General features: G+C 39.8%; 1 protein-coding gene across 1 annotated transcript; it reads left to right on the forward strand.

Moving 5' to 3' along the window:
- The first annotated feature begins 850 nt into the window (after window positions 1–850).
- Window positions 851–84,613, forward strand: LRRN3 (leucine rich repeat neuronal 3). Its single transcript, XM_039346552.1, has 2 exons — window positions 851–1,449; window positions 81,574–84,613. The coding sequence occupies exon 2, from the start codon at window positions 81,904–81,906 to the stop codon at window positions 84,034–84,036; it is 2,133 nt and encodes a 710-aa protein (XP_039202486.1). The 5' UTR covers window positions 851–1,449; window positions 81,574–81,903; the 3' UTR covers window positions 84,037–84,613.
- Window positions 84,614–120,841: the final 36,228 nt, after the last annotated feature.

Consider the following 120,841-nt stretch of genomic DNA (forward strand, 5'->3'; position numbering starts at 1 on the left):
TTTGGGAAGAAGGTTGCAGTTTATTGGAGAAGCAGAAAGATGGTCCTTGCAAGAAAGAGCAGAGGAGAAGAAAGAGGAATTGAGCATATGAGCAGTAGGTTTTTATACCCTCTCTAGCCTTGTTTGGAATAGTTTCCTGTTCCTGTGGCGTGAACCTTGAGGCTATTTCTGAGTGTTTATCTAGGCCTTGATATCTGTGGTTTAATCCTATTATCATATCCTGCTTCCCAGGTGATGGGGCTAATGACTCCTCGAGTTTGGGTGGGGCATGCAGATTTTCTCTTTGTCTTCTTAAGTGCTCTGGCTTCAACTTTCTGATGGTTTTACATCTGCATTTGTATGCTTGGGGCAGAGAGATAGATTTGGGGCCAGGTTTGGTTTCTGCTTTTCAAAAAAATACCTTTAAAAATCCTTTTGGTGAAAAATATATTTTCCTGCCCTTTTAATATTTCCTTCTCTGGGCTAACTTCCCTCAATAGATAGATAGATAGATAGATAGATAGATAGATAGATAGATAGATAGATAGATAGATAGATAGATAGATAGATAGATAGATAGATAGATAGATTCGTAGAAGTATATGACAAAGTCTGTCTTCTTTTCTTTCTTTCTTTCAAGTGAATGTTTGCTTATAAATTTCACTGATGCCTGTTTTGTTTTGTGTCTCCATATTTATATTCAGGAATGTGTAAATATGCATTTTCTATCATTCAATCAATGCATGTTGCAAAATATGAGTTTCAAACACATTAGGCTAATAGACATACTGTAGATTTCTCTGCGAGTGTGTGTCGAGAGGGGGGGGGAGAGATATTTCCTAACTAGTGAGTTGATAAAACCAGCCTCCTTTTCAGTATTATACCCTATATGTTAAATGGAATTCAGTGCTTCACAGAGATGCATTCGTTTTATGTAGTGAAAAGAATGCCTGGAAGCAGAGAAAGGAGAGCTCCGTGTATTTGTACTCTAAACAGCAATGTCATTTAACCGACAGGTTGTCTCAGCCAACCAGGCTAGAGCAGCAGCAAGTCCTAAATCTTGGTACTCTAAAACTATTGGCTCCTCTCTGGGGAGTGGAGGGTTATTAATGATCACTGAGCAGGCAGCACCATGTCAGTGTGACAACTGATCGGGTGAACGATGCACCACTAACCACCATGGAAACGAAGAGAAAGAAGAAGAAAAGCTAGAAGCATCTCTTTCTCTCATGCTGTGCTTTCTCTCTTTCCCCTCCTTTCCTGGATTGTGAGCTTCTGAAAGCCAGCACAGAGCTCTGGAAAAAAGTACGGGAGATTCTCTCCTCTTATAGGATATATAGAGACAACACTAATATTCATTATCTGTGCAGACACTGACTCAGCTTCCTAGCTTTAACATCAATATGTGGCTACCTGAATCAAGGAATAAAATATGCATGAGTGTTACAAGACTAAATTTACTCTTGTAGGGTAAGTATCTTATTTATCCTAAGTTGTGTTCTTGTGCTATTTGCTCGTGTATTGTTTCTTTTCTGTTTCTAGTTTTCAGCCTGAGCAATTTCCAATACTTCCCTTCCAGATTTTACTCTTTTCGTGAGACATACAAAAGACCCCTGTCTGCTCCAAACAACCCACCATCAAATCCTCATTAATCTATTTTTCCCCAAGACTTCTGAAAGCTGAAACACACATCAAATGGCTTAATAATAGGATTCTCACTATCCTCAATGCAAAATGAAACAGCCCACTTTCTTTATGTTTGGAAACCAGTTACATGCAGCACAGGGCAGGTTTTTAACCCCTTTCCAAGGGCTGAATTACAGCAAATGCCACTGCATGTCATAGTGGAACCTAAGAGCTACTGAGAAGGAAGGCTGAATAAGATCATTACAAACACTGAATGTCTGCCAGATTAGATTTTTAAGAATTGTTGTAGATGACTGCCCTCCTTCACACACACACACACACACACACACACACACACACACACACACACCTGGGAGTCAGAAAGGCAATGCCCCTATTAGTAATGCAGCTGGAACTGACATATGCAAGGTAAAAAAAAAAAGACTGTCCTCATTTCCTCTGATAACTAAGAGGATCATATCATAAGCCATTAAAGAAAATTTCTAATAGGAAAATCTAGGGTCAGAAGACTGTATATTCTTTGATGTTGCTACTATTGTTTGTTATGGAAAATCTCAGATATTTGATTGAAAACAGGAGTGGGGAGGGGGTCTTCATTTGCACTAGCTCTATCTAGTTTTAATCAGTAGCATAATTTGGAATCAATAAGGCTGTGTGCTTAGATTACAAGGAATCAAATAGATAAAACAGGCAAACTTGACAAGCTAGCTTTGATGTGTGTTATTCACGTGCATGAGAAGTAGTGCAGGCACAGACACAGGCTGTAACATAGCCAAAGCAAACTAAACCTTGTTAACATACCTTAATATAAAGATATCAAGTACAACAGTGGATCTGAATCAAAAAAGTCTCTTGTTCCTATAGGCTTCCAGTATGAATAGAAAGTGGCAACATGCCTTCCAAAATAGCTCTTGTATAGGATCTTTTTGTTTTTTTCTTTTTGGTGGTAAACTGAGGAATCGCACATCTCAAATGCTTGCTTTTGCTCCTTTCCTGCCCACAAAATATTCTGGAGAAAGCCTGCTGCCCCTCCCTCCCCAGCAGCTCTTTCTCTGAAAGTTAATATTGGCTCTGCAGTATTCAGTGCAAGCAGGGAGGGGGACAGAAGAGAGAGAAAACAACTTCTGTTTCTGCAACTGGTCACTTTCCTATAAAGAAGTCAGGAGAATGGGGGCTCAGGCTCAAAGCCAAGGATTGGCCAAGACATCAGCTGCCCTTTCTAAAAGATGGGAAGAAAGCATCCCTGACAAAACCCCACTTTTTTGTATTTAGATAATAAATGAGTTTAAGGCAATTATTCCTTTTTAGATTACAGTACAGAAGCAAGGTAGAAAAGCTACTGCTATTAGCAAGCATGCCATTCACCACAGCTGTAGCTTTCTTTTTTCTCTTTGCAAATCTGATTTGCTATGCAGTAACAAAAACACTTATTTTAAATCTATCTTCTTTTAGCTATTTCAAAGTGTGTTGCATCCTTATGTTTTCAGCTCATGGAAATATGTTTTACTGCAGTCATGAAATAAATCATACTACATTTTAGGTGATGTATTAAATGCATTGCTTGCATGAACCCAGGATCAGAATGAGTTGTATGGACATAACAGTACAAATGTTGATAACTGAGACAGTTTAGTCACATGGGTAGATAATAGTGTAATCCAAGCTAATGTAGCTAACTTTAAGTCTAGACTCTATGGTCTAGAATTCTAACCATTTAAAGTGGGGGTGTCAAACTGTCTGTCCACGAACCAGTTTTATCATACCGAAGCTGCGCCCACCCCATTGCTGGCAATGCAAAAAGAGTCGCGATATGTCACAACACATCACATGACATAGCGAGTTTGACACCCATGATTTAAAGTATCTCCTTAGAGCTTTTCAAGATACAGCCCCCCTTTTTCAAATTATCTCCATAGTGATAGTAACATCTATGCATGTTCTAAAACACCCAGTCGTCAGAGGAATATTCTTGTTAAATCTGCTAATATGTTCTTTAAAATAAATTACTCTTTATCTGCCACTCTGACCTCACTGTTTTGCAATAGCATTAAAACATCTGAAATAATCAAGTATACAGTATGTGCTTATATTTTGAAGAGGCACCAGTTGGGACTTTTTTTAAAAAAAAAATGAAAATGTAACTTCTTCAAAATATTATGCTTTTATAAGTATAAAAGAACTAACGGAAACATGTGTTGCTAGTAATCATACTCAGTTGAAAATAAATAGGATGATTTAGCTCATTGCTGGAAAAGCAAATTGATTTTTCTTTGAGCTTCCCACTGAAACCAGATACCCTAGTTACTGTAATCACAGAAAATACTGGGAAGGGAAGGAAGGGAAGTCCCACTTTTTATTCCATCCATGAAATATTTATTTATTTGTTTATTTATCATATAAATAGAGATACAACTTAATCAATTGTCCAATAACTGAGGACAATTATAATTTCATGTGTTTTCTGCATACCATCTTCCCATTCATATGTACTTATAAACATCTATTGTCCTTTCTAAAGTGGTTACTCCAACTTTTGACAAGATACATATGAGTTCATGCATAACTAAGTTCAGGCTTTATTAAAATGAGGCAAGTTGACTATAAATATATTTTATTTAAAAAGTAGGAATGAACTAAAGGGTAATTTCTGGCACCTTAAGAAACATATTCCCAGTTTAATGGAACATTCTGTGATTGAAGAGCAGACACAGAAATCCAAAATACTTCCAGAAATCAATCTACAAATGCAGAAAAACCTGACAATAAAAATTGGTATAAGATAGACTAATGATACTTTCTTTACATACATATGTGGAAAGATAAAGAGATGGATGGAGAAACCAATGTATTCAATACCTCTACTTTTTAAAATAGATGGTAGTAAATATACTGTAAAAGGTTTTGAACCAAATCAGAAGAAAAATTACAGTAAATAAAAGATCAATGCTGCTTTTTCTTAAATTTACCAAGTAAGAAAATCCAAAGGTAGTATTACTGCTTACAGGTAAAGTATTTGTAAGGAGGATAACATATCTGCTTCTTCCAAGTTCAGTCTGATTTCATTTAAATAGTGATTATGTAAATAAGATTCAATCTGATTCAATTCATTCGTTTAAAGTAGACTCCAGAGTTGTATACAATCACATTGTAAGGACCCACCCCACTTTGCATCTTAAGAGACAGAACTCTTGGAATAATTCTTCCAACAGGAATCCTTTATTAAGAGAAAATGGTTGCAGGCGTTCTAGACAGGACTTGGGGTTCAAGCTCTCCCATTCGAGGTTTTAAGGGGTTCCCCAGTAGTCCCACCCAATCACCCCCCTTTTCCAGTGACAGTTTCAGGCATCACAATCCCAACCCTTTTTTCCTTTCTTCCGGCTGGATGGAGACTTCAGATAAACTACATGAAAGGTAAATAGCCTCCTTTGTTATGATAAGGCCTTTTGGTGCTAACCACATTCAAACCCTTTGAAGTTGTATCAAAGGAAGTGAAGGCCATAAAGCCCCTTTGTTCACCCCCGTCTCTTTATGACAGAATCCAGAGAGGGCAGAAATGGGGTTTTCTATAATTGATAACTGGAGATGAAGTATAATTGGATTCTGACACACATCAAACTTAGTCAGGCTATGTTAGAGTCAGCTTAGTTAATGTTGCAAAGCTTTAATAAGTTTTCAGTTCTATTCATGTGATTAAAAAATTGTCCTAAATAAGAGAAACAGTGCCACTTCAACTGCATCTAAATATCCATCTTGCTGAAGCCACAATTGTCTATTTGTAATTTCTATATTTTTCATATATGTCTATTGTAATTAATGTCTTGTTTTGGTAAAGTAACATAAATTTATGCAATATAAAATAGTAGAAATGATACAGTACAATAAAAAATTGAACTACAGGTAGTCCTCAACTTACAGCCACAATTGGAACCAGATTTACAGTCTCACGTCATTAGGGTCATGAGTCGAGGCATCAGCATGAGTGGACTTGATTTTACATTTTTTTCAGGAGTCATTAAGCAAATCCATAGTCATTAAGCAAAACCCATAGTTGTAAATGCAAACCTATTCTTACAAATGGGTGGTTTTTCGCCAGAAACCAGCAAACAAGATTACAAATTGCTAACACAAGACCAATCATAAAGGTGAGCTGGTTGCCAAGTGCCCAAAATAGCCACATGACCACAGGAGGTGTGTGTGGCATGATATTTTATGACAATCTGAAGAACTTTATCGATCCTCAGAACACCATTCTGAGCCCACTGTAATTTCAAACTGGTTGTAGGTTAAAAACTACCTGTAAACAGAAAAGTCTTTGAATCCATAAAAAAGACCAATTTATATGTAGCAGAGACTGAAATAATAATAGGAGGGTTTAAAATTAAAAAGAGAATATTAAAAATGCTAAAATAGTTTAGATAAAAAGATCTTTGCCTTAAACTCGAAATATTTCATTTAAGTGAATTGGTGTTTTTGGAAAAGCATTTTGGTAAAAAAAAAAGGACAATTAAAATGTCTCATATATAACACACTTCTGTAGATATTTCTTTATCACTAATCTAATTTAATAATATGGTGGTAAAATTGGATCTGGGCTAAGTAACTCTGATTATACTTAGGAGTTGGAAGGAAGGAAAGAAGATTGGAAAAATAAAACTAGATGATATTGGGTTCAGTGATTATAGACCAAATGTTTCCTTGATATGCTAGGTTTTGTTTTTTTGCTAATTGGGGAAATTCCTCTATAGGTTGTCCTCAACTTATGACAAATGGGATTGGAATTTATGTTGCTAAGCAATGAAAATGCAACATCATATAAATTCCTCTATAGGTTGTCCTCAATTTATGACAAATGGGATTGGAATTTATGTTGCTAAGCAATGAAAATGCAACATCATATAACTGCATCACTTAGCGCAGCAACCCACGCACTCCCCGTTGCCATCATTAAGCAAAATCCTTATTAGTAAAGGACCCACCCTAAGTCAAGCTATTCTGGGTTCTTCCAAGATAAGGGATTGTTTCCTCTTCAATTCTGCCTAACTGCCAATTTTCCGCCCCCCATTTCTGTCCTTGTGGCTGCCAAACATTCTACCTTGCAGGGTGGCAAGCAGCCCCACAACTGTGTGGCTCTGGGGCTGCTTGCCATGCTGCAGCTCAGGGAGTTTGTGCACAATATAGTTCTGGGGCTGCAAGAAGGCCCAGAACTGCACCATAGTATGAAGTTGCAGCTGGCCCTGGAAACCTCAGCTGCGTAGCCCAACCTGCAGTGCAGGACAAAGTTGCCATATCCTGGGAAGGCCTGGCAGTATGGAAAAAGGTGGGCATGTCCTGGGAAGCTTGAAGAACAAGGTAAAAAGCTACTATGTCCCAGGAACCACTCCAACCCAGTCCCACCCCAAGATCCTTACCATCCCATGTTTCAACATCCCAGCTGACCTTTCTATCTTCTTGCTCCTTTTGCAGATGAGGCATGCCCACCTTGAGCCTTTGTGAGGCTGCCGGCACAAACTTGGAAAGAAAGTCTTGTGCATTCAGCAGCTGCCTTGCAAAAGGCCAAGCAGGATGTGCTTGATCAGCTGCAGGAGTAAGAAGACAGTGATGGTTAGCAAGGGAGGAAGGGGTCACAGAAAGTAGAGGGCCAAAGAGGCATAGGTGGAGAGAAAAAGGTGGTAGGGGGGAGTTGAAATCCCCTTGAGGTAGTAAGTGCAGGTAGCTAGCCAAGTGCCTGAAATTTGATCACATGACTATAGGGTGCTGCAATGGCCATACATGTGGGGACAGGCCATACGTTCCTTCATTCAGTGCCATTATAATTTCTGGTGCTTTGGAGAATAGTTTGACGCCCTCTTCTTTGTGGCAGCTCCTCAAATACTGTAATACTGCTATCATGTCATCACTATGTCTTCTTTTCTTTAGACTAGCCAAACCCAAGTCCTGCAGATGTTCTTCATACGTTTTAGTCTCTAGGCCTTTGATTATCTTAGTTGTGCTTCTCTGAACCCCTTCCAAAGTCTCAACATCTTTTTTGTAGTATGGTGACCAAAATTGGTTGCAGTATTCCAGGTGTAGTCTCACTAGGGTTTTATAAAGTGGTACTAATACTTCATGTGATCTTGATTCTATGCCTTTGCTTATCCAACCCAGGATTCTATTAGCTTTTTTGGCTGCTGCTGCACACTGCTGCCTCATAGTCAAGTGATCATCCACTAGGACTCCAAGGTCCCTATCACAGTTACTGTTTTTGAGCCAGGTCTCACCTAATCTGTACTTATATCTTTGATTTTTCCTGCCTAAATGTAAAACTTTGCTTTTCTCCACATTAATATTCATTTTGTTGGATACGGCCCATTGTTCCAGTTTGTCAAGATCTTTTTGGATCCTGAGCTTTTCTTCTGGGGTGTTGGCTATTCCTGCCAGTTTAGTGTCATCTGCAAATTTGATGAGTTTCCCTTCTGTTCCCTCCTCTAAGTCATTGATGAAGAGTACTGGGTCTAAGACAGAGCTTTGTGGTACCCCACTGCTTACTTCTCTCCATGTGGATGTAGTACCGTTGAGGACTACTTGCTGAGTACTGTTTGTCAGCCAGCTACAAATCCATCTGGTGGTGATGTTGTCTATTCCACCTTTTTCTGGGCATACCAAGGGGTAGATTGTGGTCTACTTTGTTGAATGTCTTACTGAAATATAAGTATACTATGTCCAAAGTGTTTTGCTGGTCTACTAATTTGGTCACTTTATCAAAAATGAAATGATTGGTTTGGCATGATCTGTTTTTAACAAGCCTGTGCTGGCTACCAGTTATAACTTTGTTTGCTTCTAGTTGTTCCCAGATCTGTTTTTTGATTATCTTTTCCAGGATCCTCCCAGGTATTGATGTTAGACTGCTTGGTCTGTAGTTTCCTGGGTCTATTTTTTTTTTCTTTCTTGAAGATGGGAACCACATCAGCCCTTTTCCAATCCTCAGGTACTTCCCAGGTGCTCCAGGATTTTTGAAAGATATGTGCAATGGTTCTGAGATAACATCTTCAAGCTCCTTCAGAACTCTGGGATGTAATCTGTTGGGTCCCAGGTGATTTATATTCGTCAAGGTCAGATAGGTGTTCTCTTACCATTTTCTTGCTTATTTTAATTTTTGTTTCTAGTTTATCTTTTGCAGCAGTTTTTTTGGTATGTTGTGCTATAATTTTTTTCTGTTTGAAGACTGATGCAAAAATGAGTTAAACAGCCCTATTGCTTGTTACTTCCTTGCAGTCTTCTCTCTTTAGTGGACTTACAGTTTCCTTGACTTTTTTCGTTATTAATATGTCAGGAAGACATTAATATGTCAGGAAGACTTTTTTCGTTATTAATATGTCAGGAAGAGTTAGGCCACAGCCATTAATTTGTTTATCTCAACATTTACAGTCTTAAATATTTTATTTTCTCATTCTAAAAAACTGGAACTCAAAGGGTTTCCTGTCCACTCAAATGTATGTGTGTTTGTATCCTTATTGACTGGACCACGATTCAAACACTTGGTCCAAAACATTTAGCATTCCTAAGTAATATATTTGACAGTAGCTATGATGTCATCTCTCTGTCTAATTGCACTTTCAGGTAGGTTTTATAGATCATGGAGATACAGATTATCTCTGGATCAGATACTTCATCTTTTGGAAAGGCTAAAATGAACAGTTTTATTTAATGGAGATCTAGTAATTGTTTTATTTAATTGTTTAAAATCAAGTTTCCCTTCTTGATGTAGTTATTAAAATGTAATGAGTATTTAGCTGCATAATTAACCAGTACGTATATTTAACCATAGGTTAAACTAATCTGACTTTTGACTTGGCAGTCATATCAAAGTTTGCTCATAATGGCTTCAAACCTACCAAGAGAAACATGGTAAATAATTTGATAGGAACCTTAAATTCATAATTTTCAAATATAGAACAACTTTCTCTAAGGACAGCTGATATGCTATATTTGTGGTGGAGAACCTATGGCACACATGGCACAGGTGGCACGCAGAGCCCTCTCTGTGGGCACATGCGCCGTCGCCCCAGTCCTAGGCCTCCGCCATGTACAAAAAAAGAGGTTCAATCAATCAATTTCAACTTCTCACAGGAAAAAAAAGATCTCGCAAAGTTGGAATTGCTTGATTGAACTTTATTTTCAGTCTCACACAGCGGCGGAGGAAGTGACGCATCAGAGCTGGAAAAAAGATGCCGTGGGGGGGAGTGGCAGGAGCACGGCGCTCCATGCAAGGGGTGGGGTGGGGCCTGTTGCTTCCCTCCCCCTGCCAGACACCTGCTGAAGCCGCGCAGGGTAAAGTTGCCACCCCCGTGCCCGCCCAGATGCCTTCACCTCCCCCAAGCGGGTTTTTTCCGTTTCTCCCTTCACTTCTCAGCCTTCGCCACGTTTTGGTTTTTTTTGCACTAAATGTGCAGTGTTTCTTTTTTTTTTTTAATAATGTTTTATTTTTCCAAACTCTCCCCCATACATATACCGTAATACTTATCAGATATTAACATACATTCCCTCCACACTCACATACAGATACTTTTAACAAAATGAAATAAATACATACACATAACTTTGGTGTTGCTCGCCCATTTTCCCTTTCACCGTATCCACACTCCTTCTTCTTTACCTTCTTTCTCCCTTTCTTCTCTTCCCTACTTCCCTCTTCTTCCTCTCCTCTCCTTCACCACTCTCCTCCCCTTTCCTCTTCCTCCAACCTTCCTACTTCCTTCTCCCCTCCTTTACTCTTTTCTCTCTCCTCTCCTTTCTTCATCCCTCTTCAGATACAATTCAGGGGTAATGTCCGAGCAACTCCTCTCTCCAAATTTCCCTATTTGTATTATATACAATAAGATTAATACTTCTATTTATCTAACCTTCTCGGTATATACTTCTATAAACATTTATACAGCCTGCAGTTATTCAATACTGTGTCGCCTGGGTCTCCCTCCTTATCTGCTCCTTCTTCTCCCATCTAAATTGATGTTAACTATCTTTTAACCGTATTCTCTTTTCAGCCAATCATAAAAAGTTCCCCAAATTTCATAGTAGTCTGACTCTGTCTTATCTTTAATTGTCACTGTTAGTCTATTCATTTCTGCACATTCCAATATTTTCCCAATCACCTCTCCTTCTGGGGGGGCTTTCAGTGCTTTCCAATTTTGTGCAAACACAATCCTGGCTGCTGTAATTACATGAATAATTAAATATGTTTTTTCTTTATTGTATTTCTCTGGTAGAATACCCAACAGGAATATTTCTGATCTTAGTTCTATACGTTGTTGTATCATCTTTTCTATCCAATTATATTCCAATAAGTTTTAGCTTCTACACACGTCTACCACATATGGTAGAAGGAACCTGGTATCTGATGACATTTCCAACATTTCATAGACCTGTCCTTAAACATTTTAGCTAATCTTTCAGGAGACATGTGCCATCTGTAAAACATTTTGTACATATTTTCTTTATACGCAGTCGCCATTGTCAATTTATAGTTTCTTTTCCATAATTGCTGCCATCTATCTAATTCAATTGTGTATCCAAAATTCCTTGTCCATTTTATCATTGTCTCTTTCACTTGTTCCTTCTCTAACTCCATATGTAGTAGATAACTGTACATTTTTTTAATCCATTTTTCTTCCGTTCCTGTATTTCATCTAACTCTGTTGTCCCCAAATTAACACCATCTATTTTAGCATCTTTTTCATATCTAGATTGTATTTGAGCCTTCGCCATGTTTGTGGGACAAAAAAAAAGTTCCATGAGATTTTCTAACTTCCCACGAGATCTCGCGAGAAGTTAGAAAGTCTGATGGAACTTTTTTTTTTTTACCAATAGTCTCACAAACACATGGTGAAAGCTGAGAAGCGAAGGGAGAAATGGAATGCAGCTGAAAGGCAGGTTAGCAAAAAAAAAAACGCTTGGGGGAGGGCATCTGGGCAGGGGCAGGAACCTTACCCTGCATGGTGGTGGGAGAGTTAATGGGTGTGGGTAGCCCATGAAGAGCTGTTCAAAGCAGATGGAGGCGAGGCCGGGCAGATTGCAGGTGCCATTCCTCGCCTCCGCGCTGCTGCCGCCACTCCTTTAGCCAAAGCAACCCAGCTGTCACTGCTGCTGCCGCCGCCCCACCTAACTCTGCCACTGCCATGCTGCTACCATGCCACTGCCCCGCTCCAGCCCTGGGCAGCACCTCTGCCCTGCGTGGCTGTCCCACTCGCACTTGCGATGGGCCTCTGTGCTGCTGCCGGTACCCCACAGTCCCGCCTGTATCTGGGCAGCTTGGGCAAGAAGGTGGGCTTCTTAGGGCTGGACCGTAGTACCCCCAAGTCCTCCCGTGACAGGGCCCTGCTGATTGCCGGCTCTGAGAGTGGCAGCAGCAAACGTGGCTCCATCCTCAGCAAACCCTGTTTGCCACCTCCTGCCCAATGTCATTGCCATGAGGCTGTGGAACAAGCTGGGCAGAGGTAAGGAACCGGGTTGGGGCGGTGGGAGAAGGGCTCTCTGTGAGAGTTGGATCAGGGCAGCAAGAGAACGGCACCTTGCTTGAGGTGGGAGGGTTGGGCAACTTTCTGATTAAGCATCGGCTTCAGAGGCACGCAGGTCGTCTCTTCAGGGGGATGGGTAGGGGTTTTGTGGGGTTGTTACTTTAAAACGGGGAACACCCATCTTAGTTATTGTTAATGGGAAAGGCTTTGCTCTGACGTGCAATAAGATGGTAAGTTTGAGGAGGCTGTTGTATTCCATTCAGCCATGGGTTGGCTTTTCTGTGATACATATAACTCTTGTTGTGTTTTTAAAAATGGTTTAAATGTCTGGGGGAAAAAACGCAGTGAGAAGCACCCCGCCGCCAGCCACTACTTCCCCCCCCCAATGGAGCGCTCCATCGCCACCACCGCCCTGACCCAACCCTCGCAGAGCGCCCTTCTCCCACCTCCTGCCCATCGTCCCACCCGCCAGAGATCCCTGGATCTCCCCCAACCCTGCCCGGCCACCACAGGCATCTCTTCCCCATGAGCAACATCGAGGTGGCCACACCCACTGCAACCATGCCCAACCAATGGCCACAGCCACCCAGTGGGCCACACCTACCCAGCACCCAACGATAAATAAGTGGGGTTGGGTTGCAGTTTGGGCACTAAGTCTATAAAAGGTGCACCATCACTGTGCTATATGATCTTACTGTAGATGGCCAGTTATGGAAAATAATAAATTTATAAATAGCTTTCTTTATTTTGGAGAATAAAGCTTAAGACGGCCTGCAATAAACTGGGCTTTCTCTTCAGTTAGACTCACACAAATCACTTAGATTAAGTTATATATTTCTTTAATGCTTCATGCAGTTCATAGGTAGATGTATAATAAGAGGTACCACTGTTATAAATGACTGTTGTGGTATTCTTTTTTTAAATAAATATTTTATTAATTTTCTAGTTTTACAATCAAATACCTAATAGACAACATGTTGTCTGGTACCATTAGTAATTCTATGGTATATATTAACTTCTTCAATCTAGATCCAATATTGCACCATCAAATGTTTCCTCTCTTCTTCTGGTAGTACCTGTTTTCCCACATTAGGCAAATACAATTCTTATTGTTATTAGTAAATATACAATTGAATACCAACATCTTTGTTACATTTTTCTCATAATATCAATAATATCAGTTTTAGATTACTTTTCTAACCAAAACATATCTTAATTGCATTTGCACTTAATATCCATATGTTCAATCAGTATCCTGTTTTTGCTTTTTTTAAAATTTTAATTTCCCATATCAGTGTTCAAAATGTCTCTATTGTTTATAATTTCAAAGTAAGTTATATCTGGGTAACCAAAAGCTTCCATTATTGAAACTTCTTAGTGTTTTCCTATTTCTCCTTTTATACCAAAATCTAATATTCTAGTTACAAATCTTATCTTTCTAGTTATGATAGTACTTCTATTTCTAGCAATTATCTATTCTCCACCATATTCAAACATCTAGTTAATAATGTAATATCCCATCTAATGTATCAAAACCTCTATTTTCTTCAGTCTTACTCTAGCTTTCTTCCTTTGCCAACTAACTTTCCAAGACAATGCATTTGAATCATCAAGTAATTTTTCCTCTGTTTTTGTGTATATTGTTCGGAATAAGAATTTTGGTTAAAGAATTTTTGGAAGAACGAACCCACTGATATTCATTAAACAGCTTCCCTCCTTCTCCAATTCCCCATAGTTTTCCTAACAATTCTATCTTTCATTCAATCAGTTCTTCTTTCTCTTCCTCAAATATGTCCTGAATTCTTGATTGGTAAGATATTATTGCTCCGTCTTCTAGTTCTTCAGTTGTCTGAATCTTTCAGTTGGTTTCTTCCTTTAGGTTTTCAATTTTTGGGTCTGCTTCCTCTAGTTTTCCTTCTATTTCTGAGTTGCTAGTTCCTTCTTTGTAGTCATGTTCTGAGTTTGTAAATTTAGATTAGAAAATTGTTCTTTTATCTTCTTTGTGTTATTTCTAGTCTCATCATGAGCTAAAGCGATAGTCTTTTGTATTGATTTTAGCATGGAGAGAATTTCTTTCTGATCTTCATATTTTCTTCGTAGTATGTCAAACTGAAGCCTTTGGGAACAGGCATTAGAGATTTTTTTTTACCATTTAAAGTTGAGTATGGGACATCCATTTCATTTTTTTGTAGGTGGTCTTTATAATAAAAATTGTTCATCAATCAAGGATTTGTAATCCAAAATATCTCCTACAGGGAAATAGTTCCACAACACAGCTCTGAAAGTCAGATAATATTTATATTCGTAGTTTAGGCATACCAGTTTCAAAATAGTTCATCGTCTCTGCGACATCGATAAGTTTTTGTATTTTTCCCTTTTCCCAGCTGCAATCTTCAAAAGTGAAAGCTTCCAAGGTCAGCAAGAATCTTATCTAAATCTGGGCTTCAAGCCAAGTTTCCTTTTGTTGTTGTTAATTGCGAACTCGTGTCCGACCCATCGCGACCCCATGGACAACGTTCCTCCAGGTCTTCTTGTCCTCTACCATCTTCTGGAGTCCATTTAAGTTCTCACCTACTGCTTCAGTGATTCCATCCAGCCATCTCATTCTCTGTCGTCCCCTTCTTCTATTGCCCTCAATCTTTCCCAGCATTAGGCTCTTCTCCAGTGAATCCTTCCTTCTCATTAGGTGGCCAAAGTACTTGAGTTTCAACTTCAGGATCTGGCCTTCTAGAGAGCAGTCGGGGTTGATCTCTTCTAGGACTGACCGGTTTGAACGCCTTGCAGTCCAAGGGACTCGCAGGAGTCTTCTCCAGCACCATAGTTCAAAGGCCTCAATTCTTTGGCGCTCAGCCTTTCTTATGGTTCAACTTTCACAGCCATACATTGCAACTGGGAAAACTATGGCCTGGACTATACGCACTTTTGTTGGCAGGGTGATGTCTCTGCTTTTTAGTATGCTGTCTAGATTTGCCATAGCTTTCCTCCCCAGGAGCAAGCGTCTTTTAATTTCTTGGCTGCAGCCCCCATCTGAGGTGATATTTGAGCCCAGAAAAATAAAATCTGTCACTACCTCCATTTCTTCCCCATCTATTTGCCAGGAATTGAGAGGGCCGGATGCCATGATTTTGGTGTTCTTAATGTTGAGTTTCAAGCCAACTTTTGCACTCTCCTTCTTCACCCGCATCAAGAGGCTCTTTAGTTCCTCTTCACTTTCTGCCATTAGAGTGGTATCATCTGCATATCGTAGGTTGTTGATATTTCTCCCGGCAATCTTAATTCCAACTTTTGATTCATCTAGCCCTGCCTTTCTCATGATGTGCTCTGCATATAAATTAAATAGGCAGGGTGACAGTATACAGCCTTGCCGGACTCCTTTTCCAATTTTGAACCAATCAGTGGTTCCGTGTCCGGTTCTCACTGTTGCTTCTTGACCCGCATATAAGTTTCTCAAGAGACAAATGAGATGGTCTGGTACTCCCATCTCTTTAAGAACTTGCCACAATTTGTTGTGATCCACACAATCAAAGGCTTTTGCATAGTCAATGAAGCAGAAGTAGATGTTTTTCTGGAACTCCCTAGCTTTCTCCATGATCCAGAGTATGTTGGCAATTTGATCTCTAGTTCCTCTGCCTCTTCAAAATCCTGCCTGTACTTCTGGTAGTTCTCGATCCATATACTGCTGGAGTCTAGCTTGTAGGATTTTAAGCATAACTTTACTAGCATGTGAAATGAGTGCAATGGTGCGATAGTTTGAACATTCTTTGGCATTGCCTTTCTTTGGAATTGGAATGTAAACTGACCTTTTCCAATCCTGTGGCCACTGTTGAGTTTTCCAATTTGCTGGCAGATTGAGTGTAGCACTTTTACTGCATTGTCTTTTAAGATTTTGAATAGCTCAGCTGGAATACTGTCACCTCCACTAGCTTTGTTGTTGCTCAGATTTTCTAAGGCCTATTTCACTTCACATTCTAGGATGTCTGGTTCGAGGTCAGTGACCATCTCATTGTGGTTATCTGGGATGTTAAGCTCATTCTTGTATAGTTCTTCTGTGTAGTTTTGCCATCTCTTCTTAACCTCTTCTGCCTCTGTTAGGTCCCTGCCATTTTGGTCCTTTATCATGCCCATCTTTGCATGAAACATTCCCTTCATATCTCCAATTTTCTTGAAGAGATCTCTGGTCCTCCCTATTCTGTTGTTTTCTTCTATTTCTTTGCACTGTTTATTTAAAAGGCATTCTTATCTCTTCTAGCTATTCTCTGGAATTCTGCATTCAGTTGGGTGTATCTTTCTCTTTCTCCTTTGCCTTTTGCTTCCCTTCTTTCCTCAGCTATTTGCAAAGCTTCCTCAGACAGCCATTTTGCTTTCTTGCATTTCTTTTTCTTTGGGCTGGTTTTAGTTGCTACCTCTTGTACAATGTTGCGAACTTCCATCCATAGTTCTTCAGGCACTCTGTCTATCAGATCTAATTCCTTAAATCTATTTGTTACCTCTACTGTATATTTAGGAATATGATTTAGTTCATACCTGAGTGGCCTAGTGCTTTTCCCTACTTTTTTCAATTTAAGCCTAAATTTTGCAATGAGAAGCTCATGATCTGAGCCACAGTCAGCTCCGGGTCTTGTTTTTACTGACTGTATACAGCTTCTCCATCTTTGGCTGCAGAGCACATAGTCAATCTGATTTCTATGTTGACCGTCTGGTGATGTCCATGTGTAGAGCCGTCTCTTGGGTTGTTGGAAAAGAGTGTTTGTTATGACCATCGTAATCTCTTGACAAAATTCTATTAGCCTGTGCCCTGCTTCATTTTGTACTCCAAGGCCAAACTTGCCTGTTATTCCGGTTATCTTTTGGCTTCCTACCTTAGCATTCCAATCCCCCGTGATGATAAGGACATCATTTTTTGGTGTTAATTCTATAAGATGCTGTAGGGCTTCATAAAACTGGTTAATTTCATCCTCTTCAGCACCAGTGGTTGGAGCATAGATTTAGACTATTGTGATATTGAATGGTTTGCCTTGGATTCGAATTGAGATCATTCTGTCATTTTGGGGATTGTATCCCAGTATTGCTTTTCCTATTCTTTTATTGACTATGAAGGCTATTCCATTTCTTCTGAGGGATTATTGCCCACAGTAGTATACCTGATGGTCATCTAAGTTAAATTCACCCATTCCTGTCCATTTTAGTTCGCTGATTCCTAAGATGTCGATGTTCAGTCTTGTCATCTCTTTTTTGACTAGGTCTAGCTTGCCTTGATTCATGGATCTTACATTCCAGGTTCCTATGGAGAAAAAATCTTTACAGCATCGGACTTTCCTTTCACCACCAGATATATCCACAGCTGAGCGTCCTTTCGGCTTTGGCCCAGTCGCTTCATTCTTTCTGGTGTTACTAGTACTAGCCCTCTGCTCGTCCCCAGTAGCATATTGGACACCTTCCGACCTGAGGGGCTCATCTTCCAGCATCATATCTTTCTGCCTTTTAGTACTGTCCATGGGGTTTTCATGGCAAAGATACTGGAGTGGTTTGCCATTTCCTTCTCCAGTGGATCACATTTTGTCAGAACTCTCTGCTATAACCTGTCCATCTTGGGTGGCCCTGTACGACATAGCTTATAGCTTCATTGAGTTACACAAGCCCCTTTGCCATGACAAGGCAGTAATCCATAAAGGGGAAGTTTCCTTTATGCATAACAAATTGTAGTGCTGTAATTCACCACTAGATATCATTAGTGCCGTTTTCCAGTTTTTTAAATCTCAACTTATAATGTAAGCTTTTCAAATCTCTTAAAAAAAGTCTCAAAAGAACTTTTAGTCCCCAAATTTTAAAGCCATAAATGTATATTAATTTCAAATTAATCTTGTAATTTTCTCTGTTTCTCCCAAGTAATTAATTCACCGCTTTTTTTTTCCTGAGGGAATGGGGTGGAAATTCCCTTTTCCTCTCTCATCGGGGAGGGTGCTTTGGGCAGTATTTTCCAGGAAAAGTTCTTAAAGTCTTAAAGAGAGGGTAGATTCTCACCCAGTTTCATCCATGTTGCTGAAAGGTTGCTTGTTAGTGCTTATTATCTTCCGTTGTCAGAAGCTTCTGACTGGCTATATGAATGTAGTCAGTCTTTCCCCCACCAGTTTGGAGGGCTTCCTCAGATCAAACAGAAGGGCTGCCACCCTCGCACGATCAACAAGGGTCCCCCTCCTTGCTTGTCACCTCTACGGGACAACTTTCGATCCTTTGCAGGGTCCCCAGTGGGGAGAAATCGAATGCGAAAGATGGAACCCTGTCTTCCTGCGTCTGTCCTGCCACAACATCAAAACTGGAAGCCTCTGTTGTGGTATTCTGAATGTCCACACAATCTCTCATTTTTGTAATTTAGTTAATGGAATATAGATAATTAAAAGTACACATATTTTAAATGGAATAAAAACTCAAATAGTATAGTCACATAGGAACAACAAAGAGGACTCATCATGTCATTCCATCTCCACCAAGAAACACAAACTTGATTTTGTTTCAATACCTCAGAATTAGAGAACTGTGCTGCTTCTCATTCCTCAAGTAAGCCACTAGTTGCAATATTCCAAAAGTCATTAGAATATGACTGCTTTGAAATATTTAACTTTGTAAGTTTAATGAATTGAACATTAATATGAAAGTTATACAAGTTCACAGTAATTATGTGATCACAGTGGCATGAATAAAACTGATTCTATTCTATAATAATTCATTTTCAGCATCCACAACAGCCCCACAGAAAATCTCTTTGCTCTGACAATTTCTTTCTTTCTAAAGGCTAAATAGAGCAGAGTGGATAGACTCTGTGTGTGTGTGTGTGTGTGTGTGTGTGTGTGTGTGTGTGTATATGTATGTATATATATATATATATATATATATATATATATATATATATATATATATATATATATATATATATGAATATTAAAAACAAAATGGTGATTCCTGGGTAGACTCATGTTAAACAATAAAATATACGAACACCAGGAAGTTACAAAACTATAAAAAGTTTTAATAGAATAAAACCAAGCTTTCGCTGGCTTCTGCCAGCATCATCAGGGTAGCGTCCAGTCGATGGGAGAAGCTATTTATAAATGTGGCGCTCTTTGCGCCCGGCTTCTTGACCTTGTCATGGGTCCCAGCCAATCCACCTGCATTTTGATCGTAGTTTTTGTGTTGCAAGCTGTAATTTCCTCACTTTCCTTCCTTGATACAATTATGCAGGAATGCTAGCTTGTTGCGTGTTGCTGATAACTATTGCAAGCTAGCATTCCTGCATAATTGTATCAAGGAAGGAAAGTGAGGAAATTACAGCTTGCAATACAAAAACTACGATCAAAACGCAGGTGGATATATATATTAAACAATAAAATATACGAACACCAGGAAGTTACAAAACTATAAAAAGTTTTAATAAAACCAGAATAAAACCAAGCTTTTGCTGGCTTCTGCCAGCATCATCAGGGTAGCGTCCAGTCGATGGGAGAAGTTATTTATAAATGTGGCATTCTTTGCGCCCGGCTTCTTGACCTCGTCATGGGTCCCAGCCAATCCACCTGCATTTTGATCATAGTTTCTGTATTGCAAGGTGTAATTTCCTCACTTTCCTTGCTTGTGCTGATACCACAGCTCTTCCTCCCTTCTTTGTATGACTGTAAGTCGGGGGGACTCTTTGATTCTACGTAGTTAAATGTGCACTGTCTGTGTTTATGTTGTTTATTCTCCTCATCCTCCCTCTTAGTACTCCCTGCTTCCATTCTCCTCCCCCTGTTTCTCTGTTTACGATCCTCCTTCACAACTATATTCTCATTGTTCGTCTCTGTAGCCCAGGATTCCATTGTGTTTGTATCATCCTGTTTCCCGATCCTTCGTATCACTTTGTTAACTCCCCTTTCTATTTTCTCTTCAATGGGGGTGATTTTAACATCCTCTCCGGAATTCGTGGCACCCACAAGTTGATTGTTAACCCCTTCTCCCGAGGGGGCTGTCCCCTCACTGTTGTTTATACATTCACTCATTACTTGGGGGTGTGCAATCCTCCTTAAAGGGAGAGAGGCGGGGTCCTTGCGATCATGACTTGCATCTCCTTGTACATTCCTGCGGGGGGCCGTTCCTCTCAAATATCTGTGGGAGCATGTGGAGGCTCTAAGATTATAACAAACAGCCTCCCCATCTCCCTGTAGTTCTCCTGCATTCCCAAGGCAAGAGCAGCTCAATAGGGAAATGTCATGGGTGGAGTTAGTTGCAGGATCGCCGGTGGAGTTTCACGTGACATTCCAATCATTCAAATCATGATTGTTTAATAGTCTGGGGTCTGTACAAGATCGCTTCTTTGTCAAACTCCTCACTGTTCCTGGGGAGACCCTCGATTCATCGGCAGTTGGCTCTTGGTTGTCAATACACTCCTATGCACATGGGAGATGGACATATGTTTCCGCAGGTGGAGAGTTACTCAGCTGCTGAATATTCCCTATCCGGGCATTTCCAAGGCTCATCTCCTCCGTCAACCCTCTTTGCTGAAGGCACGTAATGTTACATTGTTTTCCTCCGGAGGGACGGTCACACATTGCCCATACTCTTAATAGTTTTAGTTTTTTATAGTTTTGTAACTTCCTGGTGTTCGTATATTTTATTGTTTAACATGAGTCTACCCAGGAATCATATATATATGTTTTCTGAGGTTTTTGCGGGTGTTTGTATGTAGGTCTTTGGTTATTCGGGTTTTCTCCCGTGTAGAATTGGAAGTGTTTTGGCGACGTTTCGACGAAGTCCCATTCGTCATCTTCAGGCTGGTGTTTTCAGCTTCGTGCTTCGAGGAGCACGAAGCTGAAAAGGAGCACGAAGCTGAAAAAGAGGAGCAATTGCTCCTCGAAGCACGAAGCTGAAAACACCAGCCTGAAGATGACGAATGGGACTTCGTCGAAACGTCGCCAAGACACTTCCAATTCTACGCGGGAGAAAACCCAAATAACCAAAGACATATATATATATATATATATATATATATATATATATATATATATATATATATATATACATATATACATACATACATACATACATACATACATACATATATATATATATATACATATATATATATTCTCTTCCAGATGTAACTATATAAACCATTGGCTCCCTTAATCATTCCTTACCACATCTGAGTAAAACAATGATGAAGTAATTTCTGTTAGCCCTCTTTGTTTTTATTTCTGAGAAAATTAATCAATTAGTGCAATGTTAAAAATTCCAATAAAACCACATGCTTATTGTTTTGAACTGCTGGTATGATGTAGTTTCATACAGTTAGTCCATGAAACTGTTTTGCATGGCAGTCTGAAGTCTGAAAGATGTCAGTGCACCATATGCAGTCTGTCTTTTTTGGCACTGCCTAACTTGAATGACTTCCATACAGCTTCAAAACTGAAAGAAGTTTCAGAAATTAGCTTTGTGTAAGAACCAGCCTCAGCTGGTCCCTCAAGAAAGCAAAACTCTTGACTCCATTGGGTTGAATCAAAAGAACTTCTACTGAGAGAAAGTGATTGCAGAAAAGTCAGGTGGAATCTGAAGGTCCTGCACCAAGCATAAAGCAATTCTTCCATTTCCCCAAACCCAACCCACCTGAACAGTCCACTGGCAGCCAATGTGATGCCACAAGTTTGTTTTGAGAACGTTAAGGTGCTGGGCAATAATAGGTCACTCTCAAGGCATGGTGGCCTTTGAACCAGGCTGGAACCGACTGGAAGAGAGTTTGCTCCATCTCCGAAGACAATCGCCCTCCCTAATTCCCAAGCAGTTATAGCAAAAACAAAAGCATGCAAAAAAAAAAAAAAAAACCAGAAAGCCATCCTCCCTCCCCTGCAACAGAATGGCAGGACACAATGGTGGACCTGATATGCTGCCCACCTGAATAATGACATCAGTCCTGTAGAACAGAACAAAAAGAAACAGGGAGAGAAGAAGGGTAAAGCAGGAAAAATCATTTAGGTGTGAAGTTTCCAACTGAGGAAACCAAACAAATCAGAACTCCAAGGCATGAGATTTCCTCAAAGAACATGTTTATTGGCTACATAATGTCGGCACGGTCAAAAGTGAAACAAATCTAAAATTCCCCCCAAAGGTTCAAAGTAATTCAGTATAATACTGTAGTTCCCACTCCACTACTATGTTATCAATCACACTATCCAATAGAACTCCTTGGCAAGCTTTCTATTAGAATGTCCCTCCTTTTCCTTCTCTATTCTGTGGGAATGACCTTGGTTCCCATAGGAATCATTCGTGTTTAGACTAGCAGAAATACTTTGTCCACCCTCCCTTTCTTGTGGCAACCTAGAACGACAAAGATGGCTGCAGCCAGATTTGTTGTAGAATTGACATTAGGAGTATTGATTGTGAAAGCGCCTTAACAGTCTAGGAGCCCTAATATGGCAGTGATCAACCCACTCATTCTGGGCCTGTGGGAAAATGTCAGTATCCTTTTTCAGAGACGGCCACCAAAACTGCCTTTTTACCAGATGTAAAGTCTTTACAAAGCAAAATGTCCTGCAATCATGGAGTTACGGCTTTTTCCAAAACCTGTCAGCCTTTGACTCTTCGGTACATAGAGTTTAGCCCCTACCCAAGCTAGTCCCTCCTGGACAGAGCAGATATTCCCTTGACTTTGAAATCACTTATCCTCTTTCAGTGCAGCCTTAAGAGTCACGGTCACTTCGTTATCTAGTGGACGCCTCTCCTTCATTGGCTCTTGGGTGATAACTTGGGCACCCAATTGGTGTGATGGGAGCAGCGGTTTGATTACTTCTGATTTAGAGGAATTGTATTGAGGCATTTGCGATAGCACATCTGCTAAAAAGTCCCCCCCCCAGGAGGTGGCATAATAAGTTGAAACGGTTAAAGTACTGTGCCAATTGCACTTGCTTGGACGATAGCCTCTGTGGGGTCTTCAGTGCCTCTAGATTTTTATGATTAGTTCATACTTTGAAAGGCAAGGAAGTGCCTCCAGGTCAGAAGCACCCAGCATAAGCCTCCTTCTCCCATACTGCCCACCTTTGTTCAGTCCCTGATAGCTTTTTAGAGGTGTAAGTGCATTTTCCTGTAGCAACACAGCTCCTACAGCCACATTGCTAGTGTTGGCTTGAATGACAAAGGGAGCATTCGGATCAGGGTGCTTTAAAACTGGTTCAGTTGCAAACTGTTTAATTTTCTTGAATGCCACTTGGCATTCCAGAGTCCATTTCAGAGGCAGACTGGGTTTGGGTTTGTTCTCCCCTTTTCTCTTTAACAGGTTTGTAATAGGGAGCACTGTTTAGGCAAAAGATGGGATGAACTGCCAGTAGAAATTTATGAAGCCCAGGAAACTTTGCAGCTGCTTCCTGGTTCAGGGTGGAGCCTATTCCAGCACCACCCTGACCTTCTAAGGGTCCATCTCAATTCCTTCGTGTGAGATGCAGTAGCCTAGATAGTCTGTTTTGCTTTGGTGAAACTCGCACTTGGAAAGTTTGGTGTAAAGTTTGATGGCTCGTAGTTTCTTAAATACAGACCTCACCAGTTTCACATGCTCAGCCTTAGTTTCAGTGTAAATTAAAATATTGTCCAAGTACACTAGAACCCTCTTATATAGGTGCTTACATAGGACCTCATTGATTAGTTGCATGAACACAGCAGAGTTCCCTGAAGACCAAAGGGGAGGACTTTGAACTGGAAACATCCCAACAGGCAATTGATAGCATTTTTCCATTCTTCTCCCTCCCTGATTCACACAAGATAGTAGGCTTCTCACAGGTCTAATTTATTGAATACCCTGCCCTTAGCCAAATGGGCTAACATGTCCTTCATTGGGGGCAGGGGGTAGACATTTTTCACACACTCCCATTGAGCTCTCTATAATCAACACATAAATGAAGCATCCCACCCTTCTTTTCTTGGAATAGAACAGGGGCTGCTACCTGCAGTCATACTGGGTAGATGAAACCTCAGGTGAGGTTTTTGTCAATAAATAACCGCAATTCCTCCAGCTCCCTTTGGATCATCAAATATAGCTTTGGTTTTGGCAGTTTAGCCTCTGGCATAATTTCTATGGCACAGGAGGGGGGAACTCATCTGACCCTTTTTCACTGAACCCTGGGGTTTGCATGCCACTCTTAGACCCCATGCAAATTGGCAGAACCAGGTCTTGAGGCTGTTCCAGAAAGCCAAGAGTATAGGAACCCATCTGACCCAACCCTAAAATTAACAATGTCATGGTTCCGATGGACAGAGACAAATAAAGCAGAACTCCAAGGCTTGAAAATTTCTCAAAGAACATGTTTATTAGTTATAAAGTATTGGCACGATCAAAAGTGAAACCAAATCTGAAATTCCCACTAAAAATTTCCCATTTACAAAGAATAATGTCCCACCCACAAAACTATGCCATCACTACAACCCCAATACATTCATTTGGCGGACTTTCTTATACAATGCCCAGTCCCTGATCAACGCCCAGATGACCTTGGTTCCCACAGGACAGAAGATTATTTTGACTAGTGAAGCACCTGGGCAAGTCTCCCTCCCTCCTTTCTATGTGGCAACCTAGAATGAAAGAAAGATGGCTGCAGCCAGGCTCATTGTAGAGTTGACAGAGAATTTATATGTATTTATTCTTAATTTCATAAGAAGGATTTTTCTTTCTCTCAACCTCTAAACATAGCACTGACAAAATTGAGTTTTGCATTGGCTATCTAGCTTTCATTTTCCTATAGATTACAGGTAGTCCTCCACTTATGATCATGACTGGTCTTCCGTTGCTAAGTGATGTAGTTGTTAAGGGAATTGTATCTAATTTTATAACTGTTTTTACCATAGTCATTAACCAAATATTTACAGTTAAGGAATCTGACTTTTTTGTTAACTTTGCTTGTCAGAAGTTCCTTGGGAAGGTTGTAAATTGCAGTCACATTGTAAATACATGCCACTTATCAAACACCCAAAGTTGATCATGTGATTACAGGAACCCTGTGATGGTGATAAGTACCAGGATCTGTCATAAATCACTGTTTTCTGCCCTGTTGTAGCTTCAAACATTTGTTTGTATGGTCATAAATCAAGGTTTGTCTGTACATTTGAAACAGACTACACTGTCTCTAATGTCTTAACTGGCTCATATTATTGCCTGTAATCCAAGTTGTGGGCTTGCCCATGACTATTAGATTGATTGTTTTGATGGATTGCTATTCCTCCCTATTTGAAATGAGACAATATTGGATGTGTGGACAAAGGGATTTTTAAATATTACCTGGAAATATTAGGTTCTCTTGGATATAGTTTTCCAGATGTCACCTTACATTATGAGATTATCATGAAGTAGGAATATGCCCCACAATAGGAACAAGTACCAAGTAAAATACGGATATTCTAGCCTACAGCTTCCTGTACTAATGAGACTAGTGTAATTCCATGAGCTATTGCCTATATATATATATATATATATATATATATATATATATATATATTGCTAACAAAGAATAAAGAGAGAATGGTATAGCTATTTCGAGTTCCTTTAACTCTCTTCAGCCAAACTTACTCTTCTGAGATTCGAACCTGGGCTATCTGCATGTTAGGCAGTTGTTATAACCTCTAAGCCACAGGCTCTCCTCACTTTGTCAGCTGTATCAGGAGAGAGACAGGGGGAGGAGATTTTTACCTTGAATGAACACCCTGTCAGCCCAAATATGGGAGAAAGAAATCTTCTTTCTTTTCTTTTCTTTTGCCTGTATCAGCTCAATCTAGAGCCATCCACAAGCAGCAGTAATAAAATCTGTTAATCTGAAAAGCCGCTACTAGAGACCCTCCAATCTATACTAATAGTATCCCTAGTTCAAAAAATGTATAGCTCCAACTTGCCATATCAGAAAACTTTGAGAAACAATGTATTTCAAATGAATTTTATTATAACCCACCATAGGACCATAGACTTGACTCTGCAGAGCTCATCCTTTGATGTAACTTTGCAAAAATTTTCACTCAGATATGATTACTTTCTTTTTACAGATATATCCTATCAATAAAGGAAAAGTGGAGTTAATGGTTTGGGGAATGCGGTACATACCTATTTTCATTTTGTTTGTTTTAGTTGATTATAGACAATGTATAATTTCACACTATCTAAAGCTTAAAGATACAGTATATCAATTCCCTCAGTGACAGAGAAATTGAATTTTAATCCATAAAGCTCTTCTAAGGTACAGAAGATTTTTTTTTGCGGGGGGTGTATGTGCTAGCTTCATGTTTCACTGGTAAACATGAATCTATAGTAGGATCTTAAAACAAGATATTCCTATAGAATTGATAGCATCCTCAGATTGTGAAATGCATACATTAAAATGTCACAAAATCAATGCAATTAATTCCAGAAATGTATGTTCCAAATATTTCCGTGATATGGACAGTTTCAAGATTTTAATCTATAATTAAACAAACTTGCATATGATTCAAGTAACAGCATCTGAGGATGTCCCAATATACACTCTTAAAACACAAAAAAGAGTAAAAATGAAACACACCAATATGGTAAATTGGTACTGTTTTAGCAGTAATAATTTACTAGTGTTATATTTAGTTACATCAACCTGTTTCCTTAGCAACCATAATATGCAACTCTGTGTGTGTCTATGATTTAAGAAAGAATGGATTTCGATGCCATGTTAATAGAGTGTCTGATTGTTACCTGAGGATTCAATAGGCTGATATTTGCCATTATGTTAATTATATAGTATTATCATTAAACAGGCTATTCTTACCATAAGGATTTCTCATGATACATATCCTTTAAAGGGAACTAGCTAGATACTTGAAAAAGAATTATTTAGAATTGTGTTATATTCACATTACTTTATGATAACATCATACTTAATACTGTATTATATTCCAAACTTACACTATGTCATATACTATAGTCTTGGGTTAATTAAAGAGAAAAGAAACACAAGAATGACACTGCCTAAACTGAAAGGGACTTTGGTTGTTAGGTCTTTGCATAGGTGAGCCATACTTATTTCTTAAAGGTTTTCAAAGTTTTAGACTCAATTTGTGTTGATGGAGAAACCACAAAAAAAACCCAATGTAATCATGTCCCAAAGCACACTAACACAAACTGACTTAGGTCTTATGCAAACAGACACTTATGTTTCTAAGATACACTACTGTAAATGTCATTTGAGAACTATCCTTGTAGTGTTAATTTTTTCCCCTAGAGCTTGTGTTTTGAGAGAAGAGGTCTCTCATTTTGCATTGTTTTGATATGTTTTCCATTAGGTATCAGTTATGCCCGAATAGTCCCAACATGCAGTGGATTTATTTGCTTTGCTTAATTTGTAAAACATTACTACATAAATACGCCAGGGGAAACATTAATCTCTGACCTGTATGACAACATTTCAAACCCAAAATATACTACAGCTGACAGTAATTATTCATCAGTGCAGAACAGAGGAGGAGAAAGCATGCTCAGAAGCAAACTAAAGAAAAGAGAAAAAAATCCATATGAGAGATGCAGGATCTTATATCAGAGGAGAGTGTCTGGTACAGTCTGAAAGAAATATTGTCTGGCCTGGTTTTCACTTTGACTATAAAAAAAAAAAATCCATCCAAATTATATTTCCCAAGACTCTAATCTACAGAATTACATTGTAGCTGGGCTTTATCATACTATTTTATAATTATCTAAGACATACATGGTCAGCCTGTAATTCCTTGAAGTCACACAGAATTCTGTCAATTCTTCCTACTTGGCAAAAAGGTTAGAATATATCTGGTTTCATACTCCCATTAATGGAAAAAAGCCTAGTGGTTGATGTTTATTTATATCCTGATCAGCTGAATGACAGTTACCAGACTGCTACTAATCAAAAGAAAGAAAACAGGAGACTATACAGACTGAGGTAAAATGTATATACTAATGTTTATTTACACATGAATTGGAGCATGCATATTTAGGCGTCCTGACTTTGCAACACATATAGCTGTAGTACCAAAACTTTGACAAGAATGATCTAAGTCAGTGATGGCGAACCTTTTAGACACCGAGTGCCCAAACTGCAACCCAAACCCCACTTATTTATCGTCAGGTGCTGGGTGGGCATGGCCCACTGGGTGGGTGTGGCCACTGGATGGGCGTGGCTGCAGTGGGCGTGGCTGGGTGTGGGCATGGCCACCTCGATATTGCTCATGGGGAAGAGATGCCTGTGGGGGCCGGGCAGGGTTGGGGGAGATCCAGGGGGTCTGACGGGTGTGACGATAGGCAGGAGATGGGAGAAGGGTGCTCTAAGACGGTTGGGTGGGGGTGGCGAGAGAACGGCACTCTGCCAGGGTTGGGTTGGGACTGCGAGAAAATGGTGCTCTGTGAGGGTTGGGTTGGGGCAGTGGCGGCAGCAATGATGGAGCACTTCGTCGGGGAGAAGTGGCTGGCGGTGGGGCGCTTCTCACTGCATTTTTCCCCCTGGACATTTAAACCATTTTTAAAAACACAACAAGAGTTATATGTATCACGGAAAAGCTAACCCATGGCTGAATGGAATACGACGGCCTCCTCGAACTTACCATCTTATCACATGTCAGAACAAAGCCTTTCTCGCTAACAATAACTAAGACAGGTGTTCCCCCGTTTTAAAGTAACTTCCTCTGAAAACGACCTGCACACCTCTGAAGCTGACGCTTAATCAGAAACTTGCCTAACCCTCTCCCACTCCGACCCACCCCTCGCAGAGTGCCCTGCTCTCATCGCCTCGACCCACCCTTTACAGAGCACTGTTCACTCACCGCCCCAATCAAACCCTTGCAGAGCGCCCTTCTCTCGCTGCTTCGATCCAACCCTCGGAGAGCACCCTTCTCTCACTGCCCCGAACCAGTTCCTTACCTCCGCCCAGCTTGTTCCACAGCCTCATGGCAGTGGCATTGGGCAGGAGGGGGCAAACGGGGCTTGCTGAGGATCAAGCCGTGTTTGCCACTACTGCCGCAGCCACCGCCCTCAGAGCCGGTGATCAGAAGGGCTCCATCACGGGAGGACTCAGGGGCACTGGGTCCAGCCCTACAAAGCCCACCTTGTTCTCACTCGAGCTGCCCAGATACACGACTTCTGCAGGGCCGGTGGCAGCACAGAGCCTGATTGCAGGCTCAGAGCGGGTGCGAGCAGAGCAGCTGCACAGACAGGCGCTGCCTAGGGCCGGAATGGAGCCAGGTGGGACTGTGGGGTGCCAGTGGTGGCGGTGGCACAGAGGCTGATCGTAGGCACGAGCAGGACAGCCATGCAGGGCAGAAGAGCTGCCTGGGGCCGGAGTGGGGCAGCAGCATGGCTGCAGCAGAGCTAGGTGGGGCAGCAGCAGCGATGGCTGGGTTGCTTTGGCCAAAGTAGCAGCGGCGGCAGCACGGAGGAGGCAAGGAGTGGCGCCCAAAATCTACCCAGCCTCCCCTCCTCCTGCTTTGTGCAGCTCCTCCTGGGCCCTCCGCGCCCCCTGTTAACCCACCCGCTACCATCCAGGGTAAGGTTGCCACCCCTGCCCAGATGCCCTCGCCTCCCCCAAGCATTTTTTTACTAACTTGCCTTTCAGCTGCATTCCATTTCTCCGTTCAGTTCACAGCCTTCGTCACATGTTTGTGGGACTATCGGTAAAAAAAAGTTCCATCAGATTTTGCGAGAAGTTAGAAAGTCTCATGGAACTTTTTTTTTTGTCCCAGAAACACGTGGCGAAGGCTGAGAAGTGAATGGAGAAACGGAATGCAGCTCAAAGGCAGGTTAGTAAAAAAAATACTTGGGGGAGGAGAGGGCATCTGGATGGGGGCAGGGGCGGCAACCTTACCATGCTTCGGCAGGTGTTTGCCAGGGGGAGGGAAGCACCAGGGCCCGCCCCACCCCTGGCATGGAGAGCCCGGCTCCCGCTGCTCCCCCCACCCTGCACGGCACCTTTTTTCCAGCTCTGCTATGTCACTTCCTCCACCGCTGTGTGGGACTGAAAATAAAGTTCAATCAAGCAATTCCAACTTTGCGAGATTTTTAAATTTCTGCTAGAAGTTGAAATTGATTGATTGAACCTTTCTTTTTTGCACATGGCGGCGGAGGCCTAGGACTGGGGCAATGGTGTGCGTGCCCACAGGGAGGGCTCTGCATGCCACCTGTGGCACACGTGCCATAGGTTCGCCACCACGGATCTAAGTTAACTGAAAATAAGTTTTCATAATATATGTTGCCAATTTGAACAACTTCAACCAAATTCACAGAATTCAATGACAAAAGAAAAAAAGGATTTTAGTTTGTTTTTCAATTGAATTGTACAGTTTATATGTTATATTAAAGGTGCAAAGAATTCTGAAGTGATTTATCTTGGTCAGATTTTTTACATGTCAAAAACCTGGTATTTTAGTACGGGTGTGTAGACTGTATAAACTGTAACTGTTATCTCATTTAGCTTTCCTCACATTAATTTAAAATTTATTCATCATTTACCCATCTTCCTATTATTCTATACTACTTTATTCTCATTTGCTGTAAATGTGAGCATGAAAATTTAATCCCACGTTTTCCTACATGAAGAGCTAGGTGAAAACCAATGGACAAATATTTTGTTATCTTTGAGATGCTTTGAGTTGAGTTCGAGAATCAGAGAAATCTAGCAGCTGCAACTAATTGTGAAAAGTCTAATCTGAATGATCCACATAGAAGAATTAGAAAATATTGATGTCACTTTTCATCACAAGAAATATGACCAATTTCTATTCATCTGATCTACAATTAGTACTTGGGATGAAACAATTCTTTTATTCTTTTATAGTATTTGTAGCATCACTGACTGTTTCTTGGAAAGTCTACTGTGTGTTCAGCATCAAAAGCTGACTTATGAATAGTGTATACTCTCAAGCTTGGCTTTTAAATTGGAAACAAAAAGTCTGAACAATATAATTTCACATGATCATGGTTTAATTTATTGTCTACAAAATATATTGTTTTTGATTATTGTAATATATATCATAACAATTAGTGTTATTGCATTTAATTACTTATATTTTGAGGAGGTTACACTTCCATCTTTTATTATACAATCTTTTTGTTGTCATATTATGCAGTAACTTTAAAAAAAATAAAGCACATGCAATGGACATAATCAGTGATAATTATTTTTTCCACATTTAATTTTTCATCTGCTTCCTTGAATTGAGATTAGCAGGTTGAACTTGACAAAAGATGCAAATCCTATATGTCTATAGCATGGGTTGGCAACCCGTCGCTCCGAGGCTGCAGGCGGCTCTTTGAGCCATCCCCTGCGGCTCCGGAGCCTCCCCCTGCCATTTTCAGAGAGAGACAAGGAGAGAGAGAGAGGCACTTTCTCTCTCTCTCTCTCTTTCTCTCATGTGCCCCCTCACAGGGCTCCTGATTGGCCCTGCCCCTGGGTGCCCCATCCCCTGGGAGAAGGCCAGGCAGTCCCTTTCCCAGGCTGGCCCCATCTGAGGCGCATGTGGCTGGGGAGCCGTGTGGGGAAGCCCCAAGATCACCTCTGGGAGCGGCCCGCCCGAGTCTCCACTGAGCGAGCCAGCCCTTCCACAAACCGCAGCCCCGAGGGAAAGCAGCCCCTCCGATGCCCAGCCGGCATGACTGTTGGCCAAGCAGCAGCAGAGCTGGAGACAGAGGGTCAGTGGCAGGGGGAGGGAGGGAGTCCATGAAGCACTGCTGTGAAGCGGCCGCAGGGCAGGTGGCACCCCCCGGCTTACTTGTTCCAGGCGGCAGTCTCAGCTGGGGCATCGCTCCCTGGGAAGCTGAGCCGGCCACATGTCTCCCCACGCCGGGCCGGGCGGCAGTCATTGCTGGGCCGGCGGCCGGCGGGGGCAGCGCTCCCTGGAAAGCTGAGCTGGCCACATATCTCCCCAGGTGGGGCGGCAGTCAGGAATGAAGCTCGCCTGGCTGCCGCAGGGCTCTTCACCACATGGCCCCACCTCGGCCCCATTGGTGGCACCTTCCTCGGCCACTTTGCTGCAGGAGGAGACCTTAGGCTGTGAGGCCAGCAGGGCCGGCAGCGATCGGGACCCCCCTCGTCCCCACGGCAGCAATCCCCATTGCCGATGCGGCCGCCCATGGTGCACCCAGCCTTGGTGCCTTCCTCTTGCAATGGTGAAGTGGCTGAGGATGCGGCGGGGGTGGGGGCCGGGCAGAGGGTGGCAGGGACCCTGACCATGCTGCAGTGGCTGCCGCTGGAGCTGCCGCCGCCACCACCAGAGCTGCTGCCTCCCATCCTCCCCCTCCACGCCCGTTCGGCTGAGGACGCAGCGGGGGTGGTGGCTGGGAGCCGCTGCCTCTCATCCTGCTCCCCCTCCCCACCTGTTCAGCTGGGGACGTGGTGTGGGGGGGCTGGGAGCCGCTGCCTCCCGTCTTGCTCCCCCTCCCTGCCCGTTCAGCTGAGGATGTGGTGGGGGGGCGGCTGGGAGCTGCTGCCACCCATCCTGCTCTCCCTCCCTGTCCATTTGGCGCCATCTGCTTTTCACTCTCTCTTCACCTGGAGGGAGAGGGAGAGAGAAAGAGAGAGAGAGGAAAGAGAGAAAGAGGAAAGGAAGAGAAGAGAAAGAGAGAGGAAAGAGAAAGTTAGAGGAAAGAGGAAAGAGAAAGAGGGGAAAGAGAAAGAGAAAGAGGAAAGAGAGAAAGAGAGGAAAGAGAAAGAGGAAAGAGAAAGAGAGAGAGAGGAAAGAGAAAGAGAGAGAAGAGAGAGGAAAGAGAGAGGGGGAGAGGAAAGAGAAAAAGAGGAAAGAGGGAGAGAGAGAAAGAGGGAGAGGAAAGAGAAAAAGAGAGAGGGGGAAAGGAAAGAGAAAAAAGAAAGAGAAAAAAGATTGAGAAAAAAGAGAGGAAAGAGAAAGAGAGAGGAAAGAAAGAGAGAGAAAGTTAGAGGAAAGAGAGAAAGAGGAAAGAGAAATAAGAGAAAGAGAAAAGAGAAAGGAAAGAGAGAGAGGAAAGAAAGAGGAAAGAGAAAGAGAAGAGAAAGAGAGGAAAGAGAGAGGAAAGACAAAGAGGAAAGAGAAAGAGAGAGGAAAGAGAAAGATAGAGAGAGAGGAAAGAGAGAGAAAGAGGAAAGATAGAGAGAAAGAGAGGAAAGAGAGAGAAAGAGGAAAGAGGGAGAGAAAGAGGGAGAGGACAGAGAGAGAAAGAAGAAAGAGAGAAAAAGAGAGGGGGAGAGGAAAGAGAGAAAAAGTGGAAAGAAAAAAGATTGAGAAAAGAGAGAAAGGAAAGAGAAAGAGAGAGGAAAGAGGAAAGAAAGAGACAGACAGAGAAAGAGAAAGTTAGAGGAAAGAGAGAAAGAGGAAAGAGAGGAAAGAAAGAGAGAGAGAGAGAAAGAGAGAGGAAAGTGACATCTAAAATGAAGATTGTTGTTGTTGTTAATTGCGAAGTCGTGTCCGACCCATTGCGACCCCATGGACAACGTTCCTCCAGGTCTTCCTGTCCTCTACCATTTTCTGGAGTCCATTTAAGTTCACACCTACTGCTTCAGTGATTCCATCCAGCCATCTCATTCTCTGTCATCCCTTTCTTCTATTGCCCTCAATCTTTCCCAGCATTAGGCCCTTCTCCAGTGAGTCCTTCCTTCTCATTAGGTGACCAAAGTATTTGAGTTTCAACTTCAGGATCTGGCCTTCTAAAGAGCAGTCGGGGTTGATCTCCTCTAGGACTGACCGGTTTGAACGCCTTGCAGTCCAAGGGACTCGCAGGAGTCTTCTCCAGCACCATAGTTCAAAGGCCTCAATTCTTGGCGCTCAGCCTTTCTTATGGTCCAACTTTCACAGCCATACATTGCAACTGGGAAAACCATGGCCTGGACTATATGCACTTTTGTTGGCAGGGTGATGTCTCTGCTTTTTAGTATGCTGTCTAGATTTGCCATAGCTTTCCTCCCCAGGAACAAGCGTCTTTTAATTTCTTGGCTGCAGTCCCCATCTGCGGTGATCTTGGAGCCCAGGAAGATAAAATCTGTCACTCACTCCATTTCTTCCCCATCTATTTGCCAGGAATTAAGAGGGCCGGATGCCATGATTTTGGTTTTCTTAATGTTGAGTTTCAAGCCAACTTTTGCACTCTCCTTCTTCACCCGCATCAAGAGGCTCTTTATTTCCTCTTCACTTTCTGCCATTAGCGTGGTATCATCTGCATATCTTAGGTTGTTGATATTTCTCCCAGCAATCTTAATTCCAACTTTTGATTCATCTAGCCTTGCCTTTCTCATGATGTGCTCTGCATATAAGTTAAATAGGCAGGGCGACAGTATACAGCCTTGCCGGACTCCTTTTCCAATTTTGAACCAATCAGTGGTTCCGTGTTCAGTTCTCACTGTTGCTTCTTGACCCGCATATAGGTTTCTCAAGAGACAAATAAAATGGTCTGGTATTCCCATCTCTTTAAGAACTTGCAACAATTTATTGTGATCCACACAATCAAAGGCTTTAGCATAGTCAATGAAGCAGAAGTAGATGTTTTTCTGGAACTCCCTAGCTTTCTCCATGATCCAGCGTATGTTGGCAATTTGATCTCTAGTTCCTCTGCCTCTTCGAAATCCTACCTGTACTTCTGGTAGTTCTCGATCTACATACTGCTGGAGTCTAGCTTGTAGGATTTTAAGCATAACTTTACTAGCATGTGAAATGAGTGCAATGGTGCGATAGTTTGAACATTCTTTGGCATTGCCTTTCTTTGGAATTGGAATGTAAACTTACCTTTTCCAATCCTGTGGCCACTGTTGGGTTTTCCAAATTTGCTGGCAAATTGAGTGTAGCACTTTTACTGCATTGTCTTTTAAGATTTTGAATAGCTCAGCTGGAATACTGTCCCCTCCACTAGCTTTGTTGTTGCTCAAATTTTCTAAGGCCCATTTCACTTCACATTCTAGGATGTCTGGTTCGAGGTCAGTGACCATCTCATTGTGGTTATCTGGGACGTTAAGCTCATTCTTGTATAGTTCTTCTGTGTAGTTTTGCCATCTCTTCTTAATCTCTTCTGCCTCTGTTAGCTCCCTGCCATTTTGGTCCTTTATCACGCCCATCTTTGCATGAAACGTTCCCTTCATATCTCCAATTTTCTTGAAGAGATCTCTGGTCCTCCCTATTCTGTTGTTTTCTTCGATTTCTTTGCACTGTTCATTTAAGAAGGCATTCTTATCTCTTCTAGCTACTCTCTGGAATTCTGCATTCAATTGGGTGTATCTTTCTCTTTCTCCCTTGCCTTTCGCTTCCCTTCTTTACTCAGCTATTTGCAAAGCTTCCTCAGACAGCCATTTTGCTTTCTTGCATTTCTTTTTCTTTGGGATGGTTTTAGTTGCTACCTCTTGTACAATGTTGTGAACTTCCATCCATAGTTCTTTAGGCACTCTGTCTATCAGATCTAATTCCTTAAATCTATTTGTCACCTCTACTGTATATTCATCAGGAATATGATTTAGTTCATACCTGAGTGGCCTAGTGTTTTTCCCTACCTTTTTCAATTTAAGCCTAAATTTTGCAACGAGCAGCTCATGATCTGAGCCACAGTCAGCTCCTGGTCTTCTTTTTACTGACTGTATAGAGCTTCTCCATCTTTGGCTGCAGAGCACATAGTCAATCTGATTTCTGTGTTGACCGTCTGGTGATGTCCATGTGTAGAGCTGTCTCTTGGGTTGTTGGAAAAGAGTGTTTGTTATGACCATCGTATTTTCTTGACAAAATTCTATCAGCCTGTGCCCTGCTTCATTTTGTACTCCAAGGCCAAACTTGCCTGTTATTCCGGTTATCTTTTGGCTTCTTACCTTAGCATTCCAATCCCCCATGATGATAAGGACATCATTTTTTGGTGTTAATTCTATAAGGTGCTGTAGGGCTTCGTAGAACTGGTCAATTTCATCCTCTTCAGCACCAGTGGTTGGGGCATAGATTTGGATTATTGTGGTATTGAATGGTTTGTCTTGGATTCAAATTGAGATCATTCTGTCATTTTGGGGATTGTATCCCAGTATTGCTTTTCCTATTCTTTTATTGACTATGAAGGCTACTCCATTTCTTCTGAGGGATTCTTGCCCACAGTTGTATACCTGATGGTCATCTGAGTTAAATTCACCCATTCCTGTCCATTTTAGTTCGCTGATTCCTAAGATGTCGATGTTCAGTATTGTCATCTCTTTTTTGACTACGTCTAGCTTGCCTTGATTCATGGATCTTACATTCCAGGTTCCTATGGAGAAAAAATCTTTACAGCATTGGACTTTCCTTTCACCACCAGATATATCCACAGCTGAGCATCCTTTCGGCTTTGGCCCAGTTGCTTCATTCTTTCTGGCGCTACTAGTACTAGCCCTCTGCTCTTCCCCAGTAGCATATTGGACACCTTCCGACCTGAGGGGCTCATCTTCCAGCGTCCTATCTTTTTGCCTTTTAGTACTGTCCATGGGGTTTTCATGGCAAAGATACTGGAGTGGTTTGCCATTTCCTTATCCAGTGGATCACATTTTGTCAGAACTCTCTGCTATGACCTGTCTGTCTTGGGTGGTCCTGTATGGCATAGCTTATAGCTTCATTGAGTTACACAAGCCCCTTCGCCATGACAAGGCAGTAATCCATAAAGGGGAAAATGAAGATAACGCTGCATAGATCCTTTTTTTACCTTTATTTTACACACACACACACACACACACACACACACACACATTAAAGGTAAAAAAGGATATATACAGTGTTATCTTCATTTTAGATATAAAAGGGTTTTGCGGCTCCCAGTGTTTTATTTTTGGTGGGAAACGTGTCCAAGTGGCTGTTTGAGTGTTTTGGGTTGCCTACCCCTGGTCTATAGTAACCGTTATCTTTTTTCAGATTCTCTGGAAGATTATTAATATGGTACAGTCACACAAAATTCAGAAGTGTTCATTAAATAATTAACTTAACTTAACTTAACTTAACTTAATCTTGTGTACCAATTGTACCCTTTCCTCAGTGGTGGGATTCAGCCCTTTCACATCGGTTCGGGAGAACCGGTAGCTAAATGTTGTTGAGTTCAGAGAACCAGCTGAACCCAAGTTGCTTCTGGAAGTCCGTTCTAGGCCTCGGAGGCCTGGAGGAGGCCTCCCAGGCCTAGAACAGCCCACATGACGTGCGTATATATCACTTCCAGAAGTCCATTCTAGGCCTCGGTGGCTTGGAAGAGGCCTCCCAGGCCTAGAATGGCCCACAGGAAGTGTATGGATGTCACTTCCGCAAGTCCTTTCTAGGCCTCGGAGGCCCAGGCCTGCATCCACGCAGAGAACAGGTTGTTCATTTATTTGAATCCCACCACTACCTGTCCTCAAATGGCAGACCCTTCAGACAAGCATTCAAGTTCTGATCACCTTATGATTGGATTATTGCAATATGCTCTACATGGGAGTGCCTTTGAAGACCACCCATGAAGCACAAAATGAAGCAGTGCATGATGTAACAAGCACCTTTCAACATGCCCATTATCACCACTGCTATGCAAGCTGCACTGGCTGCCAGTTATCCCCAAGTATAATTCAAGGGGGCTGGTTATTACCTAAAAAGTCCTGTATGACATCAGGCCTGCATATGTGTGGGACCACTTCTTTCCAATCATTTCTGTCTGGCCCTTACCTTCCAGCAGAGTGGGTGTGTATCAGATGTCCTCTATTAAATGCTACCATCTTGTGGCACTAGGAAAACCCAACATCTTTTTAATTTATTATATTTTTATTCCATGTTTACTACTTCATAAATAATTTGCCTTCTGTGTCACAGTCTTCACTCTCTGGATTAGCATCACTCCAGAGATAAGGACTGCACTATCTCTCTTATGGTTCAAAAAAACTTGGAAAACCTGGCTTTGGAACCTGGTCTAGGGTTGATATATTAGAGTTTGTCTAGGATCTTTATTTACATTTTAATTTTGTTTCATAGTGTTATTTATAAGATTGTTTTAGTCTAGGCCAGTTGTTTTTATGGATTTTCCAGTTTTGTACGCCACCCAGCGTCTAGTAGAGTTAGGTGGCTGATAAATTCAAATAAATAAATAAAAATAAATTTCTACCTTTCTCTCTCCCTTACACATATTTTCAAAATTAAAAAAGTTATAAATTAGTTATATATGATATTAATTAATTTATTATCTGAAATAGCAGAAAGATGCTATTGTAAAGATAAAGGGCATATAAAACTAACATATCTTATGTACCTTTTGCTTTAAATGTTCATGCTCCTAATCTTTGTTCCCCACTAAATAAAGCTGGAAATTAATTTATATGGTTTATACCATTTTAAACTACGTTTTACAATTAGTGTTTCAAACAAATATTTCCAAAAGAAAGCCCTACTTATAAGATAAAAGACTAATATAAATGAAAAGTATGTGCACTAATAGTTTTATTTTTATGGGTTTTTCAGAGGAAAAAAAATTAATTGGTGACATACTGACATAATCTTGACTATGAGTTTCTATAAGTGCAATTCTTTCTCTGATTAAATGTCTTAGGCATAGACTTGTTACTTAAAAATCAGTGAGGCATAATTTCATAGTTATAATGAAACCTCTTAAAGATTTGTCTCTGAACACTATTCTCTTCACATCAAAGAGTTTTCATGACATAATATTTCAGCTTTTTTATTTCTACATTTTGCAGGAATTGCACACCTAAAAAATGTATGCCAGGAATACTGTATGAATCAGATAACTGAAATATTCATTTCATGTGGATTGCAGATAAATTATACAATGCTTGGATTCCACCAAGACTTATCCTTGAATTATCAACATGAATATTTATATAACGAAGGTACCTTTTTTAAAAAAGTTACTCTCCCTGGACAAAACTCATGCTCTCTGAAAAGAAAACATTCACAACAGACATCAGTTTTATACTGATATAAAGTGACCTACTTTTGCCAGTTAGTCAAGACCTTCATTGATGATATTTTAACATATGCACCTTTCTATGTAGGGCAAATAATAGAAGTTTCCCCTTTGTATTGCTATATTCTTAACCTCAGACATTTCACTGACTCAACTGAATGGGGATGCTATAAGCACTTTCAAATCTTACCATTTAGTCTTTTCTGCATATCTGTCTACCCATCTTCCTTCTTCTCCAATTTCAAGGTTATCTACAGTGTTCCTTTTATCCTGTTTTTTTTTTTCACCAGTCATCAATGCTGCTCTTAGTCTAGTCACTGTTCATCTGTCCCACAGCATCTATACTGACTACTAAACAATACTACCTTTCAACTGACCCTTTCCACTTACATTTCTATAAAGTGGTTTCTTAATTTCTCCTGGGAATTTTCTTTAAGATATGTCTCTGTGTGCCCTCTGAAATTCAGTTCCAAAGCTACCTGGTAAGATTACCTACTGTGTTTTCCCCAAAATAAAACCCAATATTTCCTTTTTTTTTTTTCCTCCAAAAGAGGCACTAGGTCTTATTTGCAGGGAGTGTTTTTTCCAAGGTCTCACCTTGTGGCGGCGGCACCAACAGCCCCGCCCAGTTGGCCCACTACTTCTATGGCCGAAAGAAATGTTTCTGCAGCTGAGAATGGAGCTCCAGATTGATGCCCCTCAGCCTGCATTTCACTGTCAGAGATCTTCCGGAAAGGCCTCTGCAGCTGTGAACTGAGTTACCGATTGAATCGATTCATGGTGTCGATTCATGAGAGGCCTGGCTGCAACGATAAGTGGATGTGGGTGCATGGGACAGCTCCACCCCCCACTCAGCTTGATTTTTAGGTGTGCGCCTTACCCCAAAATGTAGGCTTATTTTTGGTGTAGAGTTTATATTAGCCCTATCCCCAAAAATCAAGCTAGGGCTTATTTTTGGGATAGGTCCTACTTTTGGAGAAACATAGTAATTAAGGAATGTATCTCTTATTTTTTCTAATGCACACATGACAGCTGAACTTGTCATGCTGCTTCCGTGGTCTTTCTTTAGCTTCCATAAATGTAAAGACAGCTTTTTGCCTTCATGTATTGCCATTCTTTTTTGCTTTTAGGCTTTTTCATTACTAAGTAATTTAATCATTTAGAAAGGTATACATTATTTTTCTAATGCTCTTGTATTGTTATGAGCAGCATATCACAATACAAATACAAGTTGCCCATAAAACAGGCCTTATACCCAAGTAATATAAAAGTTAATCAGTAACATTATAGAATTTTAAATACTATAATTAAGACTAGGACAATAGCTTTGCTTGTTTAACTGAAAAATCATAAAATAGTTTACAAGGTTTCAAAATTCCCTACTATGCTCCCTTAGGCAATATAATATAAACCAGTTGTTCTCAGCCTGGGGGTCCTCAAGGTCATCACAGGAGGTCCACAAAGGCTTGAAGAAATATTATGATTTAAATCTTAAGACTTCGAGGTTCCTTGGCTATGGTCTAATGTCCACAAAAAGTGTTTAAAGGGAGTCTGTGGTGAAGCAAAGTTGAGAACCACTGATATAAACAAAGCAAAAGTATGTACCGTTTGGTGTAGTGGCTAAAATGTTGGGTTAGAAACCAGAAGATGAGCAAGCTGGTTGACTTTGTTCCTAAAGCCATCCCACCTCAAAGGGTTGTTGTTGTTAGTTGCGATGTCGTGTCCGATCCATCGCGACCCCATGGACAACGTTCCTCCAGGACTGACCGATTTGATCGTCTTGCAGTCCAGGAGATTTGCAGGAGTCTTCAGCACCATAGTTCAAAGGCCTCAATTCTTTGGCGCTCAGCCTTTCTTATGGTCCAACTTTCACAGCCATACATTGCAACTGGGAAAACCATGGCCTTGACTTTACGTACTTTTGTTGGCAAGGTGATGTCTCTGCTTTTAAGTATGCTGTCTAGATTTGCCATAGCTTTCCTCCCCAGGAGCAAACGTCTTTTAATTTCTTGGCTGCAGTCCCCATCTGTGGTGATCTTAGAGCCCAGGAAGATAAAATATGTCACTACCTCCATTTCTTCCCCATCTATTTGCCAGGAATTGAGAGGGCCAGATGCCATGACCTTGGTTTTCTTAATGTTGAGTTTCAAGCCAACTTTTGCACTCTCTCTCTTCATCCGCATCAAGAGACTCTTTAGTTCCTCTTCACTTTCTGCCATTAGAGTGGTATCATCTGCATATCTTAGGTTGTTGATATTTCTCCTAGCAATCTTAATTCCAACTTTTGATTCATCTAGCCCTGCCTTTTTCATGATGTGCTCTGCATATAAGTTAAATAGGCAGGGCGATAGTATACAGCCTTGCCGGACTCCTTTCCCAATTTTGAACCAATCAGTGGTTCCGTGTCCAGTTCTCACTGCTGCTTCTTGATTCGCACATAGGTTTCTCAAGAGACAAATAAGATGGTCTGGTACTCCCATCTCTTTAAGAACTTGCCACAATTTGTTGTGATCCACACAATAAAAGACTTTAGCATAGTCAATGAAGCAGAAGTAGATGTTTTTCTGGAACTCCCTAGCTTTCTCCATGATCCAGCATTTGTTGGCAATTTGATCTCTAGTTCCTCTGCCTCTTCGAAATCCTGCCTATACTTCTGGAAGTTTTTGATCCACATACTGCTGGAGTCTAGCTTCGAGAATTTTAAGCATAAGTTTACTTTCATGTGAAATGAGTGCAATGGTGCGATAGTTTGAACATTCTTTGGCATTGCCTTTCTTTGGAATTGGAATGTAAACTGACCTTTTCCAATCCTGTGGCCACTGTTGAGTTTTCCAAATTTGCTGGCAAATTGAGTGTAGCATTGTTACTGCATTGTCTTTTAAGATTTTGAATAGCTCAGCTGGAATACTGTCACCTCCACTAAATTTGTTGTTGCTCAGCTTTCTTAAGGCCCATTTCACTTCACATTCTAGGACAGGGTGGCGAACCTATGGCACACATGCCAAAGGCAGCACTCGGAGCCCTCTCTGTGGGCACGTGCATGGTCGCACCAGCCCTGCCTGTCCCTCCTCACCAGCAGCCCCCTGGAGGAGAGTTGCCCCCAGGCTTGGCCTGTATGGAGCAGCGCAGCCAAGAACATGGCAGCCGGGCGGCAGGGACAAGACTCCACCCTCATGCCCCTTTGCGTGCAGATGCTGTTGTGGGGAGCAGGCAGAGGACGTGGCTGCCATGATGCTGCAGGACCGCCTGGGCAATCTGCTGTGGCGGGCAGTGGAGGCAGTGGTGACCCTGCGGGCAGGCGGGATGTGAGCAGAGCAGGGGGCGGCAGCGGGCAGTGCAGTTTTGGGGCACTCGGCCTCTAAAAGGTTCGCCATCACTGTTCTAGGATGTCTGGCTTGAGGTCAGTGACCACCCCATCGTGGTTAACAGGGATGTTAAGCTCGTTCTTGTATAGTTCTTCTGTGTGATTTTGCCACCTTTTTAAAATCTCTTCTGCCTCTGTTAGGTCCTTGCCATTTTGGTCCTTTATCATGCTCATCTTTGCATGAAACGTTCCCTTCATATCTCCAATTTTCTTGAAGAGATCTCTGTTTCTCCCTATTCTATTGTTTTCTTCTATTTATTTGCACTGTTCATTTAAAAGGGCATCCTTATCTCTTCTAGCTATTCTCTGGAATTCTGCATTCAGTTGGGTGTATCTTTCTTTTTCTCCCATATACTGAACATTACATCAAGTTTACCAAAATAAAGGTGTGGGGGGGAATCTCATACACACACACATATATAATATGTATGGGATAATCTGTTGTTCATCTTATTGATGGGACCATGCTATAGAACCACTTATAAAATTTGAGGCTATTGTGTACTGATTTCATAATACCTTGAATGCATCCATCTACCCATCCATCCTTATAACTCACCAAAGATATATGGTATATAGTTTCTTCTATAAAATATTTAATCCAGCTTTCTTCTATAAAATATTTAATCCAGCTAGGATTAATCAGGTTTCTTCTATAAATATTTAATCCAGCTAGGGTGACTACATGATATAATACTACATCTATGGGGTCCTTGGGTTTGTGCACTCCAACTATAGAAGAGAGAGGAAAAATCTTCATTTTTGTAGCTAAATATTGGGAAACAGCATTCAATGTTCATATGACATAAAAACCTATTTAGTGGAATGACATTAGTGAATAGATTTGTAGAAAACAACAAACCATAAAATTTGTGCAATATTTTTAAGGGGAAAAAAACCCTCTAACCAAGGTTAGCATTTTAGACAAAATTCTTTACCTTATTAAGCATTTTATGTGAAGAATCTACATGCAGGATGGTCTGGATTTAGATCAACCTTACTATCCAGTTTTGAAAACAGATATGTCATCTAGACACTAATCATTTAATATAATACTCATTCTGACCCTAAATTAGTTTCATTTCATTACTATCAATCATGTAGTTTTTTCTTTTCTAAAACTAAAAAATATTTTCAAATACATTTAATCAGCTTTTGCTTTGGATTGAAAGACTCCCAATAATTTTATCAGTTACTCTTAACATGATACATGAATTCCATTTAAAAACAGGAAATATGTCAGCTAGGAAACCTGCAACATGCTGATCCATAGCAGCAAAGAATGAAGCATGCTAAATAGGTTATACAAGTCAAATAAATAAGAATCTTTATCCAATTATACAGATATAAGAAATTCAGGTTTGGAAATGCCATTTATTTTGCCAATAATGTAAAAAAATAAAATCGGCCGAACTTGCAATATCATTAGTGAAGTGTTCAGTTGAGCAAAAACTGTAATTAAAAATAAATACAAATCGTTTTTCCTGTAATTGAATATGGTTATATATCTAGAAGCTGGTTATTTATGTATATGAAAAAAAACATACAAAATAATACCTCCAGTTAATATAATGCGTTGCAGAGACCAGAATGTCAATGTCTGAGATTCCACAGAAAAGCAATCTAATAAATAATAGATTTTGTCAATTATTATCTGTCAATTCTACTATTCCACACTGCTTTTTCAACTATCCTGCTAATCCAGATCTAATTTATTAGTTAGTGTACCAACAGCTAAAATTTATAATCCTTTTAATAAAAACCAATGTAATACCACCTATTCTAAATCCTTATTTTTGTTAATATACAGTATATGAGGCCAGTTCACAGGGCAAGGTCTATGGTTCCAAGTCCAATCCACCAGGCAGGGTTCAGGCACAATACAAGGGAAGTCCTCAGGACAAGAACCAGGTCCCAGAAAAGAAGCAGTTCCAAAGACCCAGTGAAACAAAGGCTAAACATAGGCCACAAGAGAATGATGAGGTCCAAAGAAAAATGCGAAGAGCAATCTTCCAAGGGAGGCAAGACAAACAGCAACAGGCATGACTAAAAGCTGGGGGAGTGTAAGCCAAAGCAAACAATTGTTCCTGGCAAAGACTAACTGCCCACGGCTTCTCCTTAAGTTACTCCCCTCCAGATGTTCCTTGTGAGGAGGGGTGGGGTGACCTCCTCCTGAGTAGCCTTGCAGCTCTTCTCTGGGCTTGCCTACACTCCACTCTCCTTGTCCTTGGATCACTGGAGCAGGCAGCTGTTCCTCATCAGAGGAGATTGGCTATCTATCAGCACCAGTTCTTGTGATGACCCAGGGCACAGCACAGAGGTAATGCAGTCAGCTGGCAATTCAAACAGTTCTTTTATTGTTCCAAATTTTCCCCAAATGCTCCCACGTTTGCTGCCAAGCCTCCAACAAAAGAACACACACACACACCTTCAGCTGATTCTGGCTGAAAGTAGGTTCAAATACAGTCTGATTAGCATAAGAAAGTACTCAAGGCCATAGAGATAACAAGAAAGAAAACATAAACTTAATGAGTCGGTTTGACTCCTAGCTTGCCTGAGTAGTTTTCAAAAGACAGAATCCAAAATACAGTCCGAGATTTTTAAACATTCAAGTAACGTGGTCAGTCAATCCAATAGTTCGGGTTTCCAGGTTTCCAAACAGAAGTCACAGACAAGAGATCAGCAACAATACACAACACTCCAAGAATCAGCATTTGTTCCCAACAAAAGCCTCTCCCCACAGCGTCTCCTTAAATCTCAGTCTCCAGGTGTGCCTTGTGGAGAGGGGCGGGATGCTCTCCTCCCGAGTAGTTGAGCCTGCCTGTGTTGTTCCCTCCTTTTCTCCATTCTCCGTGCTCTAGGATCAGGTGGGGGTGGCCCTTGCTCATCGCCTGAACTCTGTCTCTCCTGTTCTTCCTGTTCCAATCCTGAAGGGCCCTGGCCTGCCTCGGCCTGCTCTTCCCCACATTCCTCTGAAGCCACAGACACTTCTCCCTCGGCCTCCATAGAGTCCCATTCCAGTTCATTTTCCTCTGCAGATTCAGGCTCAGTCGGAGGCATGACAGTTCTGTTCAGCAGCAGATCCTCCCCTGTGTCTGTTTAGGCAGGCAGCTCTCCATCTGGTCAACCACCACCCTCAAGTGTTTGAGGGGCCAGCATCGTCCTCAGCCCCTGGCATGGCTTCCCTGTCGGATGGTCCCAACGTCAACTCTTCCTCCTCCTCCAAATCAGCCTCTGAGGGGGCCATGACAATAAGTGGCAAGATAGATTCTGCTCATGTCTTACTTGCTATTAGAGCCAATTTGGTATAATAGTTAAGGTAAGTTATAAACCGGGAGACTGGGAGTTCTAGTTCTCCTTAGGCACAAAGCCAGCTAGATGACTTTGGGCCAGTCCCTCTTTCTCTACTCTAGGAAGTAAGCAATGGAAAACTACTTCTGAAATCTTGCCAAATAAGCTTCAGGGAATTCTCTAGGCAATTGCCAGGAGTTGAGACTGACATGAAAACACACACACAAACAAAAACCACAAAGCAATTGGCCATTGTGGGAAATACACAGAACTATGCAAGTTTTTCATGTTTGTATTTGTATTTGTATTTAATTTTATTTATATGCCGCCCAATCCCAAAGGACTCAGGGCGGCGTACAGAGTTAAAACAATCATAAAAAAATAAAATAATACAGTCATACCGCGAGTCCGATCATATCCCGGCCCCCCCCGGGGACATCAGCCCCAGGCCTGCCGGAACAGGAGAGTTTTAACGGCTTTCTTAAAGGCCGGCAGGGTGGGAGTAGTTTGAACCTCGGGGGGAAGTTGATTCCACCAGGTCGGAGCCACCACAGAAAAGGCCCTTCCCCGAGGGCCCGCCAGCCGACATTGTCTGGCCGACGGGACCTGAAGGAGGCCCAATCTATGGGACCTCACCGGTCTCTGGGAACTGTGCGGCAGAATGCGGTCCTGTAAGTAACCTGGCCCTATGCCATGAAGGGCTTTAAAGGTGATAACCAACACCTTGAATTGCGTCCGGAGACCCACAGGAAGCCAGTGAAGCTCGCGGAGGATAGGTGACACGTGGGCGTACCTTGGCGCGCCCACAATCGCTCTCGCGGCTGCGTTCTGAACCAATTGCAGCCTCTGAACGCCCTTCAAGGGTAGCCCCATGTAGAGCGCATTACAGTAATCCAGTCTTGAGGTGACAAGGGCATGAGTGACTGTGAGTAAAGCCTCCCGGTCCAAATAAGGCCGCAACTGGTGCACCAGGCGAACCTGGGCAAAGGTCCCCCTGGCCACAGCCGATAGATGTTGTTCCAAATTTAGCTGTGAGTCCAGGAGGACACCCAAGTTGCGTGCCTGCACTGAGGGAGGTAAATTTGCCCCCCCCCCAGGACTAATGATGGACCATCCAGTTGGCCTTTGGGAGGCAAGACCCAGAGCCACTCGGTCTTGTCAGGGTTGAGTCTAAGCCTGTTCACCCCCATCCAGACCCTCACATCTTCCAGGCACTGGCACATCACGTCGACTGCTTCACTGAAAGGACACGGGGTGGAGATATATAATTGGGTATCATCCGCATACTGATGATACCTCACCCCGTGTTGCCGAATGATCTCACCCAGCGGTTTCATGTAGATGTTAAAAAGGAGGGGGGGACAGGACCGAGCCCTGAGGCACCCCATGATCGAGGTGCCTAGGGGTCGATCTCTGTCCGCCCGCCAACACCGACTGCGACCTGTCAGAGAGGTAGGAGAACCACCGCAATACGGTGCCGCCCATCCCCACCTCTCCGAGACAACGCAGAAGGATACCATGGTCGATGGTATCGAAAGCCGCTGAGAGGTCAAGAAGCACCAGGATAGAGGAATAACCCCTATCCCGGGCTCGCCAGGGTCATCGGTCAGTGCGACCAAAGCAGTCTCAGTGCTGTAGCCGGGCCTGAAACCAGATTGAAAAGGGTCCAGATAATTAGTTTCATCCAAGGATCGCAAGAGTTGGGACGCCACCACCTTCTCTACAACCTTCCCCACAAAGAGGAGGTTGGAGACGGGAAGGCTTCTTGAGGAGGGGCCTCACCACCGCTTCCTTTAAAGGTTGCGGGAAAGACCCCTCCATCAAGGAGGCATTGATTATCGCCTGGAGCCAGCCTCGTGTCACCTCCCTACTGGCAGAAACCAGCCAGGAGGGGCACGGGTCCAATAAACAGGTGGCGGCATTCATTGCCCTCACGGCCTTGTCCACTTCATCAGGAGTCACAGGCTCAAACTCGCTCCAGATAACATGACTAAGACCAGCCCCTGGCAACTCGGCTGGCACTGCCCAGTTGGAGTCCAGGTCTCTCTGAATCTGAGCGATTTTGACCGAAAGAAACTGAACAAACTCCTCAGCTCTCCCCTGCAAGGGTTCCTCCGCCTCCTCCACTTTAAGAAGGGAGCGGGTCACCCTAAACAAGGCGGCCGGGCGAGATTCTGCGGACGCAATAAGTGCGTAAAAGTGAACACGCTTTGCCACCCTTATCGCCACTAAATAAGTCCTAAGATAGGCTCTTAATAGTGATCGGTCAGATTCAGAGTTACTGGCCCTCCAACGTCGCTCTAGATGTTACCAGGAATGTTCTCCCTTGTTCAATTCCATAGGCTGCTCTATAAAACCCTAGTGAGACCACACCTGGAATACTGCAACCAATTTTAGTCACCATACTACAAAAAGATGTTGAGATCTTGGAAAAAGTTCAGAGAAGAGCAATTAAAATGATCCACGGCCTGGAGACTAAAACATATGAAGAACGGTTTGGCTAGTCTAAAGAAAAGAAGAAATAGTGATGACATGATAGCAATATTCCAGTATCTGAGGGTCTGCCACAAGAAGAGGGGGTCAAATTATTCTCCAAAGCACTAGAGGGCAGGACAAAAAACAATGGTTGGAAACTGATCAAAGAGAGAAGCAACCTGGAATTAAGGAGAAACTTCCTAACAATGAGTTCAATTAACCAGTGGAACAGCTTGCCTTCAGAAATCGTGGGCACTCCATCACTGGAGGTTTTTAAGAAGAGACTGGACAGTCACTTGTCTGAGATGGTATATGTTCTCCTGCTTGAGTGGGGGCTGGACTAGAAGACCTCCAAGATCCCTTCCAGCTCTATTCTATTCTATGTATTGTCAAGGAAAAAAATACACCCAACTTAATTTACTTCTTTTTATGCATATGTAATGTTCATGTCTAGGAGATTATCCACTAGTAATTAAAGTGCTTCACAAAATAACACGAAGTGTTACGTTCCTTGCTCATATTATCCTACTCTTTTCTCTAGACTGAAACCTGTGTGCATGCTGCCGTATCCAAATGATTTCTTTTGTAACTGGTATTGTCAAACTTGATGACAGCTGTTTCTACCCTGCATTCCATTTCCTTCTGGGTTCTTTTTAAAATTATTGTTATAGTTTTTCAGCCAGAGAGAGTGATTCAAACTCTGCCCATATATTACACTGGGTTATCTTAAACATATTCCGTTTTAGTTGCTAATAACTTGCAACTCCATTCCCAGAAAAATGAGATAATTAAAAAGAAGATGTGGCACACATGACAAGGAAGCTAACTTTTCAAATATTCTGACAAAATTAAGTCTATCAGAACAGAATTGTAATATTTAATTATGCTCTTCATAAATAATATCTTTTTCAAATTTTTCTTTCCAGTTCTCCCCAAACAACATATAATCCCACTCTTTTTTAGCACAGGTAGTATTTAACTTATGATCACAATTGAGCCCAAAATTTCTGTTGCTAAATGAGACATTTGTTAAGTGAATTTGCCCCATTTTTATGATCTTTCTTGCCACATTTGTTAAGTGAATCACTGCAGCTTTTCTTCTTCCTCATTGACTTTGCTTGTCAGGTGACAACATGACCCCGGGACATTGTAACCATCATAAATATGAGTCAGTTGCCAAGCATCTAAATTTTGATCATGCTGCAATGGCTGTAATGGTTGTAAATGTGAAAAGTGCTCATAAGTAATTTTTTTCAGTGCCATTGTAACTTTGAACAATCACTAAATGAACTGTTGTAAATTCAGAACTACCTGTATTTTTTCCAGTTCCTTTATGAGAATTGCAAAATCATGGAATTTTTTTTCAGGGCAGTTTTCCTTGAGACCATCTCTGTAAATACAGCTGTGTTTGGGGAATCTTTAGCACCTCTAAATGGGCTATATGAAATAAACTGTTTTTCTCATTAATAGCAAGGGATTTTATATTAAGACTGTTCCATATTCTTTTTAAAAAGAAAGCTCTCTGAATTTAAAGTGGAGGCCGAAAAATTTCCATTGCTTTAATTCTCATTCCTTTCTATCCAGTCCAAATAGTTCTTAGATCTAGAGGTATTAAAAAAAAAAAAAAATCCTGTGTTAGCCATTCCGCTCAAATACAATGTATCACATCCCTAGGCAATTTAAGAATGAATCATTAATAGCAGAAAGGAACATGCCTAATTAAAGTGTACCAATAATTGACTATATGAGGGATAATTAGTATATCAAGCGTCACACACAAAGCCTAGAATATAGTTGTTCTAAAAACAACCAATGTTGCTGTCATGACTATCAAAGGATGTATTGTAATAAGCCAACATTATAGCTGCAACTTATTTTTTTGATGCTCATAGAAACAACATTTATAAGATATGGCCTAGACCAGTGATGGCGAACCTTTTAGAGACCGAGTGCCCAAACTGCAACCCAAAACCCACTTATTTATCACAAGGTGCCAACACAGCAATGTAACCTGAATACTGAGGTTTTAGTTTAGAAAAAACAACTCATACATTAACATCTTTTGTCTTAAAAGAAAAACACAATAACAAAGCTTTCAATGATACAAACAACTTTTTATTGAAAAATAAAAGTTTGCATTTGGCATGCTTTTGAACAATTAATGTGATTTTTGCTGTTGTATGCATGCTGATATTTTGTCTAACCTTGGCTCATACTTTGTAAGTTTGAGAGCAACACATGAAGCACTCAGGTCATCTGTTAGTCTGTTTCTGGTGTCAGATTTGATATAATTCAAAGTTGAAAACAGCTGTTCACAAGCATAAGATGATCCAAACAAAGTAAGGAAAGCAATTCCAAGTGCTTTCATTGACTTAAAATTATTTTGCAGAGAATTCCACATTTTAAGGATTTCATTTTCAGAACTAACTATGCTGTCCTTTGTCATCCTTGTTTTTACAGGATTGCTCTCAATAAGAGCAAGGCACGCTTTGGCTCCGTATGCCTGGAATGGGGCGCTTGAGAAATGGAGCCTTCTGCCAGATCTCTGTTTGGATAAAAAAAAATATTTCCGCACCTATGGAGCACTTCCAAATGCAGGGACTGGCTGTGTTTGGAAGTGCTCTATAGGAGCTAAAAGACTTTATCCCAAGAGACTGCAAGCTCTTTGGCTAAGCTTTTACAGGATTGCTCTTAAAAAGAGCGAGGCGTGCTCACTCCAGAGGCTTGTTTTGGCTAGGAAGGGTCTTGAGAAATGGGTTTTTCCTGCGAAAACATAGCCAAAGAGTGAGGCGCGCATGCCCACAGAGAGGGCTCTGAGTGCTCCCTCTGGCACGCATGCAATAGGCTCGCAACCACTGGCCTAGACCAAAGAAATCTAAAAAAACCCATTACTATTAATTCCATTTGTTTATTTTGAAATTAATGAAGATTGTTCCAGTTATCCACCAAATTACTACCTATCATAATTTGTCATACTACTTTACTTGTATTGGACCTTCAAAAAAAAAACCCTCTCTATAGAAAGTCATTTTTCCCATTGTACAAATGAGTTAACTATATCCAAAAGACAATGAATCCAAAGCTTGCATAGTTCTATCTTTAGATTGTCTTCTGTCTATAATAATGGTTCAAACATCTACCTTTATGTACAATGAGTTTGTAGAATGAAAAGTACTTTTCTGAGAGCTGCATTCAGATTGTGCTCTACCTTGCCATATGAAATTTATCTGTTCCCTCTTCTTTGCTATCTTTTAATGCTTGAGAATGTTTTTGTTCTGCTAAACATCTACTTCTGCAAAAGAAATGTTTGAATGTTTGAAAAATTGCAGTGTTCTTACAGAATTTTGGTGGCCAAGTGTGACAGCTGATGTTAAAGATTATGTTTTATTCTGTCATGTTTCTTGCCAGGCTAAGACTGTCACAATTAAGATAGCTCATTAGCTTTGCCTACTCCCTTTCCCCTTGGACCATGGGAGATGTTTTCCCTGGATTTTATTACCATCCTTCCAGCTGTACAAGATTACATTACCATTTTGATGGTAGTTGCCTTGTTCACCAAAACAGTTCATTTTATGCCAATCGTGTGATTTCATGTGAAAGCTCTGGTCTGAATCAAAATTTTGAAAGCCCTTTTCCATTTACTGGACATTTGTCTTCATTTGTCATCCTCTCACCATTCATGATCTAATTCAACATTCACCATTAACTTGGCCAAGGCTGCATACAAATATGCAGCAGATACGTATAGGCAAGATTACTGGGAGAACTCTGGTTTGAATTTCTATTATGTTTTTGCCTTCTTCCTGCCCAATCCTAGCTGAACTCAAAATTTATTAGCCTTTCTCTGTTACACACCAAATTAAACTAATGGCTTTCTATTTAAAATTGCCTGCCTCAATGAAGATTCATTTGGTATTTTCCAGTTGATCCTTATTTAAGAGCATTGCCCTTTTCCTTGAATTCTGCAACTGTTCTTCACCATCTCTTCCCCAGAGTTCTGGTGAATGGGGAAGAGGAAGATGAAATGCATTCTGGATTCAAGCCACAAGAATGGATGCTTAGGACATGGCTAGTTATTGGAAAAGCAAATGTCAGACCTGCCCCAGTCAGATCCCTTAGGGAAGTAAAACCCTCAACTCCATTTGATTGAAGTGAAAAGGCACTTTTACTAAGAGATACTAATTGCAATAAAGTCAGGTGGAATCTAAAATTCCCACACGTCAATACAGAACTAAACCCCTGGTTTCCTCTAGCCCTTTCCAAATGGTCCCTCTGTGTGTGGCCAACCTAGCACCGCTGAGATGTTTTGGGAAACGCTGAGGTGTTTGGGTTGGTGAAATTCCATTCTCAGGGCAAATGGACTTGAAGATCCAAGCACACCAGTACGAACCAGATTCCAAAACGCTCTGTTCTTCCTCAACTGTCAATTTCCCCCACCCAATTTCCCATCATAAAGGTATACAGATTTATTGCTCACTTGTACCCCCCTCCTTTTCCTGACTGATTGTAAAATGCTGGCAAGATGCCAAGCCAAGGCTGGTGGATCTGACATGCTGCCATCCTTGACAAGCATATCAGTCCTGCAAAAGAAATGGAGAAACACAACAAAGAGAGAAACAAGATAAATATACAGTTAGGATAAGGAACTATTTTGGTTTAAATATTGGTTATGGAAGTGTTTGAGGAGTTTGGCTGCTTTGATGTGCTTAAGGTCCACCCATTTAGACTCTGAAGAAGGAAAGTCTTTCCACGCCACTAGATACTGCAGTTATCCTTGGTGTTTACAAGAGTCTAAAATGTCCTTAATTTCAAAATGTTGTTCTCCCTCAATCATGAGTGCCTCAGGTGGCAGAGGCGGCATTGGGCACAAAGGGGATTGAGTTTCTGATTTTAGTAGACTACAATAGAAAAATGCTTGAATGGGATTTTGGCAGCTCAAGCTCAACTATCAATGGGCTGATGATCCTTTTGATGAGGAAAGGGCCAATGTACTTTGATCCCAGTTTTTTGGAAGGCTGTCTGGTATTTAGGTATTTAGTGGAGATGTAGACCCAGTCTCCTGTTTTAAAGTCTTTGGGCTATGTTCGCTTTTTGTCTGTGTGTTTTTTATAAGTTTATTTTGCTTCTTCCAATTATTTTCTGAAGACCAGCCAGGAATTCTATAGCTGGACAACCCAGTCTTTTAAAGATGAAACACGAGGGATGGCCAGGGGCAACTCAGGCATAGGCATAAAGTCCTGTCTTGTAGCCACCTTGAAAAGGGTAAACCCAATGCTGGTATGTTCAGAGTTATTATACGGTACTTCAGCAAATGGAAGGAGGTTGTCCAATTGTCCTACTGGTAATTGATGTAACATCTCAGGTATTGTTCTAGAACCCTATTCGCATGTTCACATATACCCCATTCGTTTCTGGATGATGACTGGAACTAAGCCCTTGGAACATCCCAATTAGTTTTTAAAACTCCTGCCAGAATCTGAAAGTAAATTGCACTATGTAGTCAGAAATTATCCATTGCAGAGTGCTATGCAGCCTGTACACATGGTGGACAAACAACTTACCCAAGGTACATATGGAAGAGATATTTTGGCAAGGCATGAAATGCACTTATTTAGAGAACAAATCAGTGATCACCAAAATTACAGTGTTTTCTCAGCTTTCCGGTAGCTCTTCTATGAAGTCCATAGAAATTTCCTTCCAGGGGGGCATTAGGCTCCGCCACTGCTTGGAGGACTCCTGGTATTTTCCCTTGCTGCCGCTTGGCTGAAGTGCAAATTGGGCAGCTAGCCACCTAACTCTGAATGCCTTTCTTAAGTGACAGTCACCAGAACTGGAGCTTAATCAGATGTAGCATTTTTACAAGGCCAAAATATCCTGCAGTCTTTGAATGATTAGTAATCTTTGGTTTTCTGGAACATATAGATTGGCCCCCACCCAGGGTAGCCCCCTTGTATTATGCATTCATTTTTGTGAGCATGGAACCACTTGTCTCTCTTTACTGCTGTTTTTAGAGTGTCCACTATGCCTTCCCCAATCTGGGATTTTTCCTTTTGCCTGCCTTCAGGTGGTGACTGGTGCTGAAAGCTAGCGAGATGGAATAACCAGTCTATTTTCTGCTTGGAGTTATTGTATTAGGGCAGTGGTTCTCAACCTTTTTAATGCCACGACCCCCAACCGGTCATAAGTCGAGGACTACTCAACCGGTCGTAAGTCAAGGACTACTCAACTGGTGCAGCACCATTTGCAGAATGGGACTTTTGGCAGGCTCAGCAGGGCAAAGACAGCCTGGACAGAGAGTCTATTCTATTGGCTTTCAAAAGCCAATAGAATAAAAGGGAGTAGCACAGCTAAGGAAAAGGGGGAAAAAATGGCAGACTCTGTTGTTTGGCGACCCCCGTGAAATGGTCGTTCGACCCCAAATGGGGTCCCAACCCACAGGTTGAGAACCACTGTATTAGGGCATCCTGGATAGTGCATTCACTAAAAATAATTTTCCCCCTGGGAGGAAGCAAAAATGAAGTTAAATCAATTAAAGTACTGAGCCCACTGAATTTGCTTGGGCAATAGCCTCCAGGGTGTTTTTAGGGTTTCTAGGTTTTTATGGTCAGTTCACGCCTCGAAAGGGGCCTTCCTTCCTTCCAGAAAATGCCTCCACACTAAGAGTACCTAGCACATTACATAAGCCTCCTTCTCCCAAACTGCCCACTGCCATTCAGTTTCCTGGAAGTGTACGCACACAATTGTATGGCACCCTGGCCATTCCTTTGTAAAAGAACCCCCCCACACACACACACTGCCACATTGCTAGTACCTGCCTGAATAATAAATAGAGCATTAGGATCTGAGAGCTTTAGCATTGGTTCGGTAGCAAACAGCTTTACCACTGGTTCGGAAGCTTGGTTTGAGTTTCCCCTTCCTTTTTTTTTTTAGCAAGTTGGTGATGGGGAGGGCAGCCTGGGTGAATGATGGGATAAATTGGCAATAAAAATTTGTGAACCCCAAAATGCTTTGCAGTTGCCTTCTGGTGCAGGGTGGGTCCACTCCAGCACCACCCTAACTTTCTCAGGTTCCATCTCTATCCTCTCATGGGAAATGCAGAACCCAAGTAGTCAATTTTACTCTGGTGGAACTCGCATTTTGGAAGTTTAGCATATAGTTGAACAGCCCTAAGTTTTTAAAGCATTGTTCTAACCAGCTTCACATGCTCCATCATAGTCTCAGTATAAATCAGTATGTCATCCAACACGCCTTTGTACAGGTGCTCATGCAGCATCTCATTTATCAGCTGCACAAGGACAGCGGGGGCCCCTTGTAGTCTGGAGGGGAGGACCCTGAATTGAAAACACCCTAAGGGGCAGTTAAAAGTTTTTTCCATTTGTTTCCCTCTTTGATCCAAACTTGGTAATAAGCTTCTCACGCCCAACTTATTAAAAATCTTCCTTTTCGCCAAATGGGCTAACATGTGTTTCATTAGTGGCAGTGGGTAGATGGTTTCCACACACACAGCATTTAGCCCTCTGTAGTCTATGCATAGATGCAGGGCCCATTCTTCTCCTTCCAGAATAGCACAGGGGCAGCCATCCTTGGTTGAGCTGGCTGGATAAATCTTCGCTTTAGGTTTTTGTCTATAAAAAGACATAGTTCCTCCAATTCCCTAGGGGTTATTGAGTACAATTTGGGTTTGGGTAGTTTAGGCCCTGGCAGGCTCTCTATGGAGCAGTCCATTGGCCAGTGGGATGGTAGTTCACCTGAATCTTCTAGCTGAACATATACCGCAAGTCCCGGTACTCCGGCAGAATTTGGGAATTGGCCTTCTTCCACTCTTACATTGCAGTCCCCACCTCCTGTCTCAGCTTTGGGACCACTAAATTCTTTTCTGGTTTCATTTTAATATTCATCAAATGTTTAGCAGCCCCCTCCTCCAGTTCACATAGGGGTTTCATTTCCATAGCCACGCTAGTCCCAGCACCAAATGTCTCTCCATGCCCAGGGCCACAATCAAACTGAGAGTCTCTATCAGCTTGATGACGAATGTCACTGGAATCCCCCCTGCTACAGAGCCATTTAACTGACAGAATACCCCCGGAACTTTGAGCGGTCTAAGTCTCACCCCTAGTTTCTCCACTAGGATGGGGTTGGCCAAACACCTGATGTATCCTGAGTCCACAAGGGCCATTAGGCTGGCTTTATGTCCTGAGGATTGGACTATCAGCTCAATATCTCTTTCCCCTGGGCTAGTCAGAGTCCTCTCACCATCCCTGGGGAATGGGGTGAACTCTGTGACCTCCATTCTTTCCAGGGCTATCTCACGGACTCACAACAGTGGCTTGGCAGGCTTTTTGGTGGGCCCCAGGGTTGTTTTTTGGGCCAGCCACTTGAACCTGCACTCAGAGGCCCAATGCCCCTAGGGGTTATTGAGTACAGGGCTATCTCACGGGCTCACAACAGTGGCTTGGCAGGCTTTTTGGTGGGCCCCAAGGTTGTTTTTTGGGCCAGTCAGTTGAACCTGCACTCAGAGGCCCAATTCCCTAGGGGTTATTGAGTACAATTTGGGTTTGGGTAGTTTAGGCCCTGGCAGGATCTCTATGGAGCAGTCCATTGGCCAGTGGGGTGGTAGTTCACCTGAATCTTCTAGCTGAACATATACCACCAGTTTTTTGGGCCAGTCAATTGAACCTGCACTCAGAGGCCCAATGCCCCTTCCTTCTGTAGTTGACGCAAGTTGTGGAGCATTGTTGAGGGCTCTGGGCACCAGTCGGTGCTTTTGGGGTTTCCTTCTGGAGTCTTTGAAGCATCTATGGTGCACTGCCATGACATCATTGAAGTTTCTCAGCTCCGGGGCATTATTATTATGAAGGGGGACCTTCCACCTCACTGTGGCCCCTTCCATAGTCATGGTGACACATCTCACCTTGCTACCCTCTGTAGCTGTTTGAGATCATACTCTTGCATGTAGGTCCAAACCCTGGCTAGTAAGAACCCCAGTTGCTGAGGATCTCCATCAAATTTCATGCCCAGTGGTAGGGGTCTTGATCCTTTTTCTTGTCACTGGTGATAGTTCCACAGGGGACCATGCTGGGCTACTCCTCCAGGTGCTGGGGCTGCAGAGGCTGCTGCTATTGTGGATACATCTCCCCTGTTGCCTACTGCGGTGAATGCAGTCGCCCCATGGGTTGCTGAGGCTGCACATGCATCTTGATGTTTTTGAAAGCCCCCCACATAAACTTGATGGCTTGCTCCATCATCCAATCAGCCTGGCCATGTTCTACGCCTGTTTCTTCTTCCTTCTCCTCCTCCAGTTCTTCCACTTCCATCCTCTGTTCCCATTGGTGGCTGCTGTGGCTTCCATGAGTAAAAGTCACCCACATAGGCTTCTCTTCCCAGTCCTCCTTCTTTCCAACACCCAGGGACCCCCCTGGGTCTTGGTGAGTCACTGCAGCTCTCATGTCTCTCATCCACTTGGAGAGATCCAGGGCAGGAGGGAGCCTGGACAAAGGGTCCCCCCAGCATTCGATCTCCTCCTGGTCGCTCCCTTGAACCGACATTACATGCACCATCACCACAATAGAGGTGGTGTCCTCTCCGGGTTGACCACAATTGCAGATTCCACTTAATGTCAGCTCTGCCCCAGTCTGATCCCTCAGGGAAGTAAAATTCTTGACTCTATTTGGGCTAAAAGTAAAAGGCACTTTTACTAAGTCAAGCAAATTCTAAAATTCCCACACGCCAATTCAGAATTAAACCTCTGGTTTCCCCTAACTTTCTCCCCATGGTCCCTCCATGTGTAACCAATCCAGCACTGCTGAGATGTTTTGAAAATGCTGAGGTGTTTGCGTTGGTGAAATTCCACTCTCAGGGCAAAAACCTTGAAGATACCAGCACTCCAGCATGAACCGAATTCCAAAACGCTCTATTCTTCCTCAACTATCAATTTCCCCTTCCCAATTTCCCATCATAAAGGTATACAGTTTTATTGCCCATTTGTTCTCTCTTTCATTCCTCAATTGATGGCAGAACACCAGCAAGGCTCCAAGCTGAAGCTGGTGGATCTGACAGCAATTTTGAATCAAAGAGTTCATCATGAGAAAGAACAAAAGGTTCATGTACACAACTTCTCAGCAGTTCCATCTGAAATTCCCAACAAGCTCCATACCTTGAACTGCTGCCTTTATCAATAAACAATAAACTCCAGGATAAAGGAGTTTTAAAGGAGCTGTTGTGACACAGTGGTTAGAATGCACAGACAAACAGAAAACTCAACTTACTAAAATGACAAATCTTCAAATAGTTAAAAAAGTTAAATATTTGGGTATTTATTTAACGGCGAAATATACTACACTAAAAGAAGATAATTATGAGAGATTAATGAAACAAATAAAAATGGACTTGGAAAGATGGGAAAATCTTCAATTTTCACTTTTAGGAAGAATAGCGACAGTTAAGATGAACATTTTACCAAAGCTAATTTTCTTATTTCAAACAGTGCCTGTTAAACTTACTAAGAATTTTTTTGATGATTTAAATGCAATGATTCTAAGATTTATATGGCAAAAAAAGAAAGTGAGAATCAAATGTAAATTGTTACAAGAATCTAAGGATAGAAGGGACTTTGGACTTCCAGATTGGAGACTTTACTATCAAACGGCTATTTTACTTTGGCTTAAAGAATGGATTGTATTGAGAAATAAAAGATTGCTTTATTTAGAGGGACATGACCTTCAGCTAGGTTGGCATGCTTTTATATGGTATGAGAAATCTAAAGCACATAAGTACTTTCAAAATCATGCGATAAGAAACGTACTACTTTCAGAATGGGAGAAAATTAAACATAAAATATACATGAAAATACCTGAGTGACTTTCAACAATGGAAGCATTTGCTTATCCAAATCTGATTAATTATGACAAACTGGTTAGTTATAAAGACATTTTAGACAAAGAGGGAAAACTTAAGGACAGGCAAACTTTACAACTACAAGGTATTGATTTGACATGGTGGTCCTACTTGCAAATTCAAACAAGATACGAAAAAGTTATAAAATCAACAGGTTTTTACAAAGAACAGACCCCATTGGATAAAATTTTGTTAAAAACAGATGAGAATTTGATTAGAAAACTCTACAAATTTCTTTTAAACTGGAAGATGGAAGAAGAACAAGTGAAAGAAACAATGATAGTATGGGCAAAGAACTTTGGATATTCTATAGATTTGGAAGACTGGCAAAAACTTTGGGATAAAAGCATTAAGCTTACAAAAGCAGTATCATATAAAGAAAACTTATATAAGATGTTTTATAGATGGCATATGACACCAGTTCGCTTAGCGAAAATGTTTAAAAATGTTTCGGATATTTTCTGGAAATGTAAACAACAGCCAGGCACTTATTATCATACCTGGTGGACATGCCCTATTGCTAAGAAATATTGGTCTTAGATTCATAGATGGTTGGAAAAGATGATGAAACTACAAATAGAATTTAAACCAGAATTGTTTTTGTTAGGAATATTAAGACCTAATTATGGCAAAGAGAATGACTATTTGATATTGCATGTTTTAACTGCTGCAAGGATAGTATTTGCCCAATTTTGGAAAAATGAGAATCTACCATCTGACCAGATTATTATTACCAAAATTCTAGAGTGTGCAGAAATGGATAGACTAACATTAGAAATGAAAGAAAAAGATGATTCAATTTATTTTAGAACTTGGGAAAATTTTATCAATGGTTAGAGACACGTTAGAACTTGAAGGATTTAATATTTTAGAATAGATGACTGATTTTTAATTGAGTTCTAACTAACATTTTGATGATACGATTACTTTTCCTGATTTACTGATTTTCATTTGTTACTTTTGATTGTTAGGACTTTTTTGAGATTTTATTAGTAGTGTTTACTTAATAGATCAACGTATTTGTTTACTAATTGTTTTTAATATGTTACAGTTTAAGCTTTGTTAAAAATGATTGAATATGATATTTACTCATTATTATGAACCAGACGATTGCTTGTTTGTTGAAATATGTGATTGTACCTATCCTTATTTCACCCTAATTACTTATTTCCTTTCCCTCCCCCTTTCCTTTTACCCCTCCCTTTACCATACCTGTATTCTTCCTATTTTTCCTCAACTATATAAATTTAATAAAATTTTGTTAAAAAAAAAATGCAGAAATTCTGACAGACTCTCAAGACTCTTTCTACCTTACTATAATAGACAGCATTCCTGAAATCCTACATTGCTTGTATCTTAACTTTATCTATCTTACAAAATTGATACCAAGCCATATATGTGTATTTCAAGAAAATGAATACAAGATCACATACTTACATTTGTGCGTACATATATACACAATATGGTCTTTAACATTTTCCTAAATTGTGTGAAATTATGATATTTTTGAGGCATGGGATGAAAGCAGAAAAGGGACATTTATTCATTCATTCCAGAGATTCAAGGGAATTGAGAAATGAACACGCCAAATATAGAATTTTGCTCCTAATAGTAATCAACTCAGTTTGTTGCAAAGACATTGAACTAAAAATCACGCTCCAAGCACTGTTCATCTGCATGGTCAGTATTGGATACCATTCTTTTTGCAGTCAAGAATGACAAATGAATTAAACCAAGAAAAGATTAAGAATACTGAGTGTGAATTACTCTGAATATTAAGCTGGAATTGTCTTAAAAGCTAAAAACAAAAGCATGAAAAGCTTTTTCTTTTTCTTTCTTCCATTTTTAATTCTTTATTGCTTTATAAGTAATTCAAGATGGCAGAAAGAGATTATACTCTTCCCTTCTCCTATTTTCCCCTAATACCATTGCAGTGAAATGGATTGGGCTGAGAGAGGATGACTGTGCTGTCCCAATCCCCTCCCCCCCCACACACGTATGACAACAGTTATGTTCTGCGGGTGTTTATTCAAACCCCCCAAACAGGTCCTTGGAAAGCACCCATGTTGCTCAGGTCCAGATTCCCAGCTCAGTACAGCAAGAGTCACTGTGTAACCAAGTCCAATGGGCACACATGAAGTCCAGGAAAGCAGTCCCAGCCCAGGATACACGACACAAGCACACAAGGCACAGAATTGGGCATGTTACTTCAGCAACACTCAAGTCCTCAGAGCAGGGTAAAGTAGACGATGCCCATGCAGCTCTTCATGAGAGGAAAAGCTGCTCCTCATGAGTAGTCTAGCAGTTGACTGGCATAGTACCTGTCTCCTCTCTGTCCTATGTGTTTCTGGATCAGAAGGTGTGGACTCTACCTCCTCCTCATTGCTAACAAGCAGCAGCTACTCCTGATCTTAGCCTGCAGCCTCCTGGCCAACTTGCTGCAGCTGTAGCTCTCCTCAGCCTGTCGTTGGTCCCATCAACTCAACTGAGGCTGCTCCATCAGGCTAAAATTCTTTGAGCCCGATTCCTGAGCAATACTCAGCTCCATGCTTTCCTCTGCAGACTCAACTCACCCTCCTCCTCTGAACTCGTATCTGAAGAGGCGGATCCATGACAATGACTGGCCCAAAGTCACCAAGTTGTCTCTCATGCATAAGACAGGACTAGAACTCACTGTCTCCTGGTTTCTAGCCTGGTGTTTTGTTCTTTGCTTAAAGATAGCTGGCACACAGCGGTACTGAAAAGTTTCCATATCAAACAGCTACTAGCCTTTAATAAGAAATTTTCCAGGATACACCAAGATATCTATATTCATCCTGTAAACTTTCTATTATGAAATGAAATTTTTTTTCATTAAAAATGAATCATCTTCACTAGTAGTATTTCATTCTGATAGCTTTTGAAACAGAAATGGAATTTCTTTCTCCAAAATTAAATGAGAAAGATTTATTTATATGCACACAAACATCATCATGAACAGAGAAACTGGATAAATTTTCATACTGAAATGCACCATATGGTTTTATATTCAAGGTGAAAAATTAACCATTCTTGGCACAAAACAAAAATCTATACAAGCAGTTGACCTAAGAAAATTCATAGTGATCTGTCACCACAAACAAGGTTTTCTTTTCCACATATTGTTTCTCACATAATATAACATTGTAATGGTGATGAAGGGCTTTGTTTCTTAGTATAAACAAATAATAATAAATTAAGGTGATGTTAACAATGTTCACTATAATACTTAAAAGTTTAGTCAAGATAAACGTTAGCTATGAAATGCTTGTAGCTTAATAGCAGAGCTTGTAACTATGAGGTTGCTTAGGTTCATTCACTATTGAATTATAAGGTGTTTTCCTTGAGTTTTTAACAAGGATAAGAATCAAAAGCCATTCCCAAGGCTTTGAATATCACAGTTTCTCCGATAGAATTTACCAGACATATTCATGACTAAATTCTAGTAGGTTTTTTACATATATAAAATGAAGATAATTGACATAAGGTAATTATTACTAGATTCTTTCTAAGAGAACTCTTTTTTAGAGTAGATTAACCAAAATACATTGGAAGTAAGTTTAAGAGAGAGAATATCTGTTTACCAAGTAAATTATTTTAGACTAACTTTGAAAATATTGGAGATGCAGTTAACTAACTTAGGTGGAGATAGTGAAAGAATTAATGCTTCTTATTATGCTAAATAAGTGATAATTTCATGTTCAGAAATAGTTTGAACGCATACCAAATGTAACTAAACAGGACAAAACCATTCCATTATATTGACCAACTCAGTCCCAGCCGAATGTAAATGGGGCTGATTATAAATCACAGAGACACGGCCTCAGTCATTTTCAGAGCCATCATGAAATGAATGAACTCCCAGTGCTCACCTATTTCTAAGCGTAGGGGTTCAGTTAATTGCGTGACTAAAGTTTCTCCCTTTAGGGAGCCATCGGCTTGCTCAAACCTCATGGGTTTGGAGAGCAGCCTAGCTCATATGCCCATTTTCAGGGCAAGTGGCAAGCTAATAATGCACCGGGAGCATCCTGAGTCCACTAGTACTTTCAGATCTACCTGTGGCCCTGTCTTAGGGATTATGAGTTTGGCAGGTAGTGAAAAAGGTGGAACGGGTCAACTCACCATCAGGTTGTTCTCTCCTTCGTTGTTGCTGTGGTAGGAAGATAGAGTGGCGGCAGGTCCAGCTTGAGCATTGGCACTGTCCTGCATGGGGGACGTGACTTTGGCAATGGGTTCCTGCACGATCCAGTTGGATTTCTCTTTTGCCGGCTGCTGGGCTGGTTTCTTCTTCATTGGTGGTCCTGGTCTATTCTGCTGTTGAGGGTAAGGGACTGGACAACTCGCTGCTCAATGTCCCTGATGTCCACATCTGAAGCATTTGATCAGTGGGCCTGCAGGTGGCTTGGGGTTTTCAGTAGCCACGGTGGTTGTAGGCTTTCGGGGGGGGGGGTGGCAGCCGTTTGGGTTGATCTGACCTCTGCCATGGTGCAGTGGTGACTTCTTGTAGCGGGCAAGCTAGACGTCCAGCCTTACTGCTGCCTGCTACCATTCTTGCAACTGATTAGGGACTGCTTGATAGACACAAGCCTGAGAAAGGCCAGTCCCTCCTTGAAGTGATGAACTAGGGATTGCTTGGGCCACCTCTCTACTCAGCCGGCTATCTTGCAAATCTCTTGCATGTATTCCAGTGCAGGCCTGCCAGCTTGTCTTATCTTATGGACTTGCTCCTCCACTTTGAGGGCAATGGATGGGTCCTCGAACCTTACTCTCAGTCTTAGGAGGAAGAGATGGAGGTCCCCGAACTCGGGTGCTTGCTCATTGTATAAATTGCTCAGCCACTCGGATGCTTCCCCTTCCAAGTTGGACGCAACCACGTTGACCATAGCGGCTGTGTTCAGGTAGAAATAGCGGAATGTGGGAATGCACCTGGTTGAGGAAGAAGATCAGCTTCTCCAGGTCTCCATCAAAAGTTATTCTAAAGGGTGGCGCCATCAGCAGTTGCTGCGTTTCCCAGGGAGCTTGCATTCCTGGTCATTGCTGGCCTCCCCATTGTGGATGTTGCACCAACGGTTGCTGGCCTCCCCATGGTTGTTCTGCATCCCCAGCTGCAGCAGGCCTCCCAGAGGTTGTTGTATGCTTGGGGGCTGTTGCCATCCCCATGGCTGTTACTGTACTGCCGGCGGCTGTGGCATCCCCAATTGCTGCAGGCCAATGGTCTCAGCAGCTGTTGAAGTAGGACCCCAGTTGCTGAAGGCCTCCCAGTGGTTGCTGCACATTCGGGACTGTTGCTGCTGACCTATGGGTGGTTGTGGCATCCCTGGTTGTTATAGCCCACCCTGTGGCCCCGGCAGTGGTTGTTGCGGGATCCCCAGTGGTTGCAGACCCCTTAGCAGTTGCTGCACGTTTGGAGATGGCGGCCAGCCCCACTGCTGCTGTTCCACTCCCAGTGGTTGCGGACCTCCTGGCAGCTGCATCATCCCCGGTTGCTACAAGGCCCCCATCTACTGTTGCACATTCGGGGGCTGCGGCCACCCCCATGCAGTTGCTGCACCGTCAGCGGCTGTTGGCCTCCCAGCTTTGGGGGCTGCAGCATCCCCCATGGCTGTATAGGCCTCGGGCTGGGTGGCCGGTAAGCACATTAATCCGGGCTTCAGCTGTCCCAGTGACGGCTCGTGCTCTTGTCTCGCCAGTGGCAATCTGGGCTTTTGGAGGGGTGACAACTGGAGCTGTCCCTCTCTGTGGGTATGGAGGCCATGGTAGGTGGCTTTGTGAATGGGGAAGCTGCTTGAACTGCGCAGGTGGAGCTGGGGCTTCCCCTCGGCAAGAGTTGGTGGCTGCCTCACCGATCATCATGATCGCTTGCATATGGTGAACGGGAGGGTTGTTCCCCACTTTTCATCTCTAGATCCTCAAATATTTCCACCAACCTCTCCACTGATTGACTACAGACTGCAAACAGGTACTTCCACTCACCAGAATGCTCAGCGGTATTTGATTTCGTGGCTCTCCACCAGTCCCGGGAACATGATTTGCGGGAAGCCCCTCTTTGCAGCTCAACCTCGTCCACCTTTGAAGCACTTGATTGTGGCAAGGCTGTCTTGAGGTGTCTGGAGTCTCCACTGGGTAAGGGCCATTCCGATGACCAGATCAGCTGTTCTCGTGGCTTGGGTCTTGCCCCCATCTGGGAGACCTGAAAAGGTTCCTTCTCCACCAGCACACTGGCCTGCACTCCCTCCTTTTCCATGTTGAGATCTTCCCCAAATCTTTGTCAGTCTATCCCTCAACTCTAGGGACCGTGACTGGGATTCGGGACCCCAAAATAGATAGGTAAAAATTGTAGTTTTTGGTTTAATGTCATGGTTCTGACAGATGAAGTCCTTCAAAAGAACTTTGAGGCATTGTTTACCTTAAAGAATCTTTTATTCGAGAAACAAAGTATCAGCACTACATAGTCGAAACAAAAACTAAATTCCCCTCTACTGGATACAAAGTAACAAAGCAAATTCCCTCCTCCAATAAACAGTCATAAATCACATTCCTCTATTACAGGGGTGTCAAACTCAATTTCATTGAGGGCCGCATCAGCATTGTGGTTGCCATTGGGGGGCCGGGTGGGTGTGACTGGCATGGGCATGGCCTACTGGGTAGGCATGGCCAGCTCCATGTCACTCACGTCGGGCACCTGTGCCGGCCTGAGCAGGAATGAGGTGCATCTGAGGGTAGGGAAGGGTGGGTGGGACAGGGGGTGAGCACCAGGGCATGGTCCACTGGAGGAGCCTCACTGAGCCTCAGGCTGTGCACGGGGCTCCTGAACAGTGGCATGGACTGCCCAGAGCCCTGGGCAGCGGAGGTCAAGTGCCCGGCCCGGCCCTTGATCTCCCACGGCACCAGGATCCCACAGTCCTGCCTAGCCTAGCTGCACTTCCCCGAAGGGGTGCCCAGCTGCACTTATCTCTTCCTCAATGCTGCTGCTGCTGTGCTCAGTCTCTTTGGCCAGGTTGCTCATGGTGGGTGCAGGACGACAAAGTGCATGGGTCAGAGGGAGGCCCACTCCCTCTCCATGTGAGGAAACCTGGCTTTGTAACCAAAGCATCCTCAGCAATAGGATGGGAGACCACCAGGGGAAGGCAAAAGGGCAAGGTAGCCAAGTGCTAAAGCAGGACTTCCCTCAGACCCTCCCTCCCTCTTATTCCAATCTCCCTTCCTTCCTTCCTTCCTTCCTTCCTCCCTTCTTTCCTTCCTTTCTTTCTTTCTTTCTTTCTTTCTTTCTTTCTTTCTTCCCTTCCTTTCCTTCCTTCCTTCCTTCCTCCCTCCCTCCCTCACTCCCTCCCCTTCTTCCCCGCCTCCCTCCTTTTCATTCCCATCTCCTCCTCTCCTTCCTTCCTTCCTTCCTTCCTTCCTTCCTTCCTTCCTTCCTTCCTTCTGTGCCCAGGAAAGGACGAGGAGAGGGGGAGAGGTTGGCAGCACTTCTCTCAAAGAATAAGAGTTGGAAGAGACTTTTGAGGTCTTTAGTCCAAGCTCCTGCTCAAGCAGGGGACATATACCATTCCAGACAATGGAATATCCAATCTCTACTAAAAGCCTCCAGTGATGGAGCATCCACAACTTCTGAAGGCAAGCCTTTTCACTGGTTATTTGTTTTCACAAGTCCTTAGTTCTAGGTTGGTTTTCTTCTTGATTAGTTTCCATCTATTATTTGCCTTCTGATGCTTTGGAAAATAGGTTGACCCCTTCTTCTCTGTGGCAGCCTATCAATATTGGAACACTGCTATCATGTCACTGCTATCATTAGTACTTTTCACTAAGCTAGACATACCCTATTCCCACAAACATTTGTCATAAGTTTTAGCCTCCAGCCCCCTAATCATCTATGTTTACCATCCATTTAGACCAGATGGTCCCCCTGGTTTGGTTTATAGAACAGTGGCCACAAGCAGAGCTTTCTCAGAGACAGCATCCCCATTATAGAACTTTCTCCCAAGGAAAATATGAACAGTGCAACCCTCACCCATTTAGAGGCAACTCCAAACACACTGTTCAGCTAGGCATTTGAAAAACAACAACACATTTTATGGTCAAACAGCACTAAATAAATTACTACTACTATTTTTCTTTCTTAAAATACATATTTTTAATATTGTTTTAAGCAGTGCTAGTGATGCTTTACAATAGCTGTCTTTGAGAGTTTTCTTGTAAACCACCCTGGATTTCTCAGAAACTTTTAATTTCAAATTAGATGTTGATTTAATAAATTAGGCAGAAGAAACAAATATTTAAATACATCTAAATCCCACAGACCTACTGCCTCCTAGGCACATACTGCAGAGAAAATAAGGCATTGCATTTCTAGCCAGCATAGCCACAGGATGATGGGAACTGTGGTTTATGACACCCAAAATATATTAGTTTGAGTAAGGTTGGATTCAATTATAAAAGAGCAGATGAAGGGAAGTATTTTTGTCTCCGACAAAATAATTTTGGGGGGGTGGGGAGTTGACCCGGCCTTTTAATTTCAACTCACACCAATTCCTAACTTCCCATTTAATCCAAAGAGTTTTATTATTGCCTGGATTTTAGGGAGGGGAGGAGACAAGAATAGACCACAAAGCTAATCTGCAAGTTTGCTCTCTAGCCACCTGCACACCACTTTCTTGTGTATGTGTGTATGTGTATGAGAGACAGAGAGAGAGATCCCCTTTTTGTAAGTTTGCTTACTCTGCAACTCCCTGCTGGCTCAATCAATCTCTCTCTCTCTCTCTCTCTCTCTCTCTCTCTCTCTCTCTCTCTCTCTCTCTCTCTCTCTCTCTCTCTCACACACACACACACACACACACACACACACACACACAGGTTAATAAAAAAGAGGAGGGGGGAGAAAGGTGGAAGCTCTCCTTTTTTGTAAAACCTTGGCTTTCTCCTCCCCTCCTGGCTCTCTCTCTATGTCTCTGTCTCTCTTACACACACACACACACACACACACCCTTCCTGTTTTCTCCTCGTCATCCTTTTCCTCAGCTGCACCTGAATGGAGTGGGAGGAAGTTAAAAAAAGGGGGGGGGTGGAAGAATGGGGAAAGCTCTCCTTTTTTGTAACACCCGGCTTCCTCCACCTCCTCCTCTTCCACTCCTGACCAGGCCTGATGGGGTTAAGCTGGGAGGGGAGAGGCGGGCTAAAGCAAATGAGCTGCTGCTGATGCACGCCACCAGCCCTGAGCGCTCTCGCTGTTTTGGCTCACTGTTTCCTGCACATGCTCCAAGGCACCCTCTAGGTTGCAGTGGGCCAGGGCTGGGGCAGCAGGGGCCGGTCCCTTGCCATTTCTGGGACAGCCCGGGGGGCCAAATCCGGGGCCTCCCCAGGCCTTGTGTTTGACATGTCTGCTCTATTAGCTTAAAGCACAGGCTTTCTCCCCAGCTCTCCAGCCCGCCAAAACACTATCAGCTCTGGGCCCAATGTCCTTGGGTTCCCACAGTTGAGTTATTATTGTTATGACTAGCTGGACTCTCATTCCTATTCCCCCTCCCAGCATCGACTAATTCTAAAACCATAGAGAAAATGGCTGCATTTCCATCTGTTGTCAAAGCAAGAACATCCGATGTTAGCAGCGTTGACATCCATAGTATAGAACTTTAATTGCTGTTGGACCAAAGTCCCATTTAATCTGAATTCTGTTTGCAGTACTGATCAGCCTGATGTTTAGGAGCCTACTCTCATAGTCCACATCTTCTTCATCTGAAGAAGCAGAATTTATCATTAAGATGTTAAAGTGCCAAAACCAAGTACCAGTGGAGAAACTCAGGTGCAGAATTTGAGATCACCTACTATAGAAATTTGGACCTTTAACTAAAGTCACATAGCCTTCAGGAACTACACATCAACAACCTATAATAAAGCATCAAAGGATTGCCAGGCTGTTTACATAGGAAAAACCTGACTGCAGCTGAAGCTTTGCTGAATCTGACATCACTAAAGGAGGGATAGTCACCTTTAACTGTGCTTGAAAAGAAAGGAAAAGAAATGTTAGTATTTGTGGTTTTCCCAGTAGGAGACTCAGTGTTGACACAACTTATATGATAGATTTTATCTTAATGTTTCTTTATATTCTACTTTTATTTGATTCTTGGACCAGACCTGCCATTTGCTACCATCTTTCCCTTTGACTTTATCATTCATATTGTTAGTAAGAGCCTTGAGTGTCAGATTGAATTAGAATACCACTATTGCATAGGTTCTTAATTCTTGGGCAAGAGATTAGATATCAATATATGCATTTGCATTCTAGAGCTAGCCTGGTTAGACAAATGGAAGCAGTTTATCTGGTGGAAGAAGGGAATGAGCACTGTGGGATTACCTATAGGACCCAAGCCCCCCTTAACTCAACGGACATTACAAGAGACCTTAGCCCACCTAACAAGCTAGTGCAAATAGCTGCCCTGTCTCAAACAGGTGAGCCACTCATCCCCAGCGAGTACTGGGACCTAGTGGAGGCATTTAGTGAGAAAGAATGCAACAACCTGCCTCTCCACCAATCTAATGATTGCTCTATCAAACTGTTACCAGGAGCCAAACTCCCACAACCAAGAATGTATGCTATGTCCCCTCTTGAGATGGAAGAGATGCAGCAGTATGTGGACAAGAACCTAGCGAGAGAGGGAGCACCAGTGTTATTTAAAGAAAAAAAGGGTCACTTTGTCTCTGCATGGACTATAAAAGATTAAACATGGTGAGCGTGGAAAACAAATACCCCCCTCCTGAAGGACTTACTAACCCACCTGGCAAAGGGGAGTTCTTCACTAAGTTGGACTTGAGAGAGGCATATTACAGAGTGAGGACAAAGGAGTGGAAAACTGCTTTTAACTGTCCCATGGGGAGCTACCAATTTAAAGTCATGCCGTTTGGGCTACAGGGGGCTCCAGCTGTCTTCATGCAGCTGATCAATCAGGTACTACATGACCATTTATACAAAGGGGTTTTGGTGTATTTTGATGACATCTTGATATACAGCACGAATATGGCTGACCACATAAAACTAATGAGAGAAGTACTAAAGAAACTTTGAATGCCAAAATTTATGTTAAACTATCAAAGTGTGAGTTTCACCAGATCCGACGAAATTATCTTGGCTACAGAATTTCCAGCAAGTGCATTGAAATGGACCCGACCAAAGTGAAAGCCGTAATTGAATGGCAGCCCCCAAAGACTTGCAAACAGCTCCAAAGGTTTTTGGAATTCGCCAATTTCTACTGCCAGTTCATCCCCTCATTTGCTGAAATTGCCTTACTCCTTATGGAATTACTGAAAATGGGCAAAGAGGAAGGAAAGAGCCAACTACTAGCATGGACTATGAACTGTCAAACTGCTTTTGAGAATTTAAAAAGGCTATTTGTGGTCAAACCGGTCTTAAAGTATCCTTGCCCAGGGAAGCCCTTTGTGATTCAAGGCAATGCCAGCGACGTGGCCATCGGAGCTGTACTATTGCAAATGAAACAGAGTGGGATCCTACTGTGATGACCCAGGGCCCCACACGGAGGCAAAGCAGCCGGCTGGCAAGAGAAACAATCCTTTAATACCAATGTTCCCCAAATCTCCCACATATGCTGGCAAGCCTTCAACCAAAGCACATACACACGTTCCTTTCAGCTGCCTCTGGCTGAAGGCAATTTCAATACAGCCGGAGAAGTATACAATGTCCTTAAGGCCAGACAGATAACAAGAAAACAAAACAGAAACTTAATGAGTCCTTTTAAATCTCAGCTTGCCTGCAGTCTGCAAGGAGAGACTCAGAAATGCAGTCTGCGGTCATAAAGCGGGAAACCAGCCGGTCCAGTATTCAAGGTGTCCAGGTTAAACAAAGACAAGAGCACAATTCACAACTGTCCCAAGATACCATGTTTGTTCCCAGCAAATATCCCACCCCAGAGTGTCTCCTTAAATCTTAATCCCCAAGTGTGCCTTGTGGAATGGGGCGGGCCACTCTTCTCCTGAGCAATTGAGCCTGCCTACGTTGTTCTTTCCTCCTCTCTGCTCTCCTTGCTCCAGGATCAGGTGGGGGAGGCTTGCTCCTTGCCTGAACTCTGCCTCCCCTGTTCCAAACCTGAAGGGCCCTGGCCTTTCTCAGGCTGCTCTTCCCCACAGTCCTCTGAAGCCACAGACATCTCCTGAGCCTCAACAGGGTCCTGCTCCAGCTCCATGTCCTTCTCGGATTCAACCCTGTGCCTACACCTCAAAAAAATTCACTGAGTGCGAGAGAAGGTGGGCTGTGTGAGAGAAGGAAGCCTTTGCAATTTGTGGCGCTCTATTAAACTGGCAACACTATCTAGAAGGGAGCAAAGTGCCTTTCAAGGTATGGACTGATCACAAAAACCTAGAAGCACTGAAACCTCTCCGCAAATTGTCCCCGAAAAAACTACGATGGGCGCAATACTTTAACCATTTTAATTTCCCCCCAAAATACATACTGGGAGGAAAAACTTCTTAGCTGATGCTTTATCCAGACTGCCCCAATACAAGAACCAGTGTGAAGAGGTTAATGAAGCAATTATTTCCACTCCACAAACTGCTTCTCAACTTACGCCACGCAGAGTCCCATCTTCAAGAGCCCCAAACCCCAATGACCCTGGGGCAAAGAAAATAAAGCGAGAGCTCCTTACCAATCAATGATTCAAGGACAATCAAACCTCCCTAACATGCAGGGATGGTTTGGCTTACAAAGGGGAAAGAGACCTTCCGTCTTAGTGCGCTCCGGCATGGCCACGATGTAAAACCAGCTGGGCACGTTGGATATTTAAAAACACTACATCTCATCCGTCGGCAATTTTGGTGGCTGGGATTGAAACGGGACATAGAAAACTATGTCTGACATTGTGCTATATGTTCTACCATGAAAAGAATTCTGGAGAAACCCCCTGGGTTATTACAACTGGTGGTGGACCCTTCCCAACCATGGGAAGAAATTGCTATGGATTTTATAGTAGACCTACCTGAAAGTAGGGGGAAAATGGTCATCTGGATTGTGATAGATCTGTTTTCAAAACAGACTCACTTTATTGCCTGCAAAGGGCTCCCCGTCCGCCCAGCGATTAACCAAGATGTTTCTGAAACACATTTACAGACTGCATGGCGCACCAAAATGAATAATCTCTGACCGGGGGGTGCAGTTTACAGCTAGGTTTTGGAGGAGTTTTCTTAAACTAATTGGTTCATCTCAAGGACTATCGTCGGCCTTTCACCCGTCTACCATTGGGGCGGCTGAATCTGCGAAATCAATTGTAGAACAGTATCTCCAATGCTATGTGGATTATCAACAAATGAACTGGACTGACCTCCTCCCTTTCGCAGGGGTGGCTTACAATAACTCTGTTCAAAGCAGCACCAGCTTTACGCCTTTTAAAGTGGCCACACGAAAAGAGTTCAGCCCAATACCCGAATATCCTCAGGGACCCTCCACTTACCAAACTCTTGATCAATGGGTGAGGGGGTAGGAAGAAGTCTGGAAAACCATGAAACTGCTTTGAAAAAGACTTCTGAGACATAAAAAACAGGCAGATAAAAAAGGGCTCTTCAAAGGACATTACAAGTTGGAGAAAAAAATTATTTGTCCACAAAATATTTAAGTTACCTAGTAAGAAGTTAGGACTGAAGTACTTAGGACCCTTCCCCATCGTAATGATCATTAACCCGGTCACAGTAGAATTAAAGCTTCCCAGATCTTAGAGAAAGTTCACCCTATATTCCATTGTAGCCTACTGAAACCGTCTGAACCAGTGGACGAAAGACTGGCCATAGCAATATGGCCGGTCACTAGGCTGCGGACAGTCGAAGTCACACTTACCATCAGGCAACATTAAAGCGGCATGAAGAGACTGGGTGAGATCTACCTCTCTTAAATTCCAAGTACCTTTTTCTACCTATGTAAGCTGCTAAAGTACTTTTCCCCCTGTGGAGAGGAAAGGGGGATTTTAGCCCTCCCTCCAGAAACAGTGGCGACTGAATATCCAGGTGAGCTTTTAAAAGGTTGAAAAAATAATTGGATCCCAATTGGAATTTTATTTCCTAAAGTTTGTGGACTAAAAGATTTTCTATTATCTATTCTTTACTTTCTATCTTTATAGAAGATCTGGGTTTTTCCTCATAAAATAGAAGAAAAACTGAAAGGATTAAAATAACTTTGAGATTCAAAGGGAATCTTTAAAAAGTGGGGTGACATCTTGTGGCTAAACCTGAAACTGCAATTTGTTATTTTCTAAAAGAGACTTTGCTCATAGTGCAGAAAACAAGGTACCCTTGACTGAAGATCGGTACACTCCTTCTATCTGGGATAGTCGTCCTCTTCCACTGAGCGCGCAGCTTTGGTAGGGATGCACATGGAGTGGTGAGGGAGGAAGGGGACACCCACCTAGCCAGCCAGATCAGCCAAATCAACCCTGGCAATCAATGGAGTGACAGATGTCGCAGCCAGATCGCCCTCACATCCGGAAAACAAGATAAGATTCATGCAACCTTGAATACCATATGTGAGAGACATAGCTGTGCTTTCTATTTACTGGAAAAAAAACTGTAAAAGCTTCTAATTTAACTCATCACTATGGAAGAAAACCAGGAACAGACTTTTCTTATCAGGAACAAATTTTTGTTACGTTGAAAGCAATTTATCAAACTCTTCTTACAGCTGATGATGAAATGAGAGCTTTCAGAAAAAAATGAGAAAGCAGCTCAGATATGCAAACTCAAACTTTTGATTATAGCTAAAAAAAACAACTATACAGAACACAACAGAAAAAGTGGAACAGTTGAATGTTATGACAGAGGATTTAACTGCCCAACAAATACAGACAATGGAAAACTCAGAAAAAAATCTGGCAATATGGAGGGAGGAAAAATCTACTATATAAATCAGAAAGAACCTGAAGATCAAGAAGAGGAACAGATGAAAGAAAAGATAAATAGTTCAGGACAACTATGTCAAGAGGGGAAAATAAAGAGACAACCTGCTAGATCTGCCAGACCTGCTAGCATTTTCAGAAAAATGGGGACTGGATGGTCTTTTCAACACCACACAACATATATAATAATACAAGAAGAATTGTTTGATGACTTGAAAGCACAGACATGGAAGACGATCTGGCAAAGAAAGAAAACTAGAATCAGACTGAAGAAGAAAGAGGTGTTGACCTACTTATGGGATTTAAAATAGAATATATTCAAGTAGATAAGATGTGTATTTTGAATACAAGATATTGTTACAAAGTGAAGATAAAGAAAAATTTTGGCTATTTAAAACCTAGAAGTATAAACCATTAACAGTTAAATTTGAATATTGAGTTGCTTATAAAGGTTAGATAAAGGTGATTAAGACATATATATGTTAAGATTGATGAAACATAATTAAACATGTTTTGATGCAGTGGTAAGAATGAAAATTATTAGCTTAAATACGAGAAAGTAGATATAAAGAAGAAGAGAGAGAATGTAATAATGCTGAAATGGAAGAAATTTTGGTTACTGAATTTAAGATATTTGGAAATTATAAAAAATAAGAATATTATATTGTATTATCAATTTATTAAGCTTTTATTAATTTTTTTCCATACATACAGTAATAATTTTTCAACCAACATACTGTCTGAGTTTACATTCGCCAATACATATTTAATTCCTAATTCTTTATTTGTTCCTCTAGCCATCGATAAAATAAGTCCCAAATTTGACAATATTCTGCTTCTTTTTCTTTCAGCTTCATAGTCAATCTGTCCATCTCTGCGCATTCTAGTATTTTTTTTATTATTTCTTCATCTGATGGTATTTCTTCATTTTTCCAATATTGCACAAATATAATTCTTGCTGCTGTTACAACATGGAAAATCAAATATGCTTTGTTTGTTAGTCTTTTCTGGCATTATACCTAATAAAAAAAGTTCATGTTTATGTTCATGTTCTAATTTTATATTATATCCAAAAAAATTTGCCCATCTTATCATTGTTTCTTTAACTTGTTCGCTTTCCATTTCCAAAGTTAATAAAAAGTTATACATTTTCTTAATTAATTTCTCATCTAAGGTTAACAGAGTCTTATCAAACACTGTTTGTTCCTTATAAAATCCATGTTACAATTTAATATCTTTATCATATCTAGTTTGCATTTGTAAATGTGCCCACCATGATAAGTTGAAGCCCTGATTTTCCATTTCTTGTTTAGATTTTAAATTTCCTTCAGAGTTTAGAATATCTCCATATGTCCAGATTTTTTCAAAGTCCACCAAATTTGGGTGTACAAATGTTTTCATAGTTGACAACCACCCTGGAATTTTCAAGTATATTTACTTTTTATTTTTTTCCATATTGTTAATAATGCATTTCTTATATAATGGTTTTGGAAATTTTTATGAACTTTTTTCCCATATCATAAAAAGGCGTGCCACCCCAATTGTAAATCATGCCCCTCCAGCCTTTTTTTCCTAAGAGTTATCCATTCTTTTACCCATGTTAATACAGATGCTTGATAATATAAAACCCACTCCGGTAAACCAAATCTTCCATTTTCCTTGGCATCTTGTAACAGTTTCATCTTAATTCTAGCTTTCTTTCCTTGCCAAACAAATTTCAAAATTAGTGAATTTAAATCTTAAAAAAAAATTCTCAAGTTTTATGGGTATTGTTTGAAATAGGGATAAGATTTTCGGTAATACATTCATTTTCACTGTGGCAATTCTTCCTAGTATTGACCATTGCAAATTTTTCCATTTTTCCAAATCCAGTTTTATTTGATTCAATAATTTTATGTAATTATCTTCTTTTATTGTTGAACATTTTGCTGTTAAATGTATTCCCAAATATTTAACCTTTTTAACTATCTGTAATTCTGTTTTTTCCGACATTTGTTTGTTTGTTTTTTTGTTTATCTGTGAGAATTTTAGCTATTACTTTGGTTTTTTCTGTTTATTTTCAATCCTGCCATTTCTCCATATTGTTCTCTTTCCCAGTAATTTAGGAATCATCTCCAAAGGTTCTTCTAAAATAAATACCAAATCATCAGCAAATGCTTGTAATTTATATGTTTCGCCTTTTATTTCCAGTCCTTTAATTTCTGTATCTTGTCTAATATTTCTATTTAAAACTTCCATAGTGAAAATAAATAACAATGGAGATAATGGACATCCTTGCCTTGTACCTTTTCTTATCTCAAAGTTCTCAGTATAATCTCCATTCACAATCACTTTCGCTGTTTGGTTATTGTATATTGTTTTTATCATATTTATAAAGTTCTGTCCAAAGTCCATTATTTGTAATTGCTGAATCATAAATTGACAGGAAACATTATCAAATGTCTTTTGGGCATCTAGAAATATTAGTGCCAATTGTTTTCCTGGATATAATAATATTCTAATACATCCATTATCACTCTTAAGTTGTTTTTAATTTGTCTCTTTGGTAAAAAACTGTTTTGGTCTGGATGTATAAATTCAATTAAGTATCTTTTCAGTCTCTCTGCCATTATTGAAGTAAAAATTTTATAATCCACATTCAGTAACGATATCAGTCTATAATTTTTTCTCTGTGTCAAATCTGAATCTTCTTTTGGTATTAAAGTAATATTTGCTTCTAACCATGTGTTTGGGAGTTTAGCCTCCAACAAAAGTTCATTACAAATGTCTTTCAATGGTTCACTTAATATATCTTGTAGGGTTTTATATAACTCCGCTGGTAGTCCATCTGGCCCTGGTGTTTTCTTGTTTTTTTGCCTTCTTGTGGCCTCTGTTATTTCCATCATTGTAACTTTTTCCTCTAACATAGTCTTAAAAGTTTCTGGAATTTTTGGAAGGTTATTTTCTTCTAGATATTAGATCATTCTCTCTCTTGGGATTTCTTCTATATCATACAGTTTCTTGTAATATTCTTTAATTATCTTTTTATTTCTTTGTTTTTAAATTGTAGACAACCTTTTTTCATCTACTAAATTGTATGTCATTTTCTTCTGTTTTTTAAGTTGATAAGCTAACCATCTTCCTGATTTATTTGCATTTTTAAAAAATTGTTTTGCTCTTTTTATCTGCTGTCACAATTTTTCTAAATCCAACAGATTTAGTTTGTGTTTTATTATTTCCATTTCTCTTTTCAAAGTCTTCTTCTGTGGGTTCCTTTGCAGTTCTGATTCTAGTTTTCCCCAAAAAAAATTAATAGTACATATTGCTGTCTTTTCTGTTTGTTTTTCATTGCCATGTATGTTATATCTATACCTCTAAAATATGCTTTGGCTGTGTCCCATACATTTTGTAATGTTGTATCTTCTTTTTTGTTTTCTTTAAAGAAAAACTCCATTGCTTTTGTTGCTAATTCTATAAATTCTTTTTCTTTTAATATAGATTGATTCAAAGTCCATCTTAGGTTTTTTTGTATTCCTCTCCACGTCACCTTTAAAGGGTTATGGTCTGCCCATGTACTTGGTTCTATCTCAATTTCCTGCATATTTGTCCTCAATTCAGATGTCATCCAAATCATATCAATTCTGGACCAGGATTTTTGACCAGGTAGTCTTCTTTTCAATTTTCCCTGTTTTACTGCTTTTATAGTCAATTGTCCCATCGCATTAAAGTCTCTACTCCATTTCTATTCTAAAACAGACCAACCTATCAAAAATAGTGCCATAAAAAACAGAATAGAAACACAAGTTAAGATAGGCAAGAAAATGGTAAGTGAGCACCTGTCTAGCCTAGACGAGTTCAAATCACCAGGACCAGATGGATTACACCCCAAGGTTCTCAAGGAACTGGCAGATGTGATCTCAAAACCACTGAACTATATTTTTCGAAGTTCCTGGAGCACTGGGGAACTACCAGGTTCCTCCTCCCCTTTCAGAGACGCAACATCAGTGTCTCCAACAGGAAGGTCAGGGTTCCACATCACACCCTGTCTTCACTTCTGTGATGGACCTTGTCCGCCTTGAACAAGGGCACCCTCTTCAAGGAACCACCCAGGATCACCCTGACCACAGACACCAGTCTGTTCAGTTGGGGAGCACATCTTCAGCACCACCTAGTGCTGAATCAGTGGTCCAGGTCAGACCTGGCTCACAACATAAATTGGTTGGAGCTCAGGGCCAACCACTTGGCTCTCCAAAAGTTCTCCCCCCTTGTGTCAGGGAAACATATGTTGATCCTGACAGACAACATTGCGGCCAAGGCTCACGTAAACAAACAAGGGGGGACTCACTCTTGGTCACTCATGCAGGAAGCTCTGGCCATAGGCCTTTGGGCAAAGTCCACTCTGAGATCAATCAGAGCGGAACACATTTCGGGAGAAGCAAATCAAACTTCCATTTTCTTTCTTCATTTCAGTTATTTATATTTAGGTCTAGTTGATCTCGTGATCCTCTGTTCTCTGGCAGTTCCTTCACTCTCTTGCTCCGATTTCTCTTTCTGTTCTCCTGTTTGTATAGTTGCTTCTTTCGTTGTTTCTTCTCTTTGTTTCTCTTTTCTTGCCAATGTTGCATTCCTTCATCTAAAAATGCTCGGTTTCTTTCATCAAAGTTTCTGCTTTCCAAATTGAATCCAATTGGTATCTTGTATTATTCCAGTTAATTAAAATCCCTTCTGGAATTAACCATCTAAAATGTATGCCTTTTGCAATCAGCTTTGTAGTTAAAAAATGATAATGTCTTTGGGCATCTCTTACTCTCTTAGGTATCTGCTTTAAGACCACAATTTCTTTATTTTTGTATTGTAATGGCTCATCTCTAACTTTTCTCAGTATTTCATCTCTTGTTGTTTTCTTTATGAATCTCACATGCACTTCTCTGGGTAGTTTATATTTCCTTGTGTAGCTTGAGTTCATTCAAAATATTTCATCTATCTCCATTTGCATCTCTGCTCTGTCTGCTTTCAAAGCCTCTGCCAGAAACTCAATGATCACAACTGCTATATTTTCTTCTCTATCTTCAGGGATATTTTGAAATCTTAAGTAATGTTCCACCTTCTCCATTTCTAAGATCGCCACCACTCCTTCTAGATTTTGCTTTACTTGTTCTAATTTTTCATTTTCCTGCAATAATATTTCCATTTTTTAATCAATATCATCTGATTTATTTTCCACTTTCTGAATTCTTTGTTCATTTTTAACAATCATTTGATGGTGAACTTCAAATTGTGTCTTTATATTCAAAATTTCTTTGCTTAATTTATCAAAATTATTTTTTTTCTCTTCATGATTTTTTTTGTGTTGATTCTTGGATCAATTTTAATGTGGTTTGCATCTCATTTTGGGCAGTGCTTATTTTCTCATGCTGCAACATTGTTTCAATGAATCCCTGGGTTGTTGGGCTAGGTGCTCCAACTGAGGGTTCAGAGGAAGTCTTCTTCATAAGTCTGGTGATGTTTGAGGCACTCATTTTTCCAGCTATCTTAGGGTAAAATCCAAACTGTAAAAGGAGCCAACTACCTTAGGCTAAATCCAATATCTCAAGGAGAAAAAACAAAATGCAGCAGGCAAAGAAAAAAAGGGGGAAAAGCCAACTATCTTAGGCTAAAATCCAACCAAGAAGAATGAGCCAACTAGTTTAGGCCAAATACGACTCCTCCAGTCGGGTCTCAGATGTAAAGCATTCGCTGTCTCCAAATAATTTCTGTTTTAGTTATATTCAGAGTCAAAAAATATAGCTATGAAAAGTCTTTTCAGTTGTAGACTCACACAAAGGCAGGTGTTGTCTCAAGGTCAAATACTTTCAGAGTCTTTTATTGTTTAATAGTACTGTAATTTCTTCTTTCACCACTAGATGTCCTCATGCACTATTTTATCAATATCTTGTTTTAAAAGATTATTACAAAGTTTTTCTTTTAAGGTTCTTTATACATTATTTACCCTTGAGATTATATCTAAAAATTTTTTCCACCTCTTGTATATTAAATAGTCTTTCTTTAAATCAATCTGAGTTCAATTTTTGAAAGTTCTTTTGTATTCCTTAAAAATCTTCCCCCCTTGTAATTGCTCGCCATCTTTAGATCTTAATCCTTCTGGGGTCTTTATTTTTTAGCTCTTCCCAGTCAGGGGATCAACATTTTAAGTCCAAAAGGAAAAGGAAAAAGCACTGGCTCACCCAGTTTCAGCACACTGTTGATAATCAGCTGTTTGGTGGAGCACCGCGGCTCCTCGCTTTCCTTCCAGCTGGTGACGGCTTGCACTGCCTGAGCTCACCCGACAGCCTTTCCTCCGTCCTTTCAGAGGGTTTCTTCAGTCCGTCTGGTCCAGGCTCCTGAGGCATCCCTCCTTCTTCGTTGCCCCTCCAGGTCAACTTTCCGACTCTTGAGGGTCACTGGGCAGAATGAAATTGGGCTGAGAAGCCGGAGCCCCGGCTTCTTCCACCTGTCTCATCAAACGCCAAACTGGAAGTCCTAATAAATTTATTTTCCTTAGCACATTTTCATAGTAAATAATGAGATTAACCTTCTGGCATTAGCAAGGGTGACCATCCAAGGCCATCCTGGCCCTAAATATTATACTCCAAGCAAAACATTTATTCTTTTTTTAGATCTGCATTTGAAATTATTATAATAAATTGAACTAATAAAGTACACATCCTCTTCAAAATACTTTGCACAAAATAAAGGACCAATTTTAAAACTTTATCAATATAGAATATTATATACTCATCAACATCCTATCTAAATCGTTATTGCTGTACAATACTCCAAATCATAGGATTGAAACCTCTGTACTTCCATTTCAAACTCTCTCAAAAATTTGGAATAATACAGCTTGATATTAATATTAGGTGTACTTACTCAGTTTTGATCAAATATGTGATCCAAATCTCATCTGCCCAATATATACATCATTGCCACTCACCTCACCACTACGGGCAATTTACAACAATAAAACATATTTTTTTAATCACCTATGCAGCACTTCTTATCAGGATAGTATTATCAGGATGCACAGAACATATTAAGCTTTTACTTATCTAATATGAAACTTTCTAAACATGAACATGCCCTCCCCTCCAAAAAAATGTTGCTCTGTATGCATACACATTTACAAGAAGAATATCTAACGCAGTCACAAATATCTGGGAAAAGGGCAAATGATTTAACAATTTTAGCATTCTCATGTGTGCCAAAAGATTAGTCAGGATGGATTTACATAATTCTCCTAGCTCTAAAATTGTGAACTTATATCTCTCTAACTGAAAACAAAGTCCAATTGTGATTTTTATCTGGATTATAAATTGCACTGTTGTATCACTAGGGAACATTCTTTAAAATTCAACCCAGAATTTAATGTGAATTTGATGTAAATGCTTATGTTTCCACACTTGGAACTTCTCTCAATGTTCCTAATTACCCTATCCCAGTTACCACACAATTACTTCATTGACAATGTGTGTCCAGTTGTTCGCAGTTTAGAGAGTTGTGAGAATATAAATTATTATTAGTCTAAAAACCTTTTAACATTATAAAGAAAATACAACAGGCTATAATTTTAAATCAATAATAATAATATATAAACCTTCATTGCTATATTCATTGATAATATTAATTATTTTCTCTTTTATATTATAGGTCATTTTTCCCTAAAGAAATATGAAAAAAGACATAATGGAATTGAAAATGACACCAGTTATATAAACAAGCTACTTCTTTTGATATCTCCTTCTGGATATATTTGATTTTGAAGAATCTATCCATGTGATGTAATATCATTTTCCAAAAATGCCTTTTAAATTGAGACAAAGTGATTGTAAGGATGCAGTGCATTTCCAAGAAGCAAAGGAACATTGCATTTCTGCAACATGCACCATTTGAGAAATTCAAGTGATTGTCTTATCAAATGACCAACCCTTACTGTACATAAAAACTGTACAACTGCTTTTCTGAAATCCCGGAGCTAAGATGAAGGACGTGTCAGTCAAAATTTACTTTTTACTTGGCCTAACTATCACTGCGCCAGTACAAGCTCTGAATAAGAAAACAGATTGCCCACCATCATGTTCCTGCGAGATTCGGCCGTGGTTTACTCCTAGGTCAATATATATGGAGGCATCGACAGTAGACTGCAATAATGTAGGCCTTTCTACTTTTCCATCTCAACTGCCTGCTAATACACAGGTACTACTTCTACAAGCAAACCGTATTAAAAAAATTGAATATCCTCGAGAATTTCCTGTAAATCTTACTGGTTTGGATTTGTCCCAGAACGGTTTATCTACAGTGGCTACTATCGAACTTCAGAAGATAACTCAACTTCTTTCAGTATATCTGGAGGAAAATAAACTTACAGAATTGCCTGACAGATGTTTCTTTGGACTTAGTAATCTCCAAGAGCTTTACATTAATCACAATCTACTTTCTACAATTGCATCAGGGGCTTTCACAGGCCTTGATAGCCTTCTTAGGCTTCATCTCAATTCAAACAATCTGCAAATAATTAACAGCAAATGGTTTGAAGCTATTTCAAATCTGGAGATTCTTATGATTGGAGAAAATCCAATAAGCAGAATTGAAGATATGAACTTTAAACCCCTTATAAATCTGAGGAGCCTAGTTTTAGCAGGCATAAATCTCACAGAAATACCAGATAATGCCTTGGCTGGTCTTGACAATTTAGAAAGCATCTCTTTTTATGAAAACAGATTAATTAAAGTGCCCCACAGAGCTCTTCAAAAGGCTACAAATCTTAAATTTTTGGATCTAAACAAAAATCCCATTAACAGAATACAAAGAGGGGATTTTAGCAACATGATACACCTGAAAGAATTGGGAATTAATAACATGCCTGAACTGATATCTATAGATAACCTCGCTGTTGAAAATTTGCCAGATTTGAGAAAAATAGAAGCAACCAATAATCCAAGGCTATCATATATACACCCTAATGCATTCTATCGCCTTCCGCGGCTGGAATCACTCATGCTCAATAGCAATGCACTGAGTGCGCTGTATCACAGTACAATTGAATCTTTACCCAATCTCAAGGAAATCAGCATACATAGCAACCCAATGCGTTGTGATTGTGTCATTCGATGGATTAATATGAATAAAACGAGCATCAGATTCATGGAGCCAGAGTCACTATTTTGTGTAGATCCTCCTGAATTCCAAGGCCAGAATGTCAGGATGGTTCATTTCAGGGAGATGATGGAAATTTGTCTTCCACTTATAGCCCCAGAAAGTTTTCCTGCAAACTTAAATTTAGAAACAGGTAGCTATGTTTCTTTACATTGCCGAGCTACTGCAGTTCCAGAACCTGAAGTATATTGGATTACTCCATCAGGACATAAGCTTTTACCCAATACTGTTTCTCTTAAGTATTATGTACATTCAGAAGGAACATTAGAGATCAGTGATATAACACAAAAAGAAAGTGGTTTATACACGTGCATAGCAAGTAATTTAGTTGGTGCAGATTTAAAATCCATTATGATTAATGTGGATAGTTCTTTTCCCCAGGAGAATTACAAGCCTTTCTCTATAACAGTAGAAGATGTACGCTACGATTCCGTATTAGTATCCTGGAAAGCAAATTCTAAAATTGTGAAATCTAACATTAGGTGGACTGTCTTTCCAAAAGATGGAAACTCCCTAACCTCTCAGAGTGTTCGAATTCCATCACATCAAAAGGTCTATAATTTTACGCATCTCATCCCATCAATGGAATATAAAATTTGTATAAACATCCCCACTATCTGGCTTCAGAATGCAAGACAGTGCATCAATGTTACAACAAAAGAATTAGATCCGGCAATGAGAAATTGTGAGAAGAGCAGCAGCAGCAGTACTACAGTTCTTTTCTGCCTTGGTTTTCTTTTAGGATTCTTTTGTGTTTCCACTCTCCTCAGTTGCATCTGTCATGAAATGAACTGTGATATGGGACACAGATTTTTCAGGAATTACCTGAAGAAACAATCCTTTTCTTTCAGTGAGCTTTATCCTCCTTTAATCAGCTCTTGGGATGCTGATAAAGAGAAAAGCACAGCCCTTGAAGTTCAGGCTACAGTTATAGAGGTTCCAACAAACATGTCATGAAAGTTAAGGTCATTGGACTTTATGCTTTAAGGTGACAGCATCAATACTCTCTTCTATTGTGCTCAGTTAAAAGGTGAAAAATGATTCCTTTATGGAAACAGTGATTGCAAATGGTAATTACAAATACAAATATTTACTGTTGTAGTCATTTTTTTTTACAAAGGAAACACCTGTCTTTGGAAGTTCTATACCAACCAAACTGTTTTCTAAGATTTTATATGTGACTTATTAAGTACTTTTAAGAGGTACTTAATGCTGTCTAAACAAGTAGATAAGATTTTTTCTGTATTTGTTGTTTTTTAATTACATGTAGAATGGTGGGACTGAATAAGGCCCTCCAGTGTTGTATGATACACTTAGCCACGGGTTTTGCATAAACAAATAAAACTAGAATTGACCTGTGATGTAATAAAATGAACAAATTCTGTAGAGTAGCCACAGTGAATATGTGAAACTTTTTTATGATGAAAAATACAACTTTTAATTACAATTAAAACAGTTTCAATATTTTTCTTTCTAAAGACATTATTCTGGAATATATTTTCCAATACATAATTTAATTCCTAATAGAGATATGTTTCTGAAGAAATGCACATGTTTTTTTTTTATTGAAAATTTTTAGGTTTTACAAAAAGAAAAGATTCCCCTCCCCCACACCCTCCCACCCCTCCCCTACCCTCCCCCAATCTTCCCAGAGCTGAATACAGGCTTAATTAAAAAATTTTTAAAAGAATCTTAAAACACTTATAAACCATAAACAAATCTAAATACGTTAATTAAACAAATTATAAAATAATTAACAACAATATGTAAAAAAAATACAAGAAGAAAGAAAAGACAAAACAGAAAAAGAAAAAAGAAAAAAAAATAAAAGAAAATATCTATGAAATATCTTAAACTTTAATTATAAATTATTCAAAAACTAAGTAATATTTTTTTATATCCAACTTATATTGTATGAAATCTATCCATCTTTTCCATACCAGGAGATACTTCTCCTGCGATTGATCTTTCAAGAAAGCCGAAATCTTTGCCATTTCCGCCAAATAAGAAACTTTAAAAAACCATTCTTGCAATGTAGGCAAAGATTCCTTCTTCCAACATTGCCCTACTAACAACCTGGCTGCTGTAATTAAATTTAACATCAATATAATCTCTTTACTGTCACAATCAGAAACAATACCTAACAAAAACAATTGTGGGGTAAATTTTATCCTTCTTCTGAAAATTCTTTGAATATTCCACCATATTTTAATCCAAAAAGCTTTTATATTTTTACATAACCACCAGATATGGTAATAAGTAGCATCCAAACATCCACATCTCCAACATTTAGGCTGCAAGTCAGGATACATACGAGACATTTTTTGTGGATCAAGGTGCCATCTGTAAAACATTTTATAAAAATTTTCCCTTAAATTTTGGGCTTGTGTAAATTTAACATTCCTCACCCAAATAATCTCCCAGGTATCTAATAAAACCGGTTCATCAAAATTTTGTGCCCATTTAACCATACATTCTTTAACTAATTCTGCTTCTGAATCCAACTCTACTAACACCCCGTAAATTCTCTTAATGTGAGTTCGTCTTTGATCTTTTATTTGTTTTAACAAATTCTTGTCTACTCTAAGCAAACCCAAATTACGATCTATCTTCCACCTCTCTACTATTTGTCTATACTGAAACCATGAATAAATAATATTTTCTTGTGTTAGATCTTCCAGAGATTTTAATTGCCAATTTTTACCATCCCATCTAAGTAATTGTGCATAAGAAACACTATCCATCTTGACAACTCTCCTTATCCCTTCTATCGCATGCCATGGTATAGCCCATAATGGAATTTTAAAATCATTTCTATAATATTTCTTCCAAACCCAAAGTAAAGAAGTCCTTATACTATGAGATTTAAAAACCCTATCAACCTTTTTATTGAAAATTAAATAGGCATGCCATCCGAAAAGCAAATCCCAACCCTCTAAGAGGAGTACTTCTACATTTGTTAAATTAACCCAATCACTAATTAATGTTAAAGCCACAGCATCATAATACAATTTCAAATTCGGTACCTTGAGTCCACCCCTCTCACGAATATCTTGTATAATTTTAAGTTTTACTCTTGGTTTTTTCCCTGCCCAGATAAATTTATTGATACCTTTCTGCCATTCATTTAAATTAACCTCATTCTTTAAAATGGGTATCATTTGAAATAAAAAAAGAAACTTTGGCAGAACATTCATTTTAATCGCCGCAATTCTCCCCAAAAGAGATAATTGCAGCTTCTCCCAATTTTCCAAATCTCTTTGTATTTTGACCCACAGCCTTTCATAATTATTTTTATACAATTTTACGTTAGAAACAGATAAAATAACCCCCAGATATTTTACCTTGTTAACAACCTCAAAATCTGTCAACCTAACCAAGGTCTTCTTATCCAAATTAGTCATATTTTTAGGCAATATTTTAGTCTTATTATTATTAATTTTAAAACCCGAAATCTGTCCATACTGATGTATCAATTGTAATAACTCTATTACAGAATAAGTAGGTTGAGATAAAGTAACAACCAAGTCGTCTGCAAAGGCCCTTAATTTATATTCTTTTTTATTAACTTCTATTCCTTTTATTTGCTGTGATTCTCGAATTTTAATCAACAAAATTTCCAAAGTTAAAACAAACAGCAATGGTGACAATGGGCAACCCTGTCTAGTCCCCTTCTCTATTGAAAACACCTCGGACAAACCCCCATTAACTATAAGTTGTGCCGTTTGCTTTTGATAAATAACACAAAGAGCTTGTAAAATTTTTTCTCCAAAGTTCATTTTCTCAATTAATCTTAACATAAATTGCCAGTTCAACTGGTCAAAAGCTTTTTCAGCATCTAAAAATATCAATCCTGCAGAAACTTGATTGTTTTTATCTAAATATTCTAATAAATTAATAATTTGTCTAATATTATTCTTCATATACCTTCCAGTTATAAAACCCGTTTGATCCATATGTATTACATGATGCAAGACCCTCATAAGTCTAAAATTTTCGAAAAAATGTTATAGTCTACATTTAAAAGAGATATAGGTCTATAATTCTTTGGTAAAGTGAGATCTTGATCTTCTTTTGGAATCAAAGATATAAAAGCTCTGCCCCATGACGGGGGAATCTCTGAACCCTGTAATATATTATTAAAAAGCTCCCTTAAAGGTTGAATCATCTCTTGTACCAAAGTTTTATAATAAATAGATGTCAATCCATCCGTACCCGGTGCTTTACCTAATTTTAATTCTTTAATTACTGTCTCAATTTCCTCACTAGTAATCAGACTGTCAATTTCTTGTTTCTGATCTTCTGTTAGTTTAGGAAAATTAGCATCTTTTAAATAATTATCTATATCTGAAACCTGTACTTTAGTACTCATATATAATTTTTGATAATAATCTAAAAAAGATTTCTTAATCAACTCCTTCTGATATACCAACTTACCATTATAATTTATTTTATCTATAGTTCTCTGTCTCTGCTTCTTTCTCAATTGATAAGCCAACCATCTCCCTGGTTTATTGGCATTACAAAATGTATTTTGTTTCATATACAATAAATTAGTTGCAGTTTGATCAGCCATCAACATATTAAATTGTGATTTAAGCAATTTTATAGATTCCTTAATCTTCTCATCTGTGGGATTTGAAATCAAAGCTTTTTCTTTTAATTTAATCTCATCTTCCAACTCTTTACGTTTCTGCACCTGCGTCTGTCTATGAACCTTATTCATTTGTATCAAAATCCCCCGCATATAAGCTTTACCTGCATCCCAGACCATTGACATTGAAGTTCCCTTATACATATTTAAAGCAAAATAATCCTTTAATTGCTCCTTTAATTTTTGAACATTCTTTTCTTGTCTAAATAAATTTTCATTCATCCTCCAAGATCTCCTCTCCTCTTTTTCATCAACCAATTCCATCCAAACTGGACTATGATCCGTCAATGTCCTAGGAAAAATCTTAACATTCTTTACCCTAAAATATAAATCCGTTGTAATCAAGAAAAAGTCAATTCTTGAAAAAGACTGATGTCTGTCCGAAAAGAAGGTAAAGTCTCTCTCCTCCAAGTTATGTTCACGCCAATAATCTCGCAGCTCCCAATCCTCTTTCAAGTCAAAAAAAGCTTTAGGTAATTTAGCCTGTTTAAAAGAAATAGAGGGACCTTTTTTGTCTCTTTGTGTATCTAAAAAACCATTCCAGTCTCCCATTAATATAACAGATCTATAATCCAACAAAGTTAGTTTTTGATGTAAAAATCTATAAAATTGTTCCTGTTGTTGATTTGGTGCATACAATCCCACTATAAGTACTTTCTTACCATACAAACCCACTTCAATCATAACATATCTCCCTTGAGAATCTACTAAATAGGCTGATAGATTTTGCTTAACATAAATAACTACTCCCCCTTTTTTCCCAGGAGCAGAAGATACAAAATGAGATCCCAGTCGAGCGTTAACTAGATATTTTTGATCCTTAGAAATAATATGTGTTTCCTGCAAACAAATAATATCATTGTTATGTTGCTTTAAGTAATGAAATATTTTCTTTCTCTTTTGAGGGGAGTTGAGGCCATTAGCATTCCATGTCAGGAGCTTCACCATCTCCCTTGACCAAAAGCCTGGAGAAGACTGCTTGAAGATCTGCCATTGAAGAATGTACTGCAGAGCTCTTAGGTCTTGCTCCTCCCACAGGCACCGAAGCCATTTCTTGTAAAACCTCTTTAACATATTTCTTCTGTTGTTCCTTTTCCTTACGTCTATGGGCTGCCCGGGTCATTCTCTGCTCTTTCATCTCTGCTTGTTGCAACCACTCAGCCTGTAATTTTCCACTATCCATCAATACTACTTCTTCAGACTGCTGTTCCGCCTCCTTGCCATCCAAAACTTTCTGCATCATAGGTGGTGGTGAGCGTGCTCCCAGGACCGACTTGTAAAACTCCTTTGCTTTAGAAACAGTATTAAGTCTATAACGTATCCCCGCATGACTCACCACGATGCCAATCGGAATCTCCCATCTGAATGGCATCAATCTTTTTTTAAGTTCATTGGCTAAGAAAGCAAACTCTTTTCTTCTTCTTAAAATTTTAGATGGAATCTCCTTTAAAATAATAACATCTTGGGCAGCAATCTGAAACCTCTTGTTATAAAAAGCTTGTATAATTTCATTACGCAGAGATCTCTTCCCAAAATAGATTACCACATCTCTTGGCAGATTTCTTTGCTTTGCAATCCAAGAATTGACTCTAAATATTTTTTCAATTTCTCTAAATATTTCCTCCTTCTCTCTGTCCAAAATGACAGCAAAGTCATTTGCTACAATCTCTCTCAAATCTTGTTGCATGTCTTCTCTCAGCCCCGATTCTTAAAGCGAACTCCATTTCTCTATATTGAGACATAACAATATCATCTTGTGAAATTTCCATCTTTTTTTCCATACCTTCAAATCTATCTTCCAGAACCTCCACCTTGTCTTCAACTTCTTCCACTCTAGAGTCCAACTTCTCAACCACAGAAGCAAGTCCTGTTAAAGCCATAACTATATCTTGCCTCAAAATAATATTATTCTCCACTAAAAGCTCTTTCACTTCCCCTCTGATTTGAGATGTAGCATTTCCCATTATATCTTGCATGTCTTTTACCGTTACTGCTGGCAAGGGGGGAGAGGGTGGTGGTGTAGCTTTAGGTTGTTGTGCTGGTAAAATCGCAGGAGAAGAAGCACCTTAGGTACTGTAGACGTTGCTTGCCGCTTTGAAGCCATTTTCAAAAAGAAAGTTTTGTTTCTTCTTTCCTCCTTGTTAAAAAAAAGAAATAAAAAAATACAAAAAAAGTCCCTTAAAAAAGAAAAATAGCAAGAGAGTTTAACAAAAAGGAATCTTCCTGAAAGACAAATCCACCTTAAAAAAAAATTTAAAAAAGAAACAATCTAATCCATTACGTTCCGTTCCACTCACTGTTTTTTTTTTAAAAAAAAAACCTTTCCGATCGCCATTTTACTTTCACTCTCAGTAAAAAAAAGAAAAAGAAAAAGGGAAATAAAAATCAGCCTTTAAAACTAAAGTCCAAATAAAATCCAATAAAAAAAATCCTTTATCCAGCTCTGTCCGTTTTTAAAGTAACTCACCCGCTCTCTTTAAGTGCGGAGGTGGGAGCAGCGTCTTGCTTTGTCCCTAGGGACAAAGACAGCTGAGAAGCGGAGGCAACCTGAACTCCGTGGGAACTCTCTTTTCACCCCCAAAGGAAAACTTCTTTGGGGGTTTCAGAGGTTCTACCATTATTTAGGTGATACTCCCCTCCCTCCCTTTGCCCGGGAAGGAGGTTTTGAGCCGCGGAACAGCTGGTGCCTGCTGTTCTCTGCGGTTCTTACGCTTTCTCAGGAGGACGGCTACAAAGTAGCCGCCATCACCAGCGCTGATACACCGGAAGTACATGTGGTTTTTGAAAGCTTGTTTTAGATTGTGCACTTGCAATGCGATCCTAAATATTCCTAAATAAGTTTGGAAAAGTTGCATTGTCTGGTCCATTAGCTGGACCGGGCAAATCAATTTTCACAAGGTAACAAAAACAATAATTGGAAGGAGATTTAACTTATAATACAAAATGTATGCAGCAGTCAAATTACTGTTTTAATGGACTTAAAATTATAATTAACTGCACAGTGTCCTAATTCCATAGATCTTTACCCAAAAATGAAATCACTGTATTCAATTAGATTTGTTCCCAGCTGAAGTGTTTAGAAAATAATTTCACAGCTTAGGTGGTTGCATCATAAAGTTCTAATATATCCCAAAAGTTGCTGGCAATCTACCATTGTGTGTATTTGTGTGTGGAAGAGGATGGAAACTCTACTTTTTTTTGTTAAAGACAATAAGGGAATGAATTTTAGGTCAGATGAACATTTCTCCAGTTCAGAATCAAATGAAACTGAATAAAGTCAGTGGTGAGAAAGAAGTAAAAGAGTTAAAAACAAAAAGATATAAAGCTACAAAATGGATCAAGGTGGAATTTTGGGATGCTTTAGGAACCTTTCATTCTTCTATTCTAGCAACACCGCATCCCATTTAGTGTTTTTCTAATGCCATAAAGCACCAGCCATGAATCTGGTGGGAAAGGGGCAGATTTTAAATTTAAAATCATCTTAATTAAAAGAAATAGATACCTTAAAAAAGCAGCAGCATTTGTTCAGCTTTCTGCAGAATCCTGAAAAGGTAAGTCTAAATGCTCTTGCTAAGTCTGCTTCCCTGTGAACTACAGATAAATTCTGTGCTTCTACTTCTTCAAATTCTGAAACACTTCCCCTATTCATTTCATAAATATGATCAATTGTACTATGTACATATACAGAGATTTTAGACTGGGGTTTAATTTTTATTTAGGAACTAAAATAACTGATATCCCTGGTTAAAGACGCTGAGCTTGTCAGATGGAGAACTGACAGCCCAGGTTTGAGACCTGAGCTTTGCGCAACAGGATGAGCATGCTGGCCACATGATGACAGAAATTGTCTTCGGACAATGCTGGCTCCTTCATCCAAAAAACATAGATGAGCATTGTGCCCTAGAGTTGGACACGACTGACAGGGAAACCTTTATCTTATATATAGCATTTAAATTGAAAAAAAAAAACTTGTTGCTAAGGAACCTTCTCTCTAAATATATTGCACTAAATGACATAATAAGACAAAAGGAACAAAGCAGGTCAAATTGTTCCCAAATGCTATCAAACCAAAGAATAGAAATAAGCAGTTATTCTAGCCTGGTCCACCCCTGTTCCTCTCGCACCACCCGACGCACCTTAGCTCCATCTCGGGCCAGCAGCTCCAGCAGCTCGTGCAGGTCCATTAGGCTACCACTGCTGCCTGGAGCACCTGGCCTGCACAGTACAAAGAAGGTGAAATGGTTGGCTAGCAAGCTTGAGTAGAGGTAGAGCACGCCCATGCCCAGCAAGTCAAAGACCACCCTGAGCAGGGAAAACCAGATCTCCATCAGTGCCATGGCCTCCCAGTCGCAGCTAGGCTTGTGTGCCTCCCTCCATCTCTGCTGGGCCTGGGTGGCCATAACGCCGATGGGGATCCAGCTTTCCCCGCTCAGGGTGGCCTTTTGCCTGCTGGCCTTGGGCGTGCTCTATCACCTCTAAGTGGGGCTTCCTAGCTGACTGCTTCACCTCCTTCATGCTAGGCGGGCGTGCAGCTCTGGGCGGTGGCCTAATGGACCTGCATGAGTGGCTGGTGGTCGTGGTAGGTACTGAGGAGGTGTGCGAGGGGAGCGGAGAAAAAAAACCCTGATCCCACGTAAGGTGGATTATTTTCTCTGCCATACTTTTTAAACTTTCTTTAAAGTTTACTTGCTGGCAGTAAAAAGCCTTGGAGAGCAGAAAACCCCACCCCCCAATATCCCACGTAAGGAAGCTTTTATCCTCTCTCCTTGGCTTTTTGCTCCCAGACAGTCTGGCAGCAGACAGCCAAAGGGAATGGAGAAAAAAACCCTGATCCCATGTAAGGGGCAGGATTTTCTCTGCCATATTTTTAAAACTTTCTTTAAAGTTTACTTGCTACAGAATGTGGATCCTTCCCATTCTGCTGCATCAAGTAAAACAGTCTTGCAGTGAACATCAAGTGGAGAAAAAAAATCCGGTCTCAGGTAAGGTGGAGTATTTGCACTTGTCAGGAGCAGGGAAAAAAAATTTTTTTAGATGACAGACTAGCGTGCATTCACGTGCATCCAATCGCCTTGCTTGCTGCAAAGCCAGAGTGAGCAAGGAAGGAAGGGATTGGAGGCACGTGAATGCACGCTAGTCTGGCCATTTTTGAGCTGGTTCTCTGAACTCTAAATTAGGTACCGGTTCTATGGAATGAATCCAACCACTGGAGTGGGGGTTGTGTGGAGTTGTTACTGATGGGCGGTAAGATGATAAATTCAAGGAGGCCATCATATTCCATTCAGCCATAGGTTGGCTTTTCCATGATACAACTCTTGTGTTTTAAAAAATGGTTTAAAGGTCAGGGGAAAAAATGCAGTGAGAATGAGAAGTGCCCCACCACCTGCCACTACTTTCCCCGCCTGCACCCCAATGGAGAACTCCATCACCGCCACCGCTCTGACCCACCCCTCACCCGGAGCATCCTGCTCCCACTGCCCTGCCCCACCCCTCGCAGAGCACCCTTTCACGCTCTGCTTGCAGGGCGCTGTCCACCGTTTCTTTTGATTTCCCTTCTTGCTGCCGGATATTTTCCATCCATTCCTATGAGTCAGGGCTTTCGGTGGAGATTGGCCGCCCGAACCCACCAGGCCTGCCCACTGGGCCTGCCATGCCACAATGAACATGATCGCCAGCCAACGCTGCCTCTCCTGCAATCTCCCCTGCAGCTGGGACACAGCCAAGTTTGCTGCCGCCAGCACCATCCCGTCCTCCCCCAGCTCCAGGAAGGAGAAGATCCACTGGAGGACGGTGGCCATTTGGAGGCGCTGCTGGAGCAGCAGGCACAGTGGGGCGAACCACAACTACATGACCAGCGCAACGGGGCCGGGCTTCTACAGGTTGCCCACCAAGCGCAGCTGCAGCTTATCACAGAAGGACAAGCTCCTCCTCTGCTGCGAGGCCCTGCTCTGCCCACTCTTAAGCGAGGCACGTCTGCACTGCTATGTGGGGGGAAGGGGCACCTCCCCAACGATGGCTCCAGGCTGGCTGGCCTTAGGCCAATGTTGGCGAACTTTTAGAGACCACGTGTGCTGGGGCGATGGCGTCTACCCACAGAGAGGGCTCTGCGTGCCACTTTTGATACGTGTGCCATAGATTCGCCGTTACTGTCCTAAAAGATCCATCTTAAAATCAATGTTTTCATTTATTCATGCTAAACCAGTGGATATGAAGCAACCTGTAAGCCTATTTGGAAACCACCTTCTAATGTATTGCAGAGTTGAAGGCAAATGAAATAACAACAAGAGGGCAATAGAATCAAGTGTACAAGAGTTAAAAAACAGTTTTTCCCTTTTTAAAAAATAAAGTTAAAAGGTTATGCAGGAAATATAGTAATTAACTTTTCAATTTTCAATTTCAAGACTAAATATTCCTCCAAATATAAAGATTAGTTGTGCTTGTTTAAGGGAAAAATCAATATCAGATTTAAGCATCAAAACACAATAATGAAGAAGTTATCTAACTGTAATTCGTATCAGCTGCAATGGGACAAAGAGTGAAAAAAAATCAATCCATATAAAATTGGAACATTAAGATAAAAATGGCAGATATACAGAGCAGGAAACAGGACTGCAAGCATTCTGTTAAGGGAGTGGCTATTTAGAGCAAATATGCAGAAAGTCAATCACTTGCAAAACGGATAATTAGTCCATGGTTTTCTTCAAAGGTTTTAACTATCTAGAAACCGGCAGTCTATTTGTAAAACCAGTGTTCACAGACAATTTGAGAATCAAGAAAGATAAAATCAGGACCATAGCAATGTCAAGGAATTAAATATTGTTTAAGGCACTATTTTCAGCCAAGGCCCTGGGATTGTTAGCTTTTCAGCATGATCTCTTCGACCTTTATTGGAACCTCAGTATGGGCTGGGGATTTTTAAAAGACAGGGTTCTTTAAAAACTTTCTACTGCCAAGCAAATTTTTATTCCTGAGATGTCTTTTTCCTCAGTTTGGCTTCAGTTACATATTTTTGGCTGTAAATATGTGGATGATCACTAGATGGCAGCAAAAAGAGGTAGTAAAATCTAAACCTTTGCTGCCATCGAGTGCCCTTCCATATGCCTGAAACCTAACATTTATTGTTGCTGGTTCTAAGATCAGCACTCCTTCATGTTGCAATTTATTAAACTACTTTTACCTGCCATCTATATTTCCTATTTTTACTGATACCTCAGTTGGTGATTATTTTACAGAAGGGAAAATATATATCTTAAAAGTATAATATTAATAGAAGCTTCCTGTTCTGTGTCAGGAGTTTCGGAAGTAAATTGCCGTTTACCCAGTTACACTTCAGATTTTCCACTAAATAAGAATCTTTTGGAAGAGAAAGAGAATTCCAATAAGCACAAAAAAGTATTAAGTTTCAATTACCATCATTGAGAAACTGATGAAGGAAGATACTGGTTACTGAATGATGAAAGAGAACTTTGAAAAATGTGGGACCATTTGTCATTGCTTCAGGAAGTAAATACATTGCACCAACAATAGTATGAAAGTCAATCATGTGGCAAACATAAATGTAGATAAAAGAGATAATGCTCCGGTATGGTAGTGAACTCATAACATGCAGTAAATACATTGTAGTTCTAAGGAGGCTGAATCTTGAATAATTACAGAAAAATAACTACAGTATATTCTGCACTGAAAATACTAGATATAAATGCAGATGTATACATTTGTATATCTGTATGTGTATGAGAGAGAAAGCACATATATATGTAATACATACATAGTATATTAATATCTGTATGATACAACTGAGTATTTTTCTTTTGGCAGCCTTATGAAGAAAAAAATCTGAAAGAAGTCATTTGAGATCTACCTTTTTTATTGTGCCACTTCAAAGTAGCATATGAAGCTACAAATGCAAATTAATAACACTTAAGACTAAGAATGAAATTTCAAGGATCAGTAGTTTAAATTTCCATGTTTATTTAGTAAAGCTATAATTGGCAGGCATTTTGTCATTTTTTTAAAAAAAAAAGAGTATTATGATGAATTTTAGGAACTCAGGGACAATAGTATCATCTTAGCACAATCATGATTTTTGTTTTCCACAAACTGTCACTGTCATATTTATCAATTAGCCTCAATAGCAGAAGTATGGTACAATATTTTTGAACTTTTAATAATAAAAATTTCCTTTCACCTTAAAATATGAAAAATTTAATTGGAAACTATTTTTCAACCAGCTTTTAAGGTAGAGAGCAAACAGTCATGGTTCCTTAATATTCAAAATGTAGATCCTTATGAATTCACTATGTCTCAACTGAGCATATTCTTGAGAAACCTGATGAATTACTATCACGCCTATGCTGACGTTAGCATTTATCAGGAAGACATGCTTATATATCATGAGATATTTCAGCACTGATATTTCAGCTTTTAGCAGCAGGCTATTTGTCAAGCACACAATAGATGAAATATGTCCTGTTGTAATGCTGGCACTGTATAAGTGAGCAAGAACCTGTTCATGTACTTCGTATGTTTATCTTTTTGAAGCAAAGTACATTTAAAACCTGCTCTTGATCAAGGGTTACAATCATATTTGTTTCAAGCAATGGTCAAAATCAGTGGCACAAAGTAACTGTTATCTAGAGAATACTTAGCAATAACAAATAGAAAAATAAACTATTTCTACATCAAATTGATGCAGTCAGCTGTGCTTTTCATTTGTTATACCATTTAGTATAATTTATAATACCATATAATAAGCAGTGAACATTTTGATATATTTTCACTCTTTTTGTTACTGAATAAGCATTGACCCAACATATTCAAACTATTATTGAGTGTTGTGCTATACACATATAATTCCAGTATCTGTGACAGAATTATCACAAATCAGGATCAAAAGCATTAGCATCCATAGCAAGTATTGACTCTTGCTGTTTGATCATATTCTCAATTAGATTTCAATGAATATTAATAAAAATCTAGTTTGACAATGAGACATACACAGGCAAAATAATTGCCGTGATCATTTTCCTAGCTTTATTTGACAGTTAACTAAAACAGAGTTAAATTAATTAGGACTTGTTACTCTTATTTAGACCATTAATCTGATGTGTATGGGAATAATTATTGTCAGTTTCACTCCCCAGTGACTGCATTTATCCAACTAGAAAAAGAGCTAGAAGAGCTCCTTTTGTATTAATACAGGTGTTTTGTAAAAATTCAGAGTGCTAGAGTAATGACTATTCTCCATGCATTAATAACTGACCCATTCTGACTTCCGGTGGTTAGCGCCGCGCCAATGGCGGCTTTTTTCTGAGCCGCCTGTCTTGGTATGTGTAAGAGCCTGCAGAACAGTGACAATCAGCTGTCTTGCGGCTCTGAACTTTCCTCCTGGGTGAAGGGAGGAAAGCGAGCTTTCTCCAGATAGAAGTCGAGCTCCTCTGGTCTCTTAGAATTCTTTTTGAGAGACAAAGAGTGAGAGCTCCTTTGGAGTCTGGGACAACTCCGCATCCTGGGATGCCTTTATTCTCTGGAACAGGAGAACAGAGCCAGACGCTGCCTCCATCTCTGCTAAATCAAGAGGAATTGTGAGTAAACGCTGAAGCAGATGGAGCAATTCAGGAGAAATAGTATTTTGATTTTAAATTTCAACTTTAACTCAAGAATTAATATCTTCTCCAATTAGTATTTTAACAAATAGGGCTTGGAAGGGAAAAAAATGGCGGAGGAATTTTGTGTCTTTGTCTGAAGACTTTCACTTTCTCTGACTTTTGCAACAAAGTTTCATTAGAGTAATGGACTTAGCATATTGAAATTGTTACAGTTTATGTACAGAGGCAGGAATCCTAAGATTGTGAAGTTACAAGGATGGCTTCAAAACGTTTGGTTTCTTCGGTCCCTAAAGCTTCTATTTCCTCTCCATTGATTCAGACTGTCTCTCAGCCTAAGCCAAAGACACCTCCTCCTTCTCCTCCACCTGCAATTTCACTTAAAGATTTAAAAGAAGCTTTAAAAAAGAATGCCTTGGATATTAAAGAGGAGGTAGCTGATCTTTTGGATTGTAAAATGGCTTCAGAGAGGGCTGATATGGCAGAATTATTGGACGAAAAAAATAAAGAAATGAGGGAGGACATAATGTTTGCATTTCAAGGTTTAGTTATGCATATTGAGAGAATTGATGATAAAATGGAGGAGGTGACTGAAAACGCAGCAAGATTGGAAAGTAGAGTTGAAGAAGTTGAGAACAAGATAGATATGACACAGGATGAATTAATTATTTCACAGTATAGAGATATGGAATTTGCGCTGCTATCAGAGGGATGAAAGAAAATCAGCAAGAAGATTTAAAGGAGTTAGTTATTAAAGATATTGCTTTTAATCTGGGATGGAGACCGGAAGGAATTTGGAATGAGATAGAAAAAATCTTCAGAGTTAATTCATGGGTTGCCAGACAAAGAAATTTACCTAGAGATGTGGTTATTTACTTTTCAAGAAGATCTATATGTAATGAAATTATACAAGCTTTTTATAGGTTCCAAATTGCAGCCCAAGATGTCATAATTTTAAAAGAGATACCTCCAAAAACTTTAAGAAGAAGAAAAGATTTTGCTTTTTTGTCTGAGGAGTTAAAACATCATCAAATTCAGTTTAGATGGGAGATTTCAACTAGAATAGTAGTGAATTATGCAGGAACGCGTTATAGATTAACTACAATTTCAAAGGCAAAAGATTTTTACAATTCTGTTCTGAAGGCAGGCTCGCCTTCATCTTCACAAGCTAATAAAACTGAAGAAGAGCATATAATTGGAGGAGAGACCTCATTGACTGTTAGAGAAGTACAAGATCAACCTGCTGCACAGAATTTGGAGATAAAAGAACAAAGGATGACAAGAACTGTGTATAAACGTAGAGACAAGCAGCAGAAGACTGGTGAAACAATAGAAGGTACTATTACTACAGAGCCTGTGGGAGGAGCAAGACCAAAAAGATCTTCAACAATTGATCTTCAAGCTATGCTTCAGAGGCTTCAGGCCGGTAGGGATGGCAAAGCTCCTGACATGGAATGTTAATGGTTTGAATTCACCACAGAAAAGGAAAAAAGTTTTTCATTATCTGAAACAACATAACAATGATGTAATATGTTTGCAAGAAACTCATATAACTTTAAAGGACTCCAAATATTTGATTAATTCCCATTTGGGATCACATTTTATGGCTCCAGCTCCAGGGAAAAAAGGCGGTATTGTAATTTATGTGAAGAAAAATTTATCAGCTGAATTAATACAATCTGATCCTCAAGGAAGATATGTCTTTATAGATTTACTATTATGAGGCAAGAGATTTCTTATCGTTGGACTATATGCCCCTAATCAACAATAGAAGCAATTTTATAAGTTTTTGCATGGAAAAATAACTCAATTGGATTATAAATCTGTAATTATGATGGGAGATTGGAATGGAGTTTTGGACTCAAGAAAGGACAAAAAGGGTACTTTTAAAACTTTTACTCAATCTAAATTACCTAAAGCTTTTTTTGATATGAAAGATGAGCTAGAACTCATTGATGTTTGGCATGAAAGGAATATAAATGTCAGAGATTATACTTTCTACTCAGATAGACATCAATCATTTTCAAGGATTGACTTTATTTTAATTACCAATGATCTTTTTTCTAGGGTTAAGAAAGTCAAGATTTTTCCTAGGACATTGTCAGATCATAGCCCTGTGTGGTTGGAGCTATTTGTGGAAGATGGGAATAGAAGATCCTGGAGATTGAATGAGAATTTGTTTACTCAGGAGGAGTTTGTACAAAAATGTAAAGAACATTTGAAGGAATTTTTTGTTTTAAATATGAACAAGGAAACTTCAATGCCTATGGTGTGGGATGCCAGTAAAGCTTACATGAGGGGAATTTTGATTCATATGAATAATGCTCTTAGGGGCAAATTGATACAAAAACGTAAAGAATTAGAAGAAGAGATTAAATTAAAAGAAGAGACTTATGTTTTGAATCCAATGGATAATAGGTTAAAGGCTGCTATAAATATGCTTAGGGCACAATTTAATATGTTGATGGCAAACCAGGTTGCGACAAATTTGCGTTATATGAAACATAATACTTTTTGTAATGCAAATAAGCCTGGGAGGTGGTTAGCTTATCAATTATGCAAGAAACAGAAGGCAAGAATTATAGAGAAAGTAAAATATAAAGGCACTGAGGTTTTTCAATATAATTTGATTAAAAAGAGTTTTTTAGATTTTTATACAAAATTATATACTAGTGATAATATACATGTTGCAGAAGTAGAAAAGTGTTTACAATCAGTGCATTTTCCTAAACTTTCTAATGAACAACAAAATGTGATGAATTGTTCAATTACCTCAGAGGAAATTGGTTTAGCTATCAAACAGTTAAAGGTGGGAAAGTCTCCAGGAACAGATGGATTGACGACAATGTATAAAATTTTATGTGAGGAGATGATGGAGCCATTAAAGGAGCTTTTTAGTAGTATTTTGTTGGGAGCTCAAGTTCCCCCTTCTTGGAGAAGGGCGTTTATATCATTGATCCCGAAGAAGGATCAAGATTTTACTGAGCCTAAGAATTACAGACCTATATCTCTTTTAAATGTAGATTATAAGATTTTTTCAAAAATTTTGACAAATAGATTAATGCAGGTAATGAAGGATTTGATTCATTGTGATCAATCAGGATTTATAACAGGAAGATGTATGAAATATAATGTAAGACAAATTCTTAATTTAATAGAGTATTTGGATAAGAATAATCAGATTCCTGTGGCCTTTATATTTTTAGACTCTGAGAAAGCTTTTGACCAATTAGATTGGAAATTTCTATTTTCATTGATAAAGAAAATGAATTTTGGAGATAAGTTTTTACATGCTATCAAGGCTATATATCAGCAACAGTCTGCTCAAATTATTATTAATGGGGGATTGACAGAGACTTTTAATATTGAAAAGGGAACAAGACAAGGACGTCCATTATCCCCATTATTATTTGTTTTAAAAATGGAGATTTTGTTAATTCAGATTCGAGAGTCAACAGTAATTAAGGGAATAAAAGTAAACAGGAATGAGTATAAATTGAGAGCTTTTGCAGATGAGTTGGTTTTAACTTTAGTACAACCGACTCAAGTAGCTGGTCATGTATTGGAACTTATATCCCAGTATGGGAAAGTTTCTGGTTTTAAAATAAATAATAATAAAACTAAAATGCTATCTAAAAATATGTCTAATAAGGAAAATGAAATTTTAGTTAAACTTACAGGTTTTCAGATGGTGAAAAAGGTTAAATATTTGGGAGTATATATAACAGCTTCTAATGGAAAATTATATAAGAATAATTATGAATTATTATGGGCAAAAGTAGAAAAGGATTTAAATGACTGGAAAAAGTTGCAATTGTTGTTGGGGAGAATATCAGCAGTAAAAATGAATGTTCTACCAAAGTTTCTTTTTTTTTTGTTTCAAATGTTACCCATTTTAAAAAAAGATGCAAACCTGGATGAGTGGCAAAAGGGTATCAATTAATTTATTTGGGCTGGGAAAAAACCAAGGGTAAATTTTAAGATTTTGCAAGATGCCCGAGAAAGAGGTGGGCTTAAAGCACCTAATTTGAAATTATATTATGATGCAGCCACCTTAACTTTGATAAGCGATTGGCTTAATTTAACAAATAAAAATGTCCCTTCTTTTGAAGGGTGGGATTTATTGTATGGTTGACATGCATATTTGATTTTTAATAAGAAAGTAGATCGGGCTTTTAAATCACATATTTTAAGAAATGCTCTTCTTCGAATTTGGAAGAAGTATTATTATAGGTTAAATTATAAAATACCTATTTGGGGGATTCCTGGACATGTAATTGAGGGAGTTTCTAAGGGGATGAATTTTGATAAAATTTTGTATAAGGAATTATTAATTTGGTCAGGTACTGATTGGCAGTTAAAATCTTTAGATGTACTAAGACAAGAAAATATCTTACAGTCATGGTTTCAATATATACAAATTGTGAATAGGTGGACTGTAGATAAGAAAGTTGGAATAACATTAGGAGATGAAAATTTGGTAATTCAGATTAAAGATCAGAATCATGCTCATATTAAAAGAATTTATGACGAGTTAATAAAACTGGACTCGGAAACAGAGTTAGTAAAAGATTGTATGATTAAATGGGCCCAGAATATCCAGGAACTGATTTTATTGGATTTATGGGAGACTATTTGGATTAGAAATGTTAAATTTACACACACCCAAAATTTGAGGGAAAATTTTTACAAAATGATTTATAGGTGGCATTTGGATCCTAAAAAACTGTCCTGTATGTATCCTAACTTACAGCCCAAATGTTGGAGGTGTGGTAGTACTGATGCAACTTATTTTCATGTTTGGTGGACCTGTAAGAATGTTAAAGCTTTTTGGATAATGATTTGGTGGAACATTCAAAAGATTTTTAAAAAGAAGATAAAGTTCACTCCTCAATTATTTTTATTGGGTATTTTTATGGATTTAGATGTTAATGAAACTATTTTAATGTTGAATTTAATAACCGCAGCAAGGTTACTTGTAGGTTTACACTGGAAGAAGGATTCGTTGCCTACTTTAGAAGAATGGATATTCAAGGTTTCCAATTTAGCAGAAATGGAAAAGATTTCTGCTTATTTAAAGGACCATACACAAGAAAAATATATTATGGTATGGAGAAGATGGATAGATTATATTCAGAATAAATATGGAACTTCAAAGTTCCATTTATTTTATGATTAAATTTTTTCTTGAAAGAAATAATAATTATTATTTATAGAATTTTATAATAAATGATTTATAATAGATTTGTTTATATTATTATGATGTTAAAGTTTAGAGGGAGTTAAGGGTTAAGTATGAATTTGTTTATTGTATAATTTTTTTGCTTTAAAAGTTATAGATTGTGTTTGTTTTGTTTACAATAACCCTGTATTCTGCTCCAGGAAGGGGGGGTAGGGGGGTGGGGATGGGTGGGATTAAGTAGGTTAGATAAACAGAAATATTAATGTATAAAATAGGTAGAGTAATTTAGAGAGAGGTGCCGCTCGGGTATTTCCCCTGAACTGTATCCGAAGAGGGATGAGAGGGAAGGAGGAAGGGATGGAAGGAAGTAGGATGGGAGGAAGGGATGAGGGGAGAGAGTGGTGATGAGAGGAAAGAAGGAGGAGGGAAGTAAGGAAGGAAGGTAGAGAGGGCGGATGCAGTCAGGGGGGAGATGGACGAGTGACACCTAAGGTTATATGTATGAATTTATTTCAAAGGTATTTTTTTATAATGTATTGAAAGTATTAAATGTATTGAAAAATGAAAAATATTTTTTTTTTCAAAAAAATAAATAAATAACTGACCCATTCTAAATAAAGTCCTGCACTGCTAAACCTTTTGTATACATACAGGAAAACTCTGACTCGAAAGGAGGCCATTTCACTATTGAATGAAGGATTAGGTAAAGGCTATATGGATACATCACAATACTATGTCATTTTTTTTCCTTCCTGTAATTAATGTAATGTTTATAGTATTTCTCCTTGCTCCATGGTCCCTGATGCCAAACAATTATAGCATGCAAAGAAAGAGCCGAGGTGGCGCAGCAGTTAGAGTGCAGTACTGCAGGCCACTTTAGCTGACTGTGTTCAGCAGGTCAGCGGTTCAAATCTCACCGGCTCAAGGTTGACTCAGCCTTCCATCCTTCCGAGGTAGGTAAAATGAGGACTCAGATTGTTGGGGGCAATGTAAATATATATATATACATTGCTTACTGGTGTACACCGCTTAGAGAGTGCTTGCACTTAAAGCGGTATATAAGTCTCATAAATAAATAAATAAAGACAGGGATAGCTAAATAGTCAAATCCACACTTCCAAGGTGACATGATTTTTTAAACCTACTCTCAAAGATACTTCAATAGTTTCCTCAAGGGCAAGATCTCTGCTGACCAAGGTAGATTGTGACACAGATTATTGAGGCAAGATGATTATGGAAAAACATGCCAAAGCATCAACTGGGTTTTCTATTATGTTCTCCTTCCCTATGTAACATAGATTCCAATTCTTGAGAAAGTATTTTTTATTAGATAATAGCCAGCTACACTGTGTCAAAAGACCTATCTACATAGTCCTGCTTGAGAAAGATAATCCGCTAATCATTTGCTAAGCATACGTTCTTCCAACATAATGTCCATCTCATTGCCAGCTTGCTACTGAGGCAGAGTGAAACCAGTCTAAACTGGAACTAACATGAAACTAATATATTCTTTATTCTTACAGCCAAGAACATCTTATGAGGTGATTTGGAAGATGGTGGAGGAGACTTCAGAGGCCAGCAATTAGCTGCTTTTTGACTGATCTGGCAAAGGTGATGCTGGATTGCCCCACCTGCCTGGTCATCAACTCTATGTTTTCTTAATCAGTTTGGCTGTGGATGTGAGAGAGGCTGGTTATCTTTTTGGAGAGGTGGTTTATAAATTAGAATATTTACATCATGTAAGACTGAATGTAAAACTGAATGTTCCAGAAAAACATCTACTTCTGCTTCATTGACTATGCAAAAGCCTTTGATTGTGTGGATCACAACAAATTGTGGCAAGTTCTTAAAGAGATGGGAGTACCAGACCATCTCATTTGTCTCCTGAGAAACCTATATGCGGGTCAAGAAGCAACAGTGAGAACCGAACACGGAACCACTGATTGGTTCAAAATTGGAAAAGGAGTCCGGCAAGGCTGTATACTGTCGCCCTGCCTATTTAACTTATATGCAGAGCACATCATGAGAAAGGCAGGGCTAGATGAATCAAAAGTTGGAATTAAGATTGCCGGGAGAAATATCAACAACCTAAGATATGCAGATGATACCACTCTAATGGCAGAAAGTGAAGAGGAACTAAAGAGCCTCTTGATGCGGGTGAAGAAGGAGAGTGCAAAAGTTGGCTTGAAACTCAACATTAAGAAAACCAAAATCATGGCATCCGGCCCTCTCAATTCCTGGCAAATAGATGGGGAAGAAATGGAGGTAGTGACAGATTTTATTTTTCTGGGCTCCAAGATCACCTCAGATGGGGACTGCAGCCAAGAAATTAAAAGACGCTTGCTCTGGGGAGGAAAGCTATGGCAAATCTAGACAGCATACTAAAAAGCAGAGACATCACCCTGCCAACAAAAGTGCGTATAGTCCAGGCCATGGTTTTCCCAGTTGCAATGTATGGCTGTGAAAGTTGGACCATAAGAAAGGCTGAGCGCAAAAGAATTGAGGCCTTTGAACTATGGTGCTGGAGAAGACTCCTGCGAGTCCCTTGGACTGCAAGGCGTTCAAACCGGTCAGTCCTAGAAGAGATCAACCCCGACTGCTCTTTAGAAGGCCAGATCCTGAAGTTGAAACTCAAGTACTTTGGCCACCTAATGAGAAGGAAGGATTCACTGGAGAAGAGCCTAATGTTGGGAAAGATTGAGGGCAATAGAAGAAGGGGACGACAGAGAATGAGATGGCTGGATGGAGTCACTGAAGCAGTAGGTGTGAATTTAAATGGACTCCAGAAGATGGTAGAGGACAGGAAGACCTGGAGGAACATTGTCCATGGGGTCGCGACAGGTCGGACACGACTTCGCAATTAACAACAACAACAAAAGACTGAATGCAAGTATATCAGGAGATCTATGCATACCATTGGTATGAAGAAACTGGTCCAGCAACCTTTTCCCCCCTGATGGTGAATAAAATGAGGGCATTCTATTCACCACCAGAGGAAAAAGGTTGCTGGATCAGTTTTTGGCACTACTGCAGAGTTTATCTTCCAGTGTAGCAAGGAATAGATGTACAGCCTTTGAAAGTACAGAGTGGTTTTTTTAAGAAGTTAGGAATGTTACTTTCAGTTCTGATAAGACAAGGTCCACCATAATATACATACTGTACAAGCAAGGGAATAATTAAAAAGACAATTTGACCTTGGAATCCTGGAGGCACAGCACATATTCTATAGCTCACATTGGAAATGACTCTGGAAAATTTGCCAGTACGCTTCAGAGCCTATACACAGGATCTTTGCTTGCATAGTCCAGCCTTCCTCCTGAAAAGCCTCAGAAGGACCAGCAGCTTTCAATGCACTGAAATCAACAGATCAGTTTTCCAGTAGTATTTCCAGCTTGCCATCATAGACCAGCTTTCTTTTTTTTTTTTTTAAACAAAATTTTATTAAATTTATATAAGTAAGGAAAAATAGGAAGAATACAGGTATGGTAAAGGGAAGGGTAAAAAGGAAAGGGGGAGGGGAAGGAAATAAGGGATTAGGGTAAAATAAGGATAGGTACAATCACATATTTCAACAAACAACCAACCGTCCGGTTCATAATAATGAGTATCATATTCAACCATTTTTAACAAAGCTTAAACTGTAATATATTAAAAATAATTAGTAAACAAATACGTTGATCTATTAAGTAAACACTACTAAAATCACAAAAAAAAAATAAATCCTAACAATCAAAAGTAACAAATGAAAATCAGTAAATCAGGAAAAGTAATTGTATCATCAAAATGTTAGTTAGAACTCAATTAAAAATCAGTCATCTATTCTAAAATATTAAATCCTTCAAGTTCTAACGTGTCTCTAACCATTGATAAAATTTTTCCCAAGTTCTAAAATAAATTGAATCATCTTTTCTTTCATTTCTAATGTTAGTCTATCCATTTCTGCACACTCTAGAATTTTGGTAATAATAATCTGGTCAGATTACGGTAGAGTCTCATTTTTCCAAAATTGGGCAAATACTATCCTTGCAGCAGTTAAAACATGCAATATCAAGTAGTCATTCTCTTTACCATAATTAGGTCTTAATATTCCTAACAAAAACAATTCTGGTTTAAATTCTATTTGTAGCTTCATCATCTTTTCCAACCATCTATGAAGACCAATATTTCTTAATATTTCAGGAACCTTTGGGAGATTTACTTCTTTTAAATAAGCCTGAATTACATCTTTAGAAACCGTCTCCGCCTTATACAGTGTCTCATAATATTCCTTCGTAATTTTTTTCATTAAGTCATTATGACATTGTAGGTCACCATCCGTATCCTGTAGCTTACTTATTAATCTTTTTTCTCTTTCTTTTTTAGTCTATATGCCAACCATCTCCCAGGTTTATTGGCATTTTCAAAAAAATTCTGTTTGGACCTTTTAATCTGTTGTGCCATTATATTTGTCTCAAGTAAGTTTAACTTATGTTTTAATAGTTCCATTTGTATTTTCAACTTTTTCTTTTGAGGGTCTAATTGTAATTCAGCTTCCAACATACTAAGTTGTTCTTTCAATCTAAGTTGAACAAGTTTCTTTTCCTTGATCTTTTTAGCAAGATAAGTTATGGCCAAACCTCTAAAATAAGCTTTTGCCATGTCCCATACAATTTGAATAGAGGTTTCTTCTTTTTTATTAACTTTAAAGAAGAATTCCATTTCTTTTATTGCAAATTGTAAAAACTCCTTTTCTTTCAATATTGATTTATTCAAGGACCATCTTGGTCTTTTCTTAAGTCCTTTCCAGGTCATTTTCATTGAATTATGGTCTGCCCAAATGTTAGATTCTATTTCAATTTCTTGTATCGTGGCCTTTAAGTCCAAAGAAGTCCATATCATGTCAATTCTTGACCACGATTTATGTCTGTTAGAGTATAAGGTGTATTGTGCTTTTTCCGGGTACATCTTTCTCCAAATGTCCTGTATACAAAGTTCATCTTTCATTCTTAGAAAGGATTTAGGTAAAACATTACTTCCTTTTTTCCCCTGTTTGTGACTTTTATAGTCCTGTATTGGATCAACAATTGCATTAAAGTCTCCAAGAATACACAAGCTATGGTAGTTTAAGTCCACAAGTTTATCATACAATTGCTGAAAGAATTGATCTTGTTTCTCATTGGGAGCATATATCACCACCATCAATATTTGTTTTTGATTCCATGTAATCTCCACCATCAGTATTCTTCCCTCTTCATCAGCATAAATTACGGATTCTAAAATGGAAATGAAGAACGATCTCGATGACTTGAAAAATGATCTGCTTAAGATGGATCAAAAAATGGAAGCTTTTCAACAGGCAATGTCAGATACTCAACAACGAATGCAAAATATTGAAGTCAAGTCAGTAGTAGTAGACCAGAAATTAGAGGCTCTCCAAGATGAAAATCAGAGATTGGTGCAATCTAATGCAGAGCTGGAAGAAAGTGTGGCAAGGATGGAGTTTGAACACGCATCATACTTTCTAAGATTCCAAAATGTGATAGAAGAGAGTGATGAGAACCTGTTATTATTGATGAGTGAGTTATTGGCAGACTTGCTCGGAATGGAAATGGATCAAATTAAAAGAGAAGTTGATCAAGTCTATAGAGTGAATTCAAATTATGCAAGAAGAAATAGAGTGCCCAGAGAAGTTCATATTAGATTCAGCAAAAGAGCACTTCGGGATGAGATCCTGAGACAAGTGAGGGACCAACCCCTGAAATACAAAGATAAAGATTTGGTAGTTCTCAAACAGATCCCAAGAAGAATTAGAGAAGCTCGAAGAGAATACCAATTCTTAACGAGGAAATTGATCAGTAAAGGAGTGAATTTCAGATGGTTAGTCCCAGAAGGACTATTAATTTTTTGGGACACAAAAAGATACAGATTGAACACCCCACAATAAGCAGAAGATTTCTTTAATAATCATAGAGACTTCTTGGAGAGAGGTGAGGCGGAACCTAAGAAACCAGAGGAAACGACTGCAGGAACATCGAAACAAACGGAGGAAGATGCACCTAAAAAGACTCAACTAATGGGAGATGTGAGGCCTAAAGGTCAGAGACAGATAAGCTCTCCTAGAAAATTGAGACCGTGATACAAGTGAAATTATGGAGGAAATTAGAATTCTTTCAATAAATATAAATGGTCTTAACTCCCCATCAAAAAGGAGTAAAATATTTCATAGACTACAAAAATTAAAAATGGATATAATTTTTCTCCAGGAGACACACATTAAGTTACAACATTCTAGAATACTTGAACAATTAAAACTTGGCAAACTTTATTTTTCCTTGGCATCACAAAAGAAAAGAGGAGTAGCACTTTATATAAAAGAAAAGATGAATAGGCCAGCTTTCAATGCGAGTTGCCCTCTAGTTCTACCAAATTCTCAAACAGCACCTCCTGCATAGCTGCCACCTTTGCCTGAGGAGTCACTACTTCTCCTGCCTTGCCTGGTAATGAAGCACACTATGTCTCATCGGCCTGTCCTACTGCACTTTCCATAGTCTGTGAGCTTTTGCTCCTTACCTAAGCAGCAGAAGATGGGGCTCCCCCCCCCCCCAATGCTACTCCTCTGCCAGCTCTGTTTTGCTACCTCTTTGCTAGCTGGGCTTGGCAAACTTTCTTTGACAGAATAAGCTCTGCTACTCTGCTACACTCACTGCATGCATCCCAGTGCCATGCCTTCACCCAGCATCTGGATACTGGCCAGAAGCAGAAATCAGTGGATGGGAGTGGCATGGCTAGGTGACAGAATGCAGGCTGGACAAAAGGACAAAGATGAGGGAGTTGAAGGTGAGGCAGTTCATGCTGGAGAAGGAAAGCATACATCAGGTGATATTTTGCCAACAACCACTTTGCTTACCTATTAGGGTTGTAACCTGAGGACTACCTGGCCCTAACTAACAGAATAATTCTATGGCAGAAAAATATTCTCATTCTTAACTATTACCTTAACCTTGCCTTTTTATTCCCACGGTCTTCCCATTTACTAGTACATGATCTAGTGACTGCTTAAAGTACATCAACATTAATTCAACCTAAACATATTTATCATCACTTAAGAATACAAACATGAATACTTAGAGTACAAAATAAACATCAAAATCAGTATAATCAAAAAGGAACAGGAAGAGAAAAAGTGAAGTAATCACAATAGTTTACTATGGATTTTTATTTAACATGGGAGATGAGCTATTACTGAGTCTTTTTATAACAAAAAAGTAAATACTTTTTCTATGTAAACAAACAACTAGATTGTGCTTTACATATTTTCCATTTTGGTTAGTTTTCTTTTCAGGTATGCCAGGGTCATGGGATAAGATGGGTCTATCAGAAAGAAGTCATTAGTGAACTTCGACAATTTGCCTTGTAAATATTACACACAAAAAGTGAGACATTAGACTTGACTATATAGATGTATATATACTAATAAAGTATTTCAAAGTGATTGGATTGCATTAAGGACCATCTAAATCTTAAAAAGAGAACCATTATGATCTAAATTAATGAACACTTAATGTGCCAAATTTCACTGAAGTCCTACAGCCTTTTCCTACCCTTTTTAAAAAGCTAGATATGGCTTGATAGAATATTATTAAAATGTCATCTTCAATTGAGCAAACATTTTTTATCAAAACTATTCCAGCCAACAGTTATTTATCAGAAATATATTTTGCTGTCTATTCTGTATGAAGTCTGTATCTTTGAACATGGCCTTTCTTTCTCCTCTGTATCGTTCCAATTTTAGTATATGTGCTGCCGAAGCGAGCACAGAACATGGCCTTTCTTTGATTCTCTGTTCTGCTCTCTATTTTATTAAAATATTAGAAAAGCAGGACTAAGGCTGAGGAAATAAAATGAGCTCAGCCCATTCTAATCCAACATTATGTTCCTCGCAACATAAACTATTCCGATGAATATAAATAAACATGTATAGTCTTCTTGGGCATTTGAATTCCATAAACACAGAAGAACAGTATACATATTTATTTGTATTAATTTCGTGTAATCTTTACATCAATTCTTGAACATTATGCCTCCATATAACTTGGACCATGCTACACCTTCAACTGGAGATCAGCTTTCAAAGATTTACAATGCCATTTTCATAACTGTACTATATATACAGAACCTGCAGTAGACTGCAGTAGACTGTAGTTTCTATGCTCAGAAACTAAAACTTGAAGTAAATGAGAAAAGAGATGCATCAGCAGCAAAATGAACAAAAAAGGAAAGATGGACTTTTCTGGATACCAAATTAGGTGATGCCCTTATAGTATTATAGTTTATGAGAATGGAAGTAAAATAGCTACTGACTCTCATTCAACATAATAAAGTCATGCTGGTCTCCAAATACTAGGCTCTTTCGATTTGTGAGAATCTCGACAATCCTTAACCTAAATTTTTTTGAAATGGCAATCTGATTTTTTTCAAAGAAGGAATCAAAGTTAGAATTCTGTTAAATGAATATCAATCTCAAATAAAATTATCATTAATGCCGCTAATATGAGGCCACAATATTTTTTTCTTGACAATTTAGGAAAGATGATAGCCTCTATGCTTGTACTTAAGTCTTTTGTATAGCTGGAGATCAAGCAATGTTTTCCAAATCAAGTCTTAGAGTAAATTGTTTCTAGGTTACAATCAGTTTCTTATTGGAATATTCAAGCAGTATTAAGAAAAGAAAAGGCTAATATAATACAGATCATTTAGTCTTTGGCCTTGCACAAAAATATTTCTCATGCAAACATAAAAGCAATGCAATTTTTCTATGCAATTGTATAACAAGGGCTACTGATTAAGTATGTACAATTTTATATCAAGTGTACAATTGGAGATAATGGGTGGAATATAAAAATTAACTCATTTTTTATTGTTTCTTTACAAACTTCCATTTGGGCTTCTACAGGCTATAGTTAAGGAGCTTGTGACTTGACACCAACCTTTCATTTCCTCTGTAACTAAAAGGAGCTTCAACTAGGAAACTGGCACCTGTAGCACTGAAGACAATGAAAAACAAACCTTAGCTAAGGGTCCCCAACCCCTGGTCTGTGGATCGGCATCAGTCTGCGGCATGTCAGCAATCGGGCCATGCAAACAAGTGAAACCCCATCCAAGTGATGAGGCAGACACCACACACCCTCTAGTTCACAGAAAAATCTTTCTCCATGGAACCAGTCCTTAGTATTTATTTATTTATTTATTTATGAGACTTATATACCGCTTTAAGTGCAAGTACTCTCTAAGTGGTGTACACTAGTAAACAATGTATATATATATTTACATTGCCCCCAACAATCTGGGTCCTCATTTTACCTACCTCGGAAGGATGGAAGGCTGAGTCAACCTTGAGCCGGTGAGATTTGAACCGCTGACCTGCTGAACACAGTCAGCTAAAGTGGCCTGCAGTACTGCACTCTAACTGCTGCGCCACCTCGGCTCATCCAAAAGGTTTGGGGGCCGCTGCCTTAGATTACATTCTGAGACAACCATTTGATGGCTGCAAGGAGATACTATTTTTTCGGCCATCTCATGCTCATCTGGTTTTTTGCTGCTCAGCACTGACAGCTGTAGAACACTTTTCTAAATAGTGAGAATCTTGTTTTCTATATCATTCAAAATTAATAGAGAAGCAGTCTTCACCTTATTCACAGAATCAAAGATATGCATTAAATACACTTGCCAAATACAGTACATTTCTGTATTTAATTTAAAGTATTTATATGTAATTAAAAATACAGGTCAGTTTGAAACCAGGTTGTTTGAAAGACAGCTTGCAGCTAAAGGAACTCAAATAGAACTTAACATTAGCCCAATTATTTGTATAAATTTCCATAAAATCAAATAAACAAATGAGTTAAATTCTTCTGTCTTTGGAAATAAACATCTGTTTGGTTATCAATGACAGACACTTGCAGATACAGAACTTTTATTATATACGTTAGAAAACTACAACATTACATTACTTTTCTACATAATCACTGTTCAAATTGAGGCACTTGTCATAACATCTTAGAAGGTTTGAAATTCCTTAGTAATAGTTGCTCGACACCAAATCTGGGCTATGGGGGGGTGTGATCAAAAACATCCCAACAGAACTGCTTCAAAAGTTCTTGGGTGCGTCTAGTGGTGTGCGGGTGTCATACCTCCATCGGAGCCAGAATCTGCAGAGGAAAATGAGATGGAACGGGACCCTATGGAGGTCAAGGGAGAGGTATCTGTGGTTTCAGAGGAATGTGGGGAAGATCAGGCTGAAGCAGGCCAGGGCCCTTCAGGAGTGGGACAGGAGAGACAGAGTTCAGGCGATGAGCAAGGGCCACCTCCACATGATCCTAGAGCACTGAGAGTGGAGAGAAGGAGGGAACAACACAGGCAGGTTCAACTACTCAGGAGGAGAGGATCCCACCCCTCTCCACAAGGCAGACCTGGAGACTGAGGGGAGAGGCTTTTGTCGGGAACAAATGCTGATTCCTTGGAGTTTTGTATGTGTTGTTGCTGATCTCTTGTTATATGACTTCTATTTGGAAACCTGGAAACTCTGACCATTGGACTGGCTGACAACATTGCTTGGATGTTTATAGATCTCAGACTGTATTTTGGCTTCCCTTTTGAAACTGCTCAGGCAAGCATGTATTCACACAGACTCATTAGATTTATGATGTATGTGTCATTTCCTTATTATCTCCATGGCCTTGAGTAAATACTTCTCCTAATCAGACTGTATGTGAAACTACTTGCAGCCAGAGGCAGCTGAAGGTGTGTGTGTCTTCCTGTGTTTGGAGGTTTTCCAGAAACGTGGGAGCATTTGGGGAAATTTGGAGCAATTAAAGGGCGGTTTGAATTGCCAGCTGATTGCATTGCCTCGATGCTGTGCCCTGGGTCACCACAGTGGGTGAGCATTATCATGAACCAACACACCAGAAGTCAGCATGCCCCAACACTTGTTATGGATGGCACGTCTGAGTGTTCATAACATTTCACAGTACACTTCTGAATTGATGGTCAAACCACGCTCCATGAACTTCACTAGCAGTACTCTTTTGGCATCTTCACATTTGGTGGGATTTTCTATGGTACCACTTCCAGTGTGATGTTGGTTCACGATAATACTTGCCTGCACACTGCTATACCTTAGCGTCCAACAGTTTTTTCAGCACCTATCGCATGAGTTTCACATATTCATCCATAGTTTCAGTGTAAATGATGATATCACCAAGTACACCAAAACCCCCTTGTATAAATGCTCATGCAGTACCTCGTTTATAAGCTGCATAAATATGGCAGGGGCCCTCTGCAGTCCAAAAGGCATCACTTTAAATTGATAGCTTCATCGGGGGCAGTTGAAAGCAGTCATAGCCTTCCCTGATCCTCACTTGATAGTATGCCTCCCTCAGCTCTACCTTCGTGAAATATTTTCCCTTGGCCATATTTCCTAACAAGTCCTTCATGAGAGGAAGGGGGTACATATTTTCCACGCACATTCCATTAATCCCACAAAAATCAATGCATAATCTCAGTGACTCGTCTTTCTTTTTTCTGAATAGCACTGGTACTGCCATTTGAGATTTCACTGCTTGAATAAATCCCCTCACTAAATTTTTATTGATGTAGCCCCTGAGTTCTTTCATCTCCTTTAGGGTCATGAAATACATCTTTGGCTTGGGTAGTTTTGCTCTGGGCAGGATTATGATAGCACAGTCTCTGAGGCAGTGAGGCAGCAGGACGTCACACTACTTCTCACTGAATGCTTCCATGAGTTCTTGCTACTCTCTAGGGACAGGCTGCTGCTCCCCCCTTCTCGTCCCCTCCCCAGCTTGGGCTTTTCCTTTCCTTTCTTAAGGGAATTGGGGCTTTGCCTCTTTTTTTTCCCCAAACAATTTTATTAGTTTTTCCATTTTTGCACCAAGAAGTTTAAGAGCCAACGTGGAGATAGGGTAATCAGTTGAATACAATAACATCATAAATATACAGCTCAAATAATATTAAAGTGGTACCTGGGAAAATACTGATGGTCTGACAAAGGAGGTGTATAAAAGGCAGATGGCCCGACAAAGAATGTGTGTGAAAGGGAGGTTTGTTTTGCTTACCAGACAGCTCTTAAATTTAGAAGGGCCAGACATCCTGTTCTTAGCTCTGCACATGATATATTACTAACGGCTTATCACATGGTGTATCTAAATTGCTTAATACTTGATATATTACTGATTGCTAAAAGCATTCCAATGTAAACGAGGAGCTATCGATTATAGATCTGTCTCGTAGTTTTCCTATGTTAGAATAAGGACCTATAGAATGTAACCATGTGTGGAATGTGACCTGCTCAGGAAATAAATCTGCCTGAAGGGTTATAAAAATGGTCATCAATGCCCAGCCTTTTGTTCAGATTTCTTTAGCCACGATGGCTCTCTGAACCTGCGCAATAAACTTCCCTTTCCTTGAAAGAGCTGACTCAAGTTCATTTTCTACGACAATACTTCTTAAAATTTCCCTCTCTATCAATTAACATAATATAGTCAAGTTAATACATTTCTAAATAAAATTCATTCATTAATACATTCCTAAATAAAAATTCCATTAACCAATAAAAATTATCAGCAATCCATTACCTATGTAAGTCAAAATCCTGTTTTCAGCTATTATTAATTTCCAAATATCATATCCAATCTAGTCTTAAAGAGACATATTATTTACCATTTGGATATCTTCTCTTATTTAAATATATTATTTCCATCATTACATTCTTACATTTCTTAATTATATTCTGTTTCTTATTCAGTAATTCTTCATTTGTTAATTTCATCTCTTCCATTATTGCAATCTTTTTCTCATTATACCTCCACAAATTAATTATCATACCTAATAATAAAAAAACATAAGAAAATTGAAAAAATAAACAGACCAAGTGGAAGAAAGAGAAAGGAAGGAAGATCCATTATTCCAAAAAGTGTATTCTTACTATATACTAAATTCAAAATCTTATCCTAATAACACCTCTTAAAAATCCAAATCAATCCGCATCTCTATGAAGCCTTTGCAACCCATAGCTGTAATCTTAAATTCCATATTTATATCTTATTCTAGCTTTCTTTCTATTTCAAACAGGTTTCCATAATAAAGACTCTAGATCTGCAAATAAATCTCCCTTCATCTCTAGCCGGAATACGTAAACCAAAGGAAAGTCTCCCATTGTCCATTTTACTAGGCTAGTAACAAAGTTGTAGCGATTCTCGATAGCTCGTAATTGGACCTCAATCCCCATCCTTTTTGAAGTTGTGTATAGTTTAATTGCAGTCACTTTTGAATCATCCAAAATCTGAATGGATTGTATATAAGATGATGTATAATCCTCTTTAGTGTTATTTTGTTCTTCTTCTGTTGATTTTTTATCTGTCAAGAAATCAGTTGGATTCTGCACATCAGCTTGCCCTTCTGGGGTAACATCCTTAGTTTCTGTGCTAAAAATCATTTGTTCATTAGCATCAAAGTTTTTTTCCAATGTAGGTTGATAATTCAGATGTGAATTTAATTCCTCCATCTCAGTGAGTTGTAAGCAAAGTTGAGAACAGGTCTCTTGGTATACATCCCCTCTACTGTTTCTTGGCCTGCAAAGTGCTCACTTACACCTTGTGCTTTAATTTGTCGCTGAAAAATAATCTCTTTTGTACAGGCAACTATTAGCTCAGTATTTTCAAGAATTTTATCCAATATATACTTGTAATCAAAGTCTAGGCAGGGTTCCTCTATTTCAATAATGTTTAGAGCCATTGTTCTTTTGGTGGAGGCTGTATTTAATAACAATCAGTCAATATCCGCCTCCACCCAGCTGTACAGCTTCTTTATCTTTTCCTTTCTGTGATAATTTGAAGGACAAAGTCAAACTCAGAGTCCAAGAAAAGGAAATAACAATTGCAACTGGTAATTTCACCACAAGATGTCCCCAGAGGATTATCCAAAGTTATTCAGTCTTTCCAAACCCCCAGTAAAAATAATTTCTTTCCTCTTTTCCCTTTTCCTTCTTTTCTTTAATTAAAAAAAAATAGTGAAAAATAAAAAAGCAATATTCTCCAAATAACTAGCATATTAAGTCTCTATATCAGGAAATTTTGGGACCCCCAGATGTCCAAAAATAAAATCAACCATTAAAAAGTAGAAATTAATTTTTCTTTTGTTCCAAAGCTTTTCTTCCCCCATCAACAACACAGCTTTAACAAAATAGGGAAATAGTTCCAAAAAAGCTTTTCACAGGAGTAAATAGGGAAAGTAGAGGCAAGGAAAGGTCTCACTGAATCTTCCACGGTGGTTCTATTTCGCTTAGATGTTCTTGTAGCTTATGGCTGGTGCAGCTAAGTGATCGGCCATTTTACTGACCAATCTTTACTCCATCGGCACAAAGGAACTTACCCGGACTGCTGAGAAAGAGATCCATCATCTGAAGCAAAAAGGCTGCCCCGCTAAGGAAGATGTTCGTGAATTCAGGAGAACTGCCGGTCAGCTAGGGCAGTGGCTGTGTCAGAACCCATTTTTCCCTGGGAGGGGGAAAAATCTGTTTCATGTCTTTGTTCTATCTTACAGAGGGTTCTGCCATTCTCCTGAGGGGAAGGGGGGAAGGCTCTGTGGTATATTTCTCTGCTTTGCTACAATGTATCCTTTCCACTAATTCTCTTTGAAATGTCTCTCCCTTAATGTTACCTGGGGGGGGGGGGAGAAAGGAACGTGCCTCTGGCCATCTGGCTTATCTCTCGCTGTGGAAGAGAAGGTGCGAAGACCCAACAACATCATCACAGGCATGGGAACGGATCCCGTTATCAGCTCCTTTTCCACAGCGGACATAACACCTGAGGATTGGCCCATTCAAACTGACCAGATGAACTATTGGGGTGGGTTTTGCTTGGGACTCTTTTAACCTATTGATCTGAGCAGGAAACCCTCAGATCCTGCCTATTATGCCTGGTATCAGCTTATCTTAATAAAAGGTCCTTTTGGAAAGAAACTGTTCCAAGAGTCCTGCTTTCTTAGAATGCGGTTTTGAAGTGGGCCCTGACATTAGGCAGGATCTGCATTAATAGTCAGTCTGGAAGGAATCACCAGCTGGTTGGAAAGTCGAGATGGAGAGGTCACTTTGCCTTAGTGAAGATGAGGACAACCAACCGCCATGTTCCAGCTGGTTCCTGAAGCAAGCCATTGACATGCTGAGAGTCGTTTTTGATTCCATGAAGGAGGAGAAAGCCGACCCATGCTGGGGAACCGCCAACCCGGGCTCAGCTGAAGGAACGGATGAAGGGAGAGGCGAGCCAGCAGTCCCAGGCCCTTCCACCAGTGCTGCAGAAGCAGCAGCTATCACTACAGTCGCTGCCACCCCTGGGCGAGCCATACCCAGCCGATGAAGATGGCCATAAACACAGACAGAAGGGGCATCGGTCCATTTGAAAGTTCCCACCACTAGGAATAAAGTACTGCAGGGAGCCATGCTGACTGGAGTTTTTCCTAACCCAGGTGTTGAACTAAATGGAGGAATACAGCCGTGACATACCAAGTGATCGTGGCCAAATACGGATTGTACAAGCAGCCCTAGATGGCACTGCAGCAGACTGGGTAGTGGATCTCCACGATGCCGATGCCCCAGAACAGCAGAATTTCAACCAATTCATGGCAGCCTTCAGACGCTGATTTGAAGACCCCTTGACTGATCAAAAAGCATAGGGACGTATCAAAACTGTCAGACAAAGCCGGCGACCCATGGCGGAATATACCCAGGAATTTCAAGCCCTGGCCAGTAAACTAAACTGGATGGAAGATATCTTTTTTTGTCATTTTTTTTTAATAAAAGTTTTTATTTTCCATTTATTCAACATACAGAATACAATTTACAAGATAAGATAAATTCATAACCATTGGTGCCACTTGCCCATTCCCCCCAGGCTGCGTCCACCCTCTCTAATACCTTCCCTACTTCCCTCCTCTTTCTCTCCTCCCCTCCTACTCTCTTCCCCTCCCCTTCTCCTCTTATCATCCTACTTCCTCCCTGCACCTTCCTCCCCTCTCATCCCTCTCAAACACAGGAACGCAGCATAGGGGAAATGCCCAAGCAGCACCTCTCTCATAAACGACCATATCTATATTATCCTTACCCACCCACTCACCCACCCGCCCACCCTCGACCCTCCCCCCCTCACTTCCCAGAGCAGAGTACAGGGTTATTAATAACAAAATTAACAATATACAACAAAAAAAGGGGAAAAAAAGAAAAGGAAAGAAAAAAAAATCATACTTAACCCTTAACTCCCCTTAAATTACATCATCATAAACAAATCTCTTCTACAACATTTACTATAAAATTTACTCATAAAATAAATGAAACTTTGTAGTCCCATACTTTTAATGAATATAATCTATCCATTTTCTCCATACAATAATATATCTTTCTTGTGTATGATCCTTCAAATAAGCAGAAATTTTTGCCATTTCTGAAAAATTAGAAACTTTAAATATCCATTCTTCTAAAGAAGGCAACGAATCTTTCTTCCAATATGAGCCTACTAATAACCTTGCTGCAGTTAATAAATTCAACATTAAAATAGTTTCTTTGTCATTTAAGTCCACAAAAATACCCAATAAAAATAATTGAGGAGTAAACTTTATCTTCCTTTTAAAGATCTTTTGAATGTTCCACCAAATCATAATCCAAAAAGCCTTTACCTTTTTACAATTCCACCAAACGTGAAAATATGTCGCATCCATATTACATCTCCAACATTTGGGTTGTAAATTAGAGTACATACAAGATAATTTTTTAGGATCTAGATGCCATCTATAAAACATTTTATAAAAATTTTCCCTCAAATTTTGAGCTTGTGTAAATTTAACATTTCTGATCCAAATTATCTCCCATAAGTCCAATGGGATCGGTTCCTGGATATTCTGAGCCCATTTAATCATACAGTCTTTGACCAATTCTGTTTCCGAGTCTAATTCTATTAAAGCATTATAAATTCTTTTTATATGGGCCTGATTCTGATCTTTAATCTGAATAACCAAATTTTAATCTTCTAATGTTATTCCCTCTTTCTTATCTACAGTCCATCTATCCACTATTTGAAAATATTGAAACCATGACTGTAGAATATTTTCTTGCCTTAATACATCTAAGGATTTTAAATGCCAGTCCAAACCTGACCAAATTAATAATTCTTTATATGAAATTTTGTCAAAATTCATCCCCTTAGAAATTCCCTCGATTGCATGTCTAGGAATCCCCCAGATAGGTATTTTATAATTTAACCTATGATAATACTTTTTCCAAACTCAAAGTAAGGCATTCCTCAAAATGTGTGATTTGAAAGCCCGGTCCACTTTCTTATTAAAAAATAAATATGCATGCCAACCATACATTAAATCCCACCCTTCACGAGAAAGAATATCCTTGTTTGTTAAATTAAGCCAATCACTTATCCAAGTTAAGGTGGCTGCATCATAATATAATTTCAAATTAGGTGCTTTAAGTCCTCCTTTTTCTCGGGCATCTTGCAAAATCTTAAACTTAACCCTTGGTTTTTTCCCAGCCCAAATGAATGTATTGATACCCTTCTGCCATTCCTCCAAATTTACATCTTTTTTTAAAATAGGTATCATCTGAAACAAGAAAAGAAACTTTGGTAGAACATTCATTTTTACAGCTGAAATTCTCCCCAACAGTGACAATTGCAGTTTTTTCCAGTCATTTAAGTCTTTTTGTACTTTTGCCCGTAATAATTCATAATTATTCTTATACAATTTTCCATTTGAAGCAGTTAAATATACTGCCAAATATTTAACCTTTTACACCATCTGAAAACCTGTAGCTTTAACTAAACTTTCCTTATCATTAACTGACATATTCTTAGATAATATCTTAGTCTTATGATTATTGACTTTAAAACCAGAAACTTTCCCATACTGTGTTATAAGTTCTAATAGACAATCAACCGCTCTAATCGGTTGTTCCAAAATTAAAACCAACTCATCCGCAAAAGCCCGCAATTTATACTCATTCTTTCTTATCTTTATACCCTTGAGTACCATTGATTCTCGAATCTGGATCAACAAAATCTCCAATGTTAAAACAAATAACAATGGAGATAATGGACGTCCTTGTCTTGTTCCTTTTTCAATATTAAAAGTCTCAGTTAGTCCCCCATTAACAACAATTTGAGCAGATTGTTGCTGATATATAGCTTTAAGCGCATGTAAAAACTTATCCTCAAAATTCATTTTCTCTACCAATGAGAATAAAAATTGCCAATCTAATTGATCAAAAGCCTT

This window comes from Crotalus tigris, unplaced genomic scaffold (assembly GCF_016545835.1).
Source record: "Crotalus tigris isolate CLP2741 ecotype Arizona unplaced genomic scaffold, ASM1654583v1 scf7180000018006.973166, whole genome shotgun sequence".
Classification (NCBI taxonomy): Eukaryota; Metazoa; Chordata; class Lepidosauria; order Squamata; family Viperidae; genus Crotalus; species Crotalus tigris.

Excerpts from the sequence above, each read along its gene's own strand:
- LRRN3 (XM_039346552.1), top strand. The coding sequence starts at position 81,904 with ATGAAGGACGTGTCAGTCAAAATTTACTTTTTACTTGGCCTAACTATC.